This window comes from Tenrec ecaudatus, chromosome 10 (assembly GCF_050624435.1).
Source record: "Tenrec ecaudatus isolate mTenEca1 chromosome 10, mTenEca1.hap1, whole genome shotgun sequence".
In the NCBI taxonomy this organism is placed as follows: domain Eukaryota; kingdom Metazoa; phylum Chordata; class Mammalia; order Afrosoricida; family Tenrecidae; genus Tenrec; species Tenrec ecaudatus.
Window position 1 is genome coordinate 143,420,113 of NC_134539.1, and position 144,179 is coordinate 143,564,291.

Below are 144,179 nucleotides of genomic sequence, written 5' to 3' on the forward strand. Positions count from 1 at the left end.
GTCAGGTCATCTCTACACAGTAGTGCATCTAGTCCTTTGCCCTTTAGTTATTGCACAAAGAAAGGAAGACCAGTCAACAAGACATGCGGACTCCAGACAGGTTAACCAAGTTTCACAATGAGAACAGTACACAGGCTGGAATGGTAAAGTAATTTAAGTTGAAATGTTTTTAATGGTGCAATTAAAATAATCCAGTAAGGTCTCAAATATATTTTATCAATATATTAATTTCTTTAAATTCATGTTCAGGCAAGGTGCTGTTTTTTTTAAAAACCACTATTAGCTTTGTCCACAGATGGAAATGATCAAAGTTACTCAAGGTAATTTTGATGTCAAATGCAGCTTCAAAAAAAAAAGTTAATTACTCGCCCCACAAAGCAAATTACACCATCAGAGGGAGCTCCCCAACATGTAAACTAAACATTCTGACACAAATGCACAAAAAATAAACTTGGCAACATGAAGGAAAGGTCACATTAAGTTCTGAGATATGTAGTGTTTGGATGTTGGGCAGTTTTCCGTTTTGGCCACTGGAAAAGGGAACTAACTGCCGGGTTAGGGAACAGCGGTTAGCTTCCTCTAACATGTGGGGCAGACAGTGCGTGCCAGGTGGGAAGACTGCGTTCTTGCCCCACAGTGGAGAGGGACAACTGGTGGTGTGCAGTGTCTGACAGTTCATGTGTGCTCATGTCTGAGGAGAACACGCAGGGTTAACTACAACCCAGGCAGGTGTCTGTACCTCACAGGTATAGGCTTGGGATGGTTTGATCTCATGGCTTTGCCTAATGTTGACATTAGTCTCCCGCCCCCACCCCAGCTGATTGTGTGTGTGTGTGTGTGTGTGTGTGTGTACTATGGCTACTTGCTTCCAAAATGCACAATATGGAAAAGAGGAAGTTGCTATGCACATCTCTTCACCATCGATGAAATGGCTCGCGAGACCCCACGCCCACCCTGCGAGTGCTTCCCCACAGCTCGGGGCTGGAGGATGGCAGGTGGTCGCTCAGAGAAACTAGTCCTGTGGTGCCCTGGCTGCCTGAGGTAAAGCTTTGGAGGAGTGAAGGCAAGGGGAAGCCTCCCAGGGGACAGTGTTGCTCTTAATGTGCTCTTTTACTGCCTCCCCACACCCCCACTGCCTCCCTCCCCAAACTGGTAGACTTGAGAAAGCCCCCACGTGAGTGAGTCACTTGTAACTTCCGTGATGTTCAGCCTCAGACTCCTTTGCTTAAGTCAAAGCTCTGCAGCAGGCAGTCCAGACACCGGTCCCTGGCTGCGTGGAATGACACCTCCCAGTGGGATGGGCACCGACAGGCAGAGGGCAGAAGCAGTCTGTCTGGAGACAGCAGCTGTGGCACTGGTGAAGGCCAGGGCTTCGGCACAGCTGACAGCCATGAGCCCCCACACCGGGGACCCAGCTCTCCTAATACTGGGAGGAATGGTCGCTCGCCGGTCACAGCTGCTCCGCCGCCTCCCCCGCCGGGTCCTTGAGGAGGCAGGCAGTGGATCGAGGGTCCATGGCCGAGTGCATTATGGGCATATAGATGTCGTCCATGTTTGGCATGACAAAAACTTTCTGCAGAAAGAGAAAGATCAGCCAGGGCAGAACGTTTTCTCAGGATGTTGCTCATGGCGCTAGTGCTAATTTTAGGCTGTAGTAAGAATTTGAAATGCACATGAAACAATTCTAGATATTCCAAATAAATTCCCCTGGTTTTTAAGTTTAGGAGGAGGAGCTACAGAATCACCGTGTCAGTGTGGGAGCACAAGCAACACCCATGGGAGCAGCAGTCAAGAGGCTGCACAAGACTCACGGTGCACAGCAGCAAAGTGTCATTCTGAAGGCAAAGTAAGCCTGACCCCAGCCATGGGATTTCCAATCACCTCGGGTGCATGTCAAGACTAAGCAATGACAAAGACTGAAGAAAAATGGATGCTTTTAATGATGATATTGGCAGAGAATGTGAAGTATACCATGGGCTTCCAGAGAAGTGAACATATCTATATTGGAAGAAGTACAGCCAGAATGCTGCTTAGAAGGACGGCAGGCACTTTGTCTTATGTACTTTGGACATGTTATCCAGAAGGTCAAGTCCCTAGAGAAGGATTATGCTCGGTAAAGTGAAGGGTCATCGGAAAATCAGGCCTTTGGTGACATGCTACATGGACTCCCCAGAAGAACTGAAGAAACCGCTTGGGGAAAAGGGCAGAGAATAACCCGCATCCTGCTCGGAGAAGCCAGCGCACAGAGAGACTGTAGGGCCAGTTCCACCACCACACAGGTCCCTTCACTGAGCCATAGCACTATGGGGGACAACACTGGAGACCCAGTGCATAGAGAGACTGTAGGGCCAGTTCCACCACCACACAGGTCCCTTCACTGAGCCATAGCGCTATGGGGGACAACACTGGAGACCCATTGCGGGAAATGCCCAGTCTGACCCCACCCCCCAACCAGGGCGAAACAGGAAGGGAGTGCAACTGAGCAGCAAATCTATGAAGTCCCTGAGGAATCCCAAAAATAGACTTAAGAAGCAGGGCTCGGCACCTCAACAGACTCCATCAGAAAACATTCCTAAAGGCCAACAAAAAGACCTGGAACTATTCATAGGCTACTTGAAATTTCATGTCTATATAAGATAGGCAGGATAAACAATCCCTAGGAAAAACAATGGGACCGATTACGGGTGGTGGGGGTGAGAGAAAGGAGGTGCGGGAAAGGAAGGTGGGAACCAACAATCGCAGGGACAATGGAACAAGTGATCTAAAATCGATGGCGAGGGCGGTATAGAATGTCTGGTGGATTATGATCAAATGCAATGTAGCCGAGTTGAATTACTGAAAGCCGAATGAAGGTCGAACATGACAGTGGGACAAGAGGAGAGTAAAAGGAAATAGAAGAAAACTAGGAGGCAAAGGACATTCATAGATGTCTAAACACAGGAATATACATATTTACGTATGTAAATCTATGTAATGATAGGGAAATAGATCTATGTATCTTTAATTATATGTTAAGTATTAAGGTAAGCAGACAGACATTGGGCCTCTACTCAAGCACTCCCTCGCCAGGGTGATGAACAACAGAAACATGGGTGGAGGGAGACAGTGGATGGTGTAGGATATGAAAATAATTATAATTTAACAATGGTTCATGAGGGCAGGAGGGAGGGAAATAAAAAGAAGAGCTGACACCAAGGGGTCAAGTAGAAGGAAAACATTTTGAGAAGGATGATGGCAAGACATATACAAGTGTGCTTGACACAATGGATGCATGGATTGTGATAAGAGCTGTACGCACCCCCAATGAAAAGATTTAAATTGAAGAAAAGAAATTGAGAGAGAATTGGGTGGGTGGTCCAATGCCAGGCAGTGTTTGTTTTGCACACAGGGTCACTGTGAGCTGGAACAGACTCAGGGGCACTTCACAACCCCAACGAGGCAGAAGCAGATTCAACAACACCGAGGGAACTGGCTCCTCACAGGACCACCAAGTCACGGTGTCCTGAACACAGGGGCATCTCTCCTCTGAACGCCTACCAGCACAAAGGGTAAGCTACTCTTCTGTTTCCCTTTTTGTCCAAACCAGAAGCACACACAGCTATCTGAAGGAAACCCAGCGACAGGCCAACATTCGAAGGGCCTTCAGGGATGGGCAGTCCTGGTGCTCAGCTGCTGGGATGACAAACTGACTTCAAACACGTGACTGGGCAGTGCCTCCAGTCTTCATGTTGCTGCAGTCATCCTCAGAAGCACTAGGCAGTCAGCTCCTGGTCCCGGACACCCACCCACCCACATTGCCAGGGCAGGATGGAGGGAGTTGACACGGGCACGGGCACGGGTTGCCTTCCTCACTAGGTTCAAAGTGCTTATCCATGTGGAAGTAATTCACTTCTCAGGAATGGATTCTAAACTATTGCTTCACCTCCAGCTTTTAAATAATAAGAAACACCCCCCCACGCCCCCTGCCACCAAGGGAATAACCACGAAGCCTAGCACCACAAAAATAATGTGGATCTTCTTCAAAAGGTCAATTTCATTATAAATTGTTTGCTGAGTCATAAAAAGAGCTCCTTGAAAGACAAGGGTGCCTCTGATGTCTGGTCTAACTCGATGGAACCAGGCGGGGCACAGGAACTTAAGATGCAGTTTTCCCATGGATTGTTTGGAAGCGCCCTCATTTCAATATTGCTGTTTCCTGCGTGCACACACAGTGAAACGGGCTGAGAGAGTGAGCTACAGTGCCTGGGGAGAAGGGGCAGGCTGATTCACCCTGGCGATCCCAGGGTAGGAGGTATTCTCGCTTATGGAAGAAACCAAAGGAGTAACTTCCCTGAGCATAGTTTGGCTCCTCCACGCTTAACAATCCAGCCCCCAAGTCCAAGGAGAGCCTACTCGGAGAGAAGGTTTGCTTTTCTACAAAAGGTCTTATTGGAGAACACGTACAACATCCATCATCTTGCTCTTTGGATTCCCTCTGGAGGGCCCCCACAGAGTCCTGGAGATGGGGTGCAGGCCTCTGGCGGACCCTACGTGCTCCGCTCCAGGTGGAAGGTCCACTGGACTTGCCAAAGAAGAAGCTGACTCAAAACATTTAAGTCAGAACCTGTCCACCGGCAGCTTTCTACTCGGGGAAACCCCAGACGAGACAAAAGCCTGACCTGAAACTCTTGCTCCAGTTTCTTCTCAATCCAGTCCGTCACATGAACTAACGTCACCTCTCTCTCTCCAAGTTTTGGCCGAGCTTTTAGCTCCACATACGGTGGCTTCCGGAACCCGTACCTTTTTGAAGACAACAAAGAATAAGCACCATCAGCAGCAAAGAAAGGAAGAATCCAAGGGCCCACACCTGACGCGCCTCAGTCGGGAAGCAGTATTATCCCTGAGACACTCCTGTGTTCTCAGCGAGCTCCTCCACAACCGCTCCGGCAGGACTCCCTGTGCCCCTGCCTGGGCCTCAGGGCAGGAGTGGGCCTGAGAGCTGAGAAAGCCAGGAAGCACTACTAGAAAAGTCCATGGTCCATTCACAGTTTCGTGTCTTCATCCTTCCTAAAATGGCAACGTCCCTCCCCCCGTTGCTCGTAAGAGGAGAGTCTGCGTAGAAAAGGAGCCCCGTGGCACACTGGTCACGTGTCCGGCTGCCAATGAAAAGGTCGGCAGTTCAGACCCACCAGCCACTTGGCAAGAGAGGGACCTGGCAGGCTGCTTCTGCCCAGGAAACCCTCGAGGCCCATTCCACTCCGCCTTTCAGGGGAACAAAGAGCAGGACTCCACTTGGTGGCAACGGGTTTGGCTCGGTTGGTTTTGTATATAAAGCAGGAAAAGAGAAAGACGAGACAAGAGCAGAGAGAAGGGGCTGGCTCCATGTCCACTCCACAAGAACATATCAGTGGACCATGTTCCAGAGCCTGCCGTTCACGGCCTGCTTTGCACGGCTTTCCCAACGGCACAGGCTGGCACTCTTCATGAGCCTTCCGATGCAGGACGGGGTGCCCGTTATTGACCCCAACCCTTCAACCTGTCACAACCACTGTCTGAGAGCATCATAGAGCTGTCAAAAGGCAGTGCACGTTTCTAAGCCCTCAACGTGGGTACTTGTCCCTTTCGGTGGCTCGGGGCACACGCTCAGCCCGCTGTCCCAGAGGGCCTTCGTGTGCTCCAGCTTTCAGAGGCTTAGAAGTACAGGAGGAAGCCAGGTGGGGCCAACCTGCCTACTTAACAAACAGCCTGTACAGCAGGGCATTGGTGGTGGCTATTCGTGGGTGGCAGGATTCTGTTTGTCCTTCTGGGTTTTTACTGCTGTTTTCTTGTGGATGTAGTCAGTTTTCTGGTTTGTTTTGTTTTCTTGAATAAAAATATGCTTTAAAACAAAACCTGAAAAGGGAGTTTTCATTGAGAAACCGCCTTTGATCATCAAATGGTGGGCTGAGTGGAAACCTTCACCTGATGATTTCTACAAACTCTGGGTTTCGCCGAGTGCAGCTGACGGCAGGCACTGTATGCACCCGGGCCCAGACCTCCAAAGCACTTTTCCACCCAACAACCCAGCAAGGGCGGATTTCTGTGGTCCCTGACCTTGGCTTAGTTTGGAGGGCGACTGGGTCTATCTGTGAATAACTGGTTCAGTTGGTGACAGCTCCCAACTAGACTGCCTGCCAAAATGCCGTGCTCTTGCTCCTCCACAGGGAGGCCTTCTTCCAGGAAGCCTTCCCTGAGCCTGATGTGTGATCCCACCTGCGGATACAGGGAGCTGTGCAGCTGACCAGGTGATGCAGTCACCACCAGACCCGGGGTAGAACCAGGGCCCTGCCGGGGCAGCTGTTGGTGCTGGTGGAGGAGCTGCCTTGCGAGAGGAGGAGGGCAGAAGCAGCTCACCTCATCTCAACCTCAGGCACCGACCCGAACGGTTCCCAACGTGTTACGGTGAGTCTTTAAACGTGAACCAGCCATTCGTGGAAGGAAGAACCATGTTCATCGCTAACATTATGGTTTGTGAAAAGGCTGGACAGTGCATCTGCTGCCCAGGAGAAGGTGCTTTGAATCATCTCCAGGCTAAGCAGGCAGGGACTGCTATATCGTCACACACAAGGGGGGGTTCACCTGCCACCCCAGAGGGGCCCCTACGCACCAGATCCGGTCAGTCGGGGGTGGTGGGATGTTCACCGCCAAGGTACCCCTACATTCTTGCACTTCAACGGTCAGCAGCAGGGGCGTGTTGGAAACTTCTTCAATCTTCTTTTTGATGAACTCCGTTTCTGTGGCTTTTTGGAAATATTTTGACTTGGTAATCTTATCTACAAATCTCATAATCTTGCTTGTTCGATGACCTCCAACATACCTTGAAATGAGGAACAGAAGGATCAGTAGTAGAAATTTTGCACCTTTTCAAAGAGAAACAGTTTGGTTTTTCTTCTACTTCACTCTACACCAGAGTTGGTAAACTGCAGTCCGAACGGCCTCTTGGACTGGGCTAGTCTTTGCCACGGGGCTGTCAACCCTGGTCTCTACCCACTACGTCAACAGCACCCCTCAATCTTGATGAGCTGCGAGGGTGGTGGGGTGGTGGCACCGTCACCCCTAGTTGAGAACCACTGCCGTGGAGAAGGTCTGAATGTCAGAGCCTATTCATGGGTTAGACGACGCCCTCAGATTGACTGGCACCGAAAGCCTGCGGTAAAGGAAACTTAGCTGGCCATGCCACAATAAAGGGTTTGAACTAGACAACGATGGGGACCATCCAAAGCTGGGATGCCTGGACCAAGGTCACTGAGGTGCAGGTGAAGGTCAACCTGCGTTTCTAGGTTCTGGGACTCCTCTCTTGGCTCTGCAGCCTACTCGTAAGAGCCATGTTCAGTCTCGAACTCTCCCACACCCCCTCCCATGTGACCTCGTACTCTTTCCAGAGACAGTGTGTACAATCTGAGACTGTACTAGCCAAAAACTTCCCTATCCCTCATAAAAGGTACTTGGATTATAAAAAGTGCTTCTGCTGCGTGAATTCTTTGGGAATACCTTTCTACAACCCAAACAAGATGGCAAACAGAAGGGTTCTCACACACCCTCTTCTAAACCACTCACAGAACTGATCATAGACTCACTGTCCTAGTACAGCAAACACAAGACGTAAGCTGCCTGCCTGCCGTGTAGCTGATGCCATCCCCGCCCCACAACTGTGAGTGCAACAACTTTTCAAAGGACTCGGGGCTTCTAAAGAAAAATGCTGCATCAGGCTGACACACTAGCAGACCAGCCAGTAAGCTTCTGCATCAAATCACAGCTACCAAAAACCTGCCCTGAGAAGAGAAGACATTGGCTCCACCCACGGCCCCAGGGAGTCAGGCTTGTGCGCCCATAGGGAAAAGCACCCATTCTTCAGATAGCACCCCAATACCACACGCATGCCATCGAGTCAATGCTGACTCACGGGAACCCTAGAGGACAGGGTAGCGCTGCCCTGGTGGGTGCTCCTGAGAGCCTTTACAGGAGCGTAGCGCCTCCACTTTCTCCTGAGGAGCAGCTGGTGGTTTCAAACTGCCCATCTTGCAGATCACAGCCCAATATGCAATCACTGTGCCACCCGGGCTCCTTTGCAAGAGGCAAGCAGGTAGATTAAAAAAAAGCCTGAACTTTTCAAATGTCTACACTCTTCCCATCTTCCCTAAGACTTAAAAAGTTAATCGGCCGGCATTTTCTCACAAAAGTTCCTGAACCCCTCCAGCGTTTTTATAATTTAGTCTCTTGAACTCACTTGACATAATGACAAGACGCCGACAGAGCGGTGGTGCCAGCACTTTGGTCATTCCAGTCTCAGCCACAGGGATAGGGAACCACCCCCCAGTGAAGCTAAGTCACCAGGGAATCCTCCAAACACCCCCTGTCCCTCGGGAGCTGTGGGGACCACGAAGGGGAGTAATGCTCCCCACCGAGCACCAGGGGGAAGTGTTGAGCACCCGTGTTCTCAGGAAGACCCAGATGTGCGCAGGAGAACCTCGCCCTTTCTCCTACTGATTGACGCAAAGGGCTGGAGAAGGTCACTTTGCTGGGGACCTTCTCAAGGAAAGCTTCACAGTCTTTAGGATTTGGGCACTAGAATTGACCTAAGCTCTGGCAGCGGGCATTAATTGGAAACCCACTCATTCTGCGTGAGGGAGGGAGAAAAAGGCTCTCCTTCAACATGCCGCCACGGCCTCCTTGGCACCCTGGCCGCCCTGACCCACTCACCCTTCACCCCCTGGGAGCAGCTGCTTGTCTCCCCCACTGGGCTCTGGGGCGTCGTCTTCCTCGGAGGAGCCAGCGCTGGACGATTCCTCGTCGCTGTCGGCCAGACAGTATGCCCTGGGCCTGCAACTGAACACAGGGAGAGTCACCACCGTGCGAGAGGACACCCAGCCACGCAGATCAGAGCATAGAGCTACCGCGCCACCCTGCATCACCCCCACCCAGCCCACCAGGACGAGCCCAATCCAGGGGCTGGTCCTTGGATCGGCGTGGCTGCTCAGGAGACTCTTCAGGGACAAGTCCCTCACGAGGGCCTCGGGCCTGGAGGAGCTCGCTGTGGGCATGCGTCAGAAGGAAAGGCGGTAGGTGTGGTGTATGATGCAATCCACACAATGCAGGGGTGGGGCGAGTGGGAAGAATGGATGACTGCGATGGGGAGGTGACAGCTTGTGGGAGACATGATGGCCTCTTGGCCGGTGACAGGGATGTTCAGGCAAGTCCTTGACTCTGGCTGAGTTCAACAACCACGATGCCTTCCCAACTTACTCAGTTTTGACCCAAGACCCCTTCCTCGCTAAAAGGGCTCACTGTACGATACATCCGAGGGTCACAGACAAGGCCACCTTTCATAAGGTGCAAGTCCCTAGGGGCTTCTAGGGAGGAACTTCTGGAAAAGCCAACATTTGAAGACCGTCTTTTACTAATCAACAATAATAAAACACCTCATCGACAACAATGTCCCTGACTGCTCCTTCGGGGTTGGACCTTCAGTCTGCACTGGCAGGGGCTCCCTCTGGAGCAGCTTCAGCCACACACAAGGCAGTCCTGTGTCGTCCCTTCCCCGGAGACTTGACTGGGGTGAAATGAAGGAAGGACATGTCTGAACACTGGTAAGCAGCCAACGGTGGCTCAGGAGAGCTAGGCCTTACTTCCAATGTGGGCCAGGAGAAAAGTACTCAGATGGGCCAGCCCTGGCTCCCCACAGCTGCGAACCTCTGGCTTTCTCACACTGCCCTTGTGCCATCTGAAGCCTGTTGGGCAGTCATCCCCTGGTCAAGGGCGCCCAAGGGCAGCGTGAGTTAGAAGGCCAGGCAGACTCCAGGGGAATGCACTGGGAGTTGGGGCCGAAACAGGAGTCGGCTGTAAGAGGACCTCGTGAGCACCCTCCCCACAGACAGCAGATCCTCCTGGGCCGGCTCAGAAACCCTATCTAGAGCCCACTGGCCCAGCCAACAGGCGGCGGTGGCTCGTGTTAAAGGGACACTCCCTCGCAGCAGGGACAAAAGCGCCTTGTCCTGGGCCCTGCCGGGAAAACCACCGTGTTCCTCCTTCAGGGACACCTGTATCCCTTCTTGGTCACAAGGCCATTTCAGCGCGTTTCGTGGCCTAGATCTTTTATTTGAAATGCACATAAAACCCCAAAGATCAACTGCTGCAGAGCACACTCTAACTCCTGACAGCCCCCGGTGTGGGGGACAAGTGCGGGCGGCCCTGTCCTGCAGGCGCTCCATCGGAGGCCCCTCTGGGTGGGCTCTAACCACTCACCTTTGGGTGCACAGTCCAGCGCCTCCCCATCTGCACTGCGGCCCTCACTGCCACCATGCGGATTCCAAGTCAGTGCGACTCACAGGACAGGCCAACCTGCCCCGGGAGTTTCAGGGACGCTAACTGGTCCTTTCTCCCTCACAGCAGCTGGGGGTTTCAAACTGCGGACCTTGCAGTTAGCAGACCAACTGGTAAGCACCCAGGCCTTCTAAAATGTATGTGACAAAGACATAACCCCATTTGGATTGGGGGGATCAGGAAAAAACTGGGACTTAAGTCCCCATCGACTACAGGGCCTAGCAATGCCAGGATGGAGCCTGCATGTCACCCAGCACAGGCTCCTCATCCATGGAAGGTGGCCTGCAAGACCAAGGACCGAGGGGAAGCCTGCCCTTGCCCACTGTCAGCCCCTGGACCTGCAGGGGGCATGGCCCTGCAGTAATGTACTCTGGTGCCCAAGGCTCTTGCGGGGCAGTGAGGTTAATCATTGAGACCATGGTGCACTGGGCCCGAGGACCCGAGGCTCCGATTTTGTCCAAATGGAACTGGGAGCTGTATCATGTAGCGCCCAAGGTGTATTAGGTGCGGCTGATTCTCCATTTCACAATTAAAGACACACCCTCAGGCTACCAGCAAGAACTTCAGAGAACACCAGACACACTGCACACCTTGCTACAGAGCCTAGCATTTCTTAAACACACCAGAGAGCGCCTACTCCGGGTATGCTGCCTCTGCTACCGACCTTTCTGGAAATGTGTCCAGAGACAAGACACATACGGGTGAATTGTTTCATCACTGATACGCTGTCTCTGGCCAAACATTTTATTTCTTGGCCTCAGAATCACTATCCATCTCTGACTGACTTCTATTAATCTCTCAAAGGCCAGTTCAAACAGCCAGAATGTATTTACGGCAGCTCAGGGTTTGTTTGTTTGTTTGTTTTCTTTTTTAAATGTCACAGACTCTGGAGGCTGTTCTCAAAAGACACCCCCAAAGGTTCCACGTCCAGCCCTGGATGTGTCTGGCTTAGGGGGCCATGCTCATGGGAGTAAATCCTCCCTTGTGCTTAAGAAAAATGTGTCCCAACCACCTGCACCATGGACGGGACGGGACCATGTGTCACTTGCAAACATTAGCACCCAGAAGGAACTTCCGGGACCTGGGGGGTAAGTAGAGACGGTGATCCAGCACGCAGCTCAGAGGCCACCAGGTGGCTCACGCTGTGGTGGCAGGACAACGCTGCCCTCCGCTGCTGGGCGCACGGCTGGCAGGCTGTTTCCCTACAGGCTCACCTTGGTCCTTGTCATGCCTGTGCCCACAGTGAAGACCGCTCGGCTCACTGCTCTGCATTCCGCTTTAGAAGCTTATTGCCCTCTTTATGCTGCCACAGTGGGTGACAAGGAAAGCAATGAGAAGAAAAGGGCTGGGGGGTTGCCCACCCAGCTACATGTCTGCACATTTCCAAGGGCGGAGCAACACCTCTCTCTACTGCCCCCTGTGGCCCTCAAAGAACAGCATGAACAAACTCCCTGCTCACAGGAGGGGCGGCATCTCCTCCGAGGGTCTCTATAGCACACTGTCTGCACCCTGGGAAAAGGGGACTGAAGAAAACGCTGAGGAGAGCAGAAGTGGGCACCCACAGGGCAGAAGGGAATGCCACTGTGGGCAACCTCTCAGACACACCGTGCTCCTTGGGGAGGTTGGAGTATGTTGGGGGGGGGGCGTGAAAGAGAGGTCAGTGCCAAAGGTCAGCTGCTTACTCTTAGGCTACAACATGTCCTGACTTCAGTGCTTCCCTCTGGTACTCAGCCTCGGGTGCTTCTGGGCTCTGTTTCATCAACCATGGGTGAGTGTCAGAGGTTCTTGATGCTCCTAGAAGCTACGGCCAATTGGAGAGCTAGAGGTCTCGGATGAAGAAGCAAACCCACTGCCATCGAGTCCATACTGACTCACAGCGACCCCACAGGGCAGGGTGGAACTGCCCCTGTGGGTTTCTGAGACTGGAACTGCTTCTCCTCTGTGCAGTGGCTGGTGGTTTCCAACGGCTAGTCTTGAGGTGAGCAGCCCAACGGGCACCCACCACACTGCCCGCGCTCCTCCTGATGGACAAAGAGCTCTCTGACACACAGAGAGGGCGGGGAGTCTATTTCCCCTGTCCTTATCTCTTAGACAAAGTGCTCGCGGACTGTATTCTTCTTTACTTTAAAAATTAAAGTCCAGCCAATCAGAAAATCACTAAACATTTAGTTTAATATCCGCCCCCCTCCCCTGGGTATTAGAGGAAATTTCTGCAAGAAAAAACTGCTCTAGGAAATAGAGTCACAATAGAATTTACTACGATCACCGCTGTCCAGCAGCGACTTCCCTCGGACCCTCCGGTCAGCCAGTCGATGAATGAAAGCTGTGCCAGAGCGCCTGCAAGCAACTCCTCAGAGGCAAAAGCCCCAAGGCCTGCTGTGTTGGGGACCCCTGAGGCCCACAACCCCCCTTTCCCATGGGAAGCTCCTGGCCCGATGCTCCAACTGATGCGTGTTCTGCCCTACTCCCATTCATGCAGGCCTCCTTTTCCAGAGGCTTTGTGACCGGGTCTGCCTACTGGGGCTCTTTTCCTGACTCTCTGAGGCTGAACCGGGGATGCTCAGCTGCGTGTGGGGACACCCAGGGACAAGAGACTGAGATCAAAGCCCCCCGCTGTCCAAACTGCCCGGGAAGTCTCTGCAATCCTCCCAGCTCGGGCTCACAGGCGGGCCATCATGTCTAGGAACACACTGGAAGGGCAAATGCCACGGTGGTGTCCCGTGGCACTCCCCGGGTATGAAATGCTATGTGGAGAATTGATAAATGCCACTCACCAGGAAACACAAATCCAGATTGCCGATCCAACCCCATTTTAACAAACAGCACCAGAACGAGAGGAAACAGCAGAGAAGGGTTAGAGTGCACACAGTGGGGAAAGCTTCCACTTATTCACAGAGGGACATTTCCTTAAGTGGCCTGGCTAAAGCAGAGCCATCTCGACAAAGGACATTCACCTGGACGGCCCAGTTCACCCCCATCTGCTCTCCTGTGGGGCCGCATGAAAGCATAGGTCAGGATGCTAAGTCAGCAAGACCCCAGGATGGGGAGGTCCTGACAAGGCAGCTCCTGGCAGCGCCCTTCTATCATTGTACTGCCAATTTCATGTGAGACAAGTCAAGTCGGGGAAGTAGACTCCAATCAACATCTCTAATTTGGCAAAAACCCTAAGATCCATTTAAATGAGTCGTTTTAAAGGTGTGTGGGCAAGCAAAAGTGCTAGCGTCTCTCTGAGAGGCATAAAGGGGGAAATTAGCTACGTTAATTGTCTCACAAATTGGAAAATTTTCCCTAAATTCAGCTATGCAGCAGATGCCCCATCTACAAGAGGGATTTATGAAGCAGATCAATACCACATTATTTAGGGAAACTGCTTCTCAAAACACTTAGGAGGACCCGGCTGGCTACGAAATCGATCATCTAATTATGAGCATTTCTGATCTTATGATGAAAGCCGCAGGGACCCGCAGGACGGGAGCCTGGTCCACGTCGCTGTCTGCGGCTGAACGTGGGCGGAGGAACTTCCTTGAGGATGATTCCATGCACACAGCGCAATTGTGCAGCTGAGGTGGAGCTGCTGGTCTGAGACGGCAGTGTTTCTGGGTAATCGATACTGTGCACACCACACTGATCACGGGGGAGGATGCCTGACAGCCTGGCTGGGTATGGGGCTGTCCGTCTGTCTGTCTGCTGGGGTGAAACAAAGAAACTGTTCCCTAAAACACTCCGGGGTCCAAAAGCCCACCCAACAGCCATGGCCACAGTGCATCAAATTTGCTGCTCGAAGGGGGCTGGGGGAGGTGGTGCCCCAGGTGGGATTCCGATTAGGAAATTCATATAGCCCCTTACCCTTCTTTGCCAATTTCGCCAACCTTCAGGGCTTCAGCAAGAGGCTCTTTACCTAGTTTGGTCAAATTCATTTTGGTCTCGAGAGTCATCAGAAAGGACCCATTGTAGGACATTTCCAAATCAATCCAGAGTCCTGGAGAAACGGTGGGAAAAAGAACAAGACAACAGCACAGGGTTTGTCTCCCCGAAAGGAACATGCTATCAATGACAGTATGGGGGAGGGGGGGCGATTTCCATTTTCAAGTGTCTGGATCCGACACCTCACTTTAACGCCCAGCTTCTGGAAGAGGGCTGAGAGATGCCAGGCTCTCTGCATCCATTAGAAAGGCCACAGCAAATCCATGACGGGAGCCGTGGGAGGCCCTGTAGCTGGCTGCTGCTTCTCGAATCATGTCCAAAAGCCACTCAAGTGCCGGCAGAAGGAGACGGCTTCACCCAGGACCCCTTGGGATGAGCTCCCTGACTCCCTGGCAGTTACGGGGCCTGAAGAGAAGTGCACAGACACCTCTGCACTCTGGGCCCTTCTTTAGACAACAGGTGGCTCCGAGTTAGCATGGTTCCACAGGGAGGGACATACACATTTTGAAACCCAGGGACAAAAGAACTGATTTTCTATGGGATTATCCAGATAGATAAATGGAGCAACCCTCCTGTACCGTAACTTGAAACCGTACTCCCTATACACGATACTCGTGCCAATGAGGCGAGGTCACAGGGGCCGCCTGGTTTGTGGAACTTCAATGGGGTGGTGACCACCAGAAGTGGCCACTGGCCAGTAGTCTAAAATCCAAGGGGGGACCAGCTCAGGACCCCTTTGCTTAGCAGGTTCACATAAACTGTGCTGGGGTCCTTCAGGCTCAGAGCCCCGTAGTATCTCAAGCATTAGCCATCAAGCAGGATTCTTCAGGTAGACATTAAATGTTAATACACTTTTACAGATCCTCATAAAGACAAATGACAACACTGAAAAGGAGGAAATTAATCTGAAACCACTGTTGACACACAGCAGCATTTTCTGGCGGTTACAGTAAATACCCACCCCTACCCCGCCCCCAGTCCCCCGAATCTGGACGCCACCTCAGATGAAAAGCTCCGCTTAACCTCAAGAGGCACTAATAGTGTCGCTCCTCACTAGAGTCAGAAGCGCTTCCATTTTGCTTTCAACAGATTTCATCCTGATTGAAGCTAATTCCTTCCCACGAATGACCTGTTTTAATAAGTGGTAGGCAGAGCGATTACCTGGAGTCTGCAGTCAGACTCACAAAACAGCTGTCACTCTTCGTTATGCATTGAGCAGTGTAAAAGAAATCATCAATTAGCTTGCTCTTTCAAAGGACTATTACAGGAAATAAAGGGCACATCTGCTTTCATAAAGACACCTGGTGATTAATTGTCCCTAATAGGAGGGGACTGAGACAAAGCTAGATTTTAATAGATTTCGAATGCAGTATGAAAGATGACCAGCAGAGAAGCTATCAATTGCTGTCTCCTCACTCTAGCTTGACTTGGATGCTGTGTGGACTCAGGCATCATCGCCTCTCTTCACGTCCTGCTCAGTTGTCCAATAAATAGTAACAGGATGTATTACCTTGGAGGCTGTCATATTAAAGCCACCAGAATTTTACGCCTTATAAAATGTAAGTTTTATCTGTGTTTTTTGTTTTCTCCAGTGAGGGGATTTGGATGTGGGTCCAGGGAAGTGCGGTTCATGTCCCAGTCAAGTGCATGGTGCATCCGGTGATGTGTGATCTAGGCGCTGAGGCAGTAAAGATGAAGGGCGGCAAGCGGATGGGGCTGCAATTTCTTAACCTCCATGCCTGTCTCACCCGCACAATGGGAACACCACCACTGCTTCCTCAGGGGCCAGGACTCCTTCCTTCTCTGCTGCTGCCAGATCCACTTCCCACTTCCTTATGGCCACAATCCTTGCCTCCAGCCTAGTTTGCTGCTGTTTCCATAGGAGGGAATGGTCTGGAAAAGTCCATGCACCAAGAAAGGGAAGAGGCTGCGCTGCGGGACCTGGGAGAGGATGAGGGAGGGACCCCTAATGGGGAGGAGTCTGTTTCTCATACCACTGCCTATATCCAACAGGGTCTTGCTCACCTGTGACACTCAAAGAACACAAGGAAGAGTCATGGATGGTTTGAGAACTTTTGAGACCAGATCTGAAAAACCAAATAAAATTCTAACAAATGACCCTACCATGACATGCTTGCATTTCGATGAGGGCAAGAAGGCTATTTTACCCTGAGGTGCAAAGGAAAACTTGCTTCTGTGACCATGATTCAGCATGCAAAATGCACCCTGAAAATCTAGGAGCAGGAGCAACTTGGAGCCGAGACCAACCGGTTATATAACAGTGAGTCAGGGGCGCCCACCTCGAGTAACTAGGAGATAAATCGACAGTTACTAGAAAGGCTGTTTTTCCACTGGGAGAAGTGCAGCTTAACCAACACAAGCGGAATGCTGCGAATCCAGATAATGTCGTGAGAGAGCAACTTTTCCTTGGTTGTGACAAATATGAAGCACTGCATGTGAATGCTGTTTTCAGAACCATCTGCTCTTGAGAAGTAGGGCCATTCTGATGCTTTTACACGTGTAAGATGGTCAGCCTCGGAGGTCTCGGCCAAGGGGACTGGAGCATAAACAAGAGGGGAGGGAGCAAGAGATGCTGACAGCCTCTCCCGGTCCCCCCCGTGAGTGGCTGTCCAGTGCTGATGATCAAGGAGTCTCCAAGAAAGCACAGCTGACGAAAACATGAGCTGCTTTCGATGGCCCTTCTGTGAGGGCCTGTGTGGAGTACAGGTGGCAGTTTCCCCACTCGCCAGCCTCAGTCACCACCCCCACTACCATTGCAGCCAAAGTCCTATCTCCCTCCTTCTCTCAGCTTCACACCCACCAAGGTGACCCCTGCCCTCCAGGGGTTTGTGCTTGAAGAATGAAGAGGACTTAGAGACATGATGCCACCACAGGGGACACACCTGCCGTGGTGCATGTCCCAGGGCCAGGGAGAAGCCACAGCTGGCACACAGGCTCCCTGTTGCTCTGTTTAGCAGGCTATCTGCACCCCTCAGTAGTAGCACTGTGGTGGCCATTCAGGTCAGCTGCTCACGGGTGTATTTCTAGGAAGCTAACTGTAAGGCCGCCGTCTCATTGGGCTCGCATCCCCGGGCACTGCTGCTCCAAGGAGTGGGGCTTGGCTGCCCCCGATCTGCCCTCCACCGTAACTGAGGGGCTCCTTTGTCCGCTGACCGCCAGCCCTGGGCAAATGACGGAGGAAACTACTTCTAACGGGCAGCGGGACCACATGCTCCACAGAACAGGATGAGCGCTGCACCAGCGACGGCTCTGTGCCTGGCACACAGACCGGTGCCCACTGTGCATCTAGAACCACAGAAAGCGAGCGCTGGGATGTGTCTTGTTGACACACATCATGTTCACCTGCGCCTGCCTCTAACTGTTCCCGGAAACAGAGCCCTGCTGCTCCAAGGCTGACAGAGTCATCAATCTGAGTCCCCTAAAAGGTGAGTGAGCTTGAGTGGGCGCTACACCTGCCCTGAACTGGGTGGCCACGACTGCTCTCCTGGTGTCTACTACTGAAGAGGGCCAGGTGGGGGCACAGGGAGGCCACTGATGGGCTCTGGCTTGTTTTCTGCACTATTGAGCTGTATCCACCTCAGCTGCATGAGCAGACACTGCTGTGGGGAGGGCAGGGACTGCCTGAGCTCCCACTGCTGGCAACTCTGGAGGAGCCTGGCCCATACAGGTCCCTGACTGTGGAGCTGTGCGCACGGCCTAGAAGCCACGACCCAGATGGAAAGGCAAGGCTGAGGGGGACTCTGGGGAAGGTCCTCGCCTTCCTGCTTCAGCTTACCCATCTCACCCACCTTAGGGTCTGGCTGGATGACCCTGAGTGCCCTTCAGGTCAAAATAGTCACTTTGCCTGGATTCTTTAGGGCATTGGTTCTCAACCTGAGGGTCGTGACCCCTTTGGGGATCTAACGACCCTTTTACAGGGTCTCTGGATTCTTAACAGTAGCAAAATGACAGTGATGAAGTAGCAATGAAAATAATTTTATGGTTGGGGGGTCACACCACATGAGGAACTGTATTAAAGGGTTGCAGCATTAGGAAGGTTGAGAACCACTGCTTAGGGTTTAACTAGTGCTTGTGCCACCAGGCTGGTTCTCTAGAGAAGCAAACCCCCTGATGTCTATATATATGTACACATACGCACACACGCATGCAAATTTCTATCAAGAGAATGGCTCACACAGCTGTAAAATCGAGCCTGTCCAGTCTCAGCTCTGTGTTAGGGGCATTATTCAGTCCTATCTGCCAAGCCACTGAGAATTCAGACCCAGCCAAGTTGACACCAGACTATACTATCACAGAACTATGCATCTTGCATTACGATCCAAAGGAAAAGAGATTACGGAAGAGCACACCTAAGGGGTCACCTGGCTGCCTCTGAATGGTGGGGTGACACTCTCCTTCCGTGCATGGACCAATGAACGAGCACTATCCTAACAGCACTGATGAGACAACTGGGAAAAGCTTGGCCGAGGAGGACGATGTCCCTAGGGCAGACGTGAGGGATGCGAAGGGGAGGCCAGAGGCAGAGGAGGGTCGGCGTACTAGGCTCCTGGAGCCCCTGGATAGTCATAGGGAAGAAAGGAGACCTGAGACCTGGTACACCCTTCAAGGCTAGAGGGGAGGGGTCACAGCGAAAGCAGGGGGTGCACAGCCCGTTCCCAAAGGGGAGAGGCATCCACCTTTCAGGACATGTGCCCTGGTCACTGAACTTGTTCCCTGGTGGCCCTAGAAAGAAATGGCCTGCCCATGAGCTCAGGCCAGCCACTCCTCTAGACATTCTTCTTTGTGCCGCTCCCCCAAGGATCTGCCCACATTCAGATGTTGGACGGGGAGTCCCAGTGGGACGCCCGGCCCAGCCTCCACCTCCTCACCTACGCAGGCAGCTGTAATCAAGGTAAAGCAGGAATGAGCTCTTACACAGCCCTGTGTGGATGGATGGATCCGCTTACTCCTTGCACTGTTTACGCTGTAGCAAAGCTTTGATCTACAGTGAAATGTCTTCCTGCCCAACAAGAGAGAAACTGCAGACTTTGGTGTATGGTGAAGTCAGCCTGCCGGGAGCTGCAGGGACACTTCTTAGATGCTGCAAGCCCCGATGTGGACCCGTGTCCCAGTTGGGGAATTTCTATTCACTCAACAAAAACAGCCAGAAACAGAGTGTTCGCCTGCATTCTTTACTTTCTTGGGGCCGAGCTTCAGGAGGTGAGGTCGGCAGATCACATACCAGATGGTCAGGGTGGCGTCCACTGGGAAGGGTGATGATTCATTCCTTTTACAGTGAACGCAGAGTCCAACTTTGAAAGCCTTTCTGTGGGAGGACGGAACTCTCGCTAAACTCTCTGCAGAGGAGTCCAAATCCGTCCTAGTCTGACTCTCCGTTGGCTGGGAGCACTCTGGCCTCCGGAGGTGGCGACAAAGCCAGGGGGTGACAGGCAGCCTCAAGTGAACTTTTGGCTTTGCCGCTGTACAGGCTTCGCCAAAAGCTCATGGAAAGAGAGAACTAAAAACGAACTAAGTAAAAGCATACACACTTGATTGCGCAACCTAAGTGCCATCCAGTCCAAGATAGCTTTCCAAGTGACGGTGCCAGCCATTTAGTCCATCTCTCACGAACTCGGTTCTGGGAGCTAACTGTACCACGCAGTCTGAAGAAAGAGGGATGCCCGTCAACGATTTCTGAAGGATTTGGAAACCAGAGAAGTCAGAAGGAGCTAAGTCAGGAGTGTCAGGTGGCTGGAAATCTAGTGACTTCTCATCGAAACTCTCCCCAAATTGCCCTTGTTTGGGGAGAGGAATATGGGCAGGCAGAGGATGACACGCCCATGAAGCTCTTACGGGCAGTTTTCTGCTATGGTTTCCACTAACTTTCTCAAAACACTTCCACAATAAGCAGGCGTGATTGTTCTTTGGCCTTCCAGAAAACCAACAGGTCCAATTCCCCAAGCATCCCCCCAAAACTGTGACCTCTGCTCTTGACCAGGCTGCTTTTGCTTGGCCTGTGCCACTCCTACCCCGGGGGTGGGGGGTGGGGGGGGGTGGAGCTGGCTTTGCCATTAGGATTGTGTTGGAAAAGCCATGTTTCACCTTCTGTTACAATTCTTCGAAGAAATGCCTCTGGCTCTTAATCCCACTTGTTGAAAATTTCCATGGAAAGCTCTGCTCGTCTGCAGATGGGGACATTCTTGCACTCACTGAGCCGAACATCTACTCAACTTTGATTCTGAGTCAGAACCGTGAAAGCAGAACCAATCGAGAAGTCTACGGTATTCAGGACTCTTGCTGTTCATGTTCACTGCTGGTCCTCTTCAGTCAGCACACACACAAGAGTAAATATTTCCTGGTCTGCCACTGTGGGCTTCACCTTCAACATCGTCTTGGCTGGTCTTGAAGTGAGTTATCCATCTGTAAACGGCTTCTCTGGGGAACTGCCCCATCAACTTCATAAAGCTTCCATGATTTCACCATTCTTCCACTGCGCTCTGACAGGGGCTCCCTTTCTCAGGGCCCCCACCAAGCTCCAATCAGACGTGTTACAACAAGTTAGCACAAGCTTCATTGGATGGAAACACTTTTTAAAATCCATGCATCGTTTTTTCATAGTATGTTAGTTTAGGTGACCAGAGAAACAATTCCACAGAAACTCCTATGTGTAAGACAGAGTTTTATACAAAGGGTAAGTGCACATCAAGAAAGCATCCCAACCCAGTGCTATCCAAGCCCATAAGTCCAACATTGAGCCATATGTCCGACACCAATCTACAAATCTGCCTCCATCTCACAAAACACACACAATGACGCCGAACTGCAGGAGGAAAGCTGAATCAGTGAGTATGTAAGCATCTCGGCGCTGGCCGGGGTCTCCACACAGCTGCTCCAGCACCCAGGGCTGCAATGGGGTAGGTCCATGTGGCTTCTCCTCGGGGATATCTTGCAGGAAGTGAGCCTTGCCAGCTGAGGCAAAGAACTAGCTAAGGCACCCTCACCCTGGCCTGACCATCAGAAAGCAAGAAACCCGAGAACTAGAAAGGCGAGGCTCACCCGTGTTAATCGGCCAGGTTGGCACAATAAATTAAACCTTAACTATCTCACATAGTAACTCTTTGAAGACCCCTTGTAATACTCTGGGGGTTGGCCTTGTCTGAAATCAATGGGAGGCTAAAAACAGCTCATGGTCAGTTGGAAGATATCCCAAGAGAGACTTGACTGGCTGTAAAACTAGAAAATCTCTCTTTTTTGATCAAATGGACACAAAAGAAGAACAATGATTTCAGTAAACATAATAAGAGAGCCATCTGATAGAGCCAGAGGCCAAGGTCACTTCATAATCTACATATCTCACTGGCCATCTTTCTTTAAACCAAATAGTTAATTCTTGGTGAATCCTAATTATTCTCTCGTTTATCTTGATCATGAGCCTAAGGAGTAAGCGGCTCACTCGGGAAAGGAATGCTCAGGTGAGGAAGTCATGTTTCCTCCTCTTCTCACCAGACCTTGCCGATGGGTGCACGACAAGACTTGTGTAATCAGTGTCATGAGACTGTACACGGAGAACATTATCAGCTGACAGAAGGGTCACACATCTGTCTTTACCACAATTAAATATTGTGACAGAAGAAAAAGCTAATGTATCACAAAGCAGCACACGCATCTTTTCATCATCGTAATTTTATTTAACTCTAACATTCAAATCGACCTTTCCCTTCTCCCACAAGTCAGGACATGAATACTGCACCAGGAACATGTTTTAAAAATGAAATCTGATTTTTACACCAAGATTCTCTCCGGCAGAACCTTTCTCAACTGCAGTCTTAAAATACTGCCTTAAAATACAAGTTTCATTTCTCAAGCACCAAGTGAGGAGCATCTAGGAGTTGGAAGGAACTGAAAGATGTAAAATATGAAAGTCAAAGAACTTACAGCCTGAAAGTCAGCTTTGAATAATAAAGATGTGAATTCCTACGCTCAGAGGCAACTTCTGGTGGTAGCTTGGAGCAGAGGGCCATGTGAGGGGTGGGCGGAGCTGGAAGCCCTTCAGCTCTCCCCTAGGCCAGAGCTGAGGTTACTCAGGTAGGTGAGTCTGACTCCTAGTGACCCTACAGGGCAGAGTGGAACTGCCCCACAGGGTTTCCATGGACGTAAGCTTTTATTGGAGCTGGCTGCCACATCTTTCTCCTGTGGAGTGGCTGGTGGGTTTCAACCGTGACCTTTCGGTTAATAGCAGTCACACTGTGCCACCAGGACTCTGTACAGGTAGATACTGTCTTCTACATCACATACAAGTTCAGCTGGCCTGTGTGCCCTGTAAGGATATGAGAAACTAGGAGGACCAGCACGTGAGTCCTGCACTATTCCCCAGCAGTGTAAGGCCTTGACTGCAAAGAAGACCCAGAACTAGCCCCTGAGATCATATTTTAGGCTAAATAACAGGTTAGTCACAAAACAAAGGCTATCTCCTGGAAGTACTGGGCTCTATGGGGGATGACAATGAAGGGGGGCCCAAAGCGATGGGTTAGACCAGCGGTTCTCAAGCTGTGGGTCTCGACCCCTTTGGGGGGTCAGATGACCCTTTCACAGGGGTTACCCCATTGAAAACAGTAGCAAAATGACAGTGATGAAGTAGCAACGAAAATAATGTTATGGTTGAGGGGTTACCAAAACATGAACTGTATGAGAGAGGTCGTGGCATGAGGAAGGTGGAGAACCACGGGTTAGACTGCAACGGATGTTTGCTGGGTGACATGGAAGACGGCAGTCCACGGAGGGAAAGAGCAATCAGGAGTGGGTGTAGGGTAAATCATGGCAGGTGTGAGAAGCAGTTTAAACAGGTGAATACAAAGCTAATGTCTGAAATGTAAACCCTTGCCGAATTTACAATAAAACACCATTATTAAAGATTTTTAATAAAATTAAAAAGCCATCCGTATGACATGAAGTGACCAACAGTTACTTTAAAGCAATGAAGACAAGGTAGGGAACTTAAATGAATGGAAACAGAACTCCAGAAGTATTAAGAACGTTCATGCTTTGTAACCAATGATACTGAATAATTTATGTAGAAATTAAATTGGACCCTAAACCACTGTGTGCACCTTCACTGAAAATACAACAGAACAATCCCTTAAAAACATTTTTTTTCCCCCAAAACGGAAAGACATTCTACATGAAATACCAAAACGCAGTGTTGTCAAGACAACTCTGACCCAGCAGCCTTCTAAGACAGAGGAGAACTGTCCTGGAGGATTTCCGAGGCTGCAGATTTTGTTTTGCTGCCCCCTCTCCCAGGTTTATTGGCACATAATCCACATCATACAGTTCACTCACGGCAAGAAAAATTACACAATCATTACCATAATCTATCTCAGAACCTTCTTTCTTCCCTGAGACACCCCCCCCCATGGAGTCACCTTTAAAATGAGTTGTGTGGGGCATCTTCAGCTAGTCGGTTTGGCCCAGGGACATTTTGGTTAGCAGTTAAGCAAACACTTAATCACTGCCACTGGCCTCTTTCAATGAGAGCTCAAACTCACAGCCCCGGAGTGGATTCTGATTCATAGCAAATCTATAGGGTTCCTGAGGCTGTAAATATTCTCACAAGCAGAAACCTCATCTTTCTCTTTCAAAACGGCCTGTGGATTTGAACCGACAACCTTGGGGTCAGCAGCCCAAGGAATAACCAATGAATTATGTCACCAGGGCTCCTTTCAATGAGAAATAGGTGATTAAAAATACTTCCCACCTCTCCCCTCTCCAGCGCATAGGCTTGATATTGGACCCAGAGTGGTGTGAACATCCTAACATTCCTGTACATGGTCAATGAAGAGTTACCTTGGTGATCGACATAAGGCTTGAAGGCCTGGAGGATCTTTGGCACAGCCACTCCCATGTCAAGTTCTGTCAGAGTCAGCTCATTCATAAAGTAGGGGAGCTGGGGAAGAGAAGCCAACAGTGGATGAGACACTCGCTCAACTTTGTCAGTGTGCAAAGGTCAGTTCAGGTTCAACCTTCTTTTTTCCCCCAACAGTTTTATTGGCACACAACCCACATAGCAGCTAACTGAACAGTTGAATCGTTCATACACATCAGGGGGAACTGTACAATGACCACATCCATCCTAGAGAGCGTGCCCTCCCCACGGCTGATCTGCCCTCAAATGAGCTGGGCGATGCAATCACCATGTTCTTGGAGGGTTGGGGGTACGCCATAAATTGAACAAAACGGTACTGTGTGTGCGTCACACACTAGGCACGTACGTAGAGCACCTTGAAAAGTCATGCTCTCATGGGTTTACAGAGGAGAGGTAGAAACTGAAGATTAAGTAGACAAATACAGTGTCGTACATGATAGGGCTATGAAGCCCAAAATCAGGTAATCCGACCTTTAATCCATTCAGAATTGTAGTCTAAGCAGTAAGGGAGGGGCTCAACTCCACTTTTCCCCAAATGGCGAATCAACTGCCCCCCGCTGCTGCTGAGGAGGTGGCCCTTTCCTTGTACATCTGTGATGTCATCTTTCCACAGGACCCCCGCCACACCGGAGTTGGTGGGGAGCTCTGCTGCCTGCCACTGCTGTTGAACCTTTCGTACGCTGACAAGACCCTTCGGTTCCTGTGGTGCCTCACAAGTATTTCCCAGTTAAATATTGGAATGATTCTGCCCAATTGAGAATTCAGACGGGGTGGTGGCTGTTTGTTTGTACATCAGGTCACCTTGCAGGCGTGGATTTCACAAGGCAGTTGCTGGACCACTCAGCTGTCCCCCTGCAGAGACTGATCATCCCTGAGGAGTCACGGGCCTTTGATGGGTCCTGGTTGTATTTGGGGAAATCTCTTCTAATGACTCACTGTTGTAAGTGCTGGTTGGCTTCCCAATCAGCTAACAAAATACTCCCTGGCCAAAACCCGTGCTGCAATGCTTTCTATCCATCCATCGCTGTCCCTCCAGCACCCATGTTCTGGGCAACCCAGTTAGAAGCGTTAGGGCTGGCCAGGGAACGTCACTACTTCCCACAGTGTTTCCATGGCAACCTGAGTCCCACACAGAGCCACAGGAGTGGGTACAGAGACAGCAGGAACCAACTGTCCTCGTCTTCCCCTGGCCAGGACCCTTCCCCATTTCGTCCTCGGTCGTGTCTTTGAGGACAAAGGAAGGAGCTGAGGAAGGCAGGTGGAGGTGCGGCCCTAATGACCAGTACACGCAGATGGGGAGAGGACAGCAACGGGCTTTCCCCTCAATCTCCTCCTCTCCTTGCTCAGATTCCAGTCTGGGTTTGGAGTCTTTGGTACCAGGCTCTCGAGTTATGTCCTTGTGACTAGGCAGGGGAAAGATTTTTCACCCAGAAATGCCACCTCGTTGCCATGGGAGCTCAGTGGCATGTTTTTTGTCCTCCTGAGTCAATGCAAGTGGGGACCAGAGACTCAGGGGCACAGGACATTCTCAGGTGGCTGCAGGGTGACCAGTAAGGGCAGCTGGCCCTGAAAGCGACAGCAGCTGGTGTCAGCACAAGAGGCCCACCAGGGTCCTGAGGCGGCAGCCTAGCAGCTGGCTGAAGCCCAGAGTGCATTTGCCATTGGGTAGAATTTCAGTTGGTTTGAATCTCATCACTGGGCAATTGGCCACACAGAGGGGACAGTCAGGGACTGCAGGGGACTGAGGGGGCAGGCAGGCAGAGTTCTCCCTGAGAAAGCAGGACATGGGGAGATCTGTGTTACAAGGTATGGCTCCTCAAGCCCCACACCTCTGTCCCCAGGACGGCTCTGGGCTCACTGCTAAGCCCTGCCCATGCACTAGCGGGGCCAAGTAAAGCTACGAATGTGAACGAAGCTTAAATTCCTGAACTGCCAGAGCCCGCATCGACAGTAGAAGGGGGACTGAAAAGACAAGACTGCTCCTCAACGTCTGGAATGAGGACGCTCCCCATTCTCCACTAGGAGGCGGAGAGCCCACAGACCGCTCCAGAGGGGAGTGAATGCCAGGCCTACTCTCCAGGGTCAGTGTGGGCAGGCAGCTTCCTGTCTGACGTTCCAGCATGCCCTGCTTCCGTCACGCTTGCTTGGGAGCCTGCAGCCCTCCCGGCTCCCAGGGAAGGAAGCTCCCAGCAGTATCCTGAAGCGCAGGGGCTGCGCTGTGTGTCCGCTGTGCTCTGCGAACTCTAGTAAGTGAGCTCCAGGTGGGTGCTGAGCCCCCAAGGCCGAGGGTCACTGCTGCCGGCTGCTTCCCCTCCACAGAAGCGGCGAGCAGAACCAGGCTCAACTCATCATCCAACAGGCGGACATTTGTCACGGCCCTCCCAAACCCCTGCCCTGCAGCCCTCTGACACAGCCCAGAGACAAAGCTCGAATGGATGTTCCTCCTTATCCACACTGGCCTCCTGATACAATTTTAGCTCAGCTCAGACAGTCCTTGGATTCTCTAAAACGGTGGGCAAGATCTACATCTCTGTGCATTTTTCTAGGGAGAAGATCCATAAGCTTCTGTGTCTCAAAGCACTTTGTGACCAAAAGGATTAAGAACCACCAACTTTGGCCAAAGCCGTGGAGGTCATCACTGCAGATTTAGGACCAAAGATGCTATTTCTTGTCTGGGTCCTCACTGGATCACAAATTTACTTCTAAAAAAGCTAACAGGTAAGGCTTCTTGGTCGGTAAATGAGTCACTTAACGGCAGTTCTGAGAACTGTGACTACTTCTGCTGTTTAAACTGACTTCCAGGTGGGCCTGGATCAACACTAGGGCGGTTTCTTCAGCAAAGAGCCCAAAATAAAGTACCACCTGGCCAAAGAGCGAAGGTCAAACACAGACACATTCAGAGCACAATGCTGACGTCCTCAGTGTTGGGAGGGAACGTGACTGGGTTTCCTCGGAGTGTGCAGAGATCACAAAGAGGCTGAGTGGGCTCTGGACACACAGTGCCTTGCTAACTTAAACAGAATGAGGCAGCTGTCTCACCCATGTCTGGGTGAAGGGAAGACGGTAATCTGAAAGAGGAAGAAGGGAAATCAAAGAGGAGGGATGGTGATAAAACTACTGAATAAAAAAAATTAGTGCTCTACTGCACACATATACACACACACAAGTAATTTATTAATCATTTCAGGATCCACTTAGAAAAAGTGATTCAGCTTATTAAAAAAATCTAAAACTAATAAGACACTATATCCCTTGCTAAACACAATTAAGAAATAAAAGAAACAGAACAGAATGGCACAACACACACCAGCTACAAAAGCTCACTTGGCCCCGGCCCGATTGTGGAGTGCCACCTAGCGTGGCCAGTAGTGGGGGCAGTCTGAGGAAAAGCACAACAGAAGCTGCGGCTCATCCAACCGGCACCGGCACAGGGTAGCGGGCTTTGGGATCGGCGCTTACTGCCCCTCCCAAGTCAGATGCTGTAAGTCAAACTACTTATCACTGGGAACCTTACTGACACAGGGCTTCCAGACACTGAGAGAGGTGGGGACCCAGAAACTGCCAGTGCAGACAACAGTACCTTTATTTTGCTGAGTTTCATTTGAATTTTCTTAGACACCAGATCAGACCAGTATTTCTCTCCTAAGAAGTCCCAGAACATTCTTCCAAGTAAGGCGTTCACCCAGGCCTCCTGCTCTTCCTCCTCAGAGGGCAGCGCTTCCAGCAACTGGCAAAGAAAAGGGGCTCAAATTAGTGAGAAGGCACAAGAGAGCAGGCAGTTGCTTGCCCTCATCACCAACGGCCCCGCCACGCACAAGGACCACGGGAGCAGGCAAGCCCCACCTTCTCTCGGGGAAACAGAGGGAGGGAGGTCTGGTCACAACTGGCAGGGTCTCTCTGGGAGGCAGAGGGCTCTCGTACATGTTTTCAAACATGTGTTACTGCATCTTAGGAGCTAGGCTCATTAATACCACCACCACCACAGCTCTGGTTTAAAACATGCATGTTGGTCACTCCAGTTCAGAACAGGCCTGTCATAATTGTTTCAATGGCTACCCAGTATTCCATCCGGGTCTTTCCAGTGTTGGTCTGGCTTTGGATTTTCACTAGACCCTGAATGAAAGAGCAGGAGCCAGACCACATGCTGATCAGGCTGTGCGAACCACGCTTCTCTGCCTGAACCCGTCTACCCAAACCTAAAGGCTCTCTGGTCGGATTGCTCTGAGAGCACTGGCTTGAGTTGGTGGCACGGGGGACTTATTTGGCATGGCTCTTTCTAACCATCGTCTTTGTAACGCCTACCAAATCGTTGGATGGAGCTGCCAATAGGTGTATGGGATTCTAATGTGGAGACTGGTCAGGTTTGTCATTCTGCTGGGTATATGATAAGCCGTCGAAGAAGCAAGAATGGGGCTCTCATGAGCATCAACAAGAGCCACGAGTGGAACATGTACTTTGTACCCCGAGATCCCTGCACAGAGAAGTGGTACCAACAGAGGCATAGGTACTTGGAGCAGGGACCGAGCAGCGGGCTTCCCAGCCCACAGAGCCGGAAAGCTGAGTCTCTTCTGGCAGGGAGGGGGTGGTTTGCAGAGTGGGGTGCCCGCAGACACCTATGAGCACTAATGTAGCTTTGTGAATGGCCTCAATGATAATGAGTTTTAAAGCTGCTTTGTATTTGTAACAATTGCCAAACAGCCAAGAGGCTGGGTGACTGTGGATCTGAAAGAGGTGTGCCTCTAGTAGGCAGTTAAGTAGAGGCACTCAGGCCCAGAGCACTGCTGTTTCTGACCCTGAGACGTAACATGCTAGCATCCCTAAGAAGCCTCATAATCGTGAGTATTGTCCAAGTTCTGTGTGGCCACAGTAATGGATTACTGAACTCAGCAGTGAGGCTGGGTGTCCTGGGAGGGGCAGTTGGTACTAAAATAAAAAAACGTTGGCAGGAAGAGGCTTGTCTGACCTCTGCCCCACAGACATTAGCATCAGGCTAAACTGATGCTTCAATTCTCCTTCCTCTTTGTGAAGTCAGAGGTCGGCCACTTCTGCAGTGCTATCAGATTATCTACACTAGTGGTTCTCAACCTGGGGGTCGAACAACAAGGGTTACCTGATTCATAACAGTAGCAAAATTGCAGTTAGGAAGTAGCAAAGAAGATAATGTTATGGTTTGGGGGTCACCATAATACGAGGAACTGTATGAAAGGGTCACAGCATTAGGAGGGCTGAGAACCACTGATTAAACAGATTCCGGGAAAATCACTTATAGAAGGCTGATGTCTGCTGGCCGTTTAGATAGTGCCAAATTGCTGCCCCTTATCTTTTCCCTCCTCCCCCAAGACCTACTTAGACTTATGGGTACCTAAGACATCAGGTTACTCTTGCCCCTTCTCTAGTGGGAGAGCCCCTACTCTTAGTCAACCTTTCCTTAAACCCTAGTTGTTCACAGCAAACAAGCTTAGCACAAAATCCCAAGAAACAACGCCTATTTCACAATTTACACCCAGGCCAGTGGCGCGTGATGTGCTAAAGACATTTTGGAAATAACCGACCAGCAGGGTGTAGGTTCCCTTTTCTAAGGCAAGCTCTTCTCCAGACTCCTTGGGCGCCAAGAGCGAACCAGGAGCAGCAGGGCACACCCCATGCCTCGGAGAGGCCTATGCTCAGAATCTGCACTCACAGGCTGACGGAGAACACACCAATGTGGGTCAGGGCAGGCTAAAGGTGAAGCCTGCTCGAAGCTCCTAGTACTGCCGTTTGGCTGCCGGAAGGAATGTGGGGAGAATCTTCATTTCACCACCTTCAGTCATGGGTTAGGAAATGGTACATTTCCTACAAAGGGTGGGGAGCGTCGATGGTCAGCTGATGACGCCTGGGTATCCCACTCGAGCAGCTGAGGTTAGGGTTTATGAAAAACTAGCCTCCAAGGTAAAGCAGGGTAGGTTTACTTCACGGGGGGGTGCACCACTTCCTGTCAGATAGCTGAGAGCAGTCCTTGTTTCCGTAAGGAGCAGCGCTCTGTGCCTCTGTTTCTCAGAGCCCCTTAAGAGGAAGGCAGAACACCCCTCACTGGTAGGGGGTCTGGGGGAGGGGGGATCCCCAGGTCACACAGGCCTGGCTGACACAGTTTACGAGTTCATGTAGCACCCACTGCACACACATGGTGTCCAAGGAGAGTGTGACAAAGGAACACCACTCATCTTTCGTAGCCCATGTACAACCCCCTCTCCAGAGTCTAAGGAAGCCCAGGCAGCTCCCTGTGCAGGGGGCGCGACACCTAATCTAATCAAGGGCCCAACTGAGGGCCTCCTCATCTCCCTGTGGAGGAGGAGGGAGGGGAGGGGCTGGGGACTGGGAAGAAAGGCAATTCTATAACTGTTCTACATCACCCTAGCCAGATGTACAGGGGTGCAACTGAGCAGGAGTGGGTAACTGAGGTCAGAAGGTGAAGGCAATGCCCAGCAAAGACGTGTGGCTCCTTGTTGCCCTGGTGAGGGGCCTCAGCTACACAGAAGACTATCCAAGGAGAAATTAAACTGAGCTACAGGCCGCCTAAAGAGGGCTGGCTCCAAGTGCTGCTCATTAGGTACCACCCCACACACCCTCAGAAACCAACCACCTCCTATCCCATCCCATCCCATCCCATCACTGTGAGAGGTCAACCCCTCCAGTGACTGCACGTGGAAGCAGGCTTCCAAGTGCAGCGTGGGAAGCAGTGTCTTAGAACCTGTGTGTGGAGGCAGGGTGAAGCAAAGTTGTCAAATGACCCATCCTGTGGGACGTCCCAGCTCATCATCTAGTGGTTCAGGTCCAAAATCTAGGAGCCTCTCTCACAGCCCATGGCAGCCCGCTGTCATTCAATAGCACTGCAATCCCCACCGCCTGAAATTACCTGCGCTTGCCATCCTTGACCCCACCCACTCCTTACCTCCCAGAGCCAATGCTGCCAGGAGACTCACTTCCCTTTTTAAACTTAAATTACGTAGGTCAACCTCATGCCCAGCTCGAAATCCTCCCGGGGCTCCCATCACCCGGTGACCCTCCAAGCACACCCCGCTCCTCCTTCCCCTTGCTCACACACCCTCTGGCCAGCAGCCTCTCTGTGGATCCTGGACCGCCCCAGCCACATTCCTGCCCCAGGGCCTTTGCACCTACTGCTCCCCCACCGCCACCACCGCACATATGTCTATGGCTCAACTTCCTCCCTTCAATTCTGTCTCTGCCCAAAGGTCACCTCTTCCATGAGGCCCTTCTGACTACCCACTGGAAATGGCTGGTGCTCCGACCCTCCCTCGTGTGGTCTCACTCATTACCACTGGAAAGTAGGTCTAGACCATTTCCCTAGTTGGGCCCTTGGCTGTTCTGCTCTTCACCCTTGGGGCCGGGCACACAACAGCCCCTGTAGGAAGAGCACCTCTAAGAAGAAACGCGTCTGACTGGCAGAGGGACGTGGTGGCAGGGGCAGCCAGCGTTACCTTCTTCCCAGCCGTGGGGCTGCTCTCGGCACTCTGCACGGGGCTCCTCGAGGGGCTTCGGCTCTCCTGTGGGACACACCTGGCCATGTACACGCTGTAGTCCAGCAGCATCTTTTGCCGCACGCTGCCCACCAGCTCCTTCTGCTTCGGCTGGGGCATGATTTCGTCCACACTGCCCTTGCTGCTGCTGCGGCTGTGGGTCAGGTGCCCTGACGGGCTGCTGTGCCTGCTGGGGGCAGGCAAAGCCCCTGCGGCAGAGGAGAGGGGCCGTTAGGGCAAGGGAGGAGGATCCACTCCACTGGGTCCAGTGAAAAACGGCTAAGTTGTTATCATACTATCATGTGACTACTTTAAAGTACAAGGAGACTTCCAAAAGTTCATGGAAAAACTATTATTTTAAAAATTCTCCCTCTCCCCATCAACTTTTAATTCCATGTTCCCACCAATTCTTGGCTTTCCCCTTGTTTTTATAAAGCTATTTCCTGCCCTGTAAAGTGCTTTTTGTGCTAATCCTAAGTACTGTTTAGAAAGTTTTCCTTCATCTCCAAGACAATTCAGGGTTCGGGGACAATGAAACTCAGTGGGAAGGTATCTTTTTCTTCTTGCCTGGTGGCCTCAGCGTCACATGTAAAAAGGACACACTCCTCACGGACGACATGGAGGTGGCTAGTGAGCAGACGGCCAATACGTGTTGGTTCATCTCTCAGGGCAATTCCACACACACAGTGATCTTCCACTCATCAAGCACTCTCTCTGCGCCAGAACTGGGCATAATGCCTGCCCTGAAGTTCAGACACCTTGGCAGTTAAATCACAATTTCCTGTAATAAGGATCACAACAGACACATGGGTAAAACTTTCAGGGCAGGAAAATGGGTAAGGGGCTGGGGGTGGGGGTGGTGGGAGATGACTAACTGCCCAGAGAGTCAAGGCCAACTTCCCCGGGCGGTGACCTCAGAACTACCCCTGGAGGAACAGATGGCATTTCGCTGGCCCAGGTGCAGGAAGAACATTCCAGGTAGAGGGAACAGCATATGCAGAGAGCCTGGGGTCTACGGGGCCCAGGGAGGTTCCGTGCTGAGTGCAGGAAGTGAGGCTGGAGAGGCTGGCGGGGAACACACGACCCCAATGGCTCCACAGTGGTGCACTAGGAGTTATACAGAAACCAAAACAACCCACTCACAGTGACCCTATAGGACAGCGCAGGACTGCCCTGGGAGTTTCTGAGGCTGTACCTCTTTACGGGAGTACAAAGTCTCGTCTTTCTCTTATGGAGCAGCTGGTGGCTTTGAGCTGCTGACCTTACGGATTGCAGCCCAATGCATAACCCACTATGCCACCAGGGCATGGGCTGTGCCTGATGCAGACACAATTTCTTTTGCACGAGACCAGGTGAAGGACCCGAACAACCCAAACCCACTGCGTTAATTCCAGATCATAGTAATGGCCCTAGTTAGGGTTTCTGAGGCTGTAACTCTTTTATAAGAGCAGACAGCCTCATCTTTCTTCCAAGGAGCAGCTGGTGGTTTTGAACTGCTGACGTCACAGTTAGCAGTCCAAGGCTTACCTAACAGCACCACCAGTAACCACATTGAATCATTTTATTTTTGAGGCTCCAGATGTATCTATGGTCTGTAATTTCCTAGGGCTTCCCAAAGAGCCACAAGAGATGTTTCAATTATATTTAGCTAGACCATCATTTGAGTGGAGGAAGATGTTTTACATTGCGTAACTTTCCCAGACTCAGTCACTACCCGCAGATGTGAGAACTTCCGATCAAACTCATCCACTCAGGACTGAGTCCAGAAAGTTCTCTTTTCCTCCTGGTTGTGCACTGTCGAGTCAATTATGAGTCATGCAGACTCTATAGGACAGGGTCGAGCTGCCCCCTAACGTTTCCAACACGGTTTTCTTGATGGGAACAGATCACTTGGTCCTTCCCATGGAGCCACTGGGGGGTTTGAAATGCCAATCTCGGTTAGCAGCCAACCACCACACCACTGGGGTTCCTTTTCTCTCCTGACACGGAGAGAGGAACCCTGTTCTATGGCTTGGCTGGTGTTCGCTGCCCCAGAACACTCTCTACATGCATGTCAAGTGTCCTTTGAGTGGGAGAACACATACGAACAGCCAGTGCTCTGTGCAGTTCATGGACAATGACCCTTGATGACACCAAGACCCTTCCTGGGGGACTTTGGCAGGATTTCTGAAAGCACAAACTCATGTGAAATAAGCAAATGCTTGGGTGAAGTCCATAAAGGACCTGTTGCTTGAGGGCTGCTCTCAGTGGTCCCTGAGCACCTCAGCTGGCATTTCCTGGTGTCCCTGCATTTCCTGTGGGTCACTCAGCTCTGAGCTCCAGTGTCTAGTCCAGTGCCGTCCAAGAGAAATCAGATGTGGACCACAAACAGGGGCCACACAGGCTGTGGGGACTTCCCCAGTAGCCAGGTTAAAAAAGTAAAGAAAAAAGCCCAAGGTTATCATTTCAATATATAATCGGCATAGAAAGTATTAATAAGATCATTTACTTTCTTTCTGCCTTGTTTTGGTAAAGTCTTTGAAGGCTGCTGTGCACGCTACAGTTGGTGCACACCTCAATGTGGGCAGACTACATCCCAGTGCTCAACAGCCACACCCGGCCAGGGACCACCACATTTGATTAAGTTTAGGCCTTCAGGAAACAAAGGTCTCACCGAAATTTGCTTTTACCCAGTGCCTCCCTACTCATCCCGATTTTACAGGTCTTGGGCATTTCCAAGTGGCATCTCAGAGCTCAGTTTAGGGATGAGGATGGGTACTGGTGCTGAAGGTTGATGCAACGGTAGGTCAGCAAATGCCCCGGAGCAGGAGCCAGGCCATCTCCATCAACCAACACAATCGGTGCAGTGTTTGACTCTCATGTGGCCCATAATTTCGTGACCCACAAGATTTGCTGGGTGAAGGCCCAGAGTGGTTCACTCCTAGCCTTACTCCATCTGAGAGAGCTTTTCCCAACAACACCCACGCGGATCTCATCCTTTGATCTCCTTGTAATGACTGGTTGCACCACGCTCAATTTAGCTTAGCAGTTTGCTAACATCTGACTCATGTAGGTCAATTTTGTCTCAGATGCGCAGCACCTGAGACAGGGGTGTTGCTGCTTAAACTGTCGTGTCTTTGCGCCCCTCGAAGCCTGCGTAGAGCCGAGAGGGGGCGTTGCCTGGCGCCCAGTGGAATACACAGACAGAAGGACTGCTGGGAGGTCAGGCACTCGAGACGGTCCCTGATGCATTGTCCCGACTCACCGCCTTCCCACATCGAAGGCCCTCCTTTTGCTGCTTCCCTCAGAGGAGTCACAGTGTAGAAAAATAAAGTAGAAGCCCACAGCTACAAATCATTCCACCCGTGTCAACTGCTTCAGGGCCAAGGGTGTGGCCATCAGCCTAAAGGGCAAGATTCATGAGAACACGCCTGAGGGGGCTGGCAATGGCCAACTCAGGGTGGGCTTCCTCCCTACTCCCTACCTTGGAACAATTTCCATTTTCTCTTGAAGACCCTTAAAACATCCGTAAGTCTTTAGCACACAGGTACATACCTGGTTTATTTCCAGAGGCTCCAGGTGGCTTCTTCGTCTCCGACTTCAGTTTAGAAGCCAGAATAAATCTCCTAAACCACTCTTCTTTCTCTCGGCCAGTTCTCCCAAACAGGTACAGGGTCTGATCTCGCTGGCTGCATTTTGTTCCCTCCTGAGGGGGCTTCTTAGGGTCCTCGCCTGCCAGTTCTTTCTCAGCTGGTGGCTTCTCTTCTGTCATTTCCTTATCAGTTTGAGTCTTAGACATAAAGTCTTCTTGTCGACCAAGCTCAATACAAATGGGGTACTTTTTATTCCAGATCCGTTTTCGAGCCAAACTTTTAGGTACAAGATAAATCTACAGAGATAGGGAAATGATGACTTACATATCAAATTATAAGATTGGCTGGCTACACTGTGTTAATAGTATTATGTCTACCACAAATACACATTTATAGTATTTTTGATTCAAATGATGGGAATCACTTTTATGAAACATCTACCTCATGACTGTAGAAACCAGAATACATTTCTAGAAATGACTTCTTTAAACTCATTCCAGAAAGTATGTCGTTCAAGAAAAATTCTATAAATGACAAATATTTATATTTTCAAAAACAGCACGTGTTTAGTTCAGTGGTTCTCAACCTGTGAGTCATGACCCCTTTGGGGGTCGAACGAGCCTTTCACAGGGGTCACCTAAGACTACTGGAAAATACGTATTTCCGATGATCTTAGGAACAGAGATACCGCTCCTCTACCCGTCTCCAGGCAGGTCCGCCCACATGCAGATATGTCCATATACGAGTACCCTGCGTGAAGACTGTTACCCATGCTACACCATGCTTCAAGACAAAGTTTCATGTATTTGTCATTAGAAATAAACATTTCACAATATGTAATGACAGTTTTGTGATGAATCGCTATGCTTTAATTATGTTCAATTTGTAACCATGAAAATACATCCTGCATATCAGATATTTACATGATGATTCATAACAGTAGCAAAATTACAGTTACGAAGTAGCAACGAAAATAATTTTTTGGTTGGGGGTCACCACAACATAAAGAACTGTATTAAGAAGGTTGAGAACCACTGGTTTTGATAATCATCATCAACGGAGTCAGGCTATCATCTGAGCTTAATAACCTTATTGAATGTAAGCTGGGAAAAATATTCATCAAACTAGTCAGGAAGCTCTAAAGATAAGCACATTTATATTAAAAAATGCCTTAAACATTTTATCCCTTTTGGGATAAAAGACCATTCCGATGGGCCATACCAACAGAGGGCACCTCCAGCTTTGTCGATAGGCAAGTGATGGTCATTTCTCACATAAACCTGTCTATGGTGCCTTTCTTCAAATGTGAGCAACTGCGTGTCCGCCATTTCCCATTCCCAACGCTTCCTTAGTTATTACCCTAGCACTGCCACGCATCCCAGTTTGTTTAATGAGGAAAATTTACTGTCGGTTAGAAGATCATACCATGCTCTTGCTCCTCAAAGTCTGCTCCAGGGGCCAGGAGCTGGAGGGTTGCCTGGGAGCTCATAAAAATGTACACTCCGCCCCCCACCCCCCCAGCTGCTGAAGTCAAACGTGCATTTCAGAGGGTGATCAGGTGATTCGCACATGTGCTAGAGTAGAGCAACATGATGCCCATTAAAGCCTGGGAGGAATGTGGGTGTCTGGAGGCTGCTCTGTCAGCTGTGATTCAGGGCGGCCCTCAGTCTGCCCAGGACTGCACTCAACACAACAGGGCTTTTCCTAGGCTGTGATTTAGGGAAGATCACTAACCAGCCCTTACTTCTGAGGTGTCGCTGGGTTGGTTTGACCGACCAACCTGACCACTTGTGTCACCCTAGGATTCTATTTGAGAGTTAATGTTCCATAAGAATCCCTGGTGGCATAGTGGTTATTTGTTGGGCTGCTAACCACTAGGTGGGCAGTTTGAAACCAGCTGCTCTTCAGGAGACAGATGAGGCTTTCTACTCCTACAAAGAGTTATGGTTTTAGAATCCCCCCAGGGCAGTTTTACCCTGTCCTATAGGGTCAACATGAGTCACCACTGACTCAATGGCAGTACGTTTGGTTTGATCCTAAATTCTGTTACTGTTAGGTGCTACCGTATACACAACAGAACGAAACATTGCCCGGTCCCGCACCATCCTCCCAACTGTTCCTGTGCTGCAGCCACTGTGCCATCCCATCTCCTCGAGGACCTTCCTCTTTTCCTCTGCCCGTCTGTCTACTTGTGACCCGGTATTGACATTACTACAAACTCACTGCCATCAAGTCGATGCTGACTCGTAGCGACCCTCTGCGTCAGGGTACAACTGACCCTGTAGCTCATTATGGGAGCAGAAAGCCCTGTTTTCTCCCAAAGAGCAGCTGTCGGTTTCTAGCTGCTGACCTTAGAGACTGCAGCCCAACATTTAACCGCTATGTCACCAGGGCTCCCATAGGAATACATACAGCCAGAGGGGAAAAAGAGGAAACCAATCAAGAATCTGCTGCACTGTGCTCAGCTCAGCACTCCTTCCAAGACCACTTGGGCTCACCTTGCTGTCGGAGAGGTCATAGATCTTCTGGCTGATGTAGGTGACCTCTGGCTTGGTCTCGTTGTAGCTCGCCCTCCTGGATATGTTTTTATTGGGCTTCGAAAGTCTCAATGTCCCGCCTTCAAGTCGAACAAAGACTGAATGCGTCAACGTTGCATGGTAAGTTTCAGGATCGTAGCTGTGGATCTCATTCATCCATCCCTGATGGGGGAAACCAAAAGCAGAAGATGTGAGCCTGAGCCTGTGCCCATGGTTAGGGAGGCCAAAACCAACCCTGCCCACCACACAAGGCTCCACACACTGGCGGAGGCTGCAGCCACGAGAACGGAACCTTCGGAGAACCTCCACTCACTGCTCGCCTTTCTTACTGGTTCCTTACATGTAGTCCCGCTGATGTTACTTCCAGGGGCGGCTGCATTGATATTTCACTCACAGGGACCCCGGTGACAGAATACAACGGCCCCGTCAGATTTCCTAAGCTGAAAAGTGTATAGGAGCAGATTGCCAGGCCTTTCTCCCGCAGAGCTGTTGGGTTCTGACTGCTGACCTTTCCATGAGCAACCAAGGGCTGGACCGACTCACAGCGACCCCTTGCCCAAACAGAGAGACAGGGCCCTGCCTGCACTGGCCCCACGACTGGTCGCGGCTTGGACCGCTGTGATCGGAAACCTCTTCAGCACCACAGTCACACACCCTTTCTCCACTGACACCGGCTGGTGGCTGTGCTGAGGTGCCCTGGCAAGGAAGGCGAACTTCTACCACTGCCTCCTCCTAGGACTCCAAACCTCCCCCTCCCTCCCTCCTCCTCTCTTTTCAGAATCACCAGCTGCTGTGGCCACATCAAGGCACCACCTGTGGTTTCTCCTCCCCTTTTATCCTCAATTTCCTCCTTCCTGCACTGTCATTTTCTTTTCTTCTTGTTAAAGGCAGAGGTTTATAGCCATGGCTGCCCACCTCCCCACCCGCCCAAAGAAAAAACCACAAGCAAACTCAGCCAAGAACCAGGATCTTCTTCATTACAGGTCTATTGTGAATCACCATGTTTGTTTCAGCTAGACCCTACCCCTGATCACATCTGAGTACATGAAAGTCGGCTGGTCAAAACACAGACATTGGAACCAAAGTGCCAACATGTCAGCACAGCTACTTGGAGCTGGGCTCTCTGATCCTGGCGTCCTCACTTTCTAACCCCCAGGCCAAACGCTGCCTGTCCTCCACCCCTGGTTTGCCCACCTGTCACACATCTGCCAGGGCCCAGGCCCACCACACCCCAGGTCCCACCCTGTGCTTGAGCCACAACGGCTTCTCCCCATGTCAACTGAACTTGAAGGTGATATCATTTGTATGTGTCAAAACACACAAATCTGAAGGGTATGGTTTAAAAAATACTTGTATTAGTACATAAGTGGGCCGAGAAGGAGGAGTGAATACGGAACCATCAAACAGAAATCACACTTTGTGAAGAGGGGCACCAATGTCACTGAACAGTTTGTCTAAAAATAGCTCGACGGGAACCTAGGCCGTGGTGTAAACTTCCACTGAAAACACGAAACATAACACTTAAAAACACTTGCGATCAATGACACCACCACCACCAGCTGCTGCCGCCCTCCACGAGCCCCTGGGTGACAGGGTCGAACGTGCTCCAGACGGGTTTCAATGGCTGGTTTTCCAGGAGATCACCAAGCCTTTCGGGGTGGACTGGACCACCCACCCACCTTTCTGGGAGCAGTCAAGTGTGCTGTGTGCCTCGCCGGGGGGACCCTGGCGCAGTGAGGAGGAGTAACTAGCCTCCGGCACGATGACCCAAGTCCCTCACATGGTTGCTCTTGACTTCTGCCACACCCTGGGGTTTTACAGCTGAGGAAAGCGGGGAGTCACTGAGTGGACTGACTCATCGTAACCCCGTGGACAATAGAATGAAACACTGGCTGGCCCTCTGCCATCCTCACATCATGGCTTTGTTTGTGCCCATCATGGTAGCCATTGTGTCAGCCCAGCTTCCTGAAGTTCTTCCTCCTTATTGCTGCCCTTCGCTTTACCTAGCACCATGTCCTTCTCCAAGGACTGCCCAAGAAAGCCCCAAACAAATCTGTCTTGGAAGAAGTATGGCCAGAATGCCCAAAGTCTAAGCTGTGGCAAATTTTGGATTTCCACTGGGTCCACAGGACTTCGAGGCCCAGGCTCCTGCTCTCTCCTGGTCTGGCTAATGCCTGGTCGTCCCTCAGGTGATGACCAAGATGACATGGTCGCCCAGGCTCTCTCGTATCTTGTACCATTCTGTTCCACCTGGCTTGCTTCACTCAGCTACTACCCTACTACCCCCACAGGAGCAGGGATAGGTCTGTCGCATCAGTTGTAACAAATGGTTGTTGAGTGAATACATGAACGACCTAAGCTAGAAAGAGGCGATGTGGATTTTATAAAATGAAAAATGTACGATAAAAAGACCACAGGAATAAGAGTTGTATGAGTCCCTAATAAAATGTAAAAAAAGAAAAGAAAATGATTAGGGCAAAGAATGTACAGATGTGCTTTATACAATTGATGTATGTATATGTATGGACTGTGATAAGAGTTGTATGAGCCCCTAATAAAACATTTTTTTAAAAAAGGAAGAAAAAAAAAAAAGACCACGGGAGAAACCGCATACGGTTGTCCATACAATGGACTACATTCAGCTACCACATGGCCGAGCCCTGACATCAGTGAGGAAGAAAGGGCAAGGACGAAAGAGCTACAAGAGGTGAACCCACCAAGCCAGGAAGGTTAGTGGGCACCCTGGGGGGTTAAAACAGAGGTCCCTGTACCTATGAGGATGTTGTATCTGTCCCGCATGCTCAGTGCTCATGTCTCATCCTGGAAAGTGCTTTCCGGACCCGCCCATAGCCTGTCAGCCTCTCACTGGAGGCTCACGGGACTCTGTGTGGGCGGGCAGGTAGCAGTTGTCACGCTTGGATAAAATCATCCGTATGTGCACTCCTGACTACAGGCAGGGGCCCTGGTGATGCAGTGGTCAAGCGCTAAACCACCAATCAAAAGTTTGGCAGTGCAAAGCTGCCAGCTGTTCTGAGGGAGAAAGGAAACCTCGTGCGAAACTAACGCTGAAGGAAACATGACGAGGACTACATTCCCTAACTTAGAGGGACTCTGGAAAGCTAGTATTCCACGGTAGGAAAGCCTCCACTTTGGTAAGTTAGAGGTAAAGTCCAAGTACATGATCCTGCTTTAAATATCAGGCATCCAGGCTGCAGACTAACCATAGGGAGGCTCAGGCCGGGAGGCTGGCCAGACTGGACTCTGGAATTCCTCTGTCTCTGCTCCAGGATATGGTCCCATCACCCCAAACCAGGTTACCCTCGAAGACAACAATTTCCCAATGCAAATACACCATGCCTTTGGGTGCCATCAAAAGGCCAGTTTCTCCCCTGGGGCTTGCCAAGCCCCCTGGGTTAAGTTGTACATGGAATTTCCAGACTGCCGTGGTCACACAGGGAACCCGGAGGACTGTGTGCCAACCCCAGGCCTGAATCCCATGCCCCCATGATCAGGTCCAGCTGCCCACTACTTGGTAGTCCTCTAAAATCCTTAACCCGTAACTTCTTCTCAAGAGAGCCACTTCTCTGACTCTGTCCTTCAGGAACGTAGGAGTGGGTGTAAAAAGACAGGGCATATAGTCAGCGCCTCACTCCATTTTGCCAGCTCAGTGTGCTGCTCCCAGCCCACACTGAAGGGACGACACAGACAAGCCATGCTTCTTCCCGCGGCTGAAGCTGTGAAAGCAGAGACAGGGCAAGCGGCTGGGGCACAATGGCCACAGTCAGCCGGGTTTGCAGCTGTCTGGCCCCCAGACTGGACTGTGATCCCGGGTGTAAAAGGTCAGGGGTTGTAGCAGCCATGTCTGGCTGCAAATGCACACCACAGCTGTCAAGAGGGGCAGTGAGTGCCTGGAGTGATCCAACCCTACAATTAACCTGTGGGAGAGAGCAATGTCGGGAAGGACTTTTGCAGTGCTCATTCTCTGTGCTGTGCCAGTCCAGGGTCTGAGGCCAACGCGCTCAGTTGGTTTGATGCTGAGCCGACCCTCTGGCCTGAAGCAGCACTAGAATGGCTCTCTCTCTGGTATGCTGCTGGCTAGCCGAGCTGCCGCCAGTGACATGAAGCAGCCTGTCTGTACCCTGCTGGCGGCTGAGGCTGCCTCTTTTGGATCCCATGCACCGTCCCTTCATTGCGTCAATGGGCGGGCGGGGGGGGGGGGGGAGCAGCAGGCAAATCATAAGCGAGCAGCAGAGTTGGTTAGCACTGAGACTGCTGAAGCCCACACACACAGAATGGCTTCGTCTTCATCCCGAGGCAGGACGGCTTCTTTGGCGGGCTCAGGCTGCTCTTCATGAGAAGTGTTTGAAGGGTTCGGACCTGGCTTCGTCAGGCACGGCACGGCGGCAGGGATCAGAGAGTGTGACGTTAGAGAGCATGGCAGGACTCGGAACCTAAACCCATGAAGGACGGCCCCATAGACATACAGAATTCATACTGTGAAAGACCAACATTCAAAATAAGAGCTGCTCAAAAACACTATCAAGAACTTTTTTTTAAAGGGCCATTAAGGGAGGGAAGCAGGGGCATCAATACTGCCCACAGCTTTCACCGCTGGCTTCAAGGTCACCTTCACAACAGCCTCCCAGAAGCACCTCGGAGGCAGGGCCCCAGCCACAGACTGTACCTGGAAGAACAGCTACTAGACCAGCATCCAAGCCCCAGAGCAACTTCTCACAAATTCTGTACCCACAACATACACTTAAAAGTTATATATGTGCCAATACAATGCAACTTTCATTTGAAAAGCAGAGAACTAAAGAGCGAATATTTTATCTTTTTACTAACTTGTCGTTTTCCCAGGACGATGGTTTCAGGCTTTCTTTAGCTAACAATTCAAAGCACTTTGGGCAAGTCTGATTGGTAATGATCGTGGATGTAAGCGATTATTTCAAATAGTCTTGTTGACAATTTCCAAGGTTTGGGGCCAAAGATTAACCCGTGTATGTTATCTGTGTATTATTTGCTTTCTTCCACAGGAAGAGGACACACATCAAACGAAAGCTTTCTTCTTGTAATGGATAGGGCTGCCTTCTCCGTCTGAAGGCCCCTGAAGGGGCAGAAAGAAGCTGCCTGGGCACCAACACACCTGCAGGCTCATGGCCACGGCCCCTGCTCGCAGCCTCCTATGACTGGAGGCATAGCAAACCCCCTTTTTATTTTAAAAAAATCTTGTTGACATATAACTTACACATCACACAATTCAATAGTTCAAACATACTAAAAAGAGTTGTGTAATCTTCACCACCATAAATTTTAGGAAAACCTCTTCTCAAAGGCTAATTATTTCCATACCTCTCACTTGAGTTATGAAAAAAGGTCTGGTTTTGATTTTTGTTTTCAGTTACCAATGCCTCACTCTTCCAAAAATACAATTTGAAAGACTAGACTCACAATGCCTACAGCCGCTCTCCTGACTCCACCGATGACCCTTGGACCCAAACCAAATAGGTATGGTGCTGGATCCCCTAGCCAGAATCCCCATAGCACAGCAGTCAACTGTCGCCACACACAGGCAGCGGCCAGAGCGAGAGTTCAGCCACGGCGTCAAGACGGGAGCGTCGTGGAAAAGTGGCAGGTTGGTGAGAGTTGCTGCAGCTGGATGTTGAGTACCTGGGGGTTATTAGAAAAGTCTCTACTTGTGTCTATACTTGGCATTTTCTACAATAGCTAGCTAAAAAGTAAGAGTTAAAAGAAATCCACGTGGGATTACCTGACTCCCTAGCCACACCTCCTCACATGGTTCCTATGGAATTCAGGAAGCGTCTCCTAGCAAGCTCCTTGTCCAACCAACTTCCAAGCTCGAGCACCTGCTTGTGAGTGAGCGCACCCTGTACTCAGACCCACACCTGATCCACTCTTCCAGCAACCGGGGGCCTGGGAAACAGCCACACTGATACAAAGACACATGTAAACAGTGCAGCCACCAACCGCAGAGGCACGATGATTTCACTGAGGGTACAGCAGGAGAAAAGAGTGCTTCTAGGTCTCGTGGACTTATTGTATTCAGGATTCCAGTAGGCACGCAGAAGCAACCCACGCGTCTTTGGCAACATGGGACAAGGCTATTTTCTCACTCTCAAGTTTCTGAAAAGAGAGGAGTCCGGAGGGCAGAGATTACATTGACGAGGCAGAATTTCTTCTTGATATGGAGAGAATGTTCACCCTATAAAATTATTCCATTTCTCTATCAAAATTAAAACCCATACTAGTAGGAGACATGGGGGATGGAGGAGAGGGCGGGCGGGGAAAAAGTGAGGAGCTGATGCCAAGGGCTCAAGTAGAAAGAAAATGTTTTGAAAATGATGATAGCAAAATATGTACAGATGTGTTTAAAAAGACAAACAAACCATACTCAGGGCATCTAGTTATTTTAAAAACCCACCCCTCTTATTAAACATGGCACCATCTAAAGAACATTGCTGGTAGTCCCTGGGACAGAGTGGCTGCAATTTGAGCCAAGCTTCTAGGCCATAGCTCATTAAGAGGCAGCAAATCGTTCCGGAACTTACTCTACTCTTGTGTTATGCTGGTGGTTTCTACATCAGAATTTATTCCTGACTATAATTCAGAGCTGTGTCTAAGTCACACACTCACACTTACATCCAAGAACTGCATGAAAGCTTCAGGAACATTCTCACAGTGGCGGGGGGGGGGGGGGTGCAAGAAGAGCACTGCCTTAACTACAGTATATACCAGAGGGGGGGACCACCCCAAAACAACTGCAAACAAAGCTCCACTGGGCCACCACAACAATGCACCTGCTCAGTGTGTCAGCTTTTGGGCAATAAACAGCATGCTTCTTTCTGTTCTGTGAATGAAGAGGGACATGAAAGGACGGTGATTTGACAACATTGAAGAGGTAAAGAACAAAAAAAGGGAGGTGCTGTCAGCCATCCAAACAGATGAGTTTAAAAAATGTTTCCAAGAATGGAATCGCAGACTTGACAAATGTATTAAGTGTAATGGAGAGTACTTTGAAGGTGATAAAGATGTTTTGTTAAAAAAAAAAATACACAGCTTTGAAAAAGAAATTCTTTTTTCGTTGTTGGGTTTGGTTTGTTGTTGTTGTTTTTTGTACCCTCTCATACTCTTGGTAAAGACAAGATAAATTCAGAAGGACCACCCAACTTGCTTAAGAACACTCAGTAAAAACATTTGAAGTTTGTCTCATTCCTCATCTGCCCAAACCCACGACTCTCTTCCCAGGGTGTCTAGTAGCCATGCAGACAAACCCTTAAGTTTCACCTACATTTCACACACGGGGCCTGGCTTACCCACATTTCAAACTCACTGCCATTGAGCCAAAGCCAACTCATAGTGACTCTATAGGAACGGGGTGACAGTTTCCAAGTCTGCATCTCTTTATGGGAGTAGAAATCCCCATCTTTTTCCCAAGTTGCTGCTGGTTTTGAACCGCTGACCTTGTAGTTAGCAGCCCAATGTGTAGCCACTATGCCACACGGGCTCCTGGTTCCCGAAATTGCCATGCCTTAAACCACACAAACGTCTCCTACTTTGGTTGTATCACTTCATGCTCAATGCCTGTCGTCACCTTATCGTCAGTTGTAAGCCTCAAACATTGAGAACAAGCAGGCTGGGAAGGGGTGGCAGTAAGTCATGTCAGAACCTGTCTTACTTGGGGGTGGGGAAGGTGTTAATGACTAGGATCGGCCGAATGCTGATTCCAAGGTGGAGGTCAGACAGGCCTCCACCTCCAACCTTCTTACTAACTCTGGCACCAGCCACTCCTCCCACAGACTCGCCACTTCTTTTCTGGGCTTCCCAATTGGTTGCGATGGCCACACAGAACACGCCTTGAATGGTTTGTTAAGGAAGCAACAGAGTCCGTAGGGTACAAGGTAATTTAGGATCAGAATCAACAGATTACAAAGTAGGAGCAGGAACAGGAAACACATAAGCAAAGTATCCCTTACTTCCCCAGTGCAGGACAGCCCTCCCAGCACCCCTGGGCCATACAGGATAGGCTGCCTCAAGACAAACTTCCTGTCAGCTCCCTTAGGACAGGCCTCTCTGCTTTCAGTGTCCCTGCCGTCAGCTATGCCATCGTCCCCTTCGGGGACCTGTTGCTAGCTGCAGTGTTATGGCTCTTGACCCAGGTTCCAGTTCTTTTAGGAGGTTCCTGATCTCCTTTCTCTGCTGTTTCTTGCTCTTTCTGTGTGTGTACACACACACACAAACTTCTCAGCAATCTATGGCATGACGTGCCAACAGGGTCACAAAAACTGACCAATCCTCTCTTGGTAGGCCACAGAAACGTCTCTTGCATAGTCCACTGGCCAATTCTGACAAAGCGAACACCTAACACAGGGGCAGGCTGCAGCCCGACCACTGCCACTAAGCTGGTCCCGACTCAGAGATTCTAGAGGGCAGGCAGAACTGTCCCTGTGCATTTCCAAGACTGCATATACTACTCCCATAGAGTTTCCCTACTTTATGGGAATAGCACATACCATCTTTCTCCCAAGGAGCGGCTAGTGGTTTCGAACTCTGGACCTTACGACTCACAGCCCAATGCGTAAGTAACCACTACGCAGCCCAGGGACAGGCGAAAAGTATCCAAGCACAAGTGGTTTCCAGCTTACCCAGGATATGCCTTCAGCTTGGGCAGAAGGGAGCACGCTCGTTAGTGCAGAAAAACTGGGCAAAAGTTAATTCCCCAGGTCTTCAGGAGAAAATCTCCCAAGAGGTTTCTTTGAAACAAACAAACAAAAAAAAATAAGGCCAAAGAACCCAGGGAAAAGGCCACAGAAAGGAGCTCCTTCACCACACAGGCTTCAGAAGGTCCCAAGGACGCCTGTGCTCGGACTTTGTGACTGTCTTTGCTACTTCCTATTCAAGACTGTCCAGCTGAGCGTAGAACACCAGATTGGCCGGGGCGGGGGGGGGGGGGGCGGTGGTACCAGGAGGTCTAAACAACCCTAACCAGTCCTTGGGGAGCACCCTTATTTGTGTGCGAGCTGGTCGGGGTTCACCTGTCTTGCTCATCCTTTCTGCACAAGGGTCCAGGTGCTTCATGGGCCTTTAATGGAGCCAGGTTCTCAATCTAGGCTGCAAGGGACTCCTGGGGCCCATCTGTGAGAACTGACAGGCTGACGCAGAGGTTTACAAATCCACTCTGGCTATGAGCATCAAATGCCTGGCTGGGTCGTAAGGTCTCTGTCAGATTCCACTGAGAACACAAAGTACAAAGGATCAATCAAGGAGCCGGGCCCCTGTGCTAGAGGCCACTGTCACATGCAGGTTCCTACCTTCTGAATTGTATTTTAAAGTTTACATATCTGCTTGCCCTCAAGAATTACATGATCCCATCCTCTGTAAAAACCGGTAACAGGCTATCACACTCACTCACTGCCATCCAGATTCCAACTCAGAGTGCCCCCATAGGACAGGGTAAGAACTGCCCCTATGGGTTTCCAGGACTGTAACCCATATGGGAGTAGAAGGCCTGTCTTTCTTCCAAGAAGAAGACTGATGGTTTCAAACTGCTGACACTGTGGTGAGCAGCACAATGCAAACCCACTATGCCACCAGGATGAGACAAAAAAATAATAATAATAAACTGGCTAACATCCTCAAATCAATTTCTTCCCAAACGGGATTCTTTTGATTTACCCTAGAAAAAGGTTAACAAAACTGTTTTAAGAAAGAAATGAAATTAGCCAATCAGGGTGCAGTGTAGCACTAATGAAACATATAACTTTCCTCTAGTTCTTTAATGCTTTCAAACCCACCCACCCCCACCCCTGCCATGTCATGATCCTAATTCCACCTTACAAATCAAGCTAGACCAGAGCGTGTACATGGGGACAGAGAAGAGCTGGAAACACAGGGAATCCAGGACAGATAAACTGCTCAGGACCAATAATGAGAGTAGCGATACCAGGAAGGTAAGGGGAAGGTGGGCAAGTGGGGCGGGTGGGGGGAGTCCAATCACAATGATCTACATATAACCCCCTCGGGGGGGGCAGACAACAGAAAAGTGGGTGAAGGGAGACACTGGTCAATGTAAGACATGAAAAAGTAATAATTTATAATTTATCAAAGGTTTTATGAGGGAGGGAGGGGAAAATGAGAAGCTGATACCAAGTGCTCAAGTAGACAGAAAATGTTTTGAAAATGATGATGGCAACATATGTACAAGTGTGCTTGACACAATGGATGGATGGATTGTGATAAGAGCTGTTTGAGCCCCCAATAAAATTATTAAAAACAAAAGAAAAGAAAGAAATCAAGGCTCATACCCCTGAAGCGCTTTAAAGTCACAGACGCGGGAAGAGTGGAAATCTAGAACTCAAATCCCATCTTTCTCTGCTGGAACTAGCACCAACTTCCTCAGAAGGCATGTCATTCAGGGAGACATGACACCGCCTTATGCCAACGTCCAGCAACCATGCAGATGAGTCACTTTGCAACATTTCCCTTATTAACACCAAGCTGAAATGTGTCCCTGCACCCTCAACACCAGCTCCTCTTAAAAAAGTAACAGTCTCATAGCAGATTGCCATGAGGAAGGAAGGAGGGAGGGAGGGAAGGGGAAAGGGAGGGAGGGAGGGAAGGGGAAAGGGAGAGAGGGAAGGAAGGAAAGCAGGCAGATAGACTACAGGAGATGACAACCCTATTAAAACCAGATCAGCGTGTGTGTGAGCACTGTGGCCGCATGCTCACACACACAGAGCTGTTAAGACAGACCTGAAGACTAGGAGATACACCAAATCACTGGCTCTCACAGTGACTGCCTACGTGCATGATAATGAATTCCACCACCACTACCCTCCACGCCCCCCTTTGGGTTTTCTGTGCTAAGCAGTGACCATGCATTTGTTTTGAATCAGGGAAGAATAAGGGCATTCCCCCCCCCCCACACACACATAGTTCTTTTGGACCCTAATAAAGTTTTGGTTTTTTTTCAAACAATAAAGAGACCGTGTTTTCTTTTAGAGCATCCTCATTTAACCAGAGGTGGCTATTAATGTAGTAGAGGTATCAAGTCAAGTTTAAACTTGCCAAGCTAAGCGTTGAAATCAATAACTGCTTCAGGTAAGTCAAAATCTCCCTCTTGTTCATTTTCTGAAATGTTAAGTGCTGCTCCAGACAGGCTTGGTTATGAACTTTCCAGAGGGGTTTGGTTGTCATGGAAAAGCAGGAAGAGGCCATCCCAGCACTCAACTTCAGCATCACACCTTAGCTGTCAAGAAACCTTGGACAGACCGATGACAAGGATCTACATACAACGCCCCCACCCCCACCCCCGCCGGGGGACGGACAACAGAAAAGTGGGTGAAGGGAGATGTCGGACAGTGTAAGACATGACAAAATAATAATAATTTATAAATTATCAAGGATTCACGGGCAGGGAGGGAGGGGAGAAACGAGGAGCTGATACCAAGGGCTCAAGTAGAAGGAAAATGTTTTGAGAATGATGATGGCAACAAATGTACAAATGTGTTTGATACAATGGATGCATGTATAGATTGTGATAAGAGTCGTATGAGCCCCCAATAAAATGATTTAAAAAAAAAAGATCTGTATGAGCCCCCAATAAAATGATAAATAAAATTAAAAAGAAACCATGAACAGACACATGACCACCTCTCCAAGCCTGAGTCTCCTCATCGGTTGAAAGCGCTCAACCCATATGGGTGATTAAGAAGGTTGAATTAAATTATTTTTATAAAATGGTGGCCTCTAAACATTTCTGATTCCACATCCTCTCTATGGAAATCAGATAGGTATAATAATGTATGCATGTGCATGAACTATATAAGCATATTTTAACCTAGACTTTTTTTAAAAGAAGAAAACCATTTGCTCATTGAATAAGCATTAAACTAGAATGTGATAAACATTACAGTTAAGCCGCTACAGAGATGACCAAGTCAAAGAGAAGTTGCACATTTCATGCACAGTCACACAGGTATAACCCATTGCTTCCCAGCTGAGCAGCAACAAAAACCACGACTGGCTATTGCACCCATTCTGGCTCAGGGTGACTGTATTTGTCTCGCAGTAGAACTGTGCAAATCCAAAACTTTTATAGAATATGAAAATAATAAAGATAAATTAAATATAACATAAGCATTTTCTTCCTGCACCTGATGGACCATGGGCACCCAAGCCTGACACTGAATCCGAAGCCAAGGCAAAGAAAGAGTCATGAGGGAGGGAGGTAGGGAGGGAAGGAGGGGAGGAGGCCTAGACACCCAACTGATGGGCACTGAAAAATGACAGCTCGTCCCACCGCCCACAGTACCGAGGAGAGAGAGGAGGGCCAACAGGGGCCAACACTGACAAGAATTTGCCTCTGTGCCCTCCCCTCCTTCCCTTCTGGTCTCAGGCACTTTCAGGGGTAATCCCTCCTTCCCCAAGGTCTCCAGAATACTTAACTTTAAATGGCTCAGTTGTAATGACCTCAAACATCAAAACCAAACTCAATGCCATCAAGTCGATTCTGACTCATAACGACCCTGTAGGGCAGGGTAGAACTGCCCCCCGTGGATTTCTGAGACAGTAACTCTTTAAGGGTGTAGAAAGTCCCGTCTTTCTCCCGAGGAGCAGGTAGTGGTTTTGAACTGCTGAGCTGGTGGCTAGCAGCTCAACACGTAAGCATTACACCATCAGGGCTTCATTATAATATCCTCAGCAAGGAGCAAACACCTGACTAGCTGAGAGGGAGGATGAACTAATTCTGGATGTAAATGCTGCTCTCCAGAACCATGGAGGTCCCTGAACTGGCGAAACGAGCCAGAATGAGGTTTGACCAGCTAAGTCTCTCGGGTGCTGGAAGAATGAGGAGATCCCCAGAGATTTTTTTACACACACACACACGCACGCAGGCACACACACACACACACACACACACACACACACACACACACACCATACCACAACCCCCCTCTCTGCTTGAGCAAAACCATGTTACAATTCAGGAGCCTGAGTAAGATGAAGCTAGGTCTCACACAAGCTGCCCGGGAGAGGGCTTACCTTGACCATCTCCGGTTCTTTGACGTCCAGCGAGCGTGCGTTCCGATGGTGTTCGTGTTTGTGTAACCTGTGATGTTTATGAGCACTTGGTGGTGTAAAAAACCAAATCAGGCAAACTGCAGTCATGAATCCCAGGCCAATGCCCAGGAAGAGTCCACTCATGTACTGGGGGAGGGGGAGGATGAGGTACGCGTAGACACACATGATAAAGAAGCCCAGGGTCTTCACAGGCAATTCCTGATGCCGCTCGGCCGAGTCCAGCTCACTGTCGCTGTCGAGAGCCAAGGCATTGTCCACAAGCACATCGGGCTTGAGAGGGACGTCTGGGGGCTTGTCGCCTTTACTCTCCCCCTCGGCTTCCAAGTCAAAGTCCTCTGTGTACAGCTCACAAAACTCGTCGTCTTCTTTGCTCACCAAGGCAGACAAGGAACATTTCTCCAGAACCAGAGAGCCGGTCTTCAGGCCAAAGTCCTTGAAGCTGCTGCCAACCTGGGAGCTCTTCGGTTCGGCCTCGCGTGGGGGCTCCTCGGCCGACTTGGGGTGGTCACTTCTGGCGACGTTGGGATCGCTTCCGGAGCAGTCCCCCTCGGAGTCACACTCCTCTTCCTTGATGCTGTAGCTGTTGCTTTCCAAGTGCCCGTTCAAGCTGGACAGGTTGGAGAGCTCTGAAGCACTTGAAGATAAGGCTTTGGGGCGGTGGCTGCCGCTCTCCTCCCCTATGATTTTACTGAGGAGCTGAAAAGGCTCGTAGATGACCTCTGAAAGGCGTCGTTTCGTGTCTTCAATTTTAGCCTCCATTTCGGGCACTTTAAAAAAGGAGCGGGTCTCCGAGGGGGATGTCAGCGGGGAGGAAGGGGCGGTTTTGGAATCCCCACCTGTGTTTCGTGGCTGTGTGAACTGCTTGAACAAGTGCAAGTTCAGTTTGGAGTCAGGGGGCTTATAGGACACGGTCTCCGACTCCTGCCTGGAAGTGTCAGTGGACAGAGACTTAACCAACGTCTTCATCAGGTGCCTGTGCCTTGGCGGGTGGGGGGGTTCTTTTGGCTCCACCTCTGTTGACAGGGACTTCCCAAGGCTCAGGAAGGGCTTTGCACTGGCAAGGGTGGACGACGAGGCACTGGAGGACAGCACAGGAGACTTGGAAGGAGAGGACAGCGGGGAGGAGGAACTGGTTTTCTGCTCAGAGAGGGAGGACACACTGGGAGAGCTAGCTAAGGGGCCTGACGAAGACGACCCCGGGGACAGAGCCACTGGCACTGTCCTTAATACTTGGGCTGCTGGAGGAGGGGACGCCAGCAGCTTGACAGTGTTCTCAGAGACGGGTAGAACGGCTGGGGGCTGGGCCACCAGCAGCCCATCGGCCAGGGTGGGCGAGGCGGCAGGGCCATGGCCAAGATAGAGGTCTTCCTTGGCCTCGAGCCCTGTTACGATGCTTTGGTTGTCCAGCCCGTCCCCCAGGTACTCCCTCAGCTCCTCCTCCTCTTCCTCCTCCTCCTCCCCGGATACTGAGAAGTGGATGGCGATGGTGTCTCGGGACAGCGACCTCTGCACGTGCACTTTGGGGGCTGACGGTTTTGGCATGTCAGTGGTTTTTGCAGCATGGCTACCATTCGGACTGGTCATTGCCGGCTTCACAAGGGCTCAGGCTCTGCGAAAAGAGTGAGAAAAGGGGAGGTCAGAGAGCGGTTTCTCCGGAGTATATGCTGCATGTGCCAATACAGGTGCCTGGGAAGCTCCGTTTGAAATGGTGATTTTGCTGTTACTTAGCAGATGCCCACTGCTTTTCAGTTTAATTTTCACTAGATAAAGTCGTTGGGCAGTTTCTTTTATGAGCCAACTCCAAGCCAGTATCATATATGCCAGACAATCTGCCTCACTTCACAACACCTCAGCAATTGTTCCCTCCCCTTTAACGGGTTGGGCCGATCAATAAGTTCTAGACCTCAAGGCTTCCCACACCTGCCTGGCAGATGCGACACGCAGCACTGGTTCTGAAGGTGACAGGCAGAACCTGGTGATTCGGAGGCTCTTGGAACAACGAACTCACCAGTGGTTTGCTAGCTATAAAAAGCTAGCGCAGGAGGGCATACTGTTTCCACTGCAATTTTCCCAGCAATTCTAACAATTATTTGGCTTGCACCTCCCTGTAACACTCACTCTTGCCATTACAAATAAGCAGTACTGTAGCCCAAATCTAAAAAGAAGAATCTGGCAACCGGTGAAACGGTCGTGGGAACCCCATGGCCAGAGGGGCTAAGCAGCATGAAGACAGGACGTGCATTCTGAGGTGCCAGGATACAGCAAATGTATTTGAAATGGGATCCAAGATCCCATCGATACCCTACACCGAGAACTAGAGGCCAAGGAGACAGGGAAGCCACTTCCACACTTCAGAGAGCAAAGCAAGGCTGCAAGCCTGCGGTCTCTCTCACTAGTCCCTCGAGACCCATCTCCTGGGCACCAGGCAGGACAGGCCCTACCAGGTGGAAAGAGACCCAGGCAAAAGAAAGGAGCGCATAGGGTGGGCATCAGGCGCTCTGAGGCCGGTGTGGGAGGTAGCGGCAGGCTCGTTTTCTTGACAGAGGGTATGCTGTGGTACAGTGAGTGTGGCTAGGAGGGGACCTGAGCAGGGGAGGGAGCCTGGTAGGCGTAGCCACAGGGTCTAGTCTCTACCTCCAGACCCCAGGGTAGGTGCTGGGGAGCCAGCGCGGTGGGGAGGGGAGGGGCTCTGAGAAAGCTAGAAAAGCCGGCCTTGGACCTGGAGCTAGCTAGCCAGAGCTTCTGGTATCAGCTCCTTTCCCAGCTAACCAGACCACTGCGTCTCTGGGTCTCAGTATCTTCATGGGTACGTCCCCCTTCCAAAACTAAGACCTTCCATGTGTGGGCTGACAGAAGGTTGTCTATAGCCCAACAAAAGATAGTTGCAAATATTCTACCACAGAAAGTAAACATTATGCTACTCATTTCTGTAATTTGAAGCGCTCTTACATGCAAATCTTATGACAGGCATTCATGATCCAAATGCTGGCAACTGATACCACCAACAGGAGAAAATGTAAACCCACACACAGTGGGGCACAGTAGTCCTGGATCACCCCACACAGGGCAAACACACCCTCCTGCAATGAGGACAAGAGTTAAAGGCCCAGGGCCCAGCAACACAGAGAGAGCTGAAGCGACACGTGGCCAGGATGGCTATTTGACAGACTACTTTCATCACGGTGTGCCAGTAGTTCTGCCCACACTCGCCCCTGCCGTCTCTACCCCAACTGGATCCAGGAAACAGGCACAGTCTCTACGAGGCTGATGAAGTCATCTCCATCCAGGAGCTAGTGACAAGCTCAACAGGCAGTGCCCTGGGTTCAGAACAATCCCCTGTGGTCTGTACACCAACAGGTTTGTACATGGAGTGAGAAGACAAGCGCCGTGAGTGACCTGTGTTTCTCATCTAACCCATCTAGCTTGTCAGGGATCATTTAAGAAGAAAATTGTAGGGGTAATTCAAAAAGAAAGATGGGAACTGGATGATTCTCAGCAGGCTGACGAGGAAACTTTATTTACATTGCCTTAATAACACAAAGGATGGTGTCCAGGCTCTGCTGCTCGGAGGCTGCTCCACCAGGGTAGCGGTGACCACAAGTGAAGGTGACGGGCCACAGGCTCACACACCGAGAGCTCTGGGGGAGCCAGTCCACTGGGCTCCACAGGGAAAAGTCTGGCCAGGGCCAAGGCCAACAGGTGAACTGGGGTGAATCCTGATTACTAGGCAGGGCCCCGGGGAGCACAGTGAGGGCACCTGTTTGCCCAATTCTCCTCCATAAAGCCAAGGCCTGGCTTGCTCCTTTAAAGGAACCTTTGCTGAACCTTCAGTATTGAACTGCTAACCACAAGATGTGAGGTTCAAACCCACCAGCCGTTTTTCAGGAGGAAAATGAGACTACTCTCAGGAGATTTACAAAGCCTCAGAAGCCCAATAAAGGATCATGTGAGTCAAGCAGCGTTCGATTTCTAACCAGATTCTCTCAAGGCTGGGGCTGAGGCACTGCAGTCTGACCACACAGAGTCTCACAGTCATCCCTCCAAGATCCACAGTGATTGAAGCCCATGCCCTGTCACTGGCTTCTAACTGAACCATGCTACACCTTAAATACAACGGCATCTCTGAGCCTGTTTGCTCGTCTGCACAGTGAGGGGATCAGACACAGGCTGCTTCTGCCTCCAACACTGCTAGCTAACTGAGTGTACTAGACCCAGAGCCTGTGGTTGGAGTCCTAAACATCCCCGGGCCCCCTTCAAATGGTCACTCTCTCCTCTCCCCCTAGGGACCACACTCCCTGTCTCCTCAAGGTTGGCCACACCCTGCACACCAGGAAGATCACATGGTTTTCCCAAAGCCATAGCACTGATGGGATGGAGGTGAGGAAGGCGAGACCGTTAAGACATGGAGTTTCTCTCCCACCAGAGCAAGCTGCGTCCTCACACGTGTCACCTTTCCAGCAAGGAAAACAAGACAGATGCAACGGAAACAAAAGATGGCAGAATAAAAATTTCAGAACATGGGCGTATCATGCACTGACTACAAAAACAAGCATGCATAGTAGCTTCAAGGTAAGTTTCCAATCTGCAGGGAGAGTTAGTTATCAGAACAGGAGGTACCCGCAGTCTGGGCTGGAACTCAGACATGCTTGAACTAGAAGTCTGGCCATTGGAGCAGCGGTGGAAAGGAAGGAAACATCAGGGCCAGAGCACCCCAAGGAGAAGCCCAGGGGAGGTCAGCCAGTGTGCTGGGTGGACTAATGAAGCCCCACTCTACCTGACACTGGGACTTGGCAGATGTGGTTAAAGGTCTTGACATGGGGAAGTTATTTGGATTAACTGGGTGAGCCCAATGCAATCACAGGGGTGGCTCAAAGATCAGAGCGAGAGGCAGAAGTGTCAGAGGAGGTGATTCACTGGTAGAGGCGGAAGGGGCCATGAGCTAAGACCTGGATTCCCTGTGCTTCCAGTTCCTATCTGTACCAGTGTATATCCTCTGGTCTATCCAGACTTGCAAAGTAGAATTGGGATCATGATTGTTGGGGGGTGGGGTAAGGGGAAGCATTTATGAACTAGAGGAAAGTTGTATTTTTCATCATTACTACATCGCACCCTGACTGGCTCATCTCCTCCCCGAGACCCTTCTGTAAGGGGATGTCCAGTGGCCTACAAATGGGCTTTGGGTCTCCACTCCGCATTCCCACCCCCCTCGTTCACTATGAGAAGATTTTTTGTTCTGATGATGCCTGATACCTGATCCCTTCGACATCTCGTGATCACACAAGCTGGTGTGCTTCTTCTATGTGGGCTTTGTTGCTTCTGAGCTAGATGGCTGCTTGTTTACCTCCAAGTCTTTAAGACCCCAGACATTACATCTTTTGATAGCCGGACACCATCAGCTTTCTTCGCCACATTTGCTTATGCACCCATTTGTCTTCAGTGATTGCATCATGAAGGTGAGCACACAATGATATGATTTTTTGTTCTTTGATGCCTGATAACTGATCCCTTCGGCTCCTCATGATCACACAAGCTGATGTGCTTCTTCCATGTGGGTTTTGTTGCTTCCGAGCTAGATGGCCACTTGTTTACTTTCAAGCCTTAAGACCCCAGATCTTTGGATAGCTTTCTTCATCACATTTACCTATTTACCCGCTTTGTCTTTAGTGGTTGTATCCAAAAGGTGAGCATCATAGAATGCCAATTTAATAGAAAAAAGTATTCTTGCATTGAGGGAGTACTTCAGTGGAGGCTCAATGTCCTTCTGCTACCTTAATACTAAACCTAAAAATATATGCACATAGATATGTTTCCCATCCCCATATATAAATATATTTGCATATGTACAATCCTTTATCTAGACCGCTATAAATGCCCTTTGCCTCCTAGCTCTTTCCTCTATTTCCTTTGACTTTCCTCTTTTTCGGATCTGGCGCAATTCCCACACTGTGTCTCCGGTGTTGTCCCCTGTGGGGCTATGGGTCAATGAGGGATGTCATGTCTCATCTTTTTAAATTTTTTTTCTCTTAATTAATTTTTTCTTTTAGGGTCATTGGTTTCCTTTTTTGTTGTCATCACTGTGCTCTCATTTGTCACCTGTCTTACTATGCCTCCATTTTTGGAGCATATTATTATCTCTACAGATCTATCTAGATAAGATAAGCTGGATGAATAGTCTGGAGGAGAAAACAACGGGACCAATGGTTCCGGGGGGGACATGGAAGAGGGGGAGGTGAGGGTAAGGAGGTGGTGTTGACCAACCCAGAGACAGGGGAACAAGTGATCCAAAATTAGTGGCAATGAGGGTGTGAGAGGCCTGGTAGGGATTCAGCAAGGGCAATGTAACCGAGAGAAATTACTGAAACCCAAATGAAGGCTGAGCATGATAGTGGGACAAGGGGAAAGCGAAAGGAAATAGAGGAAAGAACTAGGTGACAAAGGGTATTTATAGAGGTCTAAATACAGGCATGTACAAATGTAAATATATTTATATAGGATAGTGGGGAAATATATCTACATGCATAAATTTATAGGTTTCGTATTAAGGCAGCAGATGGACATTGGGCCCCCACTCAAGTACTTACTCAATGTAAGAACACGTTGTTCTATTAAATTGGCATTCCATGATGCACACCTTCCGGACACAATCGCTGAAGACAAATGTGTGCATAAGCAAATGTGCTGAAGAAAGCTGATGGTGCCCGGCTATCAAAAGATAGAGCGTCTTGGGTCTTAAGGTTTGAAGATAAACAAGCGGCCATCTAGCTCAGACGCAACAAAGCCCACATGGAAGAAGCACACCAGCCTGTGTGACCACGAGCTGTCGAAGGGACCAGGTATCGAGCATCAAAGAACAAAAAATCATATCACTGTAAATGTGGGTGAGTACAGAGTGGAAACTCAAAGCCCATCGGTAGCCGACTGGACACCCCCTCACTGAAGGGTTGTGGGGAGGAGATGAGCCAGTCAGGGTGCAGGGTAGCAACGATTAAACATATAACTTTCCTCTAGTTCTTAAATGCTTCCTCCCCGCCACTATCATGATACCAATTCTACCTTACAAATCTGGATAGACCAGAAGATGTACATAGGTACAGATAGCAACTGGAAACACAGGGAATCCAGGACAGATGACCCCTTCAGGACCAGTGGTGAGAGTGGTGATGCCTGGAGGGTGGAGGGAATGTGGGGTGGAAAGGGGGAACCGATTACAAGAATCTACGTATAGCCTCCTCCCTGGGGGATGGACAGCAGAAAAGTGGGCGGGGGAGATGTCGGACAGTGTAACATATGACAAAATAATAATTTATGAATTATGAAGGGTTCGTGAGGAAGGGGGAGTGGGAAGGGAGGGGTAAAATGAAGAACCAATATTAAGGGCTCAAGTAGAAGGCAAATGTTTTGAGAATGATGATGGCAACAAATGTACAAATGTGCTTGACACAATGGATGTATCTGGATTGTGATAAGTATTGTATGAGCCCCAATAAAATGATTTAAAAAAAAGAAAATGATAATGGTGGCATATGTGTAAGTGTGCTTCACACAATGGATGAATGTATGGATTGTGATGAGATGTAAGAGCCTTCAATAAACATATTTAATAAAAAAAAATAATAATAAAGGCAGGCCCACACAGAGACAGAGATGCAAGCAAAGAAACACCTGGCTTCTTTTCGAGGATCACATTTTTAACCTTCAAAACTTTAACAGCAAGAAAATATACTACTTATCAGGCCAATTAAAACAACTATTAAAAAGCTCACGTTGTTTCGGTGGTGTTTACACTAAAGAATGCTGGTTAAGGTTCTTAAACAACAGATGTGTTCCCATACCAAATGTTTTCTGAAATTTAACCTTAGTCATGGAAATATTAAAGTATTGAATCTCAAACTGTTCTGCTCATGAGCCTTTCCTTAAATGTTGCCCATAATAACTCCACTAAAGTCGCTGCGCCTCTCATGCTCCTCCTTACAATTGAGAGAAGCTCTAATAAGGCTTTCTCTCCCACCATTTATGTAGGATTCTTGTTTACCCAGCATCTGGGTGGCACAGAAAGTTAAGTACTCAACTACTAGCCATACGGCTATTGGTTTGAACCTACCCACCTCAGGAGCCAGGCCAGGCATTCTGCTTCCCAAAAAGACTGGCGCCTTGGAACCCCTAGAGGGTAGTTTTGCTCCAGACACACACACCGTTGCCATGAAAGGAGAATAAACTCACCAGCAACAAACAACAAAGATGAATTTAGCCAGTCTAAAGCTCAAGGAGCAAATCAATGATAGCCATCTAACCCGAACCCATAATAAGCAAATTGCTCAAACAGGGAGCCAGTAGTCAAATGCCTTCCCATTAAGAACTATCAACCATGGTGGAGTCAGAGTTAGAAAACCAAAACATCAATGGCTTTTATTTTACCCGGAATCACCCAAAAAGGTTACCGTCATTAATCAGACCATGAAAAATCTATCAACAATGTACAGTGAAAAATGAAGTTATTTCAAGACTCGATGGTGGCATTTATTAACTCATAAAGAACCTATGATCTTTTTGCTGTTTTTCGATCTAATAATATTTACTCTTCTGACTGCTGAGTTGAAAGACATGCCAGGGTACCCCATTCTGGGTCTGATGGTCACACCCACAGAAAAAAAGGCCACAGTTCCTTCCAAGTCCCTCACTGATCACCATCTGAACAAACAAAACAGCAAACCCAGTGCTGTCGAGTCCACGGAGCCGCATAGTGACCCTATGGGGCATAGCAGAACTGCCCTGCAGGCCCGAGTATAGGGTGTTCCCAAGCCGTAATCTGACAGAAGCAGGCAGTCACATTCTTCCACTGTGCAGCTGGTAGATCCAAATTGCCAACCTTTCAGTAGCAACCCCACTTCCTTTATCCTTTCTTCCCAATCTGTATACTAGTCTAAATGGAGGGAGGGAAGAAAGGACTTGGACTGCAATTTTAACTAGTCTGCGGGTGGGAAGGTCAAGAATGTACACAGCATCCTGAGAGGCGTGCTGGTTTAGAACAGTGTCCCTGCGGTGTTGTTAGGCGATGGGTTCCCGCCCATCGCGAGCCTCTGTGTCCCTGTGCCATCGTTCTTACGTTTGAGTCCACTGCTGCAGTCACTGGACCACTCCAGCCCATCGACCGTCTTTCTCTTTTTCGCCGTCCCTCCATTTTACCAACCATGATGTTGTCCTTTTCCAGAGACTGGTTTTTCCTGATAAACATGTCCAAAGTGCGAGAGATGAACTTTCACGATCCTTGCCTCTAAGGAACATTCTGCTATGCTTCTTCCAAGACAGATTTGTTGTTCTTTGGGGCACTCCATGGTACTTTCAATATTCTCTGCCAACACCATAATTTAAACACACTGATTTCTCTTTGGTCTTCCGTATTCAATGTCCACCTTTCACATGCAGATGAAGCGATTAAAAATACCATGGCTTGGGTCAAGGTGCACGCAGCTTAGTCCTCAAAGTAACCTCCCAGATTTTCCACACTTTAAAGAGGTCTGTGCAGCAGATGCACCCAGTACGACACGTCTTGTGATCTCTTGACTGCTGCTTCCATTAGCATTGTGAATCCAAGCAAGACAAAGTCCTTGACAACTGCCATCTTTTCTCCTTTAGTCTGTTAAAATTCTCTCCCCCAATGGTCTTATTGGCATATAATTCACATACCATACAATTCAACCATATGAAGAAGAGTTGGTTATACAATCAGTTTGGGAACATTATCTTCATTCTTGTGCTCATCATTATTAGCTCATTTCCCCTACCCTCCCCCTTGCCATGTCCCCAAGGAATCATCAATCTAGTACTATCTCTATGTATTTACCTATCCGGTTTTCATATACAGAAAAACATTAAACAAAAGCTAACAATAACAAAGTAAAACAGATAAAACCTCAATCAAAAAGAAATGTGTATTTCTCCTTCACTTTTTCTAAATTGAAATAGCTTTAAAATGGGTCAAAAGGGAAATCAAATGATATTACATTTTAGCCTAACTACGTCTGTCCCAGTTGACTTTACAATGCTCTCTGCATGATAACAGATCATTGACATCTCTCAACTATGATCAAAAGGGATTCACCAGAGGCTTACTCCATGTATGGAGCCTGTCCATGGGTTTGGGGCTTCCCTGTCATCCATAGCCTTCTGTAAACCAGGCGTGCTCACCAGTTAAGCTGTGATGCCATTCTCTCCTTTAGCTTTGGATTATATTCCTCATGATCCTTGGATCACATAGTCTGGTATGTTTGGCTGTTTGTTTGGAAACAAGTCTGTAAGACCCCAGATTAAAAGTCTTAAGTTTTTGTAAAGTGCAGCCTGTCAGACACTTGCTGTTTCTGAGACAGCCTCTACCTGGACATCTGTAATTGGCACCATCTTCGAGCTTGGGCTGTGGGAATCATTAGTTTTAATTCAAAAATGTCTCTGGCAGAGAGGGGGGAAAAAAACAAGTTCCAGTCTATTGTATAGGATAACTTAACATCTGCATTTTTTTTACAAGAGCTCGTTTTGTTTTAAAAAAATGGGGGTGGTACTTAAAAAGGAGCTGAGGCTTTTTTGTCTTTTTTTTTTTTTTTACTTCAATGCCCCAGAAGGAAATAGTCTGGTCAAAGGCAATCATAGTCAAAGGTCTGATTTACCCTAAAATCTCAAGTACATCTTAATAGCTACCCTTGATTCATTAACATTCAATGAAGCAGCTGAAAACTGCCAGCAGCTACTCTAATCTGTTAATACTCCACCTGGCAAGCAAAATTCAATATTGACATTGCAGATAATGAACTAGTTCTAGCCTGAGTTTCGCCAGCAAGGGAGGGAGGAAAGGAGGAAGCGGGAGAGAGAAAAGGAAAAAGGAAGGGAGGTGGGAGGGGTGGTGGGAAAGAATCAGCAGTAGCAACCAATGCTCCCTTAACCATCAGACACTCTGCCCACCCTTTCCCATGAATAATTAGGTTCCCAGGCCCTTGCCCAGAGACTATTCTACTCCCCAAAGGCCCCAGGGTTTATACCATTCATTAACGATCAGGTCCACCCCCTTGGCCACTGCATGGGCCTTCTACCAGGGAAAAGGGACAAATCCTTGGAAGGAAATGGTGTTCTAAAGTAATAATACAATTAGAATCTGGCTTTGTAGATTTGCTTTATGATTCTATGAATGAAATCTAAATTCAACTTACAAGTAACTCATTCAAAACCAGGTCTTGCCCTAGCACCACCACACAAGGCCAGTGGAGGTTGACACAAGCCAACGGCTTGGCCGGGGAGGTTTCAAGGAAACCAGACAGGAAGCATAATGGCATTCACAGGAGGGCAAGAAAGCAGCAGAGTAAGTAATAAAAGCTCAGGCTGAGTAAGCCCAAATCTGATGGTGCTAAGCAGGAGAGGGTCGGGGAGTAACTTTTGTTTGTTTGGGGACAAGGAGCATTGCAGATTGATTGAGAAAGGCCAGCACATGGAAAGGCCCTGAGGGGGCAGCAAGGCAGTTCCAAAAGAGGGATGCCAACACCCTAGGTTAGCAGCAGCTGGGCAGTAAGGCCGGGGCCTGCCCACCGCCAGGGAGTGCATTCTGACTCACAGCCGTCCTATCCTACCACAGGAGAGAAGAACTGCCCCAGAGGGTGTCCAAGTCTGTAATCTTTCGCCAGAGGAACAGCTGCTGGGTTTGAGCTGTCAACTTTTCAGTTAGTGGGCTAGCACCAGGGCTCCTTTCGAGGTTGGGGTCCAGGAATAAGTTGTACAAAACCTTTAAATTTAGATTTGAAACTTGGGAAACAGAGTCACTGTAGCAGGTTATTAAAAATTTTGAAAACTGGGAGGTAGACATTTTTCTTCAATTGACTGAGTACCTGGAACCTGTAAGAATGAGCCTGTGGAGCAAAAAGGCCGGAGGGAGGATGAGAAGAGGTCAGTGGGTGCCCCCATCTCAAAATGACAAGACGCACTTCCAAGAACGCATGAAAGGATAAATGATGTTCCCTACAGATTTCATTTTTATTTACGATTATTTCCAAATTACGAAAGAAAAAGAGGAGCCCTCATCATTGTTTGCTGTGGGCCTCTCCTCTGTTATCACTCTCACTCTCCTACATGAAGGAGCCTAGTGGTGTACTGGCTACGCGTTGCGCTGAGATCTGTAGGGCTGGCAGCTGGAAACCGTGAGCAGCTCCTCGGGAGGAAGACTGGGCCTAAAGTTATCATCTCAGAGACCCACAGGGATCACTATGAGTCAGCAATGACTCTGTGGCAGTGAGTTCGCTTTCCCCCCAACTACACCGTGCTGTCAGTCAATAAGTATCAAACACAGTAACAGGTGGTTACTAAAAGTCAAAGTTTTATCCTTCCTTGAATTTTTAAATTTCCTTTTGAAAGAATATTAAACTTAAAGGAAGCCACGAAAGCCTACCAACCAACCCACTGCCATCGAGTCAATTCTGAGTCTACGTAAGGTTTCCTCATCTATCAGTCTTTACGAGGCAATCTCTCCTATGAGCCATTTAAATTTGTTCTAGTTTTTAAGTTTCTGTTTTCTTTTCAATTGAGGTTTTTTATCTGTTGTACTTTGTTATTGTTGTTAGTTTTTGCTTTTTTGTTTGGAATATTTTTCTGTATGTGAAATCCAGGATAGTTCAAGTTATACAGACAGTAACCAGACTGATGGTTCCTTGGGGCAAGGCAGGGGAGGGGGGAATGGGGAGCTCATAATGAGGGGTACAAGAATGAAGAAAATGTTCTAAAACTGATTGTGGTGATGATTGTACAGCTCTTCTTGATGGGATTGAACTGTTTAATTGCATGAAATGTGAATTATATCTCAATAAAACTGTTGGGGAGGAAAAAAAATCTTCACAAGAGCAGCAGCCTCATAGTACTGCCTCAGAGCAGCTGGTGGGTTTTAACCATCCACCTTGAAGTTAGTAGTCCAACACCTAATTCACAATGCCACCTGGGCTCCTTGAGAGGTCCCATGCTGGTAAACAGTCATTCGTGATGCCAGGAATTTAATAAAATCAAACAAATTCCAGGCAATAAAGAAATTAGGTGGTAACCTCAAACCTGAAAGAAAAAAGCACTTTAACTGGCAGAGAAAAACTTCCCTTTAGAAGGGACTATACAAGGGGGTACCCTCGAAAAAAAGACTCCCCCCAGCTATGTTTTTGTTTTTTACAAAACTGTATTACCTTCCAAGTACTCTCCATTATACTTAATACATTTGTCAATTCTTGGAAACACTTTTCAAACTCAACTGTTTGGATGGCTGACAGCACCTTCCTCCTTTTTCCCTTCACCTCTCTTCTATGTTATCAAATTAATGTCTGTGGTAGTTACATACTCTGTTGTCAATTTGAGACTCAAGAGCGAAGGGGTGAAGTGTAGCCTGCCCATCAAGTCCCTGTTTGAGGACCTTATTTGGAAGCACTAGGAGATAATAGCTCGTTGGAGGCGGGACACATGCTCACTCTGCAAGACATACTTGCTAAGAAGCCACACGCAGCAACCCTGATACAGCCAGAGCCCTGGGAGCTGAAGGAGCCACGCGGTCAGAGTAACCAGCCTCTGACAATCGTGGGGGGTCCATAGGCACAACTGTACGGCTATAATAGATAAAGATCATAGGAAAGTCATAGAAGGTAGGAAAGAAAGTAAAATAAAGGAGTCAGGCACATTTTATGGTAGCGTGCTCATCTCAGCCCCTATTGGTGGTCCACGTGGTGGTGGGAGACGAGAGGAGAATATATTTCTTTTTTTTTTTTTTTTTGAGAATATATTTCTAACCAAGGCTTATATATATTTAGGGGAGGGCAAGCCCCACTGATTACAGGTAACCACATACATCCCAGGAAGGAGCTGTACCATAGGCAACACAGCAATGGAAGGGGACGATCTAGGCATGTACACGCAATAAGAAGAGGAGGGATTAGGGGTGCACAAGTGACAAAATGGGGGGACCCTAGACTCAAGACGGCAGACTAACCTTGGCCCTTCTTGAGTTGGCTTGACCTATTCTGAGCTCTCCTTCCGGAAAGCAATCCAGGATCCTTATCAGTAGGGAGTGAGTCCCCTCTATGGTGGGACAGACACTAGAGTCTGATTGCTCTATATGGGTGAATGCCCTCAGGGACAATACCTAGGAAGCAGGTGACAACCTGGAGGAAAACCTTTCTAGATGCCACACATGTGGAGACCCACGCCAGCACTGAGAGGCTTCTACCACCACTGGCCTGCGATCTTCCTGCATTCGGAATCATTGCATGGCTGCATGAGTCTGAAGACTTTATAGATTGGTATCAGACATATGGGCTAATATCACACTTATGGACTTGATCTGGACTAGCTGGGGTGTTTTCTCAATATTCAATTGCTCTTGTATATAAAGCTCTTTTTTTTATACACATAGGAGTGTCTATGAATTTGTTTCTCTGGTCTGGCCAGACTAACACACTGTCCTTTCATGCTCCTCTTCATTTGTGGACACAAACAGAAGTCTCAGAGAGTGAGGTAGGTGAACAAAGTGTGGGGGGCAAGAGAGGCATACTGTTTTTTGCCAAAAACGGGTGCATTGAAATGGCTGCATGAGAAGGTATACACATTGTCATGGTGGCAAAACCAGTCCCATCTGCCACAAATCAGGCCTTTTTTGTCGCAAACTGCTATGTAATCTGTTCAGAGCCTCTAAATAAAGCTTGATTAAACAGTCTGACCAGGTGGAAAGAACTCCGAATGCACTATGAGTGGCCATTTTTGTCTGTTCAGGAAGTTGACAGATGTCTAGAATGAGGTTTGTAATCAATCAACATTTCACCTTTTTAAAAAATTATTATTAAATCATTTTCTTGGGGGCTCATATAACTCTTATCACAATCCATACATACATCAATTGTGTAAAACACATTAATTCTCAAAACATTTGCTTCCACTTAAGCCCTTGGCATCAACTCCTAATTTCCCCCCTTATTTGAAATGAAAAAACCACTCATACACTTGAGTTTTCCCCATAGTGCTGTCCTTGTAAGCTGTGGCATTTTTCCCTGGGGCAGGAAACAACATTTCACAGCCCTACTCTGTTCTCGTAAATTGGCCATCACAACACACGAGGTTCGAGAGAAACGGCTTTTACAAAGGAAGCTCATAGTGACCAGAGAGAACCGGCTTTTACAAAGGAAGCTCATAGTGACCAGAGAGAACCGTCCCAGGTGATGCCACAGGGTGCACTGACTCAGATCAGGGGAAAGGGTCCTGCTACAAACGCCCCGCTCCACCCAGTGCAAGTCTGGTTTTTGGAATTCTTCGTACAGGCTTTCTCAAAGGTCAACTTTAAGAAAGTATCCTCCATAGATACTCTCCAAGTGCATGAACAGGAAATTCACCCCGCACTTCAAAAAAAGGCCAATGTACAGAGTTCCATCTTATAAAAAGGGAAACTAAGTCAATGAAACCCTTTCTGTCAGTACGGACATATAGTTGCCAGGAGAAGGGAGCAATTTGCTGGCTCCTGCCACCACCAACTCCCCTCACCCCCTTTACCCACAGGAACACTGAGGCACACAAAGATGACAGAGTCTTCTTATAAAATGAGGGCCACAGTATACATACAGATGGTCACAGTGTGTGCTTTTAACATGATGACATGATCTGGCATGTATCAGCGAGAGCTCCGGCTTCCAGCTCTGCCACCTTAGTAACAGTCGGACTTCAAGTAAATCATTTGTCCAACCCAACTCAGTTTCTCCATCTGTAAAATGGAAATGGCAAACCAAAACCAAAACAAACCGAAGCAAACTCAGTTACCGAGTCCATTCTAATCCATAGCAGTGCTAAAGGACAGAGCACAATGGCTGCTGGAGTAGAGCGCCTCATAGCTTTCTCCCACAGAAAGGCTGACCATCTACTTGCCTTTCAAAGAGTACTTACAAACTGCTGGCATTTTCAAAATGCTTACTTGTGGCTTAGTAGCCCAACATGTAACAAACTCAAATAATCAACTCAGCCCGGGCGTCAATGCTGACTCAGAGCGAACCCCCATGGGAGTTCCAGAGACTGTGCTTATGGGAGCACAAAGCCCAATCTTTCTCCTGAGGAGGTGGTTTTGAACTGCTGACCATGAGGATCACAACCCAACGTATAATCACTATACCACCAATACACCTCTAATGGACTGTTAGGAAATATAAATAAAACAATCAATGCAAAGCATTGAGTATGATCCTTGGTAGTAAGCAAAACTCACTGCCATTGAGTTGATTCTGAATTAAAGCAACCCTACCTACAGAGGGTTTCCAACACTAAATCTTTATGGAAGGAGTCTCGTTTTTCTCCTGTGGAGAAGTTGGTGGATTTGAACCACCCACCCTGTGGTTAGCAGCCCAATGGCCACCCTCACAGTGCCACTAGGGTTGCTATTGTAAGCTTTTCCTCAAGTCAATAAAGATTCTTTTACATGTGATTGTTATTGACTATATAAGATGGTAATGTCACCATTTCAACATGGGATAATGCTTTTTTTTTATCCTAACAAACAATGCTGCACATACTATTATATGTAAACTTTTCACAGACGATTATTTCACTAGAAAATATCTATAGGAAAAAAAAGAAAATATCTATAAAGTGAAATTACAGGGTCAAGGAAGCATGTATAAAGTTTTCCTTCATTTAAAAAAAATCCTATAATTTCAAGCTCATTGTAAGAAACTTCAAAATCATACGTGTGCAGAGGAAAAGGGAAAATTTCTCCTTCTGTCTGCACAGTAGCCATTTAGAATATGTCCATCTTCCAGATCTCCCGGTGCATGCATTTGAAAATACACACAAGCATGCATCGACAGTCGGCTTTGTTTTTAGTCTTAACTGAGGTCACACTATGCGTCCCACTTGGCAGTTTGTTTCTAACTTAGCATTTCTTGGCCATCTTTCTGTGCCTACACATACAGCTTGACAGGTAGGCACACACACACCCCACCCTTTTCCTATAGAGTACGGATGTTCCATCTACGTAATCCTCTCTTTGTTGACAGACATCTGGAGTGTCTGCAGGTTTTGCTATGAGCAGTGGCACTGCCTTGCAGAGTCTTCTATACAATCTGTGCCCGGGGCACAGGATGTGCACAGGATGCAGTCATAAAAGTGGAGCTGCTGAGCCAAAAGCAGTAGGTAGCTAAAATGTTGATAAGTGTAACTAAAATGTTGATATTGTACTGCCAGTTTGTCCAACTACTCTCCTACTAGCAGTAGACAGTGTCTAAATGAAACTGCAGGACCACAAGAAGAAAACCAACAGTCAGAACCTCCTGGGGATGCTGAGGAGCGGTCCCACAGCAAGGCACTGGGGCCTGTTCTATGTCAGGCCACCCCTGCACCTACTCCAGGAACACAGGGTGGGTGGCTGTTCCTTAGAGTATAGCCAAGAGGTCACCCATACCAAGGCATCCCACACCAAGAAGCTCAAGATCTCATCTCAAATGTGGCTCTGAACTTTAAAAAACAACTCAGAACTCATCTCAGTTAATCACAATGCACATTTTTTAAAATAAAAAATTATCTAAACATTTAACAACCACTTGATGAAGAGAAAAAATACAAACCTTGATTAAAGTTCTCTATTTTAAAGGTCTCTGCCTTAGAGGAGTCATGGTGGGGTAGTGGTAACATGTTGAGCTGCTTAACTGCAAGGTTGGCAGTTTGAAACCACCAGTGACTACAAGGGAGAGATGAGGCTTTCTACACCTGTAAGATTTCACCTTGGTAACCCATCAGGGCAGTTCTAGTGTGTCCTACAGAGCTGCTACTAGTCGGGGTCAACTTGATGACAGTGAGGCTGGGTTGGCCTTAGAGGACACCAAATACTCCTCTCTCAACCTTCCTGGCCGTCTAATTATGCCAGTCATTTTGCGGTATACTGTTTTGCATAAAATTTGTTTTATATTGTAGACTTGTAATTCTTAAGAAATTACTCATTTTAATCTCTCTAGTAGACATTCCAGGTATGATAAACTGTAATATACAAAATCATAAGTTATAATAAATATAAAAATAACAATTGTTTCAATCATGTAACCAATGTACTGCTCAATTCTGCAAGTAATTCTAAGTCACTGTCGCTTTCATTTAAAACTCCTTTTGTGCTAAAGTGACACTTTTTTGATGCCATGGACAAAAAATTTTCAGGCAAAAAATTTTCCAAATGGCAGGAAAAGGGCAGGCAGTGCACTGGAGACTGATCTAGGGACAAATCTGAGGTGATTTGCTTTGATATAATGTAATCTTTTAGACTTGCAGTTTTGAATTTCCCACCCAGTTCCACCCACATGCGGCGATACAAATGGAACGAGGAAGTCAGATGCTCTGCGATCACAGCGGAGGACACCGCTGGACCGGGGAGCAGTTAGGGGACTTCTCCGCAGTGTAATCCCGAGTGTGGCTCGGGGCTACCGCTTCTGACAGTTAACATTTACCCGGAGCCACACTTGAGATTACCTACAAGCAGGTTAAAGGAAAACAAAACAAAAAGAAAATGTAGAGAAAAGGTCATGGTGTTTGGGGTAAAGAAACCAGGCTCCAGGCCTAGCCAGGCAGGTTAGTCAGAGGGACCGACCCTCAGTGTAGTTCCTTCTGAGGAGGGCCACTAACCTCCACGGCCCTCCTCAGAGGGACCCTCCCATCCCAGACCCCCACACAAATGTGGCCTGTGCGGGGGAAGCACCTGAGGGATGTGCAGCCACTAAGGAGGAAGTCATACCCAAGAGCTCCCGCCAAGCGTGAGATTCTGACAGCTGGTAGTAGCTGGTTCCGGCGCTACTAGCATCAGTCACCGAAAATGCACACCGGGCAAGGGGCACACGCTCCTCAAGGACAAGGACACTCAAATGGCAGAGATGGCGCTCACCCTTCACCTCTTCTGTTGGAAAGTGAGGGGCCCCTCCTCCATTGTCTCCAAAGAACTTTCTAGAAAGCTCTACATTCTATAAGTCTATGATTCAACTCCCAAGGGCCAAGACACACTGAAGAGTTTGACTTTCCCTATTTCTCCACAGAGAACTTCCTGGCAGCTTTGAGAGTGACGCACAAGAAGCCACAGTACACTCAAATGGGCTTAAGTGCCTACCACAATTAAGTCTAAATATTTTTCATGTAATATCGAAATACTGCCTCCTATTAACAGACACTTCTTACACTTTCCTTGGGTTGCTTAGCCCAGCTGTAGACAACATTCCTCAATTCTGCTCACAGATGGCAGTCTGCACAAGACAGCTAGGAACCAGATGCAGCTACTTAAATGACCTGGGCGTGCAGTGGCATCCTCAAGCACTGCTCACCCTTCCCCCACCCACCCACCTACTGCCAAACTGTATAGAAAGGCAACTCCTGCCCAGGCAGCCCCACTCTGGCCAGCGGAAGGGCAAGCTCACATTGGGTTCTCCAGTCAAGGCTTCGTTCATTCTGACTGCGCAAATAGCACTCCAACTACATCCTTGGGGCCTCAGGAACATTTCCACCACCTGCATTCTTCCTACAGTCAGACAACTCGGTGCCCGCTCCTGAGAATGTACTTCCTCTAGCCTGCCTGGCTTTTTGAAAAATGGGGAGGAGAGCAGGGGAAGAGGAGAGCGGTCTAAGCTACTTAGTGCTGCTCTACCAGAAATACCACAAATGGAAGCTCACTTTCTCGCAGAGGAGGCGGCGAGAAGCCTGAGTTTAAGACGGCACTTGCTATTCACTGTCTTTGTGAACTATGTCATGCCAAGTGACCTTGGTGTCTCAGAGGGGAAATCTTGATAGTTTTTTTCCCCCAAGGACACAGGATGATCATGGGAGCTTAGTAAGAACAAATTTTAGGGAAAAGCCTAGGAAAGTTGCTCTGCGGGGTTCGGGTTCCCCGCCCCCACCCCCCATTATGACAATGTGCCTTTTCACTCTTCAAGGGTAGCAACAAAGGCAGCAAACTCTGTCTTCAAAGCGTTTCACTGGGACACCTTATCCTGTCCACCCTTTAGCTCCGACTTTGCCCCTTCACACTATTTTGGTCCTAAAACTCAAAAAACATTTAGAAGGAACACAATCGGAGTCCTTCCCGAATGCCCAAACTGCCATTTGATGTGGCATAAATGAGAGTGCAGCACTTGGGTGGGACGGGTGAGAACGATGAAAACACTCGCCTTCAGAAGTGGACAGACCTAGGCGGAGGATCTGTCAAGAAACAATCGCTTCACCGTTTAATAAAGAGCTCAATGGGGGTTATGGAGACACTTTTTGACTTACTAACCTCAAAATACACCTATCATTAATTCCTGTCCCTCTAACATCAAAGATTGAATCTATTCCCCAACCACATATAGACTCTACCCAAGCCACCCCCCCAACAGGCTAGTTCTGTATCTAATGAACTTAACTGTCCCCATGTTCCAGATCCCACGCTCATCTGCCAGTGGAACTGGCTGTTCTTCTAACTGCCAAGGCCCCAAATCTGGATGTCATCTCTTCTTTATCCTCCAAACCTGCTATCAGCCCCCCGAATCCGGTGCACTGTGTTCTTCCATCAGCAGTTCTGGGTTTACCCCTGGCCTGCCCACTCAGCAACCTTCTAATACTGTTCTCCTCGGTTGCTCTTTTGCTCAGAAAGCTTTCGTGTTCAGCATCTCATCTAAATCTCCTTGGCTTCCAGGGCCCAACAAGTTTCAGATCCCAGTCCACCACTTACCAACTCCAGACAAATTACTTCAAAGGGTCTCTTTTTCCTCACAGATAAAATGGAGCTGGCAGCAAGGACCTCACAAGGGCTTCTCAAAGAATCAAGTGCCAATTAACCACAGGTGGCCCAGTTGATAAGCATTGGACTGCTAACCACAGTCTACAGGCCACTCTGAGCGGGTGGGGAGGGAATGAGGCTGGCTTCTCCCTTAAAGACTGAGTCTTGGAAACTCTATGTCAGTGGTTCTCAACCGTCCTAATGCCGCGACCCTTTAATACAGTTCCTCATGTTGTGGTGATTCCCCCAACCATAAACTTTTCATTGCTACTTGATCGCTGTCATTTTGCTACTGTGATGAATCATGCAACCCCTGTGAAAGGATTGTTCGACCCCCAAAGGGGTCTCGACCCACAGATTGAGAACCACTGCTCTATGTGGACAGGGAGTCGGACCAACCTTGATGTGGTGACTTGACTTTTCTTTGGCTAGCCTGTGCAAGTGATTATCAACACATCTAGACCTGGGGGACTCCCTGGCCATGTTATCCAGGATCAAACAAACAGCCTGTCTCTAATCATCAAAATAAGATTATCTTGGACTCTCTGACTTCAACCTAGCCAGTCTCGGGTTTATCTCAGGCAGCCCTGGGGACAATGCTGAAAAACTGAAAGGTCTGTACTTTGGAAAAAGGAGCCCTGATGATAAGGTGGATTACAGATTGTCTGCTAACCACAAGGTCACAAGTGCGAACTCTCCAGGGGAGAAAGACAGGGTGAACTACTCAAGTGAAGGTTCACAGCCTTGCCAACCTTGGGGAGCATTTCTACTCTCTCCTACAGGGTCTCTCTGAATCAGAATCAACTTGGTGGCAGTGAGTAATTTGTTTCATGCACTGTAAAAGGAGCCCTGCTTAACGATTAGGTGATCAGCTAGCCAAAAGCTTGGCAGTTTGAACCTAAGAATCAAGAGAGAAAGATGAGGCCATTTGCTTCTGTAAAGATTTAAAACTCAAAAACCAAACTCACAGCCATCAAGTCGATTCCAACTCATAGTGGCTCTAGAGGACAGAACGGAACTGACCTTTTTGGTTTCCACGGCTGTAAATCTTTATGGAAGCAGACAGCCTCATCTTTCTCCCTCAAAGTGGCTGATGGGTTTGACCATCTGACCTTGTGGTTAGCAGCCTAGTGCTTAACCTACTACACCACTAGGGCTCCATTAGGGGCCTATCGGATCTGAATAGTAATAGTTGGTGTTTCTCAGTTTGCTTTTGCTGCCAAACCCCAACCAATCCCACTGCTTTCAAAGTGGATTCCCCACAGGGTTTCCGAGGCTGTAAGTCTTTACAGAGGCAGACTGCCACCTCATTCTCCCTTGGAGCAGTTTGTGGGTCCCCACTGCTGCACGTTCGGTTAGCAGCCAAGGGCCTGACCCCTGCACCACTAGGTCTCCTGCTTTCAGTGCAAAGCTGGTATAAAGAATGATTTTTAATTGGAAGCATCCCTTTTTTGTCCTGTCCTTTTGTTGGTCACATGTTTTGCTTAAAGAGTCTAACAATTAATTGATGCTCACCAGTAATTGATTAATCCTGTTGACTTTTTCATTTCAACATTGATTCAAGTTTTAACAAACAATCCATATTTATAATAAAGGATTTATATTATGACACAGGTGTGATGAGAAGAAACATCACTAAGTAAGCAAGAAACAACTGTTTAATCACAAGTCAGTGGCACTCACGTTCAAGGTCAATCCCACCAGGCTAAAGATACTGAGGACTTGCAGTTTGGGGCGTGAGACCTGCTACAGGCTCTGGTAACAATGTCTAGAATCAGACCAATCCTGTCTCAGAAATGCCTATTATGTCATCTACAGCCAATGAGAACTTGGAATCACCATGAACCCATACAGAGTTGGTACAATTCCAAACAACAGCAAGGACACTAGGTGGTTTGGGTGCCTTTTGTGTCCTTATCTTTGGTAAACATACGGTTTCTATTAAGCTGTTGAAAACACTGAACATGGCCCCCTGGCTCCTCCATCCTCCGGCTGCAGTTGGGACAACTTGTCAGCTCTAATCACGGGTCTTAAGAGTGCAGCTGCATCTTGGGGTTGTGGAAGGGGAGGTATACCAGAAGGTCTCAGGGAACACTGTCACCACATGATCCATATAACCACCTCTCCCGGTCTCAGGGTTTACCATAATAGGGAAGGGGGCAGGGGGTGGGGTGGGAGCAGGAGTGGATGACACATGACTTGAAAAAATCCTCCAGTAATCACAAGCCGGAGTGTGTACAACGTGCCCTGCCCTCCACCTGATACCTAGCTGGAATTGAGACTCGCTGGTCTATAAACAACTCAGGGTATCAGGGCAGCATCATGTTCATTAGCACACAGCATGCGCCCGGGAAAGAGGCGATGCGTCACAGAAGCTCAGTGGGAGACAGTATGAGCTATTCCTGGGTGCCAACACGTCACTAATCCAGTCTACACTGACATTAGAGGGCACCCCTATAGAGAGAGCGCCCTGGTGCAGAGTGGGTTAAGCACTTGGCTGCCAACTGCAAGATCAGTTGTTTGAATCTACTCGCCCCTCCTCAGGAGAAAGAAGAGGTGTCCGGCAGCCTCAGAAATCCACAGGGGCAGTCCTCCTCTGTCCTATATGGTCCCTATGAACTGGAACTGACTCGAGAGCAGTGGCTTTTTGAGACTGTAGAGGCACCTGCTTTGTAAAAGGCGATTGCTCTGTGACGACATCTCCCCAGCAAATGGTCATTCTCCAGCAAGGTCAATCCATCACCCCCTTCGGCCTATTTGCCGAGGTGGGCAGCTGCATTTGCTGTTTCAGGGCACAGCTGAGACCTGCTCCTGTCTCTACTTCCCGGCACTGTTTATACCTGTGAATTTTGGTTTTATCTCTTGCAGCTGGGGCCTGCTCCTCAACTGCCCCCTTCCCCCCACCCCTCCCCAAGAAGAGCTAACCCCAGGATGGGCCTCTATGATATCTATTCCCAAAGACCCATTCCATTCCATTGCTCTCTCAAAGGTGGGGTGAGACCTACAGAATCTTCAGTGCACGGGGAACTAGAGAAGAGCACACTCTTGGCAGATCGGGGAGGCACCTAGAGCCAGCCTTTCATAACCAGTGATGTGAACCTTTGCCACGAGACCAACCTGTCTCAACTAACTCTGTCAGAGCACCATAAACCTGACGGCCATACTGGGACTCCATCTGAAGTTTCAAAGAACCGCACGCCACACAACTGCAATCTTGATGTGGTTTTTCTGTTCACAGGCCCAATGCTGCCTACCAGCAGTGCCCTGCCCTTTCCAGACAATTTGTGTTGAGTGTGTTTATTGGGGTGCTTTTTCCTTCCAGCTTCTGTGGGTCCTCAGGGAGCACTCTCTGCCAGCGGGAAATGCCAAAACAGGAGAACTGTCTGGCTCTCCGTGTGCCATTAGGATCCCATTAAATACCAGATGACGCCCTCCCTGGTCAGTCAGGGCTGACAGCTGGCACTAACCGGAAAGTGTTAGCCCCGGAAAGCTCAGGAGTTGGGCACCTGGATTCAGGACCCCTGGCCTCTCTGGGTCTGTAAAGTCCTTAGTTGGCCAATGAGGGCCATGATGGTGAACACCCCGTTGGGTGATTGGGAGAGATTAATCATGTGGCAGCGTTTCAGAACCTGCACATTTAGTAGTGACAGCACAGAAATGCCTTTATACTTAACCGGGCTGCTCCATTCCCAGAGGCTCGATGCTCCAAGTGCACTGAAGGAGGCTTACCGCTTGTTCCCACAGGCTCAACCTGCTGGTTATTGTGTTCTTGAGAAAATGCAGAAGCTTCACTTCACACCCCCTTGTACCTTCCCAGAGCATACCAGTGCCTACTGGCCCGGAACTAATGAAACTCAAAACCGAGCACATTGCCATCAAGTCAATTCTGACTCATAGTGACCCCCTGTGAGTTTCTAAGACTGTAACTGTCAATGGGAGTAGAAAGCCCTGTCTTTCTCCCTCAGAGCTATTGGTGGTTTTGAACTGCCTACCGGACCACAGCCCAGCACTTAACCACACCACACCAAGGCTCCATGAGTAGCTAGCTCAGCAGTTCTTAACCTGTGGGTCATCATGACCCTGTTGGGAGTCGAATGACCCTTTCGCAGGGGTTGCCCGATTTATAACAGTAGCAAAATGACAGTTATTAAGTAGCAATGAAAATAATTTCATGGTTGGGGTGGCCACAACTTGATCTATTAAAGGGCCGAGGCATTAGGAAGGTTGAGAACCACTGAGCTAGCAGGTGGTTTCAAATTACTGACCTTGTGGTTTGCACCCCAATGAATAACCCACTACTCCACCCAGGATACCTCCCAAACTCCAAGCCAAACTCACTGCCATCAAGTCCAGTCCCACTCACTGCGACCCTACAGGACAGACAAGAACCACCCCTGGGAGTCCTGATGCTGTAAATCTGTACAGGAGCAGAAAGCCTGACCGTTCTCCCACAGAGTGGCTGGTGGTTCTGAACTGCTGACCTTGAGTTTCTACGTGTAATCAACTATGTCCCATCACTCACTCACTGCCACCGAGTCCATGCTGACTCATTGTGACGCTGGAGGGCAGGGCAGTTTCTGAGACGAAGTCTTCATAGAAGTACTAGCACCTACTAAAGCAGCAGGAACGCTTCCTTGGAGGGGGGAGTGCTGAGACACTCAAAGGCCCACACCAGACGGACCCCCTTCTAATGTCTGAAGGTGGATCAAAAGGATTCTGAGCGAATTAACCACAACAATTAGATTACTCTGGGGTCCAGCTTCTATGTGCTTTACCAACACCATCCCTAACATTATGTGAGGCAGGTCCTAGGAGTCTACTTTACAGAGGAGAAAGAACTTAGAGGGCTTGGGACAACAGGCCAAGGTAGGGTTTCCAACTGGTTCACTTGCTTGAATCTGCCTTCCCTTCCAGGTAAGATGTAGAATCTGCAATTCTGATTCTCTCTGCCATTGAGTCAATTCTGACTCACAGTGACCCTACAGGGCAGAGCAGAACTGCCCCTGTGGGCTTCCCAGACTGTCACTTTAGAAAGCCTTGTCTTTTCCCCAAGGAGTGGTAAGTGGTTTTGAACTGCTGACCAGTTAGCAGCCCAAAGTGTAACCACTGTGCCACCCACCAGGGCGCCTCCATTCTGATTGCCAGGTGAGGCTTGTACACACATCATTTTTTTTAAACTTTTATTGTGATTTGGATGAAAGTTTATTTCTGTTCTGCCCAGATGATTCTTCTGTATACATCGCTAAACGGGGATCTTGTTAAAAAGGTAGATTCTGATTCCCTATCTCTGAAGCAGAACTGTAAATTCTCAGCAATGTCAAGCAGAAAAGAATGAGTTTGGAACCCTGGAGCTAGGTGGCAAAGCTGGGCAACACTGTTCTCCGTTGCCCCACTCAGATCTTTCCACTGGCAGATCCATCTGGAGTTAGCCAGGTTTTCCACAGGTGCTCCGAGCTCCAGCAGAGAGGGCTAGCCTGGCTGCATAAACACTGTAAGACCTTGGCCCTATCTGCCCAGGGGGAGCACTAATCCTTGGGGGGACCCCAAGCCTGCAGACAACTCAGGGTGCACTGAAAGATGCCAGTGAGAGTCACAGTGATTCACAGAACAGACTGTCCAGACACTTCAGACTCATCATCTCAGGGTAGCTCCTCAAAGGCTGCTCAAAGTCACCTACCACCTGCTGGGGAAATGTCCTCCCTTGGGAAGGCTTTCTTGTAGTGCAATAAACCAGTTAACAGCAAAAAGAAACCCAGTCACCCTCCACCTCCCTCAGCACAACCTATCCGACCCCACTCTTCTAATCCAATGTTACATGTCTGTCCTATTTCACATGGGGGAAAAATTCATAAAAATCCCCCAATAGTACACGCATCTCATTGTGTGTGCTCTGGGAATGTATTTCCCTCTGTAAGGATGCCGTTGACTATTAAGCCTGGGCTTTCCTGAAACACTGGGAAAAGCTAATCAGCTGAGGCTCCCTCTAGGGCTCCATCTGCAGCAAACGTCTAGTCCATAGTATCGATTACCTGGCGACTTTGTGGATAATGGTCATTACTGGTCATTGCTACTGCAAGTTTTCCCCTATGTAAATGCGCCTATGAGATGTTGATCTCAATAGCTCCAGGCACTACCAGCCAGAAATTAGTAATCTCAAAAATGAGACCCAAGTAAAGACAAACTCTTACTTTCCCTTAATTTATTATGGTTATAAAATAAGCATTTGGAGTCGATTCTAGGTCTCAGGGTCCCTCAATTTCACAATTTACAGTTATGAGGTTGTCTGTGCAAACCTTTTAATGTAATCCAAACCTTTCTCGTTGGGCACATGGGATTTAAGACCTGAGAGCAGAGCTTGGGCGCACTCACCTGTCAGTCTGTCATACTGGGGTGGCTGCATGTTGCTGGGATGCTGGAAACTATACCACTGATATTTTAAATACCAGGCGGGTCACCCATGGTGGGCAGGTTTCAGCAGAGCTTCCAGACTAAGACAGACAAGGAAAAGGGGTCTGGCAACTTACTTCTGGAAAGAAAGAAAAGTATCCGATACAGTGCTAGAAGGTGAGCCCCTCAGGTTGAAGGGCGCCCAGGATACGACTGGGGAAGAGCTGTCTCCTGAAAGCAGTCAACCTTAATGGATGGAGCAAAGCTTTCAGGACCTCCGTTTCCTTACGTGGCACAATGGCTCAGAACGTGAAATGTACAATGTATGAATCCAGGAAAGTTGCAAGTTTTCAAAAACGGGATGAAATTCTTTCGTAGGTATTTGTAAGCTGAAATGTTCTGGTGTTAGCCAATCGGACAATCATATGATCTACTGTCATAAATCTAAAAGGAACAGCATCACATTCACCGTCAAGATATATCCTAAAATACAACGCTGTCAGTAAGAAGATGCCATCAAAACCCTATCAGGAAGACCAGTCAATATGACTACTCTTCAAATCCACACACCAACCTGTAGTGACAAAGATGAAGAAACAGGAATTTTTTTTACTGATTTCTGCAGTCCCAAACATGCACCAAATAAGTACTAGTGATTGGGGGGAAGTAGCTGCCAGAGGCCACAGAAGCCACTCATGTGGCAACAGCAGGTTGGCTCCACTGGGGAACAGGTTGTCCTGTAACCAGGTGGTTCTCCCCAGGTGCCAGGAACAAGAAGCACAGCCACAGACCTTTAGCATCATCTTCCAACAGCTGAGAAAGAAAAGCCCGGATGAGGTCCCCCCTGTTTTTGAGGGAAATGATGCAACTCGTTTAAGGCCAGCTCTGAAGACGAGGATGGGGCACCCGGTACCAGCATTCTCTCTGACCATGGGCACCTTCTGCCTGAGGCAGAGCCGGATGAGTGAGACCCTAGGAGACTGTGGGTGTCATTTGGTCAAGACCAAACCCCATATACCACTGGATGTTGGGAGAAAGGTGGCTGTACTTTGACTGTCCCATCCTTGGGTTCTATTTAAAGAGCTGGATGAGTCGGGGCTGAGGAAGGACAAAGACAAAGTCAGGACCAGGGCTCTGCCCTCCTATGGATGGATACCTTTGAGCACTGCAGAAGAATGGAGCTCAGCTCCTTTCTCTACTTGTTTTTTTTTTTAAGGTCAGATGGTATATATTTCTTGTTTTTTTTTTCATATTTCTTGCTCTACAATCTAATCATGTGTTTCTAATGCTATTAAATGCAGTTTTGCTATAGCCAAAGAAAGTTTTTTTAAAGTATTGGTGTTTAGAATGAGAAAGTTGGGTAAACAGAAGATTCAGTAGCTAGAAAATCCAGACTTGGTGAAAGAAACAACATAGGAGACTGTATAACAGAAATATGCAAGACCAATAACTTGTTAGTTGCAAACACCTTTTTGTGTAACTACTAAACCACCAAGGATCCGTGCAAATACCTTTTTTAACAATACAAAACAGCAACTGTACATGCAGACCTCACCAGATAGAATACACAGGAGTCAAACTACTACATCTGTACAAAGAGGTGATGGAAAAGCTCAACTTAATCCATCAGAACAAGTTCAGGGTCCAACTGTGGAACGGACCATCAATTACTCATCTGTAAGTTCAAGTTGAAAAAAATTAAAACAAGTCCATGAGAGCCAATATATAACCTTGAGTATATCCCACCTGCTTATCTATCTAGATAAGCTAGGCAGAATAAACAATCCAGAGGAGAAAACAACAGGATTGGGTGGGGGGGGGGGGCGTGGAACATGGGAGAGAGGAGGTGGGATAAGGATGTGTGGGTTAACAAACCTAGGGACAAGGGAACAATAAGTGACCTAAAATCAATGGCAAGGAGGGTATAGGATGCCTGGTAGGGCTTGATCAAGGGCAATGTAACTGAGAGGAATTACTGAAACCAAAATGAAGGCCAAACTTGATAGTGGGACAAGAGGAAAGTAAAAGGAAATAGAGGAAAGAACTAGGAGACAAAGGGCATTTATAGAAGTCTAAATACAAACATGTACATCTTTATGTATTAAGGTAGCAGACGGACATTGAGCCTCTCCTCAAGTACTCCCTCAACGCAAGAATACTTTGTTCTAATAACCTGGCATTCTGTGATGCTCACCTTCCTGACAGGATCACTGAAGACAAAATGGGTACATAACAAATGTGAAGAAAGATGCTGGTGCCTGGCAATCAAAAGATATAACTTCTGGGGTATTAAAGATGGCGGGCGGTCATCTAGCTGAAAAGCAACAAAGCCCAGATGGAAGAAGCACACTAGCTGGTGCGATCATAAAGTGTGGATGGGATCAGGTATCAGGCATCAAAGACCCAGAACAAAAATCACATTGATATGAATGAGGGGGAGTGTGGAGCAGAGACCCCCAAATCCCATCTATAGACAACTGGACATCCCCTTACTAAAGGGTCACAAGGAAGAGACATGGTGGTCAGGGTAAAGAATAACACTGAAACATACAACTTTCCTCTAGTTCTTTAATGCTTCTTCCCCCCACTATCATGACCCCAATTCTCTGTACAAATGTGGCTAGACCAGAGCGTGTACACTGGTATAGATAAGAGCTGAAACACAGGTAATCCAGGACAGATAAACCCCTCAGGATCAATAATGAGAGCAGCGATACCAGGAGGAAAAAGGAAGGTTGGCGGGGGGCGGGGGGAATGCATTCACAATGATCTACATATAACCCCCTCCCAGGGGGACAAACAACAGAAATGTGGGTGAAGGGAGACAGCTATCAGTGGTAAAACATGAGAAAAAAGAAATTATCAAGGGTTCATGAAGGAGTGGGGGGGATGAGCTGATACCAAGGGTTCAAGTAGAAAGAAAATGTTTTGAAAATGATGATGGCAACAAATGTACAAATGTGCTTGACACAATGGATGAATGTATGGATTGTGATAGAGAATTGTATGAGCCCCCAATAAAATGATTTTTTTTAAAAGGCACTGTGACCGTGGCTGCAGCGGGGGGCTTATACATAGCAACGACCATAAGGACCAAGCAGTATTTCAATCAGTTATGCAGAATAAATGCGAACCGACCCTGAACAGAAACTTGACATTGGGATCTTGCCTTACAACTCACAGGGCAGTGCAGAACTGGTGCAAACCTCAGGGATCTAAAAGTGGGGGTGGGGGGAGAAACAAGCGAATAACCAACACAAGTGCAAACTGATACAAGCTATAAAAGTAATCAAGGGCCGATGAGCATTGTAGACACAGGAACACCAAGGTCAACTGGTATCACATGTGTCACAAAGATAATGTCCTATGTGCTAGTTGGTGAGTAGCAACTGGGTTCTTCAAAGCTCATGAGCAGCCATTTAAGGTGCAACCATTGGGCCTCTCCCCATCCACAATGGACTGACGCGCCATGCAAACACGTCTCCAAAGCCCTGCGACCAGAAGAACTTGCTGGTATCCAGCTACCACTCAACTGCCCTGACGGTCCTGCAGAGAGTAGGAGAAAAATGGGGACTGAATCGCAAACTCATAAAAGAGACCAGGCTTACTAATTAGAGAGAGATAGGTGGGAGCCCCAAGATTATGGATGGCTCTTAGTCACCCTTCAGGTTTGGAACTAACTTCACTGCTCATTCCTCCCCTGTGTTAGAATAACCAACCATTTAAGATCAAAAGGGCAGCCAAGTTCGGATGGCTAGGAAAGGAGGCGGAATGGAAACAGGAAGCACAGGGAGAAAGTGGAATGAGTGGGACACTGAGAGTATCTCAAAATACATGCACTGAAACAAGGTATAAACCTTCACCTAATTCATTCTACATATGTTAAAATAGAGAGAGAGAGAAAGCCCAGCTAGCAAGGAGACCTGCTCAGAGTGAGCATCAAAGACGGGAACCCTGGTGGGAACTGGATTGAAGGACACATGGAATTTAGCTAAGTGATGGCAAGGTGGGCATTCCAGAAGAGAGAACAGCCTGGGAAGGAGGGAGCAAGAGCGAATGGGAGAATCCAAAGAAGACCAATGTGGTCAAGGGTGGGGCCACAACTGGAGAGGGCCACGAGCTGGGCCCCACAGTGGCTCAGAGGCCATGTTGAGAATTTGATCTTTATCTTCAAAGCGATGAGGAGCAACTTCCGGGTTATCAAATGTGGTCTGGGGGTCCTGTATGAGCCCGAGGCACTGTAGGTGGCAGGCCATGTTAGCCAGCATGCAGGTGGCGGCTGTAAAGACCAAAGAACAAATCTGGCAGAGAGCCAGGAGGTGAGATGCCTGGGACTTCAGGGCTTGGACATGGAGGAGGAGGAATTTTTGCGGGCAAGCCCTCGGCCTTGGGCTTACAGGACGAATGACAGCAGTGGGAGCCTGGTGGGTTCAGTCTGGGACACAGGAGGCTGAGGCACTTGGTGGCCCCACGGCACAATGTCCAACAGGTACCAAAAGTTCTTTGGTTCACAGCTGGTACATGTCACACTTACCTCCCACTCAAGACAAAAGAATTAGTGACTCCTCACAGATAGGCAAATCAAGGCAGAGAGAACTTGCTGAAAAGGAAATATTTTCTTGAAGTCACAAACATCTAACAACACTGTGTAAATAACATATGAGATCACCAAACCATTTCAGAAATGGCTAAGTAAGTTTAAAAAATAAATCAGGTAGAAAGGGAGAACCGATCACAGGGATCTACATATAACCTCCTCTCTGGGGGATGGGCAACAGAAAAGTGGGTGAAGGGAGACGCCTGGCAGTGTAAGATGAGATAAAATAATAATTTATAAATTATTAAGGGTTCATGAGGGAGGGGGAGCGGGGAGGGAGGGGGAAGGAAAATGAGGAGCTGATTCCAGGAAACCAAGCGGAAGGCGAATTTTGAGAATGATGAGGGCAATGAATGTATAAGTGTGCTTTACACAATTGATGCATGTATGGATTGTGATAAGAGTTGTATGAGCCCCAATAAAATGATTTTTAATAAAGAGAAATCAAATTGAGTCTCTTACTCTACACAAAAAGAGTAACATTTTAGATGTCGCGTTCTAAAGTAAACTAGGTAGCAAACAAGAAACGTGAAAACAGGGAGAGAGTAGTAAGTGCTGGTAAACTGAGCGGCCAAGGGTCTTTACAGCGGCCAAACATCTCTAACAACTGTCATGGTGGCTGTCACTGCTGTTGGGTCCATTACAACTGATAGCAACTGCACAGCAGAGTGGAGCTGCCCTAAGGCTGCATTCTTTACGAGCTGAGCATCAGGTCTTTTGTCGCCATCAGCCTTTCAGTTAGCGGCTGAGGGCTTCCCCAGTATACCAATGCTCAGTTATTCCAAGGGCTTAGTTAAGGGTAAGCAAGGGAAAGTGGTAGAGTCCGGTGCGGTGGGGTGGGGGTGGGGGGTTCCTAGCCAAGCATCTCAGGTGCAGCCCCGCCTGTCTGTCAACAATGGATTCTGAGTTGCTGACAGAGTTCAATAGAGCTCCCAGACTAAGGAGGTCAGGAAGAAAGGCGGAACAATCTATGTCTAAACACGGGCTAAGGAAAGCCCTAGGGTCACAGCAGAGCAGAGCACACCAACGGGGACAGGATCAGCTGCGTTTCATCCCTCTGGGCGTGGGGCGCCATGAGCCGGGGCCAGCTCCATGGCAGCAACAAGGGAACTAACTTTCAGGGAAGGTTCATGTCCTAGACACCTCAAGACACTCCTCTCTCTCTTTTCAATCCTTATTCCCTCCTGATGGCGCTAAGAGGCAGGAATTCCACCTCCACTTCTGAAATGAGAAAACCAGAACAGAGAAGCTGAGGAACTTGCTGAAGGCAGCCGGCTACAAAGGGCAGACACCTGCCTCTAACAGGGCAGCTAACTCTCCACCGAGGCCCCATCAGGAAACGGAGGCAGCTGCCTTACAGGCCCAATGCCAGGCTGTGTGTTTCAAAACATGTTTTCTGTTGTGGCCTGCTGTGAAGTGATTACTTTCTTAACTACAATTAACCTTGCCATTTAAAGAGCAGTCTTTGCCCATTCAATCCTCTCTACTTCCATTTTTGCCAGCCTACTTCTGTAAGGATTAAACCCACTGCCGTGGAGTGGATTCCAACTCACAGTGAGCCGGTAAGATGGGATACTGCTGTCCCACAGGGCATCTAAGGGAAGCAGACGCTCACACCTGTCTCCTACAGGGCAGCAGGGGGCTTAGAACCACCGATGTTCTCATTAGCAGTCAAACACTTTAACCACTACACCACCAGGGCTCCCCCCTCCATAAAGAGGATAGTTTTGGAAACCCTGTGGGGCAGTTCCACTCTGCCCGGTGCGGTTGCTAGGGGTCTGAATAAGCTCGAAGGCACTGAGGTTAGTGGACGATATCAGACAGTGTCCCCCTGCTACTCTTAGGGTTTCCTTGGCCAATTTTCTAAGAATGTATTGCTAGACCCTTCTTCCTAGTCTTAGTCTGGAAGCTACTGGACCTGTTTCCCACCTTACTCTCGCAGTGTGAACCACACTGTAAAGTACACAGATTACACCAATGTTTCAAAGGGTCATGAGGGTCTGCTATATAGGAGTGATATGGCACTTAGCTTTCCTCTATGGAAATAGAGGGGCTTCCAAGTTTGTGGGAAATGGAATGAAAAGAAAACGGAGCTGAAGGCCCCTCGTGTAAGGCTGTGCGTGCGCACCCACCACTCCTCTGTCTGTCTGTCAGGCCACATTGGCTTGTTGTGTTGTGATTCTAGAAACGATGGCACCAGTATTTCAAGCACCAGCAGGGTCACCCATGGTGGACAGGTCCAGTGGAGCTTTCAGACTAAGACAGACTAGGAAGAAGGGCCTAGCAGTGCATTTCTTAGAAAACTGGCCGGGGAAAGCTTTATGAACAGCAGCGGAACACGGTCTGAGGCGGTGCTGCCCATGAGTCCTTGGGGAGAAGCTGCCTCCTCAAAATTGACTCTAATAATGACGGGAATGTACACACATAGAGTACATACCTGTCTATACAGCTGGCGTACACGTCACGTTCTGCATCAGTAAATGTTTACAAGCCTATTACACATCCCGTTCCCACACCCCTGAGCTAAACAGCACTTCCCGATTTCACAAGGCCTCCTCCTCTTGGTCCCCAAGGCCTTGCCCATGACACCCTGTCCTGGCACAGACTCAGGCAGGCCACTGGCTCAACTACTAGGCAAAGTGACTGAGGTGACAGTGAAGAGGAGGACGCAGGGGTGGAGTTACAAAAGGAAGATAGGAGTCAAGGGCAGGTAGCCACTCAGAGCCTGGACAGTGCAAAGAGCCAACCCCAACTGGGCCCTTTACCAGCTGTGTGCCCGCAGGCAGACAAGTTACATGAACTTCAGCTTTTTATCTGCACAATGGGGAATAAAAAACACAAGTCTCCCTCACAGCTTCTATGTGGGGATGGAAGGGGGTCTACAAAAGCCCTGCCCTTGTAAGATGAATAATCCCCTTCTGTCCCCTAGCTGGTCAAGTGCCCATTTCTGGTCTGCAAAGGGGCCCAGCCGGCATCAGTAACAGCGGGATGTTGTGAGTGTGAGATGAAGCTGTAAGGCAGCCGTGCCTGTCAACTGCAGTCCTGTGCAAACACCGATTACCACTAATGTGCCCTGGGACTGGAGGGCAGCAGGGAGAGGCACTGCTGATTAACAGGCTGCGTGTGTGGAAAACGGCAGCAGCAGCAGCAAGGTAGGTTTCCTGCTCCCTGAAAGACGGTTTCGTGATTCACGGCTTAAAAATGACAGAGGAAAAACGGCCTGAGTCTGGGCTTGGGGAGCCACACTCAGGCCTGCCTGCCTCTGGATACAGTGACCCTGCCAGCAGAGCCTTCAGGTGGTCAGAGCTGGGGGAGGTCAGTGGGGCGGGGGAGGTCGCTCCTGCATTTAAAGCCAGCTGGGCGGGCTTGCACATCAGAAGGCAACCAGAGAGCAGGAAGGTGCTGGGTTCAGCTTTGAACCCCGGCCAAGGCCAGCAGCAGACTCATCTCTCCTTCCATGCTTGCCGCAGGGAAATGAAGCTGAGGAAAAGAGGGTACCCCAGCAGACAGGGCTGGACCATGGCCTTGGCTCATCAGTGACTCCAAGGTCCCTACACCTCAAGGCGGTTCAGCAAATCTGTCTGACCCAAAGCAAAGAAGTTTCTTTGAATTCCGCAACTCCAACGGTGAGTCCTTGGTTCTAAAATGGGCTGCCCAAAAGAAGAGAGGCAGGTCTCAGCTCAGATGTCACCTCTTCACCTTATTCTAAGAGTGATTTTTCCATAACACCATCACTACCTGATATCGTGTAGGATCTTGCCTATGAGTGACCTGATTCTCCACAAGAAAAATATGCCCTCTGTGGGCAGACACTTAGTTTTATTCACTGCTGTGTCACCAATCAGGAGCCATGGTAGTTAGGCATTGGGCTGTGATCTACAAGGGCTGCAGTTCTAAGCCACGAGGCTCTCCATGGGAGAAAGATAGAGCTTTCTACTCCAGTAAGAGTTCCAGTCTTGGAACTGTAATGATAGGTGCGCCGTGAGTCGGCATGGACTCAGTGGCAGTGAGTTTGGTTATTTGGGTTTGGTGTCACCAATCAATCTGGCGTACAAGTGAGCATGCACACACTTACTGGCTGAATGAGTACATTAACGAACCCTGCACACACTCACACCTACCTGGTTTCCGTCATCTTCAGAAACTTTCGCCTCACAGGTTGAAAGCTGGACAATCAATATGGAAGACCAAAAAAGAACTGATGTATTCGAATGTTGATGAAGAATGGTGAATATAACATGGACTGCCAGATAATACGTCTGTCTTGTCAGGGGTACAGCTCTTGAGAAGCAGGGAATGGCAAGACTTTGTCTCGTGTACTTTGGACACGCTATCAGGAGAGGGTAAGTAGTCCATGGAGAAGGTCAGGTAAAGTGGAGGGTGGACAAACACAGGAGAAAGACCCTTAAGGAGATGGACGAACACAGTGGCTGCAAACGGAGCTCAAGCGTCACAGTGGTCAGGGCAGTTCTGGTTGCTAGGAGTTAGAACCCACTCGCCGGCACTTAGCACTGCCACGGCCACAGAAGACAACCTATCCGCTGCAGGGGGTTGGCATCCAGTTTGAGCCCAAAAGCCTCACACATGGCAATGGCCCAGCTATGAAAAGGTGATCTGGCTCCTCAATAATGCCTTTCCCAGGAACACAGCCTTCTCACAAAGACCGTGGGGTGCGGTGCCACTCCTTTCCACCAAACTAATTCATATGGTGCTATCTCTCTTCCAGGGAAATATAGTTCTGTTTGGGAATGAAATTCAGTCCAGCTGCTACAGTCCAGCTCCTTCAGGAACAGGCTGGGGTGGAAGGGCATCATTCCTGGAAAATCTCTCTCAGCCCCTCAAGGAGGCTCCCTGCAGGCATGCCCTCACAGGGCTTTGAAGTAGGAGCCCTGTCCACCAGGACTCTGGCCTCTCGACCAGTGCTCCCAAGCCTGGCTCTACGTGGAACCAGAGCCACTCCCAGCCTGCCTCAGGTAGGAGGTCCCCTTGTCCACTTGTTGGGGCTGCAGGAGATGAGAGCCTGAGAGCAGGAAATGCAGCTCTCGCAGGGGACGTTCTTAAAACCCAGTCCCAAGCTGGAGAGTTCAGAACCTGTGCTATGCACAATACAATTATGCAATGCAATGGCCCCTTCACAAGGGACACACACAGCAATTTCTCTCACAGAGTAATGCCAGGCTTTAAAAGCCCACAAGGTCAAAGGCTCCACCGTTTTTGCGTTAAGGGAAAAGAGTCTATAAATATCCCGAGACATAAATGCAGAGCCGGTGCTACTTTGCTGAGACGCCAGTGGCAACAGTGCCCTTAGGGACACAACCTCTCAAACAGGTGGGGACTGGAAAGCCTGGCACCCAGCTGTTGAGCCAAGTGGGGAGCTGCACCTTCTCAGCATGTAGAACTCTCAGAAAATGAGCCCTGGCTGGCACATCTTTCTGTGGAGCATACCACAAGCATGTGCCTAGGCCCACCACTGAAAAGTGGCACCTGTAACAGCTGCTAACTCCCTTTCTAGAATTCTCCTCAAGACCTGGTGTTATGTGAGAGGCCGGCCCCAATCCCAACTACTACGTGGACGCCTGTCCCTCCCCACAGAAGAATTTATTTCAAAAGACGCCATTGAATCTGCAGCTCCGGGAGAGGGGGAGGAAGAGAGTGGAGCACATCCTAGCCCACCAGGCTTTGAGGATGATGTTCCCAATTAGAGCAGCCAGTCCACAGAGAGGACCACATGGCCGGCCCCACTATAAGACATGACATCCCTCACTGACCCATAGCCCTACAGGAGACAACACCGGAGACACAGTGTGGGAATCACGCCCGATCTGACCCCACCACACCGAGGCAAAACACTAAGGGGGTGCAACAGAACAGCAAGGGAATGGAGTGGCAAGATCCCCAGGGAATGCTGAAGGTGCGACTTTGCCCCAACAGACTGGACTGGAAAATACTCCTAACGACCAACAAACAATCCTTGAACTAACTACAAGCTTTTCTTTCTAGTGTTTTGTTTTGTCATTGGTTTGTTGTATATTATTGCTTGGTTTTGCACTGTCTTGTTTTTGTGCATGTTATTATCTCTGCAGGCCTGTCTAAAGATAGGCTGGATGAACAATCTGGAGGAGAAAACAACGGGACCAACAGTTCCGGGGGACATGGGAGAGGAAGAGGTGTGGGGAAAGCCTGGCTCTACGTGGTGCTGTTAACAAACACAGGGACAAGGGAACAACAGTGATCCAAATCGGTGGTGAGGAGGGTGCAGGAGGCCTGGTAGGGCGTGATCAAGGGTAATGTAACTGAGAGGAATTGCTGAAACCCTGGTGAGGACTGAGCATGATAGTGGGACAGGAGGAAAGTCAAAGGAAATAGAGGAAAGAGCTAGGAGGCAAAGGGCATTTATAGAGGTCTAGATAAAGGCATGTACATATAAAAATATATTTATGTATGAGGATGGGGAAATAGACCAATGTGCATATATTTATAGGTTTAATATTAAGGTAGCAGATGGACATTGGACCTCCCCTCAAGTACTCCCTCAAAGCAAGAATACTCTCTTCTATTAAAATGACATTCTATGATGCTCACCTTCCCAATACAACCACTGAAGACAAAGCGGGTGAATAGGTACCAGAAAGTGCCAGAGGAACAAATCTGCCTTAGAAGAAGTTCAGCCAGAATGAATGCTCCTGAGAAGTAAGAATGGTGAGATTTTGTTTCACATACTTTGGACATGTAATCAGGAGAGACTAGTCCCTAGAAAGGGGCAGCATGCTAGGTGAAGTAGAAGGGAAGCGAAACAGAGCAAGACCTTCAACTAGAATGTAGGTACTAGACGGACTGACACTGGGACTGCAGCAGTGGGCTCCAGCAATTGTGTTACACTGAGCACAGGACCGGGCCAGGCTTCCTTTTGTTGTACACAGGGTCGCAATGAGTCAGTATCGATGCCAAAGCACCTGACAACTACAATCAGAAAAGGAGCCTGGCGGTGTAAGTGAAGTTTCCAGTTGGGCTGTTACTGTAAGGTCAGCAATCTCAACCCACAAACTACTCTGCTGGGAAAAGGTGTGTCGGCCCCATAACTATGGACGGCCTCAGAAACCCAAAGGGCTAGTTATACTCTCCCCTGGAGGGTGACTGTGAATTCGGATCGACTGAATGACAGAGAGTGAGTGAGTGAGTGAGTGAGTGAGTGAGTGAGTGAGTGAGTGAGTGCGTGCGTGCGTGCGTGCGTGCGTGCATGCGTGCGTGTGTGACCGACCAATTGAAGCAACACAGCTGAGACTCTGATTTGGACTTTTAGCCTTCAGACCTGTGCAAAAATATATTTCTGTTCTTGTCTCAAAGGGGTTAAAGTCTCCCAAAAAGTTTAAGAATGCCCTTTTTGGAAGGGTGACCAATCTTTCTCCTTTGGATTATTTCAGGAAGCCACGTTGCTCAGCTCTATCTTGGTGAGCAAGGTTTTTATAAGACTGGGAACTGTTTGGGGTCAGAAACGTCCCCGGGAAGAACACTAAGTGCTGAGGACAAGCCGTGCACTCCTTCCTTCGATGGGTGTGGAAGGCTCCATTTGTGGGGTGCCCAAAAAGCACTTGCTGAACCTCCTGGCTTATCCACCGTGAAATCAAACCAAGAGGGCAAGGTCTTCACTCAGACTCACAGTGTTGGTATTTTTCATGGCCTCAGGATTCAACGCTTCATCACAAGTTACAGGTTTTTTTTTCTAGGAAACGTATTCTTCTACCCAGCTTCCTAAGAAATATCTAAACGAAAGTTGAATCTCTGATGCAGGGACATCACCACAGAAACTCCCCTCCCAGGCAAGCTTTTCCTTTGTTCTAAAGTCAAGATGTAACCCTTCCGCCGCTGTTCCCACTGTTCGGGGGCTTGCTCACACTCTCAGCAAATCAAGTTGCAGATATTTCAGACTTTATGCCAACCTGCTGTTAAGAATTAATATGCCTTCATTACTCCTCCCACATTCCTAAAATGAGGTTCTGTTTCCCCAGACATCTTGCTTTCTGTCAGCTTTTTCTAACATGGAAACGCCGCACAAATCACAATGATGTTCTACTTCCAGGGGCCCCGGTAGCTGGACTTGTAGGGGGCACGTATCCCCTGACTTACAGGTGTGACCCAGAGGCTCTAGACATCCACTTTAACTTCCAGGCCCCCAATTCCCACTATCCTTTCACACATATGACAATTTTTGGTCTTTCTTCCAAAAGGTAGCTAAAAGTCCCATTAAGGAGAGGTTGGACAAGGACTGCTTGTTCTGCTAGGCTAAAATCTTCCTTTACACCCCAGGGTGCTAGTCTATTTGGAAAATAATCCATTTTAGAAAAACATACTCATCTACACTATTATTGTCAGAATGACCAGATGAACAGGATAAGAAATTACAATCTGCTGAGAAAATTGGAAAATCATTTCTACCTTGGCTGTAATTTGACAATTCTATCCAAAGGGTCAGGAAGATCTGCCATGGCAGGGTGGCTAAACCTGCGATCCTAACTGCAGTCTGTGTAAGTGGGGTAGTTAGTGGCTTTGACGTCTCATGAGAGCACTTACAGACCTGAGGGCCTTCGTATTCAATCAGGGGCTGGGACGCCTGTAAGGCCCTATTGCTAAGGCAGTCGAGATTGTTGCTTCAAAATACCTCACCCAATGCTCCCCGAAAACGCTGGCACGCTTACAAAACAAAGGACAAAATCATGCTCCACCAGCCAGGGTAGCCGTGTCTCACTCCCGTAGCTGGTTTCCATTCCAAACCGCTGTTCTTTGCATGCTTCATTGTTTTATTTTAAATACAACGTGCTGCTCCCTTCTTTTGTGCTCAGGGAACAGAAAAGGAGAAAGGCTAATCCTCGACCTTGACCTGTGGAATACGCTGCCGCTGCATGGATCCCACCTACCAGTCGTGTAGAGCAGAGAGGAACTGTCCTACAGCATTCTCTGGGCTGCCCCTTCTGAAGCAGGTCCCGCACTGGGAGACCACGGTGCTCTACTGGGTTCAAACAGCCGACCTTTGGTGACCAGCTGAGCACTTAACCAATGCACCACCAGGGCTGCTAGTTTCCCCCATTAAAATGGGTCGGTGCCATGACTGAGTGACAGGGAAGGGGAGTCACTGGCACAATGGTGGCAAAGGAAAGCCAGCTCTAGGCTGACTGTCCACAGGGAGACAAAAATCTACACTCGGATAATTGAGAACTGGAACTTTCTCTGTAGTTAAAATCCACGGTGCTGACTCCATTAATTTTAGATGGTTTTCACAGTGGTTTTCTGTAATTACCAGCAGCTTGCATCACCAGCTCAGAGATGGCGCTATCAATGAGGAGATCCAGTTTCTTAAGCAGGGCCTCCCCAGATCACATGCCCACCTTCTCACAAGGGCGAGGGCGTGTGCTGCTCGGGGTGCCAGCTCCTCAGCCGGGGCAAAGGCAAGAGGACTTTGCTCGGAGATCTTCTAAGGGTCAGAGCCCCACCGCTGGGAGACAAAGCCAGACAAGGGTGAAGCTTTAGGTTGTCAAAAGTTAAAGCATGATGAACCGGGGGCCAGCTGCCGACAGGCTTCCCGTGCGAGAAGCCCCTGTCTTTCATGCCTGGAGAAACAGGAAGCTGATGGAGCGCCAGTCCCAGGTGGACGAGGAATCGTACAAGGTCCGTGAGGAGCGACAGAGAAGCTAGTGACAGACATGCCCTTGGCCAGCTGGGCTGCAAGAGTGGATCACTGGAATTCTGGGCTGTAAGCGGGAGCTGAGACCCTGAAAAGTTCCAGGAGGGCGGAGACCCGGTCCAGAGACACAGGAACATCCCCCCCTCGTCTGCCTCGAAGCGCCCTTCTGACCAAAGGCAAGAATGACTCGACTAGACCTCAGACAAGCGCCAACAACTACCTTACAACGAAAAGAGAATGAGAAATAAAGCCCAAGAAATAAAAAATAAGAGAAGCCCAAGAAAAAATGAAGAGAGGAGTCCTGTGAGGAGTCAGGTGGGAGGTATCCGACGCTGAGTCGCAGAAACCGACAAAGGAAAACAGAGGGAGAGACCTGGCACAGGCTGGCTGGTGCGGAGGCCGAGCTTATCCAGGGCTCTCTCTACAAAGGGTTTTCTAAGGATCTGGGGAAGGGAAAAGTCTTAGCAGTAAGGAAAGGGGGTCTCAGGGGTCTAGGCATCCTGGCGTAGCCAGCAAGAGATTCAGCTCTTGGGCATGGGCTCTCATCTGTTCAGAACCTACAATCTACTACTAGCATTTTCTCTCCACCCTAACAAAGCTGGAGGCATAGGAGCAGCGCAGGGCTGGAAGTGCCTCCTTCACCTTTCACAGAGGAAGCCCTTTGGACCATGGAGGACCCTTCCCCACACAATTTCAGACACTTTCTAGCAGGAGGCCCAGACTATTCCCTCCCCAACATGAAGAACTCCCTACAGCAGCGGTTCTCAACCTGTGGGTCTTGACCCTTTTGGGGGCTGAATGACCCTTTCACAGGGGTAGCCCAATTCATAACAGTAGCAAAATGACAGTGATGAAGTAGCAACAAAAATAATTTCATGGTTGGGACATCGCCACAACATGAGGAACTGTATGAAAGAGGCATGGCATTAGGAAAGTTGAGAACCACTGCCCTACAGGGACAATATGAGCTTCAGAGTATTGGTGGTCTTCAGGGAGTTTGGGCAGGACAAGAGAGGCACAGAGCGTGAGGGTCCACCCCAAGAACAGGCTGGTCTTTTAACCACCAGCTGCTGGTCACCCGAGGTAGGTCAGAGTAGAACTGTGCTCCATCAGCTTTCCAACAGTTGATGCTCTGCAAGATCACCAGGTCTTTCTTCTGCGGAGCCTCTGGATGGTCTCCAACCTTCAACCTTCCTGTTAGCAGCCAAGTGCACCACCCTCTCAAAGCTTCAACAGTATTTTCATTCCTGTAACCAAGGCATTAGTGGGAAAACAGCTGCTTATTATCGAGACACTGAACAATAACTAGAAACATCAGGGGGGGGGAGGGAAGGAGGGGAGCCAACACAGATTAAAATTCCAAACCATATTTCAGTGCTTAATTAAGATAGAAAGAGGAAAAGAAGTAGTAACACACAAATTTATAAGGGAGTACTCTCAGAGAAGGAAGTCTAATTAGTCATTTAGGGTTACAGATTTGCTATGAGGAATGCTCTCCAAGGGCTTAAAAATACTGTGGCAGTTTTTTAACTGCCAACTGAGCAAGCTACAACTGCCAGCTTGAGTGAAGGGGCGGAGTCTAGCCTGTCAGTCAGGCCATAGTCAATGAGTCCTCTGTGTGAGCATGGCCTTCTCCTGAGGATTCTGAGAACTCCTGTCTTCCTTCCTGGAGGCAGGATACACACACTCTCTCTGCCTTCCCTTACCTGCTGTTGAGACACTCAGAGAACTGGGGGAGACACGTGGAGACCCGTGCCAGTGTTGAGATGCTTCCACTGCCACTGGATCCACAAGATCTTCTATCCAGTGGCCTGTGGTCATCCTGCATTCAGCATCATTGCTGAATTTATGGACTAGTGTAATAGTCTGGGTACTTTAGAGAAACAATTCCACAGAAACTCATGTATGAGAGTTTTATATAAAGGTTAAGTGCACATCAAAAAAACAAAACAAAACCCAAAACATCCCAACTCAGTTCTGCCCAAACCCACAAGTCCAACATTAACCCATATGTTCAACACCAATCCACAAATTTCTCCTCCATCTCACAAAACAGACGCAATGATGCCAACTGCAGGAGGACAACCGAGTCAGTGAATGTGTAAGCATCTCAGCGCTGGCAGGGGTCTCCACACAGATGCTCCAGTACCCAGGACTGCATCAGGGTAGGTCCATATGACTTCTCCTTGGGATGTCTTGCAGGAAGTGAGCCTTGCCAGCTGAAGCAGGGAAACTGGCTAAGGCAGCTGCACCCTGGTCCGACCATCAGAAAGCAAGAGACCCGAGAACTAGAAAGGCAAGGCTCACTGAGCCATTTATCCCGCCACCCTTCAATTGTCCCCACATGTGTTTATAAGCCAGGTTGGTACAATTAACTACCTCAACTAGTATCGGACATTTGGGCTAATATCGGATGTATGGACTTGATCTGGACAAGGCTAGGATGTTTTCTCGATATACAATTGCTCTTTGATATAAAGTTCTCTCTTACACACGAGTCTCCCTAAATTTGTTTCTCCAGTCTACCCAGACTAACACAAATATTCATTTTAGGGTTCTCTAAAGAACTTCCCCAAATGAGGCTTCATTTAACAGATTCATACCTCAGCCTGGCTTTCACTCTCTGAGTGTGCACAGCCCAGTGGCAGTCCCCCATGGACAGACTCTGTCTTCTGGGCAGCATCCTCTGTTGACTGCTCAGGGGATCCCTGGGTAGCCAGTCTACATTAATTCAATGTGGGGATACTTGCTTTACACCCTGTCATGGACAGAACTGTGTCCCCCACAAAATCAGTCCACAAGGCGAAGCCATGAGTCTCAGTGGTTTGACAGTTATGTAATGATATAACTGGGCAGTTAAAAATGATATAATCATCCCCATTGATTAGATCAATAAATCAGTTGTAAGGGGACTAGGATGGGATACAACCTCTTTAATCAGGTCACAGTCCCAAGTCCGTGTAAGAATGTCCCTGGGGTAAAATTCTTTGAAGTTCTTTTATCCTGATATGAGATTCTTAAAGAAGGACGGTGGCGGAGGTTGTTCACACTACCACGATGAAAGAAGAGCCAGGAAGTTGTCCTTTCACCTGGAGTCCCTGTGCAGAGTGAGAAGCTGCTAAACCCAAGGAAAGCTCAAGACACGTGGAGACCTCCACGCAACTCTGGGCCCACAGATGTCGCAAGGAGACCAGGACCTTCCCCCAAAGCTGACAAATAGTCTTCCTCTGGAGCTGGCCCCCTAATTTGGACTTGGAGCCACCTACACTGTGAAATTTGTTTGCTAAAGTTAGCAATTTGTGGCCTCTCTGTATAGTAGCACCAGATAACTAAGACCAAAGCCAAACTCATAGCCATCGAGTCAATGCTGACTCATGAAGACCCACATGAGTTCCCAAGACTTGAAACTCTTTACAGGAATAGAAAGTCCCGTCTTTCTACCACGTGGCAGCTGGTGGTTTCAAACTGCTGACCTTGTACAACCCAATGGGTAACCACTACACCACCAGCACTCCTTCTGATAACCGTACCAAGCTGCAAAGACCTTGGCTTGAAATGATCCCATTGGCTAGATGCAGGGTCCCAGTGCCAGTTTCTGAATCTTGTACTCTTTCGTCCCTTAGTACTGGTGTCACTCTTGAAAGGTGCACTGACAAGAAGAAACAAGAGCTGAAGGGCTGGAGTAAGTACTGTCCCACTCTCCCCTCAGCAAAACCAGCAAACTAAGGATCCCTCTCTTTCCCATTTGACAAGAGCTATTTGGGCACTGGCACAAATGAGCTCCTAAAAGAGGAAATGTGCCGCACCACCACCCCACCACCTAAAAAATTTTGTTTAAATACACCTTTTCCTCATAACTTCTCAGAAAGTATACATTTCATTCAGCATCAACCAATCAACAGTGTCTCCTGCTCCGCGCTTGGTACCTTGCTGCGTGGGTGTGGAGGGGAGCCCCGCAGGGGCTGGAAAGCCTCTGGAAGGGGAAATAGGAAGTAATGGGTCAACTCTGGCAGATAACACACAATGGCTAAGATTCTTAGTTCTAGAAATATCTAAACCTACCATTCCTCGAAGACTCCTTCAAATCCATGAGTCACAGCAAACTAAATGAAGACTTTTTAAATGTTTCTCCTTTTTTGAGATTAATTAATTATAAATTCACAGAGTCTTTTAGAAGGTACCTTCTGACCTTCTGCCCCAGAAAACTCGGGGCTCCTGTAACTTGCTGCCAAAACAACTCATCACCTAATTCAGAATCTCAGGATGAGTTTTTCCCTTCCATAAGATTTCAGCACCACAAAGCAGACCTCATGAAATGAAATTCACTTCGGACTATTAAGCCTCCTGCCAACACCCCTCTCCATAACAGTCCAGGTTGAAAACAAAAGCTAGGCTGACCAAATGAGTTTGGTCTCTGGCTCGGAGCATAATCAATAGTCATTTCTGCTGGGAGTTTTACCCTTAAAAAAATTAATGTTCCTGCTTTACTATTAACCTACCCCGCCAGGATCAAACACCACTCATCATCTCCCCACAGACCCTGGCCTACCCTGGGGAATTAAATCACAAGCAACTCCTCTCCCCGTGGGTTTGCTACCCGAGGCTCGGACTTATTTTCCACCTTGCTCTTCCTTCTGAATTAGCCAGGCCACGAAGCTCAACCTTCTCTGAAGATGGCTCCCTGCAGGTTCCGGGAAAACGGGCTCCAGAGCTTCTTTCTGGTACTGATTCTACGTTAGGGATAAGGTCGATGGGAAGCCAAGTTCGCTCTGGGACCCCAAGACAGCTCCCAGTCTCAGGCATTTCTGTCTCCACCACTTTTTATCAAAGGAAACAAATAAATATATACCATATACACTAAAGTATAAGCCAAGTTTTTCAGTACATTTTAAATGTAGTTTCTATAGTAAAATTAGGTGCCTCAGCTGATATTCGGATCGGCTTATACTCAAGGGTGTACAGCATATGTATAATATATATATTCCTACCATGTAGATACGTGGTAGGAAGCGAAGCGCTCCACCACGGTGGCACTGTTGCCGTCACTGTGAGCAGGCCCTGTGGAACCTACCTGCCTAAAGCCAGACTGTGCTTCCCACTGGGCTGCGGGCACAGGCCCCCTGCCCCTGGTTCTACCTCAGCTGCACTGTGTGGTGCCTTCCCCTTATTTGTCATCAAGTCCAAGGCGCACCATCTCCAACACACATAGTTCCCTCGGCCTGTCCTCAGAGACTAAATTATCAGCCGGGTAGAGTTAGAATTGACCACACCATGCACTTCTCATAGAACGCACCTCCCTCTGCTCTTTCTATCCGACTGAAATGCTTTCTAGCTTTCACCAGGATGCCGCAGGGTTTCCCTGGGGGCCACGCAGCCCCATACTCCTCCATTCCAACCCTAGCCTCCAGAGGCGGACCAGGGATGTTGTTCACATTTCCAGGGTGTCTCTGTCTCTCTGCCACTTCCTGGGAGACACTGCAGCTGACAAGACACATGGCACTAACTACCCTAGTCCCCTGAGCCGGACAAGCCACATGGACGCAACCAGACCTCTGAAGGCAGAGAAGCCACAGAGCGACCCCTGCCAGCACTGAGATGCTTACAACGCCACTGGATCCAAAGACTTTCTACCCACTGGCTTATGATCGTCCTGCATTTGGCTTCATTGCATGTGTTTCCTGAGTCTGAAGAGGACTTTAGAGATTAGTATTGGACATATGGACTAATATCAGACTTATGGCCTTGGACTGGACTGGGTTAGGATGTTTTCTAAATGTACAATTGCTCTTGTATATAAAGCTCTTTCTTATACACGTATATGTGTATCCATGGATTTCTTTCTCTTGTCTACTCAGACTAACACAGTGAGTCTCCGGATATCCGAGTCCCTTTGTGGTGTTCTCAGCCAGCTTCTGGGTTAGGTTCCCCTGCAAAGTTCCTGGGCACCACCACCTGTGCCCGCACGCTAAGTCACACATCTCCCGACTCTCTGGCCCTGCAACGTCCCTGTAGATGCTCATCTTCTGTCGCCAGTCTCCCAGAACTCACATCACCCTTCCAACAAGATTTTAGAAAACCTGCATGTGAAAATAAATAAATAAATAACAAACCAGCAAGTGGCGTCCTCTACCAGTTTTTTTTTTTCCTTCAGAGCCAACAAGACAAAGGCTGTGGAGAAAATAAGCGGCCACCGACTAGGCAGCAAGCCCTTCAGTTTTCTATTTAGAACTGGAGAGAGCCAGGTGAGGATCCGGTTGCCTCCATGACTCACCCTGACCAGGAGCTCCTGGGTGGATCTGAGGAACGCTGGCAGGCACCCCAACTGCTCTTGGAAGCCAGCTGGGGGTGGGGGGAGGGTTGTGAGTCTGCTAATCTGCAGAGTCAGGTCTCAATGCAGCTGCCTGTTCTCCCCACAGGGAATCTCCCAGCAGCAGGAGACACCCTCCACCCCACCCCCAAGGAGTAATCACAATCCCCTCCCACCCCTGCCGAGAGTCCCTCTTCAGGGCCCACCTGGCATGATGTTGGACTCCTACCAGGAGCAGGTACTCAAACACTTGCCCAGCCCGCCCCGCAAAGAACTCTGGCTGCTGTTAGGCGTGTCAGGGAGGAGGGCAGAGCGAGGGGGTGGTTCTTCTTGGGTGTTGTCACGCTGGCTCTGACTCACGGCAATGCCACGTGAGAGAACAGAATTGACCTATATGGCTTTCTTGGCTGTTATCTTGACAGAAGCCATGTCTTTCTCCCTTGGAATGGGTTCACATGAGCCACCTTTCGGTTAGCAGCCAACAGGACAGAAAGAATCCCTACTCCAGGAGAGAGGAAGAGCAGCATGTGGCTGGGGGTAGGCTATGTACAAAAGTCTCGGATCACAGCCCTGTGCTTGGGAGGCCATCCTAAGTGAAGAGGGGTACACCTCCTGAGGTGGGGGCAGGAAGGGATGGGCACAGAATATGGTTGCTTCAGGTTCAGTACCAACGATGGATTCCCTTGGCCTCTTTCCACCCATTTCCCTTCCTGGAGTAGTCTATCTAAAAGCCATTCAGCCCTCTCATAAACCCCAGTTTGAAAGAGCATTCTTCAAATGTGCCCCGATTTTCGAGTGTTTGCATGCATTCATTCATTTGCTCAGCAGGTCTTTAAGAAGCCTGTGCAATGGGTCAGTTACCATGCTGGGTGCCTGGGTATACATATAATGGTAAACAAATCGGCATTGTCCCTACCCTCCTGGAGGAGAGGGGAAGGCAGGGGTCAATTAAGCCATAGTAGTAACCAACTGTGATTAAGAGCTGCCACAAAGAACAAGAAGGGAAGAGGGGATGAAACGGGAGTCAGGCAGAACAGGACCAGTTGCTGCAGAAACAGCAGAACACTAAAAAGCATAGGTTCCTCCCTCCCTCCCTCCTGCCCAGCGGGGAAGGGAAGGGAAGGGTCAGCCCTGTGGCTGGGTTACACTGTGCCCAGTGGAAAGAGGTCCAGGGCCCAGGCTGGTGGAGAAGCCAGGAAGCTCGCTATAGGACCTATTTGGAGTATGGGTCCTTAGGCCAGGAGCAATGAGAAGATCTGTCTGGGTTTAGCACAAGGGTCTGGATCAAGTGGTTGCTGCTGAGAGGGGCCATCCAGTCTGTCCATTACTTGAAGTGGTGACCCCGGGAGACAGAGTACAACTGTAGCCCAGGGGTTCCTGGCTGTGATCTTCAAAGGATGCAGATTACCTGGTCTTTCTTCCCAGAGCCATGAGGTGGGCTCAAACTGCCCACCTTTGGGCTAGCACCCAGGGACCTTGCAAGCATACTAGGAATGTCTACAAGACTACTGACTGCGGTAGGGTAAAGAGAGATTGAGGAGGGGGCAGAGATATGGGGAGAGCTGGGAGGTGGAAGCCGAAGTCTTCCCAGTGAAAACATGGTAGGCTGGACTCGAGCTGCCAGTGAGGCAGAGAGAAGACAAGCATGCGAGAGGCTTAGCAGAGCAGCACGGCGGTGTCTGGTGAAGGACTGGCTGCAGCACAGGGAGGGCAGCCAGCTTGCACTTGCAGAGAAATGTCAATTACCTCTGGCAGAAGACAGTCACTGCGCTGCAGCTGCAGCTCACCCTGGGCACCTATTTTTCAGAATTACTAGATAAATGCAAAGTCTGTCTCCTTATTGATGCCTAACATCATTTCTGAAAACTCTCATCGTCTTACATTCTTTCACTCAGCTCCTATTTTTGAGTACCCACTATATCCCTGGGTTCCAGAGGTGACCGAGGCAGCCCTCCATGACTGTCTTGGCTGAGCCCCCAGGGGTTCCCAGAGGGAGCATCCAAATCCTCCTGGTAGCAGTGGCCAATTCATCCTACTTCCTGTAACTGTCACACTCGCACAAGCAGCACACACGCTTTCCACACAGGGCATTCACACCTCCTGCCAAAAGCTCCTGGCTCCCAGACATATGACAGCCTCAAGCCTCATCTCTCCAGGTCTCTGAGCAGTCAACACCTCATTCTCACTGGACCACCCTGAACCTACTGGATGGGTCATCCTTATAGAACACTGGTTCTCAATCTTCCTCATGCCTCAACCCTTTCGTACGGTTCCTCATGTGGTGGTGACGCCCCAACCATACCATTATTTTCATTGCTACTTCATCACTGTCATTTTGTGGCTGTTATGAATCAGGCGACTCCTGTGAAAGGGTTGTTCGACCCCCAAAGAGGCTGTGACCCCACAGGTTGAGAAGTGCTGCTCTAGAATGTATTAATAATCATGGGACCAAGGTGGTTCCCCAAATGAGTTCACACTGACTTCTAGCTTGTCAGTGAGATTGGTGGTTTCATAAACCCTGGAGCATGTGAGTTTAAATGTAAATGAAACGAAAAATCCCAACCCACAGGCACTCTAGCCACTTTTCAAACGCTCTGTAGTCACACAGAGGAGCCCTGGTGGCACATCTTGTTACACTTAAAGCTACCTAAAGGTAAGTAGTTCAAACCCACCAGCTGCTCTGTGGGAAAAAGCAGCGGTCTGGTCCAGTAGAGATTCAGTCTCAGAAACCTTAAGGAAAGGAGGAGAGAGAGAAAGGACTCCTACAGAGCAGTGGTACTCTGCTCTATAGGGTGTCACTAAGAGTCAGAATCAATTTGATGGCTACTGTTAGGTGCTGTCCAATCAGTTCTGACTCACAGAGAGAGACCCTATGGATAACAGAATGAAGTTCCACTTGGTCCTGCCCCATCCTTAAAATTTTTATTTTTTAGCCCACTGGGTTAATACAGCTTGAGGGCCTTCCTCTTTTTTGCTGCCCCTTTACTTTATCAAGCATGATGTCCTTTTCCAGGGACTAGTGTCTCCTGAGAACCTGTCCAAAGCCTCATCATCAGCCTGTCTCTACTCCTTCCAATAGAGATCTGTTGGTTCTTGGGCACTCCATGGTGCTTTCATTCTTCTGCACCACCGCTCAAATGTAAGACTCAATGTAAGACTCTTCTTCAGTCTTTCTAGTTCAATGTACAACTTTCCACATGCACAAAGATGACTGAAAATACCACAGCTTGGGTCAAGTCAAACACACCTTAGTCCTCAAAGAAACACCCTTATTTTCAACACTTTAAAGAGGTCTGTGCGGCAGATTGACCCAGTGCGATGCATCATCTGACCTCTTGACTGCTGCTTCCATGAGCACTGAGTATGGATCCAAGTAAGACAAAATCCTTGACTTCAACCTTTTCTCCATTTTTCATGATGTTGCCTATTTATTGGTCCACTTGTGAGGATTTTAGTTTTCTTTACATGGAGTTGTAATCCATATTAAAGGCTACAATCCTTGATCTTCATCAGCGTTTCAAGTCCTCACTTTCAGCAAGCATGGCTGTGTCATCTGCCTATCACAGGTTATTAATAAGGAGCCTTCTACCAATCCTGATGCTTCCTTGTTCTTCATATAATCCAGTTTCTCTGATTGTTTGCTCAACATATAGACTAAATAGAAGTGATGAGAGGATACAACCCTGACTCACACCTTTCCTGATTTGAAACTATGCATTAGTCTCTAGTTCTGTTCATACAATTGCCTCTCTGGCTCCATGGACAGGTTCTGCATGAGCACAGTGTTCTGAAGTTCCCATTCTCCTCAAGGCTATGCACAGTTTGTTGTGATCCACAAAGTTGAATTCCTTTGCAGAGTCAATAAAACACATGTAAAGATCTTTCTGGAACTCTGCCCTCAACCAAGATCCATCTGACATCAGCAATGACATCCCTTGGTTCACACCCTCTCCTGAATCTGTCCTGAAGCTCCCGGTCATCTTCAGCAAATTTTACTGTGGTGTCCATCTATACTTGGCACATTCTGTTGAGTGCCCGTGGAATGGGCACAGGCACGGGTCTCTTCCAGTCAGTTGGCCAAGCAGCTGCCCACCACATCTGTCCAAGCAGCTGCCCAGCACATCTGTAGGCATTGTAGGGTGAGTGCTTCCAGTGCTTCATCAGTCATCACAGTGTGACTGACTGACAGACAGACAGACCCGTGGTGGTCGTTGACACTTGGGTTCTGCGTAAACTACATTTGCTAAGAAAGTTTCAAAATAACCTTGTGACTTTCTCGTGGGCGAAAGAGGGACCAAAATTTTACAAGCGACTGTGGGCTGTGACTGTCTTCTTTTTTTTATATACTCAGAGTCAATATTTGGCAAGTGTAAATGAATACATAAACCAACTGGTCAAACTGAAGGTATTGGAATATTTTATATCTATTTTATAAACAAATATAAAGGGGTTTATAAGAAATTTAAGACATTCAGAGTATGAACGTCAACTGCCAAATTCCAGCCCTGTTATTTATTATCTAGCACACGAATTAGGGTCATATCTAATCTAACCACATGATTTTACAGTTCAAAGAGATACTTCTCCTGAGACAGAAACCCCCACCAACAATGCTTCCAATGTGAAACTGTCTTCAAAGGAAGCTTAGCACTAGGTTATTAATCTGTGGTTGGAGGAGTAGAGACATGGGTGGGTGTCCACCATAGTATTCGCTCTGCTTTTGTGCATTTAAAAATTTTTTCCAGAATGAACATTTTTTTTAAAAAGAAGCTAATGTAATTATATACACATTAGGTCAGTTCTAACAAATACTTCCTAGGCTAATTATAAACTTGAATATGGCTGGGTTCACAATGTTTTGCTGACTATCCCAAGCCAGGCCAAAGCAATTGACCGTGAGGGGTAGTTACTTACCTGGAGGGTAAGGAAGTGCCACCTCAAACCTCCTCAGAGGCAGCGGGGTTCAGAAGGGTACTGTACTCAGCACCCCTGCCTTGTCATGCCAATCAGCTGATAATAAGGTTACTGGCCTCGGCCTCTGCTTTACTGAAGGCTAAGGGCACCTCCCACGTCCAGATCCCAGATCGGAAGCAGCAGACTGTGGGAGGGAGCAGCAGGACAGCCGTGCTGGGCAGCGCTTGCTGCCCCTCCCACCACAAAGCGCCTCTTGGCAGCTCCCCCACATCCTGGGGCTGAAGGACAAGTGCCTTCCAGAGTCCAACCCCCAGGGGACAGGCAGAGGGACCATTTTCTTTTTGCCTTCTGCCCTGTGGTTACTTTACAAATGGAGGGATGAAAAAAACACTGCCGGTGACCAGAGGGACATCAATTCCATACCAGTGCCCCACTGTCCTGAGAGCCTGTACACCCGTGCCCATAGCCCCTCCTGCCCCACTTCTCTCAGGGCCTTCCAGACATTAACTCTTCCACAGAACTCCAAGGAGGGAAACTGAGGCACTTAGAGATGAAGCAGTGCCCAGCTCCCGAGCCCCAAGCGTCCCCCGGTGACCTGCCCTCCAAGAGCCAGGGCCATCTAGGCCTGCCTTCCACACCCATCCTTCCCTCTTCTTGGCCCTACCTCACTATGCTCCAATCACACTTGCCACAGGCTTCTCTCTGTCTGTCTCTGTCTTGATGTTCTTCCCAGCAATCCCCATTGCTGGCTTCTTCCCTTCGTCCATTCTCAGGCTCCCTGTTGTTATCCCACTCACCACAAGTTAATATGTAAGCGCCTATGTTGGCTGGTTTGTTTCTTGTCTAGACGAGACACTGTGCTATATGGGGACCTCATAGAGCAGGCACCACATCTGCTCTCCTCGCCGCCAGCTTCCCGATGCTGAGCACAGCACTTGGCCCCAGGAGCTGTGCAGACACTTGTTGAATGGCTGATGGTTGTTCAGTCAGTCATTGCCGTGAGAGGAGTCTGACATTCCAAATTTCAAGCCCCAAATGATAAATATAGCCCCTTTTAGGAATACTGCTTTCAAAGGCAGCATTAAATGTAAGAAAGGACTTAAAATTGAATAAGAGAAGAGGCGAGCTAGAGCGTATGTCAGCGTTAAGCAGCAAAAGAGAAAGGAAACCCTTCTAAAGCATGCACTGTGATCCTGTAAGGGACGATTCAAGGGGTGGCTTTTCATCACAAATCCTAAACAAGTTTCTGACTGAGAACGCCTGTAGCATTCTCAATGGCTAGCATAAGCCAGCAGGCTCTCCATTTGTTGGTTCCTATAATCTTCTTAGGGGAAAATCCTTAGAACCAATATTCCAGGCGAATCTGGCAGACAAAGGTCGCCTCACTAATGTTTCAAAGCTGAGCCGGTTTTCCATTGCACAAGGAAAGAGGTCCTTAAGCTCACGGTGACCTGGCCCATGATGGCAGCTTTTGTTCACCAAAGGAAAACTCACCCTTTCAAGGACTCACACAAAGCCAAACACAGTCACTGAGTCCATTACCACTCAAAGCAACCCTAAGGGCCAGGACAGAACTGTCCCTACAGGTCTCTCAGACTGTAAATCTTGATGGGAGCAGAAAGTCTCATCTTTCTCCCTCAGAGTGGCTGGTGGTTTCGAACTGCTGGCCTTGCAGTTAGCAGCCCAATGTGTAACCTACTATGCCACCCAGGGTTCCTTTTCTACAATAACCCACAAAGGGTTATTCTTTAGGCTTTACAAAGACCTCCAAGCCAGAGTAGATGGGAACTCAGAAATTTAAACAAGTATTCACGCACAATTCTGGGCTAAGAATCTGTTGCCTGACACCCGAGGCTGCCCTGCTTTTTAAACTGGAGATGCTCCCAGAGCACATGGCTTAAGAGGATTCCACTAAACAGGTCCATCTCAAAGCAGCTAAAGGTACTGACTGGGCAGCAGCAGGAGGAGCTTGAGTTCCAACACCAGCTCTGAGTCCTTGGCCATGCTGGGTGACCTCAGACAAGCTACTCAAGCTCTCTGAACCTCAGTTTTCTCATCTTCAAATTGGATGGGTTCCCCACCAATAAGCTGCTCTCGCGGCCATCCCATGGATTCTGCTTGACAACACCGACAGCCAACCGAGACTCCTGGCGTCCTAAATTCAAAGCAGCCTCTCCTTCCAGCCATTTAATTTCTCAGATCCTTACGTTAACAAACTCACATTATCTATGACACTGGTTGAGAGAAGGGAGGGACTGAGAACTCAAGTCCAAGTCCTCAGTTTGGAAAAGAGCCCTTGCAGCCCAGAGGGATCTAATGCTGTGCCCAAGAACCTAGGGATACAAACAAGCAACCCCCCAGGAATGAAAGCCAGACCTCCTGACCCCAGGCCCCATGCTCCCTCTAGACCACTTAGTGCCAATCGGGGCTCTGTGCCCACACGGCCTCCTGGTGTCATTCTGACAGCACTGTCTCCCCAAGGGCATTTCAGACCATGCAATTCCGCATTTGAAGGGGACAACGCAGAATCTTGCATTAGAGCTTGAAATGCTTTAAAGCTCACCTGGAAGAGTATTCACATCAGCGTAGGCTTCCAATCTTCTCGTATCGATGTTTATTTTTAACTTGGGAATTAAAGTTGACAAAGACCTTAATGAACAGGCAAGACAAAGGGAGCTGCCTGTCCACAGCTTGTTAGCTCCTGAAGTTAATGCTTCTCACAGGGACAAGAGTCAGCCAAAGGATGGAACTCCAGGCAAACTGGAAAACAGTCCTCCTGCCACAGATCATGGATCACTGCCTGGGCTTCAGGGGCAAATCTAACACCATGCTTCCCAGTTTTACCCCCGAACCACCTGCCAGGAAACTCCATCACTTGGCAAGACCAACTGTGACAAGGGGTTCTCTTCAAACCAGGGCCACGTGTGACCTCACTGAGTCAGCACAACTCCCCACGCACAGAAAGCACTTCTGCATTTCATTGCAACCTAGACCCTACTGACTGTAAGGCCTGTCACTGGTCTAGATACGCAGAAAGGAAGCCCTGGCCATTATCCATTAGAACACTCAACCCCAACCCCATTCCTACCCTATCCCCGTCCCTGCCCCCGCTCAGAAATGCTAGGCTGAGACAAATTGTACTGTCCTACAATCGAGGAAACGTGAGTACCATCCCACTTTATAGATAACAGAAACTGAGGTTACAGAAAGTCATTGGCCCCTGGCCACACAGCTGATAAGCGGAAGCGCCAGGATACAAGGTTGGGGTAATTCTACTTGCCTTTACAGGGTCATTAACGCAGACTTCCCTATAGTGAGTGGGTTGCCCTAAAAAAAGTACCAGGCAGAAGGGCAGGAAAGTGGACCCTGGCTCCCCCCAGGTGCCTTAGTACCTCAGTAAGTATGGCCATTCTCCCAACACCCCTGCACCTGACCCTTCCTCTATCCAAGGAGAGGACAAGGCCAAACCATCTCTTAAAAATGCTGGCCCCTCTCCTAGGGACAGCACATTCCAAAATCAGAAAGCCCAGGGTGGAAATCCCTGCTCCATCCTCAACGGGCTTGTGACTTTGGGCAAGTTACTCAGCCGCTCTGAGCCAGGTTTCCTCTGGTGTAAAATCAGCCCCCTTAGAGGGCAGGCTGCTCCGGGACTGACACAAAGGCCAAAGTAGGCCCCGGCAGAACTGCAGCACCGAAAATGCTCTGCTCTATGTAAAGGAGGGTTACCAGCACCCTTTAACGTGTCCACTTGAAACAACTGAACCGACCAACCCCTGCTCACAAGGAAGTCTCTTCCCAATCACCTTTACTTGCTGCAGGTACAGCTTTGTTTTGTTTTAGGTACAGCTTTTGAACCATGGGAACTGCCTGCCGTCGAGTCAAATCTGACTCACAGCGATCCTATAGGACTGGGTAGAAGGGCTCCGTGGGTTTCTGAGACTGGAACTCTTTCTCCAGGGGGAGTGGCTGGTGTGTGATAGCAGCCCACTGTGTGAGCCCCTGTGCCCTCAGAACTCCCATTAACCCGACCAAAACAAAACCCACAGCCACCGGAGTGTGCCTCGACTCACAGCGGCTCTCGATGGGGCTTCCGAGATTGTAAATGCTGTGGGGCAGGCAGCATCACCTTCCCCAGGGTGGCTGGTGGGTTTGAACGGCGGACTTGCATTAACCTAAAGGTAAATGAGAGCCATCCGCAGCCAAATTCTTACCCACACGGATCTCATTCATAACTTGAAGATTAGCCTTCTCCTACTTTGGGTAAAATCCAAGAATAAAGGCTCCCTGTGACCTCTGCAAGTTCCCAAGAGGAGGCGCTACGGAGCATCCTGAACAAAGGAGGCCCAAACAGAGGGAGACTGAAGCAAAGAAAATGAACTGGAAACATGTGAAGGAGAGGGACTATGTTTAATGAACTTCAATAAAATAAAATAATGGTCTTCCCAACTTTAGAATAAATCAAGGGGAAAAAGGAACGACCAGAACTTAGAGCCAATGAGAAACTCTGGTCAAATGATACGAGGAGGAAGATAGCTTTACAGCTGAACCTGACACAGAAAACTGGTCTTTGAAGAGTCTATTTGATAACCAAAAGTAATCTCCGGAGGAAAGAACTTCTATACTGTGGCCTACCAGACGCATGGCGAAATCAATCGTAGAAGAAAAACAATCGGAATGCTCCACAGAAGCAAGAATTAGGAAACTTCGGTTCACTTACTTTGGGCAAGTCATGCAACACTAGCAAAGGACAACATGCTTGTAAAGTCGTGGGTCAGCACAAACAAAGGACACCCTCAGGGCAGTGGACCCATACACCAGTCACTTGGACAGACATGGCGCAGGGCCAGCAATATTGCACGGTTAGACACCAGGTAGCCTCCATCAGCGCCAACCTGATGGCCACTGACAACGGTTTTATTCCTACATTGAAGAATGTTCTGAGTGCCCCTCCCCTTTCCTTTCCCACTAGCTTCAGAAATTCCTCAGAAGACAGTATGTGGAACAAACTTTCAGCCCCTGGTCGTTTCCTTCACTATACCCATAAAGGCCTAGCACTGTTTCTGAAACACAGACTCTCAATAAAAGTTTGACGAGTATTATTTTTTCCCAACACCTTTGGGTAATTTTTTCTTGACCCAAGCGCCAGAGCCTCTCACATGTGGAATATTCTATTTTAAAGTATTCTTTTCTAGTAACATCCTCTTAACACTATCATGAACAGTAACGTTTGACAGGTGCCATGTCTTCACTCACCCGGCACCACCTATTCTCTTCAGAACACACCTCCGACCAGGTGCCCCGCATGCTCAGCCCACACCACCCTTCTGAAGGTTTCCTTCCCTCCCGCCTATCCCAGCCACCCTGGGGTTTGTCAGCAGTGGATGGATTACCACCATCTTCAGATCCAAACCGGCTGGCGAATCTCTTTCCTTTCAGGCACAGCATCTTTTCCTTGAGATAAACGTGTTCAGTTCTCCCACAGCCCTCCAAGCATTCACTGGTACCCCAAGAGGTCCATGTGACAAGAAAGAAACTATCAAATAAAGCACAAAAATCTGACTGGGTGGGGGTGGCAAGAGGAGCTGATACCAAGGGCTCAATAGCGAGTAGATGTCTGGAAAAGCATGAAGGCAACATATGTACAAACATGCCTGATTCAATTGACGGATGGATTGTGATAAGAGTTGTACGAGCCCCCAATAAAATGATTTTTTTAAAAAAAATCTGACTCAACCCCCTGACCTCTGGAAACTTACTTGCTTTTCCTTAGGTTTTGAGCAACTATCAAAGTTTGGGAGAATCTGAAAGATTCATAGAATCAAAAAGTAAAAGAAAAAAAAAACAACACAACCAAACTCACTGTCATGGGGTCAGTCTCAAATCATAGCAACCCTACAGGATAAAGGGTTGGGTAAAAGACAAAGAAATGCTGGTTCCACACTTTCCAAAAGCTTCTATGAAATGAAGCCGACTCCTGTGTTCCCGACTCTCAAGGCCACGCGTCTGGACTTCCCAAACTCCCCCTCTCCTAGATGGCAAGGATCATTTATCCTTCCAGTTTCCCTAAGGGTCCCGCAGTTCCCCTCCCGGGTTACAAACAGCTCTGGAAACGACTCGCTTCAATCCTTCGATGAAAATCATCAAAACGCACAAAACGTGATGTATGTTCCGCTACGGTGTGTTTTCAAGACAGCAAATAAACTGTTGTTAAAAACACATTTGAAAACCTGCAATGCACAGCTGGGCAAAACAGGGAAGGCGTTCCAACGTGACCAGGGCACATCCCTGCCCTCAAGGAGGTCAAGTTCTTCCTTCAGCTCTAAAAAGTACGTCTTCCCTGTGAGTGTCGGTCAAACGCAGTGACAAAGTCTTGTAGAGACAAAAACGTCAATTGGTGGCTGTGGAGACAAGGTGAGGGCAGAGTCCCTGCTCTATATTGGATGCCTTGTAAACCTTCACGATGGCTTCAATAACCATCAACCGGCCGAGGGGCTGTTTTCCAAAGACGATTTTCAAAGACGCTCTCCCGCCGTGTCACGCGTGGGCTCTGGGCAGTGGGTGGGACAATGTAAGCCAGCTGTCCCAGTCCCACCCCTGGGTTTTTCTGCTCACCAGCGGCTACAGCTTCCACGGTCACACCCGCGCGCCCAGGCACCGCACCTGGCGTTAGGCCTCAGCCCAATGTCACTTGTTCACCTTCCAATCGCCCGGGTTTCTGCACGACGCCGCCGCCTCCTCTCTAAGACACACAAACAACCCCGCGCCACCCGCGTTCCCGAGGACTTCGGAAACGCAGCCCGAGGGGCAGACACACCTCGGGCAGATCCGCGGAAAAGTAACTGCCGCGCGCGACTCGGAATCATTTCCAGACGCGGGCGACGGGGACCCGAGCCCCACTCACAACCCCCAAGCGGGTTTCCTTTAGTTTGCTGAGGGGAAGCGTCGGAGACCCACCGGCGGGCACCTCCAGGCAGGATGACCCCAAACCGCCAGAAACCGCCCCAAAGAACGGGTTCGCCGGGAGCGAGCAGGGGGCGCGCCCCCGGCACCCCCCGGGCCGTGACAACAGGGTAGGGCTCCTGGGGGCCCGACTCCCGCGCCCCACCAACGGCCGCCAGCCCCAGTTGGTCCCCGGGACTCCTCACGGGTAGGGCCGCCCCCAAGCAAGGCCTGCTCCGCGGGAGCCCCCGCCGTCCCCGGACGCGCTCACCCCGGGTCCGCTGACTGCCTCATCGTACTGCGCCGGCGTCCGAGCTCCGCGGCCGCCGCGGCTCCGGCTCCGGCTTCGGCTCCACCTCCCGCTCCGGCTCCGGCTCCGGCTCCGGCTCCGGCTCGGGCTCCAGCTCCGGCTCGGGCAGCCGTCCCGCCGCCCGCCCACCCCCGGGCACCGGCCGCCCTGCCCCGCCTGCCAGCGGACCCGCCCCGCGCCCGCGCCCGCCGCCACCAACCAGAAGGCGGCGGGGGCGGAGCAGGCCGCGCGCCAGGCCCGGCCAATCCAGCCCCGACTGCGCGCCGAGCTGCTGCCGCCGCGGAGATGAGAGCGATTGGTCAGGTCTGTTAAAGGAACCGCCGCCTGGGAGGCTCGGGAGAGAGGCGGCTGGAGGGGCGTCCAGAGAAGTGAAGAAGGTGGGCAAGAATCGATTTTCTCTCCCCACGGGGCCGCAGCGCTTTCTTCAGCTCTGCGCGCTGACGGCTAAGCAACAGGTAACAGATCCAGTTCCTGACAGGGGAAACTGAGGCTGTGGGAGTCAGTGGTGTCCTGGAGGACCAACCCACTCAATGGCTGAGCTTTATAAGGTCTGTCAGACACATCTGTCCCTGTGGAATCCTAGAAATTAGCTTGAAAAAGCAGATTCCAGCCTTCCCAATCCCTCCTCCCCTCCTCTGGCCACGACATCCAATCAGGAACGGGCTCTGTTGCTTGTTCTTTGAGCTTAGAACTCATCTAGTGGCAGCTACCCAATTAGAAAGGCAATAGCTGACGCTCGGAGAGAATATATGACTTCTAGAGATCAATTCTTTTTTAAAACGAGCTTCCGGGTGTTGACCATTTTACGTTTTTTATTACCTGTGAACCTAGGATGGCAGGTGGAAGGACTGACGCTTGTAATGGCCCCGTCCTGGCTGCCTGTCCATATTGCCCATCCATGGGATCACCGCGGAAGCTTTTAAAATGCAGGATCTCAGGGTCTGCCCCAGAGAGCCTCATTAATGCCCTGAGTCTAGAGGGGGCGGGGCATCCATTTTTTTCCAATACCTCCCCTCTCCTCAGGTGATTCTTAGGCAGGTGAAGCGAGGGCCATGCTCAGGCACATAGTCCAAGTCTACCTCAGTAGTGAAATGCAAAATCAACTGTCGATAAGAAAGCTACGCTCTTTTTGACCCTCAAAATCATGAAAAATGGCAGAGAGACTTGCTGATTGGGTGGGGTCACCTACTGAGAAACGTCAGAGCCATTCACTGAAGACTATCCATTGACTAGGCCCTACTAAGAACTGGATTAGGAGGGCATTGATGGTGCAGTGGTTAAAGCGCTGGTCTGTTAAGTGAAAGGTTAGTGGTTGGAACCTACCAGCAACCAGGGGAGGGAACGGGGAGACGTGGCTGTCTGCTGCCCCTGGAAAGCCTGTGGAGCTACCCTATCTTATAGGGGTGCTGAGTCAGAACCCACTGCACATCAAAGAGTTCAGGCCTGGAAGAAACACCTGAAGGCGTGAACCTGCAGCAGGAGGGAGGAGTCAGCTTGGTGCCCAGAGCTGGGAAGGCAGATTTTTTCACTGAGACATGCTTTTAATATGTTAATGGTACACGGGCTCTTCCTTATCACAATCAACCAGGCCCTAAGTCAGGGTGCCCTGCCCTCTAGTGCCAATGCCCTGGCTGCCCTCCAGCTGCATTCTTCCCTCCTTTCAAGTGTCTCTGCCACGCAGCTGACCCAGAGACGTCATCCACCCTCTGACCTGAAGCCAGTCTGCCTTCCCACCTACACCCTTCCTGTGCTTCCTGCTCAGCACACCTGCTCTTGGACCGGCCTCTCTGCAACAAGCCTTTTGCGTTCTGCTGTTTGCCTGGGCTGGCTCCACACTCAGATCTATCACTCTTGTCAGGCTTGCACCTGAGTTGCAGACATCACTGACTGAGATCACCACTTGCCTGCTCTCAGCCTTCCCAAAGGAAAATGGATGGCTGTCTGGACAGGAGAGGGCTCCATCCAGAGTTCAGGAAATGTGCCCAAGAGCAGGCAATCCATGCGGGATCAGTGTAAGCTCCTCTCCAACACATCTACCAGCCCTGCTGGGGAGAGAGGAGAAGGGCAGAGATGCCATGGTCTGGAGCTGCACCATTTGCTTTACTGGAAGCAGATGCCATGTGTCTCTAGTGCCCGCCACCCTTCTTGCCCCTGCTAAATCCTACATCAACATCAGATTCCTAACTACATCATCAACCTGACCTCAGACAAGGGTGCCACTAACTTCCGGAGCAGGGGGAGCAGGGGGATGTGATACTTTTAGAAAAGCATGTGGATGCTCTGATAAATAAACATATAATATAGCCTACTGCTAATATAACATCAATATTTTAAGAAGGTACCCTGGTGAGACAACAGTTCAGCGCCTGGCTGCTAACCTGAGTGTGGGCAGTTGGAATCCCCCGATGATTCTATGAGAGACCCCTGGTGGTCTGCTCCCAGACAGGTAGCAGTTATCAGGTGCTGTCCGTTCAGTCCCTACTCACAGCGTCCTGCAACGGAATGAAACCCTGCCTCCTGGTCCTGGACCATAGAGATGGTGGCCTAGGAAACCCTGTGGGCACTTCTGCTCTGTCACATGGGGTTTCTATGAATCCAAATAGACTCAGAAGCACCCAGCGAGCTCTTCAAACGTTACCATGCACCAGAAAAGGAGCCCTGCTGGGGCAACACATGCAGCTGCTAACCACAAGGTCAACGGTTCAAACCATTGCCGTGGTTAGGTGCCACTGAATCAGTTCCGACCCACAGTGACTCCTGCACAACAGAGCGAAACACTGCCTGGTCCTGCATCATCCTCACAACTGTTCCTTTGCCCAAGCCCTTGATGTGGCCACTGTGTCGTCCCCCTCGTCGGGGGCCTTCCTTTTTCACCACTTCTCCAATTGACCAAACAGGATGCCATCTCCAGGGACAGGTGCCTTCTGACAACATGTCCAAAGTAGGTAAGGCGATGTCTTGTCATCCTTGCCTCTAAGGAGCACTCTGGCCTTACTTCTTCCAACACATGTCCGTTTGTCCCTGTAGCAGTCCATGGTACTTTCACAATTCTTCTCCAGCACCACAATTTGAAGGCATCAATTCTTCTACGGTCTTCCTTATTCAATGTCCCACTTTGACATGCATATGAGGCAATGGAGAATGCCATGGCTTGGGTCAGGAGCACCTTGTCCTCGGGGAACAGCCTTACTCGTCAATATTCTAAAGAAAGCTTCTGCAGCAGATTCACCTAAGGCAGTACGTCTTTTGATGTGTTGACTGCTGCTTCCGTGAGCATTGATTGTGGATCTAAGTAAGACAAAATCTTTGGCAACTTCAGCTTCTCCGCTTTTCATGATGGAGTTATCAGTCCAGTTGTAAGGATGTTGATCTTTACATTGAGTTGTAATCCACACTGAAGGCTGCCATCCCTGGTCTTCATCAATAAGTGTTTTTTTCTTTAAAAAAAATCATTTTATTGGGGGCTCGTACAATTCTTATCACAATCCATACATACATCCATTGTGTCAAGAACATATGTGCATTTGTTGCCATCATCATTCTCAAAACATTTGCCTTCTACTTGAGCCCTTAATATCTGCTGCTCATTTCCCCCCTCCCTCCCCACTCCCCACTACCTCATGAACCCTTCATCATTCATATATTATTATCAATAAGTGTTTCAATTCCTCACTTGGAGCAAGCAAGGTTGTGTCATCTGTAGACCACGGGGTGTTAATAAGCCCTTCCTCCAATCCTGGTGGCCCACTCTTCTTCACCTCATCCAGCTTCTCTGATGATGTGCTCAGCACGCAGGTTGAACAAGTATGGTGAGAGGATACAGCCCCGATGCACACCTGTCCTGATCTTAAACCGTGCCGTCTTCCCTTGTTCTGTTTTCACAGCTGCGTCTTGATCCATGTCCACATTCCAAATGAGCACAATGGAGTGCTCTGGAATTCCCTTTCTTCTCAAGGTGATCCGCTGTTTGTTATGGTCCCCACAGTCGCATGCCTTTGCATAGTCGATGAAGCACGTGTAAACATTGTCCTGGTGCTCTCCGCTTTGAGCCCAGACCCAACAGCCATCAGTAATGATCTCCCTGTTCCACGTCCTCTTCTGAATCCGGCCTGAACTTTCGGCAGTTCCCTGTCAATGTGCTGCTGCAACCATTTCATCTGTGCGCAATATCGAGGATATCATTCGATAGTTTGAGCATCCTGTGGGGTCGCCTTTCTTTGGAAGGGGCACAAATATGGATCTCTTCCAGTCAGCTGGCCAGGTAGCTGTCTTCCACATTTCCTGGCAAAGACGAGTGGGTGCTTCCAGCGCTTCTTCAGCTTTCTGAAACACTTCAGTGGGTAATCCGTCGTTTCCTAAAGCCTTGCTTTGGCTACTACACTCAGTGCCGCTTGAACGTTTTCTTTCAGCACCATTGGGTCTTGCTCATATGCTACCTCCTGAGATGGTGGGCTGTCGACTCGTTCTTTCTGGTTCAGTAACTCTGTATTCTTTCCATCTTTTCTGGATGCTTCCTGCATCATTCAAAGTTTCCCTAGAGAACCTTTCAAAATTGCAGTTCGAGGCTTGACTTTTCTCTTGAGCCCTTTCCGTTTCAGATATGCCGAATGTGTTCTTCCCCTTTGGTTGTCTCATTGCAGGTCCTTGCACATTTCGTTATCATATTTGGCACTGTCTTCTCGAGCTGCCCTTTGAAAATTTCTACTCAGCTCCTTGCTCCTTGCGTTCATCCTTTCTTCCATGTGCTTCAGCGACTCTTCAGTTAATAGCAAGTTTCAGAGTCTCTTCTGACCTCCGCCTTGATTTTCCTGTCTCCTTAAAGACCGTTTGGCATCTCCATGAATGCTGGTCTTGAGGTCCTCCCAAAGCTCACTGGGTCTTCTGTCGCGACCGTTCAATGGGTCAAATCTGTTCTTGAGATGTTCTCGATATTCAGGTGGGATAGACTCAAGGTCGTATTTTGGCTCCTGTGGACTTTCGTTTTCTTCAGCCTTATCCTGATCTCACAGAGGAGCAGTTAAGGATCTGTTCCACAGGCGGCCCCTGGTCTGTTTCACGGCTGATATTGAACTTCTCCATTGTGTCTTCCCACAGGTAATCAGTCTGGTTTGTGTAGTCCATCTGGGGAAGTCCATTTGTACGGTCGCCTTTTCTATTGTTGAAAAAAAGGTATTTGCTATAAACAAATAGTTGGTTTTGCAAAATTCTATCATGCAATTTCCAGCTTCATTTCTATTACCAAGTCCATCTTTTCCAAAACAAAGTCCTCTTTGTTTCCAGCGTTGGCGTTCTAATCACCAATGGCTATCAATGCATCTTACTATCATGTTTGATCAATTTTCAACTGAAGTGATTGGTAGAATTCTTCAATTTCTTCATCACGAGCTTTTGTCGTTGGTGTACAAAGTTGAATGATAGTTGTATTGATTGAATCTTCTCGAAGGCTGTGAGATATAATTCTACTATAGACAACATTGAACTTCATGATGGATTTAGCAAGATCCTTTCTGACAATGAACTCCTCTTGATGGTGTTATTCCTGGCTTAGTAAGTCGTGGGCTTTTCTGATTCAAAGTGACCAATTGCAGTCCATGTCAGCTCACTAATGCCTAGGATATCAATTTTCATGTGTTCCATTTCATTTTTGACCACTTCCATTTTTTCTAAATCCATATTCTGCACATCCCAAGTTCCAATCGCTAGACGGTCTTTTTGCGGCTGTTTCTCTTGACCTTGAGTTGTGATCCATCAGCAAGTAAAGATCCCGAAGGCTCCCCTCCCACAGGCTATTTCCGACTCACGTCACCACCGTCGACTTCTCTCCAAAAAATCAGCTCCGCTTCAGTCACATTTTGCGTGCCCTTGGACCTGGGGGGCCCTTCTGGCGGCAGTCTCTCTGACAATGTCCACTACATGTCTGTCAGTTTGTCAGACTGTGGTGACTTGGGTGTTGCTGGGATGCTGGAAGCTGTGTCACTGGCTTTCCAAACAGCAGCAGGGTCACCCAAAGGGAACAGGTTTCAGCAGAGCTCCCAGACCAAGAACAGACAACGAAGGAGTTGGCTGCCCTCTTCGGAGGAAGAAGCCCCTGAAAGCCATATATATATATATATATATATATATATATATATATATATATATATATATATATATATATATATATATATATTGCTTCAAATGATTGGGATAAATGAAAACTAAAATCTTAGAAACCCAAAGGGGCAAGTCTACTCTGTGGTAGTTACATAACCTGGTATCAGTTTGAGAGAATTATGAGTGAAGGGGTGGAGTCTGGTCTGTCAATCAAGATATAACCAATGAGGCCTCTGTGTGGGCTTGACCTTCTCCTGAGAATTCTGGGAACTCCTTTTTTTCCTCCTTGGAGGCTGGAGACACTTTCTCTTGCCACTTACACCCTTGGAGACTCTCTACTGACAAGGCAGACTCCCTGAGAGACGCTCTATTGACGAGACACATGGCACCAAGCTGATAGACCCCCATGCCCTGGGAACTGGAGGACCCACATGGACACCCTGGCCAGCACTGAGATACTTACACCACTGGACCCACAAGACTTCCCACCCACTGGCCTGTGATCTTCCTGCATTTGGCATCATTGCATGTGTTTCGTGAGTCTCAGGAGGACTTTAAAGATTGGTATCAGACCTATGGGCTACTATCAGACTTATGAACTTGATCTGGGCTGGTCTGTTTTCTCAATATTCAACTGCTCTTGTATATAAAGCTCTTTCTTACACACACATGAGTGTCTATGAATTTGTTTCTCTAGTCCACCCGGACTGACACAGGTCACTCTGGAGTGGACTCAATGGCAGTGAGTTTTGTTTTCAGTGTATGCGAGGTGAGGAAGGAGCCCTGGGGTTAGGGTGAATTAGGTGTTGGAGTAACTGCAAGGCAGCAGTTCCAACCCATCAGCCGCTTGTGCTGAGCAAGAAAACTGAGGCTGTCTGCTCCCATCAAGATTACCATGTCAAAACCCCTTTATAGGGTCGCTATGCATCTGCCTCAGTGCTGTGGCAGTGGATGTGGCACACCAGTATTTAACCCATTGTGCCCGCAGAGCTCATTCCTAAGACCACCCGCCCAGCAAAAACCCACTGCCACCAAGTCAATTCTGACTCCTAGTGACCCTACAAGACAGAGCAGGACTGCTCTGTAAGGTTTCCAAGAATTTGCCTCCAGGGAGCGGCTGGTGGGTTTGAACTTCACACCTTGTGGTTAGGAACCTTAACCCACTGCATTGCCAAGGCTCCTTCCCTAAGACCACAGGGGTCTAATGAGGGGTCAGTGCCGTGTGCTAATTCCCAGGCTCCTCCTAACCCTCTGTTCCAATGCCTGCCCAAATGACCTTTCTTATTTCAGAACAGGCCAGATAACTTCAAAGGGCAGAAGAAGCAAAACATCATTAGCCTTTATCGAAAGGCAGTAGGACGCAAAAGCAAAGCTTGAGTCCCATTGGTAGAATTTGCCGTGTGCTTGACTGTGAACCATTACATCATCAAGTCTCAAATCAAGCCTTAGATTGCTCATCTATCAAATGAGGACAATAAGACTCCTGTCTCCTGCGGTTGGCATGAGGAAATGACTGTCTCTGTACTTACAGAAGGCAAGGTGACTTAGAGCGTGGCCTCCATGACACATTCTGGTGACCTCTGACAAAGGTCAGAGATTATGACACTAAATTGAGATATGAAGCAAGATGCCTTTACTATGCCCCGTAAATATCTGCTCCATCGGGTAAGTCAAAAAGGATTGCTCCTTGGGATCCAGTCTCACACACTCCTGGGTTTATTCCAAATAAAGAGTGGGGAACTATGTCTCTGTGGCCCATGGGTAGTTACAGAAACGTTCTCTCAGGAATACCCTTGCCTTCGCCTCATTGTACTGCTCCAAAAAGAAAACAAGTCTTAGTCCAACATTGGCTTCACAGGGCATCAGGTGGGTCAGTCAAACTGAAAGCAGAGGAGTCAGCTCAGAAAGTCTTGGGAACTGCTTGTTTTTGCTTTTCATCTCAGAGAGGTCATCTTGACATGATTTTCTTGAAGGACACAGAACACTCATGGGGGCTTATGAGAAACAAGGTTTGAAGAAAATGGACAATTATCTTGATAAGGAAAGGACCTAAAAAGTTATACCAAAGAATTATTCTCCATTATGACAATGCCGCTGCCATTCTTTGAGGGCAGCAAGGAATGCCCTAAGAGAATCTCTTTGGAAAGCCTTCCCGCATCCACCTGACAGCCCTCATCTTGTCCCTCAGACTTCTTTGTGCTCCAAAAATACAAAGAACATTTGAATCCTTTGAGGCTGCCCAGAGTGCTGTCTTTATGCGGTGTACACTGAAAAGGACAGCCTTCTCCGGGAGGAAAGTTAGCCGGGGAAGATGTTGAGAAACAGTAGCCTCACGTTTGGATACTTTTGTTGAAGCGATGTTTCTTTGGCTCCATAGCAGTACTTTTTCACTTACCCTAGACTAGATGCCCATGTACAAAGTGGCCTAATATTTTTCTCCTGTCATTTTGACTAATATTTCTCCTGATTTTACTGTAGCCAAATGTCAAAGCCATAAAAATCTCAAAGCCAGGTGACCCTGTTCCCCTCCCCACTGACCCTCCACCCAAGCTCTCCAACCATCTACCATCATTGCTGACATCGAGTAATGTCCAATTACGACATTTTCAGATGTGGTGCAGTGAATTCCATAATAGAACTCTTCTTTTCGTGGCCCAACATGGGGGTCAGACAGGGTAAAGAAGGTGCATGACACCCTCGTGGAGGTGGGATCATGCAATAAGGTACACAGGACCGTAAGGGGGTTGGCTTTGCCATCCTGCTAGACCTAAAATGAGTCACCCCAGAGGGGCAAAGAAAGAAGAGCCCCAAAAGGAGTGCGCCCTTTAGGTCCAGCATCCCTGCGGAGAACCTCCTGGACCAAGGAGACAGAGAGAGCGCTGCAATACCAGGGTCTGTGAGAGACCGTGGGAAGCAGCAGCAGCAGAGGCCGCAGAACCAGGAGAGCAGTAGGAAGTCAATGGTATTATGAGCGACCTGACCCACAGAGTGGAAAGCGGAGCATCTTCAGACAGGAGGCTTGCTAGCAGAGCAGGTACCTCCAGGGACTTACTGGTAGCGATCAAGAGCTTTAGAACACTTCCCTGAGCAGGGCGGAGGCTAAGCGGAGAGGCTGTGGGCCAGAGAAAGGCGGACCTACAGGCATGGGTGGGACGAGGCTGTTCCAATTGAGGAACTATAATCCTAAGCATCTTGAACTTGAATTGTCACCTGTTACTTCCCCAAGAACCACAGAACTGTGAGTGTGGTCTGTGACTGCCAGGTGGCCCTGGGAAGCAGTTATCGAGCATGGCAGAGAAACAGAGAGCGCCACGGGGGAGGGGACAGAGTTATTGCTGGTAGAATCAGTCTAAAGGTTGGCCTGAGGAGGAACGTCTGACCTCCACGCCACAGAAATCAGCCTTGGACTATTTATGCTCCTAATGATTCGCCCGACCCCTTTATGAAATTAGAGGAGGTCAAAGAATACTACTGCCACCTCATTTTCACAACGGTAAACAGAAATGAAATCCTGATACAAATTAAGACATAGACCAGTGGTTCTCCACCTTCCTCATGCCGCCCCACTTTAATTCAGTGCCTCATGGTGACCCTCCGACCATAAAATTATTTTCGTTGCTACTTCATCACTGTCATTTTGCTATTGTTATGAATCGGGTGACCCCTGTGAAAGGGTTGTTGAACCCCCAAAGGGGTCGCAATGTACAGGTTGAGAACCGCTGACATAGACGAGCCTTGGCAGCCCGATGCAGGGGTGAAATAAACCAGAAAGAACGGGACACAATGCACTATGTTCCCACTGCTACGAACTACGGAGAGTAGCCCAATGCACAGAGACGGGAAGTCATTGACAGGTTACCAGGGAAGGGGCCGGGGAGACACAGGACTAGAGGGACCAAGTCCACGAGGGCCGAGGAGACAGAGGTGTTGACCCAGGCAGGGAGGGCATCTCCTCTCCCACACAGAAGCTGCCCTCTGATAAACAGGGCTGGTACGCTGCAGTCTTAGGTGGAGGTCAGGAAGCTGAGGAAATGCCTGCCTGGTAGCTTCTGGTTTTCAGCAATAAAATTGGAAGCAAAGTCAGTTCTTGAGAGTGGGTGGGGAGGTGAGAACAAAGGGCCTGGGGGGAAAACAGTGACAAATTGGGAACTTCATGGGAAGCATGCAAGAGGGAGCCACCCAATTCAAAGGGCAGCCCTGGGAGCCCATGTCAGTTGGTCACCCGTGGTGTAGCAGCCTGGTGCACCCAGGGGTGAAGAAGGTGAGCCAATGGGAGCAAGCAGAGGGAGGGGCACACGAGAGGGTCCTGACCTTAGCGTGGATGGAGGGCTGGGTGATGTGGTCAATGAAGATGGGCTAGAGGGGCACAAACAGAGGGGTCTCAGCCAGGCCTGGGAAAAGTCAGGAGAGCAGGTAGGACGGCAGACCTGGGGGTTGTGCTCATTCGGGAGCCAGGTACTCACAGGTGAGCAGTCCCACGTGATGACCAGGTCAGCTGTGGCCCCAGCAGGGCAGCTTCTGGAGAGGCCCTTGTCAGTTGCCATGGAGCTGAGGTTTCCTCATAGTGACCCCATGTGTGACACAGTGGAACAGAGCCCCATCGAGGTTCCTTGGCTGTAATCTTTGGGGAAGCAGACTGCCAGGCCTTGTTTCCCAAGGTGGTCCTGGATGCTTTCGAACTGCCAACCTTGCAGTTAGTCGTTGAGGCACACCAGGGACCTGGAAGATGCTCTGCTCTTGGGCTCTTCCCCTCCTCGTTCCAACTCGGAGAGCAGTCAGTCACCCGTGCCTACTGTTCATCCTGCGAGGAACTCTCGGAGGACCTCCTGCTCGGCGGACCACCTCCCAGGCTGTCTGCTTCTGTCACAATGTACAACCTCGGAGGCCCTATACAGGGTCACTGGGAGTTGGAATCGATCAGACGGTACTGGATTTGGTTTGGGTTTTATTTAAAATTTAACACGATGAGCAGCAATACTGCCTAAGAGATTAAAAGGGGGGTTGGGCTTGGAGTCCGAGGATCTGGATAGGGGTCCCTGGGCTGCTACTTATTCACGGTGACGGGGAGTGTCACTGACCTCAGTGTTCTCATCTGTATGATGAGGCGACAGACACCCCACCTTCTGCCACTGGTTCTGTGTGATCTGGATGGTCCCGTCTGTGAGCAAGGAGCCCAATTTGGACTGGTCCTCCCTCTGCTAAACCCCTAGAGCAGGGGCAGAGAAGAGCCTCACAATCAACACCAGCTGACATCACCCACCCCACCAGAGAGAAGCCGCTCCCACATTCAAAAACCAAACTCACTGCCACTGAGTCAATCCTGACTCATCATGACCCTGTGGGCCAGGATAGAACCGCCCTTGGGGGTCTCTGAGATTCGGACTCTTTTCTTTCTCCCAAGAAGCAGCTATGGTTTCAAACCGCTAACCTCTCGGTTCACAGCCCAATGCAAAACCCAGCGCTCCACCTCAACTCTTCACTCATAGGGGTGAGCTCATTAAATGTCTGATAAGTGCGGCCCATGAGTGATGGTGTAAATATCCAAATGGCCCTTAGCAGAAAAAAACAACAACAACGTTCTCCACCCCTGGCCTAGAGCTTGACTCCAAGAACCGGAGATGGCCGCACACCAAGGCGGAACAAGCATAGAATGTTCTCCAGCTACCCATCCTCCAATCCAATCCTGTCGTTATCTTTTGGCTGGACAATGGCATTTCTCAATGTGCCAAGGGCCTGGACGGAGTGTCCTGGAGAGACCAGGTCTCTGATGATCAGTCTCAGGGTGATTGGGTTCCCCTGCTGGCCACAGAGACACCGCAGAGACTGTGATGAGAGGTGCCTACAGCCACGGAGGGTGGTAGGTCTCTATCCTTCCCATTAAGAGATAACCATAAATCAATCAAATGGAAACTGAGGTCACAAGAGCTCAAGTCGGGTGGCCTAAGATCACAGGCTACATTTAGCTTCCCGCTGGGATGGGGTTGTCTCCTTCCGCTTCCAAATCACCCACCTCACCTGCCTCCCGTGTCCACTCTGAGCAACCAGGGTGTGTTCGGCGTTCCCGGCCATAAGGCATCTCCAACTCACCCACATTAAAGCCTCTCCCATGAAACAATGACACTCCCTGCTCCCGACTTTAGAAAGGCGTGCCGTTTCAGCCGGGAGAAATCACAATGCCAGTCCTCCATCCAAACAAAAGCTTCTGCTCGGACATCCACCAGGTTGGCAAAGCTTTGGGAGCCAGAGACACCGGAAATGAATAAAACCCACGGCCTGCCTACAAGGAGCTTCCAGTCTAGTGGGAAACGAGGAAGCCTGGCTCTACGTTTGTGTAAATGATGGTCATGCCTGTGACACACTCGGGCCTGGGTACAGTGTTCGTAAACTGCAGAGTGGAAGAAGAAACACCTCTTCCCGAAGCGCCTTCATTCCCTGACTGCCTTCTTGGTCTCTCCAAGAAGTGCCCGACAATCATCTCAGAGCTAAAATGCCTCAAACTGAGCTCTTACTTTCTGTCTTTCCCCAACCCTGTCCTCCCTCCCTCCACCTTCATCAGTCAGTAGCCTGTCCACTTCCTTGCTCAAAAAGTCATCCTCTATCTGATGGTCTATCACATCCTTTGCTGGCCACAGGGACTCCATGAGCAAGCCCTCGTTAGCCCACATCCAAACAATGTCTCAAATCGGTCTGCTTCTCCCCACCGCTACAACCACCATCCTCTTTCTCCAGCTCTCTCTGCTCTTGTGCTCACTCAACGTCGCTGCTTGAAACGGATCCTTGAAAACCCCGCCCGGGCACACCACCCAGCCTGACAGTCTATTCCCTGACCACTCCCTCCTCTCTGAGCTATCTAGTCACTCCTCTCTCCACAAGCCCCATACCCCTTTCCCTTGGCAATTCCTGCCTCCGTCCTTCCCTGGCAAAGGCTCGCCATCTTCCCAGCACCGAGTCTGCCTGCCTGAGGCGCCTGTGTCTGCTTTCTTTGTTTTCTGTCCTTGTTCCTTTCAGACGCTGAAGTTCAGTCATCTCCTGTCACCTGCAGCAGATACAGCCTTTCTCTCTACGGGGTCCCATTCACATGCCAACATGCCCTATCAGCTCCCTTGGAGGGGGGGGGATATAAAACAGGGCCCACCTTTTGATGTGTTTCTTCCTGCCCGCAGTCCCCTCCTCCCTGCTGCCTCATTTCTCCGGTGCCCTTTGGAACATAGCTGCTCAAGAGAGGCCTCCTCCCTGCTCCTGGAGCCCCTGGGTGGTACAAATGGATAAAGCACTTGGCTGGGAACCAAAAGGTTGGAGTTCGAGCCCAATTAGAGGTGCCTCCAAGAACGGCCTGGTGACAGCCTCGACGAACAAGATGGAGCATAGTTCGACTCTGCCACCCAAGGTTGCCAGGGCTCAGACCCATTGAGATGGCAACCAGGCAACCCGTCTGCCTGTCTCAACGGGCACGCTTTAACTTGCCACCTCCCCCACTCCCCCACACGGTTCTTGGTGAGGCCATTGATGACCTGCTGGGTCAGTCTGGGTAGACTAGAGAAACACATTCATAAACATGCGTATGTGTATAAGAAAGAGAATTACATACAAGAGCAATTGAACATTGAGGAAACAGCCCAGTCCAGATCAAGTCCTTAAGTCCAATATTAGCCCATATGTCTGATACCAATCTATAAAGTCCTCTTCAGATTCACAAAACACATGCAATGACGCCGAATGTAGATCACAGGCCAGTGGGTAGAAAGTCTTTGGATCCAGTGGCATTGGAAGCATCTCAGCACCGGCAGGGGTCGCTGCATGGCTTCTCCAGCACCCAGGGCTGCATCAAGGTGGGTCCATGTGTCTTGTCAGCTGCTATGTCTCCCAGGGTGTGAGCAGAGTCTCCCACCTCCAAGCAAGAAATTTCAGCAATTCCCAGAATCCTTAGGGGAAGGCCATGCCCATACACAGAGATCTCATTGGCCAAATCCTGATTAACAGCCTAGACTCCACCCCTACACTCTTAATCCTCAAATTGACAAATGATTACATAACTAGCACACCTGCACTCTGTCAAATTCAGCGGTGACCTCTCTTTCTCACTCCACCCTGACTCGTGTTCAAGGTCATTGGCCACCCCAGAATGCACCTGGATGCAGCCGGGCCGCACGGCTGCTATACCATCTCCCTCGTTCATTCCAGTCTCTCTCCTATTTTGTTCCCCGCTTTCCTCTCGAAAGGAACGCGCGTCCTGGGGTGAGAGCTAGGGAACATTTGTTTTCTGCTTGTGCCTGTAATTGAGGAAGTCCTCCTTTTTGGTGATGGGAATCCGGCCATTTACGTTATGAACGTGATTGAGATCAGTAAGTTGTTCGACCTGAACATTGTCGACCGGGTACATGAGAGACGCACATGGGGCTTCGAAACATTTTATGGAAAAAAATTGAATTAAAAAATGGTATTGTCTCCTGAACTCTTTTGAAGCTCGTGTGTCTAAAAGAAAACAGAACTTGTCCAAGGAGAGCCTCTTCTCCCCAGTGGAATCCTGCTGAGCAAAATCTTCGCCACCTGTTTGAGTTTCTGTGGCTCTGACCCCCGCTTCGGCCTCTCTGTCACACTGGGCCCCTGTCTCCTCAGGACCTGCTGCTGCTTTGCAAGTCCAGCCACAGTGCGGACCAGCAGAAGAGGTGGCAGTGACACTCGGGTTCTCAGCCACAGCCAGCCTCTCCCACCCCTTCTCTATCCGCACCCAGCAGAACGTGATACCTCGCCTTGTCCAAGACCAAGACGTCTCACAGAAACATCCCCCCTCTCTTCACCGCTCTGCCGGTGCCACAGCCAAGCAGGGGACACACGGGCTCCTTTTAGACACGATCATCGATTTCTGTCCCCAAAGTTGACTAACATGGGATCCCTTTGTTCGCACTCTCTCTGCCTCTCTTCTCCTCCTGTGGCCGTACTTCTGTCCTTCTGTCTCTTCCTCTCTGCAGCTCTCCCTTAAGTTCAGCTAGTCTCTCTCCACTCTGCCGTCCATGTCCACTCTCCTCTCCCCCTGCCCCCTTTGCTGTCCTCCATGCTAAACACCCGGGCAGGTCGGTCACGCCAATAAAACCTGTTCATTGGAGCCCACGCGCTGGGTCCTCCCTCCTTTCATTCCAGTACTTACTGGGACCTCATCTTCCCTCCGAGCCGTGGAAGGACAGAGATGGCAGCCTGGGGCACTCAGAGTATACATGTTAGACGGTCTGTTTCTTGCCCAGCACATCTGACTTCAGACACCAGTAGGTCCAATGGTGTCAGACCATGGTCTAGCGTGGTGCCGTCCAGGGCAGGCCCAGGCCGCTCACCTCTCGCAGAGTCCGGCTTTGGGTTCTCTTTCCTCAGAAGAAACGTTCCAGCTCTGACATTCTGGCAACCGTGAGCCTGTATTCTTTCTTACTTTTATATAAGATCTCTTTTTAAAGATCAATTTTCAGAGATGTTCCCTTTGTTAGAACGCTTTTAGATTTACAAAAAAAAAACCTGTACAGAATGTACAGGAAGTTCCCATAGACTGATTCTCAGCACCTCGCATTCCTGCGGTGCACGTGTTACAGTTGATGAGCCAATATTGACACACGACTACTAACCAAGGTCCGTAGTTGACACTGGGGTTCACTATTCAGTCCCACGAGCTATCGTGTGTCCACTGTGTCAATATCATACACGTGTACGATCATTTCACTGTCCTAAAATTGCCCCGTCAGCGCCCTATTTGAGTCTGCTTCTTTCTCCATCACAGATGCCACCATTGCTGTTCTAATGGTGTTTGGGCAACAGGGAAAAGTTAGATGCCAACGAAATGAAAAGCCTAACAGGAAGGTCTGGATCACCCTTGGAGGTGACCTGCCCACTGTAGCTCTGAAGGACACCGCAGCCCTGGATCTGGCTGCCATCCCTCAAGAGTCCGTGTGCCCAACACTGGGTCTCAGTGGCCTTTTCAGATCTCAGTGATAGAATCCATGCACCTATTATAATTCGGTGTAACCTTCAGGTTGACAAAGAGTGCCCCAGGAGCAACTTGAACCCTCCCTGCTTTTTCTCCCATGCAGGAGCTCCATCAATATCTAGTGGTAACCTTTGGCATCCAGAGCCACCTCTCTCTTCCCCTGAGCAGAGTCAGTGCTTCCGTCCTCTCTCCTCAGAAGACAAGGTCAAGCCCTGGCTCATTTCCTTCGACCTTGGCTTGTAACTCCAGAGGGGCCCACATCCCCACGGTCCTCTCCTGCCGTCCCTGTGAGACTCCTCAGTGGCACTTGCCAAAGGAACGAACGACACAAATGATTGCTGGTGTCTTTGCCTCAGTGTGAGGGTCAGCAAAAACGGGGAGAGAGGGGGGCTCTGCGAGGCAGTGAATGATTGAGCACGATGCCTTTTCCAGTGACTGGTCTTCCCCACCAAAGTCAGTGAGCAGAAGTCTAAGGAATGTTCTGATTACACTTCTCCTGAGGCCGATTTGCTTGCTCTTCTGGCCGTTCACTGTTTAAGTCAAATCCTTCCCCACTTCACAGCCTGCACGTGGAAGGCACGTCCACCTGTCTTCCTTGTTCATTGGCCAGCTTTCCCACGCACCTGAAGGGATGGAGGCGAGATGCACCGGAGTGATCGAAGTGCCATCTAGGTTTTTAAGAAAATGTTAAAGAGGATTTGCTCAAAGCCATGGCGTAGGGGTTACGCATTGGGCTGCTCACTGTAGTTTGGAACCACCAGCCGCTCCTCAGGAGAGAGATGGGGCTTTCTACTCCTGTAAAGAGTTTCAGTCTCTAAATGTGCTTCATACAACTGATGTATGGCTCTTTATAAGCGCTGTCAGAGACCCCAATAAAAGGATTTATTAAATATAAAAAGTTACAGTCTTGGAAACTCACAGGGGCAGCTCTACCCTGTCATCTGGGTCGCTCCGAGTGGGCATCGACTCGTTAGCAGAGAGGTTGGCTTTGTTTTCTTATCTGTGGTTTGCTTTCTGGACTGCTGAGTCCATCCAGAATATTCCACAGACGAGCTGGGGAAGAAATGCTGCCCCCTTTGGCTGGACATGAGAAGCTCCCTGCCGGCTCATCTCAACCTACTCCAAGGCACACCCATCTGATCGCATCTCATTAAGAGTTTGGAAGGGTCTTGTCAAATCCAGCCTTATCTCCCAGAAGGGAAGAGAGAACAGCGTGAACTAGTGCTGAGATGAGATATTTTTAGGCTGGAAGCTGCTGGGATTCGCCTGTTCTCTCTCCATCGGGGCGACAGGCATCATCTCCTCCTGCCTCGGAAGCGTCAAACTGACAAGGCCTCACTATCCAGGAACAGAGGGAAAACCCATCAGAAAAGGAGAGAGAGAGAGAGAAAGAGAGAGAGAGAGAGAGAGAGAGAGAGAGAGAGAGAGAGAGAGAGAGAGAGAGAGAGAGAGAGAGAAGCCCTCTACTCTGAAATCTTAGGATAAAGTTTCGTGGCTTGGAGGAAATACATTAATCTTTCCAAAATCTGGTGGTGTAGGCGATAGGGGACGTCCGGGGATATGTGCCCAGCGGGAAGGGACCCGCATGACCCCTGCAGCGTCAGTGTTTGCTTCCGAGCGTGGGCTCTCGGCCTGCTTCAGTTCTGTTTTCTAAGTCACATGGAATGTGGGGGTGTGGGGGGTGGGGGTAGTAAGAAATCCCTGGTCCTGTGGCCCAGTGTGAAAATAGATGGGTGAGTGTATTGGCTTTGTTTTCCCTTAAAGAGCGGAAGTCTAAAAACCAGACCTAGCACAGGGAGTAGATGTAGTTCCTAGTCTTTGTCCCCCCACCCCCTGTGGGTCTGAAGTTCCTGGGTGGTAGAGTTGATATTTGGGGGGAAAGGCCCTAAATTCACATAGACTTAATGGTGGCCCCTTTATTAAGGCGGTACATGGCCTGGTGGCCTTGTCGAGTAAGTATGGGACCACCTGCCACTCCATGGGAGAAAAATGAGTTTCCGTAAAGATTCTCAGCCTTGGAAACCCTATATGCAATCACTGTGGGTCAGAATAAACTCGAGGACAGTGGGTTGTTTAACTCTTAACAGGTCAGATGCACATCCTCTTCTGGATGAGGGGTAGCCTTGAACATGGGGCCATAATGGGGTTCAAAGGATTGAGACCATGCCCCAACCAGTTTCCAAAAAATTCACTGCCATCGAGTGGACTCTGACTCATGGTGACTCTATAGGACAGAGTAGACATGGCCCTGCGGGCTTCTGAGACTGCAACTCTTTATGGGAGTAGCAAGCCGCCTCTTTCTTCTGAGGAGTGACTGGTGGTTTTGAACTGCTGACCTTGTGGTGAGCAGCCTGATGTGGAGCCACGACATCACGGTGTTGCTATTGAACATTAGCTGGGTATTTTCTACTGGGGAATTAATTTTCTGGACATGTCCCCACCTGCCCCTAAGGGCAAGTTCCATTTACTGTATGACTCTGAGCTGTGGATGACTTTGAACGACTGCCCTTGTGGATAATCCAGGACGCCTCCCAACCTGTTTAGTCCTGTGTCCTGTAAATTCCACAGACGGCCCAAGGAGCCTAGGATGCTGTCTCAGATGCTGAGATATATGGACTTCACCTATGACCTGTAACTGCGGAGCCTGGTGGGATAGCTGAGCTGCTAACTTCAAAACCAAGATGAGGCTTTCTCCTCCCATCAGGAGTGCCAGTCTCGGGGACCCGCAGGGGCAGTGCTACCCTGTCCTATAGGGTCGCTGTGAGACAGCATCTACTCCATGGCAGTGAGTTTAATTTTGTGTTTACCCGTAATGAACCTGCACATTTCTTCCCGGTAAACCTCTTTAGACCTGGCCCATCAAACATTTACAGAAAGAGCAGTGGCAACCTTTAGATCGCCCCGGACAAACGTGCTTTGATCAAAGAACCGAAAGTGGCTAGAAAGACATCACCAGACCAACCCCGAAGATGTTTGGAAGCAAAAGAATCCTAGCCCTGAGAATATGCTATAGCGCATAGTCATGGCTGGTCCCGGGAAATCAGTTACAGCTTCCTGATCCCCTCCATTTACTCCCTGGCGCCCACATGTAAAATCGTAACCTCACTCTCTCGAGGGGAACTTGCCTTGGCGACTCTAGGCCAGGCTCGCTCCTTACTTGATCAGCCAAACTAAAGTTTCCATCATGTCCCTGTCTTGGTTTATCTCCGAGACATGGGTTGTTGGCCAGATTCACAGTCAGGAGGCTGATTACAGATGAGGGGAAATGGTTGCGAAATCATGATTGGCTGTAGATCACTCATCACTGGTGCAGGTGGAGGGCGGCAGTGGCGGGAGAAGGCTCCTGGACATCTGACTACTTGATCATCAGGCCATGACTCAGGAGCCCGCAGCCTTGGCATCCCAACACCCCACGGAGGGCACACCCAGGTGCCCCTCCCAGGGTTGGCTGGGGGAGTTGCAATCTTGCAAATACAATCTGCCGGAGGGCAACATTGCTGCCACGTGGCAGGCTAATGGTCGAAAAGAACTTCATCGGAGACTGATGTCAAGACTCAAAACGTAAACCGCAGCCTTCCACAAGCCCAGGGCTTTGGAATTTAAGTTCTAATACAAACAGCAGGCTGCTAACCCAAAGGTAGGAGGTTCAGATCCTTCCAGAGGTGCCTCAGAAGAAAGAACAGGCAATCTACTAACCGGGTGGAGCATTCATTCTAGTGTTTCCTAAAGTGAGCCACACTGCCCCCTGGAGGGAGGGTGCTGGAAGGGGGGGGATGGGAGTAGCAGATGCCGATACTTATTCTGGATATGGCTGCAGTACAAGAGTTGCTCCTTGGTGGTGGTGGGGATGGGGTGCTGAGTAAAGTTCTTTATGAAAAGGGGGTGGGAGGCCAAATAAGTTTGGGAAGTTGTGATTCACTCTAGTGCACACGAGGTCTCCATGCCTTTGATGAACTCCCCAGCAATTGGTTCCTGTGGGACTGCCAGGGCCCAGGACCAGCCTCAGGGAGCGAAGCCAAGCTGAGAGTCCTTCAGAGAAAGAGTGAGAGGCTGGGGGCTGGAGAGCTGGACAGATGGCTGCAGCTCAGAGAGTGGGTGGGTGAAGGGAGCGATGTGAGCCAAGCCCAGGAAGTGTGCGCCACATGACAAGCACTCATTCCTCCTTGCCTTTTTGATGCTGGGACCTCCCCCTAAGAGGCAGTCTCCTTCCACACTCACCCTGAGATAGGGACTAGGGGCAAACATGAAGATTTGGACAGAGCATGCGCAGAGGCCATGACATCTCGAGACTACATTTTCCAGCACCCCTTGCTACCCCACCCCAAAGATTCTCCAGCGGGCAGAAACTCTTAAACATGCTTGGTATGCATGGAAGTCTGGAGGGCAAGAAATACAGAGGCAAGTGTGGGGCTGGTAAGGAACCCACACCCCCACCCAAGGAGTTTCTAAATAAAATTCTCTTGCAGTGTCTGTGTTAGTCTGGATACTTTCGAAAAACAAATCCACAGAAACTCATATGTATAAGAGAGAGTTTTATATAAAGGGTAAGCGCACATCAAGGAAACATCCCAACCCAGTGCTGCCCAAGCCCACAAGCCCAACATGAACCCATATGTCCAAGCCAATCCACAAAGTCCTCCTCCATCTCACAAAACACACCCTTTGACATTGACTGCAGGAGGAAAACCGAATTAGTGAACATGTAAGCATCTCAGCACTGGCAGGGGTCTCCATACGGCTGCTCCAACACTCAGGGCTGCATCGGGGCAGGTCCATGTGGCTTGTCCTCAGGATGTCTGGCAGGAAGTGAGTCTTGCCAACTAGAGCAGGGAACTTGCTAAGGCAGCTGCACCCTGGTCCAACCATCACAAAGCAAGAGACCAAAGAACTCAAAAGTCGAGGCTCACAGCCATTTATCCCTCCTCCCTTCAATTAACCCCACATGTGTTTATCAGCCAGTTTGGCACAATCAACTTTATGTCCAAAAGTATATCCAATGTCCTATGTCCAAAAGGAACACTATTAAACATACTGCTGTTAATGTCCAACTCATAGCAACCTTGTAGGGAAGGTTAAAACTGCCCCTGTGGGTTTCTGAGTTGGTAACACTTTATGGAGTAGAAAGTCTCATCTTTCTCCCCAGGGGTAGCTGGTGGTTTTGAACTCATGACCCTATACCACCAGGGCTCCTTTTTTTTTTTAAAGGAAATTTAAAAAAAGAAAATATGCTGGCCAGGCAAAATCAATAATATGTTTTCATTTTAAGGAGACCTTTAACTACAAAATAATAATAATTTATAAATTATCAAGGGTTCATGAAGGAGGGGGGAGCAGGGAGGGAGGGGGGGAAATGAGGAGCTGATGCTGAGGGCTCAAGCAGAAGGCAAATGTTTTGAGAATGATGATGGCAACAAATGTACACATGTGTTTGACACAATGGATGGATGGATGGATTGTGATGAGTTGTACGAGCCCCCAATAAGATGATTTTCTTTTAAAAAGGAGACGTAACTCTTGCCTCTATGAGATAGGTCTACTGTGCCCTATCAGTTCACTCCCCATGAGCAGGAATGCACTAGTGGCAGTGACGATATGCTTGTCTGTCTGTTTGTTTTAACTCGTTTTATGGAAAGAGGCTCAATGTGTTGTTTGTGCAGCTGATCTCAATGTCAGAGACTCGAACCCACTCCTGGGGAGAAAGAGGAAGCAATTTGCTTCCGTAAAACCCCAAGGAGCTCTTCTACTCTCCCACATGCTTACTATGAGTCAAGTGGTCTCGATCACTACGGAATGGCCAGTTTCGCTTGATGGAGAGAGGGATAAAACCATTCTAGACACTGCCCCTTTGCCCTGCCTTTCTGCTGACTAGGAAGAACAGGAATAATGGTACTTCCCTTTTTTTATTACAAAAAGTAGCATTAAAGAAAGACGCCTCCACCTGAAATTGTCGTCTGGTCCTGCTGCCTCCAGCCATGGTCAACCCTACTGTGTTTTTCGACATAGCCGTCCACGGCAGGCTCCGTGGCCCCGTCTTTCAGGCTGTTTGCAGACAAAGTTCCAAAGACAGCAGGAAACATCCGCACTCTGAGCACCTGGGAGAAAGGATTGGGTGATCAAGGTTCCCGGGGTTTATGTGCCAGGGTGGTGACTTCACCCACCATAAGGGCACCGGTGGCAAGTCCATTCATCGAGAGACACGTGAGGATGAGAACTTCATCCTGGAGCACACAGGTCCTGGCATCCTGTCCAGGGCAGATGCTGGGCCCGATTCGTACGGTCCCCAGTGTTTTACCTGCCCTGCTCAGACGGATGGCTGATGGCAAGCCCGGGGTCCTTGGTCAGGCGGAAGAAGGCATGGACATCGTGGAAGCCATGGGAATGGCAAGACCAGCAAGATCATCATTGCTGACTGTGGACAACTCTAATACATTTGATGTACATTTTCATGTTTCATCTTAAGCACCAGACCATTCCTTGTATAACCTGGGAAACCACCCTTCTAATCCCCATGTGTTTACTCTTCGTGCTCTCGGTCCAGGTCTTCGGGGTTCCGACTTTCCTTAGTCCCCCTAAGTCAGCTGGGAAGCAGAGTTAAGTTTATGACGATGAAATAAAAGCTAAACAATAAAAAAGAAAGAAAGAAACATTGTGTGGAGATTCGCAAACGCATGCAGAAGTACAGGGAAAGGTGTCAAGGACGCCCCTGTGCCTGTGACCCCACCTTAGGAATTACCATGAGTCCCCCCACTTCCCTATCAACGGGATTATTTTAGGGCAAGACTCAGCTGTGATGTCATTTCATTTATAATTACTTCACCGAATGTCTCTCAAACCAGCCCCTGGGACTATCGAGTCTAACCCCGCAGGCCGATAGACCAGGCAGACTTGCTACATTGTTTCCAGGCTGGAACTTGAGAGCAATAGACGGCCACCACATCTTTCCCCTGAGGAGCAGCGGGTAGGTGCAAATCTGAAGATTAGCAGCCAAGCACTTAACCCATTGCACCACCAGGGCCCTTCTGAAAGCTCCAAACCCAAACAGAACCCTCTGCCCTCGTCGAGGCTGATGCAGAGAGACCCGATAGGACAGGGTAGAGCTGCTCCACTGGGTTTCCCAGTTTGCAGGTCTGGATAGGAGCAGATGGCTCGTTTTCCTCCCAAGGAGTGGCTGGTGGTTTTGAACTGCCTTGTGCTTAGCAGCCCAGTGTGTGTCCACAGGCTCCTTTCTCAGAGGTTAAAGGCTCTTTAAAACCACAACTAAGTGTGGCAGAAAGGAAACAGGGCAGCCTCCGCTGTCTCCTGAGAGTGACCACAGGACTCTATGGTCACACTCATCACGGGCACCCTCTTCCATCAAGGCGCAGACACAATCAACGAACACACCGAGGAGGCAAAGCCGAGGAAACACCAAGCGCAAGTACCAGCGAGTACCATCCAAGGGAGATGGACCAGGCCTTCGGCTTGAACATGACTTTCAGGCGACTCATTATGGGCCATCTTTAGCCGCTGACAGAAGTGATAGACTGCCTAATAGACTGCCCTCTGCTGGGTCGGAAGTATGTTCAGTCAGAGCGATATCAACCTATGTAACTTGGCCTTGGGGTGGGGAAGACGCACAAATACAGTGACCATTTGCATGTCCAGAAAAAAAAAAGATCTAATATAAAATATCCAGCTAGTATTCAAGTTTTCCTGAGATTTAAAAGCAAAACCAAAGACAGTATATTTATCAAGAGCCTTAAAAATGTTTACACCTAAATAATAATTTATAAATGATCAAGGGTTCATGAGAGAGGGGTGGTGGGGAGGGAGGGGAAAAATGAGCTGATGCCAGGGGCTCAAGTAGAAAGCAAATGTTTTGAGAATGATGATGGCAACAAATGTACAAATGTGCTTGATACAATGGATGGATTATGATAAGAGATGTATGAGCCTCCAATAAAATTATTTTTTAAAAGGTTTACACTTGATAAATTTGCTTCTTGAAATCTTTCCAGAATTCAGAAAAGCCTTTATACGTAAAGATGTTTCTGGTTTCCTTATTTATCAGGACAAAACTTGCCAATAAATTAGATAGACATACAAAATAATTATAATTTATAAATTATCAAGGGCTCATGAGAGAGGGGGATCAAGGAGGGAGGGGAAAATGAGGAGCTGATACCAAGGGCTCAAGTAGAAAGCAAATGTTTTGAGAATGATGAGGGCAACAAATGTACAAATGTGCTTGACACACAATGGATGGATGTATGGATTGTGATAAGAGTTGTATGAGCCCCAATAAAATGATTTTTAAAAACTAGACTACACTAGCTAGTGGTTACCCAAGTTATGGCACGTCTACCCAATGGAATAACATCATGATCACAGAAAGGCCTGGCCTTAGGCTTGCTCCTCTACTTAGAATCAAGTTGCCTGGCTTTTCTAAGCATCATTTTGCTCCCTGATAAAATGTGGGTAACAAAGGTGTCTACTTCTTTGGGTAGGGATTACCACAGTAAGGACCAAGTAAGAATACATATCGAATTCAGCCCGCAGTAGGTGGTCATCGTATAATGTGCAGCACTAAATGGATTGATGAAGGGCTTGAAAAATATAATATCAAGTTTTAAAATTAAGCCATTACATATACCATATAATCACCACCATGTAAAAGTATTTAAAGCTAAAATTATTCTCCTCTTTTATGAAAGCAAAGCAAGCTCATTCCAGAAAATTTGGAAAATGCATAAGAAAAATTAAGATTTTACCAATTAAGATGCGGACAATTTATTTTTAAAGATTCGCAAACCTACCCTTCTACCCGTCAAGCTACCAAGCATATTAGTGCTACCTTGTGGTCAAACTGAGAAACTACTCTTAGAAAAAAAAATCGAATGAGGATTTGAATTGATAATGGCATAATTTCATATGTAGCCATGTTCCTCCCATCCCAAGGTCCATCTCAATTTGTGGCCCCAGTGCATATCCTGAGGCCTCACAAAACTGTCCTCAGGTGAGAAACATGCCTCTTTACTGACACCTGTTGTTGCTTGATGGCCGTAATACGTTGACCACATATTCTGTGAATAGGATGTAGGTGATTTGGATGTTGTGCATATACACACATAGTCACATAAAGATACATATGGATATATACATACATACATAAATATATATATATTCCTTGGGTTAAAAACATCTGACCTAAAAACAAAACAAAAACATCTGATCTACGTACAACCTGTCACTATGAACTGTACAATCTGTTATAGTAAAAATCTGAGGTACTTATAATGGCTCGGTGTGTATTAAAACACTAAAAATTATGATTACTGTACTATGATGGTAAAGCTGTCTTAGTGGATCTGGAAGAGTCTCCTTCGTTTCATTGAGCTACAGTGAACACATCACACCACTCCACAGCTCGGGAAGCGATGTGCAGGCCTCGCCACCATTAACTTCCGAGCAATCTCCCCCTCCTTGTACCCCTTGGGGTTGACGCCCTATCTCCCCCTCCTCCCCCTTTTGTGTCGCCGGATAATGGTTTGTCCAGTTGCTGTCTTCATAAATCCTGCCTTCCCTGTACAGAAAAACATGAAACAAAGAACACAAGAAAAACAGACTTGCAAACAATGCTCACATCAAGAGCAAAAGGCCTCAACCAGAGGAAAGGAAGCGATATTAAAAATTTAGGATAAACTGGAAGCGTGGCCACAGGGAGACTGAGCGGCAAAGTGCCCCATTCCAGCCTAAGCACAGTTGCTAAGAAGCTCTCCGCCTGACGTCAGGACAGTTCACATCCCTAGTCTGTGGCATTGGGGACTCAGCAGGGACTCGGCCCATGTGAGGACCCTGAAAATGGATTTGGGGTTTCCACTGTCATCCACAGCATTGCACATGCCAGGTGTTTAGAAGTTAGGCACTGGTACTGTTTCCTCCTCCAGGTATGGATCTTCTTAAGATCCTTGGATCACATATGCAGGTGTGCTTCTTCTGTGTAGACTTAGCTGACTCCCCAGTTAGATGCCTTGTAGACTCCAGCTGCTATTTTTCCTGATAGCTGGGCACCATCTGACTTCTTCACCACACTTTGTTACAGCATCCATATCTTTAGTGATCTTATAAAGGCAAGTAGCGGGCAGGGTCACGTCACAAGTACGAATTGTTCTTATATCAGGGCTATGGCCCAGCAAGAGCTCAAAATCCATTCAGATAGCTATGGTTTCTCTATGACCCTGGTTCACTTTTGAAGACATCTTTATCATTTTATTGTAGTACATCATAGATGATCCCCTATGGGGCTTAAAGTAATTCTACTGATGGTAACATTATAGTCAATGACAAAATACTATTTCACAAAGGCTTTCATACATGTGTAGGACATCTTATTAGTTCCTGAGAGGTAAACTGAGGCACAGGGAGACGGACAAAGATAACTGAAAGGACAAAGGGAGAGCAGAAACAGAAATAGCTTTATTGGGGTGAGATGGGGGCTCCCGGGCAAAGCCCCATGGTCTAGCAAGTAGCCCAAGGGAATCACGGGCTTTGTCCGGTGTCCAGAGTTTTTAAAGGAAAGCAGGGAGATTGGGGGGGGGGCAGAAAGGGGGGCCCATGCTGCAGCAGCAAGGTTTATGTCCCAGGATGTAGTGGATCAGCTCTGGCAGGCAGGCCGACTGGTTCTCAGGGAGTCAGGCATTCCAGGCATGGCTCTTCGGTCTCCTCATTTCAGGGGCAGCTGCTGACCTCCAGGGATGTGCAGAGAAGCAGGGCTCTGACCTGCTTCAGCTCAGTCCAATCAGTGTCTAATTGTTAACTCATACTTGTTCATAACTTGGGTGATTGGACACGAATTCCATAGCCACGCGGGTTGGAGATAGGACAGTACTTTCAATCACATTCCTTTCCCAAGGCAGGGCCGTGCCGGGGAGATGAATACATGTCACCAAAAGGCACAGAGAACTTAAAACGGCGACTATGTTCATCTCGGGTCATCGTCCGTGCTCGTCAACATGAGTTGACGGAATGAGTGGACGAAGGAGTGAATGAGATTGGTCTCCTGGATGGTTTATCCAACCACATGCTCAAGTGAGCAGAGATAGAAGTTTCTGGAAAGGTAAGGCCTGAACTAAGGCATTGCCTAGAAAGACATGTCACAGACACACAGATGAGTTAGGTGACCCTCTGATAGACCCCTCCCAGCAGCACTGGGCAAGGATCAGACAGATACAGGCTCTCAGGGCTGGGGTGCTGGTAGATACCCCGCCTCTGACCTCTGATGTTGAAAGGCAACTCCGGGCCCATCCAAGTGGCTCCTGAACTGCTCTGTGGAGCCAGGTGGGCAAGGCCTGGACTGAGGCACATCTGCCAGGGAAGGCCCCTTCAAAGAGTGTGGGATATAAACAGACTTTGTCTCCCCCAAATATATGCCTAACCTAAGAGGCTGTTTGCCAGCACGTGGTGGGAGGACAGAGGCTTGGAGCTCTTCTCCCTGTAGGCACCCGGCATTCAGCCACCAGAGCACTCAGACACCACTGTCTGTCCCACCGCAGGCCGGGCTCACTCCCTGCGGTTACGGGCAGTGGAGTCCATCCCATAGAAAGCTTAGAATAAGTCAAGTCTCCAGCTCAAGGACAATCAAGGATATGCTCCATCGTGAACCTAGGATCCGCCCATCTTGTCACATGTGTACCCCTGATCCCTCCCCTTCCTATTGCGTGTATACCCTTAGATTTCCCCCTCTCATTACTGTATTACCTGTAGCACAACCCCTTCTGGTGACGTATGTCTTTACCTGTAATCAGGGCCTTGCAGGCCCCCAAAAGATATATAAGCCTTGGTTAGAAAGAAATCACTCTCTCTCCTGCCATTCCCACCTTCCACATCCCTACGTGGACCACAAGAGGGGCTGAGGTGAGCATGCTACCATGAAATGTGTCTGACTCCTTCACTTTACTCTCTCCTATCACTCTTATTCTCCATGACGTGGCTATAATCCTTGTATGGTATCGCTGTACCATCGCACCATGCCGGCCTGGGATGAGTTGTTAGGGGCTGGCTCCCCTGACAACAGAGAGAGCACATGGCTGAATGGCAGCTGGGAAGCAGGGCTCTGCCTTCAAAAAGGCACCTCTTACCTCACACTGGGACCCCTGCTATTTCTAAACGACAGAGCAGAGAGGGCAACTCCCCAGTCTTATTATGCACACCCCGCCTCCCATGGTTGAAAACCAGTGGCTGAACTGCGCATGCGCATGTCTCTCTCTCTCTGTGTGTGTGTGTGTGTGTGTGTGTGTGTGTGTGTGTGTAACACTGGGTTCTGTCTGGTTCCCAGGGGCTGACCTTTGGGAAGCAAATTACCAGGTCTTTCTTCTGAGGTACCTTGGTTAGACTCAAGTCTTGTGGTAGTTACATAATGTGGTGTCAACTTGTGGAGGGGTGGAGTCTAGCCTGTCAATCAGGTCACAGCTTGATGATCTCCTTTGGAGGTGCCAGGGAGATAAATAAGCTCCCGGGAGGCCAGAGACAGACAGACTCTCTCTGCTTCCTCTTTCTTGCTGACAAGACACATGGAGCTATGCTAGAGCCCTGGAGCTGGAGGAGCCACGTGGAGATCCCTGCCAGCACTGAGATGCTTCCACCGCCAATGAATCCACAAGAATTTCGATCTACTAGCCTGTGACCTTCCTGCACTCGGCACCATTGCATGTGACTGAGTGAGTCTGAAGAAGAATTTAGACTGGTAACAGTCAGATGGGCTATTAGGATTTATGGACCCAACCTGGACTGGACTGGGATGTTTTCTCAATATTCAATTTCTCTTGTATATAAAGCTACTTCTTATACACACATGAGGGTCTATGAATTTATTTCTCTAGTCCACCCTAACACAAGCCTCTAACCTTTTGGTTACCAGCCAAGCACGTTAGCCTTTTATACCACCAGGAGCAATCCCATGCAGACAGACACCCTCCATGGGCAAGATGGGGAGGAGGTAGGGAGTCCCATCCAGGGCTGTCACTCATTACGCACCCTGTCCCACGTCCTTCTGGGATGGAGGAAGGGCAGTTTCCTGTCCTGGGAGGCAGTGGTGTGACACGGAGAAGGAGCACTGCCCAGGGTGCTCCAGGCAAAGCCCGCCCTAGTGTGAGCCTCTCCCTGGCTGAAGGACAGCTTTCAAGGTCATCTTGCCCTGGGAATGTGATGAAGTCAGCCTCTGCGAGAGCCGGGGACCCATTTTCACTGTCCAGCTCCCTGGGTCCATCAGACCTGCTCTCAGGAAGACTGTCCACAACCCAGTGGAAGCCTGCTGCAGCTGGGCCTGCCGCCCCAGGGCCTCACAACAGGCCCGTCTCCCTCACGCAGCTCCTTCAACTGTAAGTTCATGATTTTCCACTGACTCTGACCAGCTCTGGGCCTCTGCTTGAATCCACTTCTGCCCCCAAAGCCTCTTCATGGACTTCACAGGCTGAGGGGCACCCTCCCCTACATTTAGATTGTCTTTCAAACAGAACCCCCATCCCTGACAAAGACACACAAAAAACCCCCAAACAAACCCAAACCTGATGGCATTGAATTGATTCCACCTCAAGGAGACCCCTGTGCTGCAGAGAACAGCCTCACAGGCTTTCTGGGTTACAGGCTTTACAGCAAGGAGTCCTTCATGAGCAACGTGCAGAACGGGCCAGGCCACAGAGACAAAGCAGCCTAGTGGTGGTCCAGGCCCGGGAGCCCAGAGGGGAAATCGGGAGGGCACAGTGGGTGATTTCTTAGGCAGCTAACCCCAAAGTCAGCAGTTTGAAACCACCACCTGCTCCTCAGGAGAAAAATGAAGCTTTCTGCTCCCAGAAAGATTCATAATCTGGGAACCCCCCACCCCCCAGGGACCTTTCTACGCTACCCTCCAGGCTGGCTGTGAGACAGACAGGCTGGATGGGAGCAAGTTTTGATGGTGTTTCTTTTTCTGGGGTGATAAAAACGTTGGGGCTTTTTGTTTGTTTTACGTTTTAGTGATTATTGTTAATATACACAGCGAAACATACTCACACACCAATTCAACAATTTAATGCAATTCAATGACCTTGATCCCAGTCTCTGAGTTGTACGGGCATTTTCTTTCTATTCTGGCCGGTCCTGAGATTCCAAGGCTGGTGTGCTTCTTCTATGTGGGCTGTGTTGCTTCCCTGCTAGATGACTGCTTGTTTACCTTCGAACCTATATGGCCATTTTTCACCTTCTCAAAAATGTTGTCAAATGGCTGTGGTGGCGGCCGCACAATTCTGTGAATATACTAAAAACCACTCGGGAGAGGTGAGTTTAGTGGTATGTGAATTACATCTCAATGACGCGGTGTATATCAATGTGTGTGAGTGCCTGTGTGTTGTGTACAGTTTGTAATGTGCTGCAGGGCCATGGGCAGCCAGGATGTGTATCGTTTGTCACGTGGCTTGGCTACGGCCCCAAAGCAAACAGAAATAGTGAGAACTGAGCTGGGGGGTGGGGGCAGGAGAAAGGGGAGGGTGCAGGGATGGCAAGTCACCGCCGGGCCTATCAATAAGAAGGTAGCTTCCAGAAGTCGGGTTCTCATTGGTCCAGGGGGTCTAAGCCCCACCCACCCACTCAAGAGCCCAGAGTGAGGCTGCAGGGATGCGGAGGAAGAACGCGCCTCCCGGCTGCCAGCAGATCTAATTTAAAAACATGCATTACCCTTCCAGGCTCTGGTGCCATCAGTCATGTTGCTCCTGTAGGCGCTGCACGGGGAGGGCAGTCCAAGCAGAGTCTGTGAATTGTCTTGGAAAAGAGGGGGGATCTTGGGGGATGCGGTGGGGGAGGGGACGGGAAGGCAAGAAGGAGCTGGATGCAGGCAGGATAAGGGGCGGAGGGATGGGAGGTTAGCAGAGAGGGTGGGGTGGAGGGATTCTGGGATCCTTTGGCTAGTGGGGTTTCCCAGGATCCATACATCTTAGACGCTCCCTTTGCTGGTTGCTGTGGGACTATACGCGTGGGAGGACAATCCGTGTCATTTATCTTGCCCGTTGCGGCCACCCCGTCTGGGGTGCAGGCATTTTAGGGTTAAATAAATGAGCACTGGAAAATGCAGAGGTTTGCTCACCATGTCTGGCCAAGATGGAGTAAATGAAGGCCAGCTGAAGCATACAACACACACATGTTAGAATCGCCAGCCACTGAAGACCCGGTCACAGGGCAGCATGGACCAAGGACAAAGGGGTGCTGGCGGGGGTCTGGAAAGGAGGAGGCCTGGAGACACGGGAGGAAGTGGCATACAGGAAGGCGCATTGCAGGGGCTGTAATGGATGAGCTGAAAGAAACGGCACGAACTACTGAATGCTAAACCGCTGGTGTGCGCTGTAACCCTCCGCCTGCTTCACCATGAAGCATTAGACCAAAACACCCAAAACGAGATTAAAGAGGCTTTTCTGGAGCCTCCACCTTAACGCACAGCGACCCGTCCAAGCAGGGGATGGGGCCTTGGGAGTCAGGAGATTGGAGCCAAGCAGGGGATGGTGCCTTGGGAGTCAGGAGATTGGAGTTCGAATGCTACTGTTTGTCCTCACTGGGTGATCCAGGCTGGAAGAGGCGTTTCCTTCCTGTAAACTCCATGAGAGGGGGAACTTGGTTTCTGCCTTGCATGGGGTCAGTCCTGCTGCTTTCGTCCATCACTCTCGGTTTCTGCCTTACACAGCGTCCGGCTTTCGCAGGTTGTGAAGGACCTACCCTGGACAGCGTCCACGGCAAAGGGCCTTGTCGTAGTCGCTCCCAGAGCCGCCCTGCCGGCGGTTTTAGGAATAACAACAATGATGGATGTGCTAGGCGCTGCCAACCGTGTTTTCCTTTTTTGGAGCCAGGCTGGGCGTGGGAGAGTGGGGCTCAGGCTATGGGACCAGAAAGTCCTGGGTTGGAATCTCAGGAGCAGCCACACAAGCTGTGTGCTTTTGGGGTGAGTGAGTTAGCCTCTCTGCTTATCAGTGCCCTTGCCTACGAAAAGGGGGGTGGGGTGCTGTCTTTACCCACCTTCCTGAGATTGCCCTTATTCAGAATGTCAGGCTTGGTTCTCGAATGCCCACACCTAGGTCTTCGTAACGAGGGGAGGGCGGGCCATCGCAGAGCACCAGGAATGCGCTGTGCCCTCCTGGATGTTTTAACAATGTCTGCAGCCCTTCGGAAGGCACCGTTTCCGTTTCCGGCCCCGCCCCCTCCTCAGAGAAGACGGACTATTTCCAGGAGAGCCGAGCAACTAACTAATTTACCACCTGAAATTTCTTCTCCCCTTCTTTATTATTGGCTAGGGAAAGGCCCAATAAAGAAGCCTGAGTCTGTGAAAGAAAAAATAAACCATGAAATAGAAATCTATAACCGGAAGGAATCGTGTCTACACTTCAATAATAACAATGTCACCAAGCTCTCCAAGGCAGTCTTCTGCCAGCCAGGAGAGATCTGAGTGAGACAGAAGGGGCTATTTTAACTAACTAACCAACCTTTGTTTGGCTCCCTCAGAGGCTGCTCTGCCTGGAGTGGGGGTCTTCGGTAAAGGTCCATCTCCCCTCTGACCCCACTGTTCCTAGACCCCCATTGAGCCCAAGCCACCGAGTTGATTCAGACCCACGTGGACTTAGAGGACAGAGTGGGGCTGCCCCAGAGGGCTTCCAAGGCTGTCAGCTTTACCCACACCCCTGGCTGTGTCTTTCCCCCTTGGAGCCACTGGTGGGTTTGAACCACTGACTTTGGGGACTTCACCAAGCACCTAGCCACATGCCAGCAGATCCAGAGACCCTCACTCAATATTGGCTTTCCCATCCCCAAAAGCTACTTAAAAAATAAAACGACGTTGGACAGGGCAAGATATGACAAAATAATACTTTATAAATTATCAAGTGCTTATGAGGGAGAGGAGAGCGGGGAGGGAGGGAAAAAAAGAGGACCTGATGCTTAAGTGGAGAGCAAATGTTTTCAGAATGATGAGGGCAATGAATGTACAGATGTGCTTTACACAATTGATGTATGTATGGATTGTGATAAGAGTTGTATGAGCCCCTAATAAAACGTTAAAAAATAAAATGAAACAAAACCCACTGCCATCGAGTTTGTTCCCATTTATATCATACCCACTGCCACTGTATAACTCAACTCACCCTATAGGGCAGGGCAGAACTTCCCCTGTGAGTTTCCAAGTCTGTAACTCTTTATGGGAGCAGAAAGCCCCATCTTCCTCCTGAGGAGCAGCTGGTGGTTTCCAACTGCTGACCTTGCAGTTAGCAGCCCAAGGCCTAAACACACCGCCCATATCTAGGATTTCAGAGATGACAGATCTCGATGGGAGCAGGCA

The 144,179-nt window shown here is 49.1% G+C and overlaps 1 protein-coding gene across 1 annotated transcript; it reads right to left on the reverse strand.

The window, feature by feature from the left end:
- Window positions 1-207: 207 nt before the first annotated feature.
- On the reverse strand, window positions 208-110,938 carry TEX2 (testis expressed 2). The gene is made up of 12 exons (XM_075562078.1): window positions 110,758-110,938; window positions 50,870-52,517; window positions 37,769-37,969; window positions 35,233-35,566; window positions 31,660-31,907; window positions 27,765-27,911; window positions 24,106-24,205; window positions 14,185-14,317; window positions 8,719-8,844; window positions 6,626-6,835; window positions 4,659-4,779; window positions 208-1,573 (listed from the first exon to the last, which is right to left on the reverse strand). Exons 2-12 carry the CDS (start codon window positions 52,490-52,492, stop codon window positions 1,451-1,453), a joined length of 3,366 nt encoding a protein of 1,121 aa, XP_075418193.1. The 5' UTR covers window positions 52,493-52,517; window positions 110,758-110,938; the 3' UTR covers window positions 208-1,450.
- Window positions 110,939-144,179: the final 33,241 nt, after the last annotated feature.

What these genes read in the sequence shown, in the direction of transcription:
- TEX2 (XM_075562078.1), bottom strand. Translation starts at nt 52,492, where the DNA reads ATGACCAGTCCGAATGGTAGCCATGCTGCAAAAACCACTGACATGCCA. An exon ending in AAGAACCGGAGATGGTCAAG is followed by an intron (nt 37,970 to 50,869) that starts GTAAGCCCTCTC and finishes TTCCCCCATCAG; the next exon opens with GGATGGATGAATGAGATCCA. An exon ending in GGCGAAATTGGCAAAGAAGG is followed by an intron (nt 8,845 to 14,184) that starts GTAAGGGGCTAT and finishes CCCTGTGTTCAG; the next exon opens with TTGCAGGCCCAGGGCATACT.